Raw genomic sequence first — 136,266 nt, 5'->3', positions numbered from 1 at the left:
CGTTGGGATAGTCCCAGCATCAACTACTGTACCTCATCTGGCAGCTTGTTCCATACACCCACCACCCTTTGTGTGAAAAAGTCACCCCTCAGATTCTTATTTTAATCTTTGCCCCTTCACCTTGAACCTGTGTCCTCTGGTCCTCGATTCCCCTAGTCTGGGCAAGAGACTCTGTGCATCTACCTGAAGATAGATACAAAAGGTTGGAATAACTCAGCGGGACAGGCAGCATCTCTGGAGAGAAGGAATGGGTGATGTTTCGGGTTGAGACCCTTCCTCAAACTTGGCTTTCTGCCAAGTAGCATCTACCCAATCTATTTGGGAAATATTTGGGAAAAATGTGGGTGAGCGTTCAGTTACGATACGATACCATAGAACTTTATTTAACCCAGAAGGGAAAATGATCTTATGAAACTATCCTCAAACGAAATGATGAGGATATTTTCCAGGCAGTGACGGTTTGTGGCAAGGATCGCCATGTCTGCGTGCACTGATCTGCACGTATCCCAGAACCTTGCACAAACCTAATGGGGAGGGACTGGGGTGATGTTTCGGATCGAGACCCTTCTGCGGACCGAGAGTCAGGAGAGAGGGTAGTTCTGACTCTCAGACTGAAGAAGGGTCTCGACCAGAAACATCACCCATTCCTCCTCTCCAGCGATGCTGCCTGTCCCGCTGAGTACAGTGGGACTAGTCTTTAGTCAGAGGGTGGTGAATCTGTGGAATTCAGTGCCGCAAAAGGCTGTGGAGGCCAAATCAGTGGATATTTTTAAGGCAGAGATGGATAGATTCTTGCTTAGCACGGGTGTCAGAGGTTATAGGGAGAGGGCAGGAGAATGGGGTTAGGAGGGAGAGATAGATCAGCCGTGATTGAATGGTGGAGTAGACTTGATGGGCTGAATGGCCTAATTCTACTCCTATCACTTATAACAATGGACAATCGACAATAGACAATAGGTGCAGGAGTAGGCCATTCGGCCCTTCGAGCTGGCACTGCCATTCAATGTGATCATGGCTGATCATCCCCAATCAGGCCTTCTCCTCATATCCCCTGACTCCGCTATTTTTAATAGCCCTATCTAGCTCTCTGTTGAAAGCATCCAGAGAACCCGCCTCCACTGCCCTCTGAGGCAGATAATTCCACAGACTCACTCTGTGAGAAAAAGTGTTTCCTCGTCTCCGTTCTAAATGGCTTACCCCTTATTCTTAAACTGTGTGGCCCCTGGTTCCGGACTCCCCCAACATCGGGAACATGTTTCCTGCCTCTAGCGTGTCCAAGCCCTTATCTTATACGTTTCAATGAGATAATGACCGTATGACGTACGACCTTACTCCAACATTTTGTGTCTAACTTCGGTGTAAGCCAGCACCTGCAGCTCCTTCCTGCACAACTCGAATGAATGCGCAGTGCTGGGTTGTGCTTCTCTGGATAACTCCAAACATGAGTGACTCAGTAGATCGGAATAGACTCCCCAAGGTAGTTTGGAAAATATTTCCTAGAATCCGGGAAATATTTCCAAAACCAGACACCACGCGACATCCAGCAAGAGAAAAAGTTTTGCCTCAGGGCAGATTTTATTGGAGAGGGAATTTCACAAGTGGAGTTCAAGTGATCACTGGAATGTTTCGAGTCAAGAGTCAAGAGTGTTTTATTGTCATATGTCACGGATGGGACAATGACATTCTTACTCGCTGCAGCACAACAGAATATGTCAATATGTAAACATAGTACGTAACGGGGGGGGGGGGGGAAGAGAAACAAAAAAACAGCTATTCAAAGTCTCATTTGTTAAATTACCTTCTGTTGTGTGTGAAAGAAAAACAACAATCACACCTTCTGCAAGTTCACCTACTCTGCCTTTTATTCTGTTTAAGAAGGAACTGCAGATGCTGGAAAATCGAAGGTAGACAAAAGTGCTGGAGAAACTCAGCGGGTGCAGCAGCATCTATGGAGCGAAGGAAATAGGCAACGTTTCGGCCCGAAACTCAGCGGGTGCAGCAGCATCTATGGAGGCTGAGGCGGGGCCGGGCGCGGCGATCCAACCTGACACTCCCCTCGACCCGAGTAGTAGCAGTCAAATACTTCCATAGATGCTGCTGCACCCGCTGAGTTTCTCCAGCACTTTTGTCTACCGTCTATTGTCCAACAGTGAAAAAACAACTGAAAACATATCTATTGCTGCATATAGGAAAAAACAGACAGCCCAGACAAAAGAGGAAGGAGCGACATGGCAGTTTGAAGAGGAAGTTACGAGGTTGAATACAAAGGGGCCTGCAAGATGAAACACTATTACCGTATCATTGAATTCTCCACTCCTAATTATACATTTTTCTAACTTCACTTTTTGACCACCCATCAAGAGGCCGCCAACCCAGAAAGTCAAGTCAAGTTTATCACGTTGCCTATCTCCTTCGCTCCGTAGATGCTGCTTCAACCGCTGAGTTTCTCCAGCACTTTTGTCTACCTGCCTTTTATTCTCCTCAGCAGCACATTTTCTAATTACGTTATTATTTCTATCACCAGTGAGAAATTTGCAGCATCATGTGTGTCAAGTCCCTTCGACTTAACCTGAGCAATAACACCTTTCTTCAGTAAAATGCCGAAAGCCATATGCCAAACATGTACCCGAGTGGGTGGACACAAAATGCTGGAGTTATGCCCCTGTCCCACTTAGGAAACCTGAACGGAAACCTCTGGAGACTTTGCGCCCCACCCAAGGTTTCCGTGCGGTTCCCGGAGGTTGCAGGTGGTTGCCGGAGGTTGCAGGTAGTGGAAGCAGGTTGGGAGACTGACAAAAAACCCCGGGAACCGCACGGAAACCTTGGGTGGGGCGCAAAGTCTCCAGAGGTTTCCGTTCGGGTTTCCTAAGTGGGACAGGGGCATAACTCCAGCACGTCAGGCAGCATCTCTGGAGAGAAGGAATGGGTGACGTTTCGGGTCGGGGTCGAGGTCGAGGCCCTTCTTCAGACCCTTCTTCGGCCCGAAACGTCGCCAATTCCTTCTCTCCAGAGATGCTGCCTGTCCTGTTCAGTTACTCCAGCATTTTGGGTCTACCTTAATTTAAACCAGCATCTGCAGTTCCTTCCTCCACATGTGCGCAAGTGACCTTCTGTTAACCCTCAGAATTCAGATGCTGGTTTATACTAAAAGTAGACACAAAGTGCTGGAGTAACTCAGCAGTTCAGGCAGCATCCTTAGAGAAAAGTAATAGGTGATGTTTTGGGTCAGAACCCTCAGAGTCATAGTCATACCTGTGGATAGGGTGAGCTGTTTTAAATATCTGGGAGTCCACATCTCTGAGGATATGACATGGACATCACGCACCGCAGCACTCGTGAGTAAGGCAAGGCAGCGCCTTTACCACCTCAGGCAATTGAGGAAATTCAAGGTGTCTCCGAGGATCCTCCAGTGCTTCTACTCAGCGGCTGTGGAAAGCATCTTGTCCGGAAATATTACCATCTGGTTTGGGAATTGCTCTGCCCAGGACAAGAAGGCTCTGCAGAGAGTAGTGCGTTCGGCCAAACGCACTATGGGAACTTCACTCGCCCCCCTGCAGGAACTATACATCAGGAGGTGCAACTCCAGAGCCAATAAAATCATGGGAGACCCCTTCCACCCCTGCAACGGACTGTTCCAGCTGCTACGGTCAGGCAAACGCCTCCGTTGCCATGCGGTGAGAACGGAGAGGTTGAGAAGGAGTTTCTTCCCAGAGGCCATTCGGACTGTAAACTCCAATCTCACCGGGGACTAACTTTCCTGAACCTTTTTCCTTCCGCCCATAATATTTAATATGTAAAAGAATATGTGATTCTGTTTGTAGTTTGTTTGGTTGTTTGTTTGTTTGTTTTTTTGCACAAAGTCCGCGAGCATTGCCACTTTTCATTTCACTGCACATCTCGTATGTGTATGTGACGAATAAACTTGACTTGACACAACATGGGAAAAGGTCCTTGCAGCCAACTTGCCCACGCCAACCAAAATGCCCCATCTACGTTAGTCCCACCTGTCAGCATTTGGCCCATATCCCTCTAAACCTTTCCTATCCATGTACCTCTCCAAATGTCTTCTAAATGTTGGCGTAGTTCCTCCCACAACCACCTCTCGGGCAGCTCTTTCCATATACCCACCGCTCTGTGTGTGAAAAAATTGCCCCTCAGGTTCTTATCAAATCTTTCCCCTCTCACGTTAAACTTATGTCCTCCTGATTCCCCTACTCTGGATAAAAACATTCTGTGCATTTACCCTGTAGCTCCCCTTAGTGATTTTAGACACTATTCTAAGAACACCCCTCATCCTCCTGTGCTCCAAGGAATAATGTCCTAGTCCGCTCAACCTCTCCCTGTAGCTTGGGTCCTCAAATGCCGACAACATACATCTGTACAGCATTCTTTCCAGCTTAACCATATCATTCCTATGGTAGGGTGAACAAACCTGAACACAATACTACAAATACGGCCTCACCAATGTCTTGTATAACTGTAACATATTATCCCAGCTTCTTTAATCCTTTCCCTAACTGATGAAGGGCAATCTACTGCACACCTTCTTAATCACCCTCCCTATGATGCCACTTTCAATGATGTACTCCTAGATCCCTCTGCTCTACAACATTCCCCAGGGTCCTGCCATTCACTGTGAAAGTCTTGCCGCAGTTATAATAATAATATAATAATATATCTTTTATTGTCATTGCACGTCAGTGCAACGAGATTTAGTGTGCAGCTCCACTGATGTCCAGGAAAGGTAAATAAATACAATACATAAATAAACAAGCTGAATTGATTGACGTGACCATCTGAGGGAGACTGTCCAAAGGGGGTGGGTGGGGGGGCACTCATTAGGGCCGGTTCAGAGCCGCTATAGCTCTTGGGATGAAACTGTTCCTGAGTCTGGAGGTTCGGGCGTAGAAGGCCTTGTAACGTCTGCCGGAGGGAAGTAGTTGAAACAGACCGTGGCAGGGGTGTGATGAGTCCTTATGGATGCTGAGGGCCTTCCTGAGGCACCGCGTGTGGTAGATGCCCTCCAAGGCTGGTAGCTCTGTCCCGATGATCCTCTGCGCTCTGTTGACGACGCGCTGAAGAGCTCTCCTCTCCGCCTCCGTGCAGCTGAGATACCACACAGAGATGCCATACATTAGTATGCTCTCTGTGGTGCAGCGGTAGAACGTTGTCAGCAGCTGTTGGGGCAGACCAGTCTTTTTTAATGTCCTCAGGAAGAACAGTCGTTGCTGTGCCTTCTTGACCAGCGCGGCGGTGTTTGTGGACCATGTGAGGTCTTCTGAAATGTGAGTGCCCAGAAACCTAAAGCTGGACACTCTCTCCACACTTTCCCCATAAATGGAGATTGGGTCGTATTCTCCAGAATGGGACCTCCTGAAGTCAATGATCAGCTCCTTGGTCTTGGAGGTGTTTAGTGCCAAGTTGTTATTGGCGCACCAGTCCGCCAGGTTCTGCACCTCCGCTCTGTATTTTGTTTCATCACCGTTGGTGATCAGCCCAATCACTGTTGTGTCGTCTGCAAACTTCACGATGGTGTTGGTGTCGAATGCAGGGACACAGTCGTGAGTGAAGAGGGAGTAGAGCATGGGGCTTAGTACACAACCCTGTGGTGTGCCAGTGCTCAGGGTGATGGTGGAGGACAGGTGCGGGCCCAGTCTCACTGCCTGCGGTCGCTCCGTGAGAAAGTTCAGGATCCAAGCGCATATCGGTGAGCTGAGGCCTAGCTGGTGGAGTTTGGTGGTGAGCTTGGTGGGGATGACCGTATTGAATGCAGAGCTATAGTCAATGAAGAGCATCCTCACATACGTGCCCTGTCTGTCCAGGTGAGTCAGGACAGTGTGAAGGGCCAGAGAGATGGCATCCTCTGTCGATCTATTTGCCCTGTATGCAAATTGATGGGAGTCCAGTGAGGCAGGGATGCTGGATTTAATATGGGAGAGGACCAGCCTTTCGAAGCACTTCATGGGGATTGGAGTCAGGGCAACCGGCCGGTAGTCGTTGAGGTTGGTGATTTTGGACTTTTTCGGCACCGGCACTATGGTGGCTGTTTTCAGGCACTTGGGGACCGTTGCCAGAGATAGAGAGAGATTGAAGATTCTCGTGAATACCTCCACCAGCTGTACAGCACAGTCCTTTAGTACCCTTCCCTGACATGTTTGACATGTTCCCGATGTTGGGGGAGTCCAGAACAAGGGGTTCACTGTTTAAGAATAAGAGGTAAGCCATTTAGAACAGAGATGAGGAAACACTTTTTCACACAAGAGAGTTGTGAGTCTGTGGAATTCTCTGCCTCAGAGGGCGGGGGAGGCCGGTTCTCTGGATACTTTCAAGAGAGCTAGATAGGGCTCTTGAAGATAGCGGAGTCAGGGGGTATGGGGAGAAGGCAGGAACGGGATACTGATTGGGGATGATCAGCCATGATCACATTAAATGGCAATGCTGGTTTGAAGGGCCAAATGGCCTACTCCTGCACATATTGTCTGTTGTCTATTGACTTCCCAAAATACAAAATGATCACATTCCTGCTGTAATTTTTGATAACCATCTTCACTATCTATGACACGCTCACATTAGTGTCATCCACAAACTTACTAATCATCCTTTGTACATTCTCATCCAAATCATTGATAAAACCCACACAGTAATGGGCCCAGCACCGACCCCTGAGGCACACCACTTGGTTCAAGTCTCCAATGTGAGAAAACAACCTTCTTCCTTCACCCTCCTCACCTGCCCACAGACAACGAGGGGCTGTGACCCTACCTGGAGCATAAAAAGTGAGCCGTCAGACAAGCCCGAGACCACCAATGCCTCCTCCTTTGAGGCCAATACTGAACTGTGGGGACAGCTCAATATCTTCAGCGCCTTCTCCTTCAAGACTGAGCCGCTGGGACAAGCCTGAGACCGATCATCAGCATCTCCTCTCAAGGCAAGAATGAACTGCAGGGACAGCCCAATATCACCAGCACCTTCTCTGCCTGCAGGAAAAACGTTCCCGATGTTGGGAACAGAGGTCAAACAGTTTAAGAATAAGGGGTCGGCCATTTAGGACTGAGATGAGGAAAAACTTTTTCACCCAGAGAGTTGTGAATCTGTGGAATTCTCTGCCACAGAAGGCAGTGGAGGACAATTCACTGGATGTTTTCAAGAGAGAGTTAGATTTAGCTCTTACGGCTAACGGATTCAAGGGATATGGAGAGAAAGCAGGAATGGGGTATTGATTTAGGATGATCAGCCATGATCATATTGAATGCCGGTACTCGCTCGATGGGCAGAATGGCCTACTCATGCACCTATTTTCTATGTTTCAAGGCCTCCTCTTTGAGACAAAAACTGGGACGACGGGACAGTCCTAGATCATCCAGAGTCTCCTGAGGCCACGACTGAGCTGCCGGGCCACACCTGAGACCACCAGTACCCGCTCATGCGGCAAGAGTGAGCTGCGAGGATAGGCCCAAGGTCGCCAGAGCCTCCTCACTTGCACACTGGCGACAGTTTAATTTAATGTATACTTTTTTTAAAATGAGCTTTACATTTCTCCATAAGCATAATTTCCTTTGAATGGATTTTGCCTGGTGCGCCATGGTTGGAAATATTCCAAGCAGGAAGCCTGTGCTGTACTAGATGTTCCAGGTTATACGCTCGAAGCAAGAATGCAACAGAAGCGCGCAACATTGCTTCAAATAACAGGGTAGAGAAACGGAGAAAATAAGTGGCGGCACGGTGGCGCAGCGTTAGAGTTGGTGCCTCACAGCGCCAGAGACCCGGGTTCGATCCTGACTACGGGTGCTGTCCGTATGGAGTTTGCACGTTCTCCCCGTGACATGCGTAGGTTTCCTCCGGTCGCCCCCACACTCCAAGGACGTGCAAGTTTGCAGGTTAATTGGCTTCGATAAAACTGTAAATTGTCCCTAGTGTGTGTAGGATGGTGCTAGTGTATGGGGTGAGCGCTGGTCGGCATAGACTCAGTGGGCTGAAGGGCCTGTTTACGACCTATGTCTCTAATGTCTAAAGTAAAGTTTGGGAATGGGGGGGGGGGGAAGTGGCCTCGATTCTTCTCTTTTTCTTTGAAGTTATGGAGTTGCTGGAAAGCCTTGGAGAGTTGAATCTTTCAATGATTCTGGAGAAAGGCATCAATTTCCTTGGCCTCCGAATAAAACACAGAACAAAAGCAGGTGGGGCCCCACACAGAAGCGCTTTCATCGCTCTGCATTGAATACCTAAAAGGTAGATAGCCAGTTTTTAATTCAAAAGGACAAAATTAATTATCTCTCTTAACAATGGCTGCCTGTTCCCGCCGATGATACCTAAACTCCTAGGTAGACAAAAATGCTGGAGAAACTCAGCGGGTGAGGCAGCATTTATGGAGCGAAGGAAATAGGCAACTCCTGTTCGGGAAGCTGCAGCACTTTTATTTAAACAAGTCTGATGAGGGGTCTCGACCCGAAACGTTACCTGTTCCTTTTCTCCAGAGATGCTGCCTGTCCCGCTGAGTTACTCCAGCAATTTGTGGCCGGCTTCGGTTTAAACCAGCATCTGCAGTTCCTCCCTACACGGGTTTGTAGGTTAATCGGCTTTGGTAAAATTGCAAATTGTCCCTAGTGTGTAGGATAGCGCTGGTGTACGGGGTGATCGCTGGTCGGCGCGGACTCGGTGGGCTGAAGGGCCTGTTTCCGCGCTGTATCTCTAAAGTCTAAGAGATTGTTGTGTCTCAGTGTGGACACTGCAGGAAGGGGCACCAGTTAAAGCTATGAATAATTTGTCCTGTTGAGTCTCATTGTCAGTAACTCATTTTCATCTAGCAGGCAGCTGGCAATGGTCATTATCATCATCGTTACTTTTTTGCATATCTTTCATTCCTTTGTTCTATATCTCTCCACATCACCGTCTATATTTTCCCCTTTGCCCTGACTCTCAGTCTGAAGAAGGGTCTTGACCCAAAACGTCACCTGTTCCTTTTCCTCAGAGATGCTGTCTGACCCACTGAGTTACTCCAGCTTTTTGTGTTTACCTTCTGCTCCAAACGGCACAAGGCACTAAGAGAGAAACATGGGAACCAATATTAGTACGGGTGTCAGGGGTTATGGGGAGGAAGTAGGAGAATGGGGTTAGGAGGGAGAGATAGATCAGCCATGATTGAATGGCAGAGTAGACAATAGAAAGTAGACAATAGGTGCAGGAGTAGGCCATTCGGCCCTTCGAGCCAGCACCACCAGTAGACTTGATGGGCCGAATGTCCTAATTCTGCTCCTATCACTTATGACTATAAAACGTTGGCAGCTTTTAAATGCAGTTCCTAATCCAGTCCCTAATAAATGGTTATAAAAGAACATTTGGTTGAGGTGTTTAAGGATGGGTTGACCACATGGGTAGACCTCTCACTGTGCTTTAGATAGATAGATAGCCTTTAGCTCTCACCTATGAACACAATGCATTAAAATAGATGCCCATGTACCCCAAATAACCTCCATGTGCTCCAAATATCATCCTTCCACAACGAGGAGTTTGCAAATTAATTGATAGGTTAGTTTAGTTTAGAGATACAGCACGGAAACAGGCCCTTCGGCCCACCGAGTCCATGCCGACCAGCGACCCCAGCAAATGAACACTATCCGACACACACTAGGGGCAATTTACAATTATACCAAGCCAATTAATCTACAAACTGCACGTTTTTTGAGTGTGGGAGGAAACCGGAGCACCCAGAGAAAACCTAGGCGGTCACAGGGAGAACGTGCAAACTCCTCACAGATAGCACCCGTAGTCAGGATCGCACCAGGGTCGCTGGGGATGTGAGGCACTAATCCTGTCGCACTATATTACCCCAGGATTGAGTAAAATTATTAGAACCAGCTGCTTTTCTTCATCGTATATATTTTCTCAAATAAGAAATTAGTCAAAATTGTATTTAATTTCTTCGATGATTCAGAGATTTGTGCTTCGGAACAGACTGGAAACTGGTCAATGTGGAGCCCAGATTTAAATCAGGATTTTAATGATATACAGACAATTCCAAACCAATTCATCTTTATTCTGGTAAATTGGGTAAATGAAATAAATAACTGTACAGCAAGCATGTGCCTGAACAGTCTGCTAATGTATTTAGTGAAAGCCCAGGGCACTATGGAAAATTCTACAACATTATTTGTCATCAATTAATGAAAAACAATTGGCACTCTGCCCTTTATCTACTTGCACTAACTCCGATGAGGGTAAATTGTTTTTCAAAAAGAAGCAAAACTAGTGGCAAATTTGTTAATCTCTGTCATAGAGATTAGAGCGCGGAAACAGGCTCTTCGGCCCAACTTGCCTACACCAGCCAACATGTCCCAGCTACATTAGTCCCACTTGCCTGCACTTGGACCATATCCCTCCAAACCTGTCCTATCCATGTACCTGTCTAACTGTTTCTTAAACGTTGGGATAGTCCTGGCCTCAACTCCCTCCTCTGGCAGCTTGTTCCATACACCCACCACCCTTTGTGTGAAAAGCAACCACATTTCCGGGAGATTGCCTCAAACGTTTAAATGAAAGTGACCCTGGAAAATTAATCAGGTGGATGGAAGCCTAGCATAGCCATTCTTCCGCTGGTTGCCATTTGTGCTAGACAAATTTAGCTTAGTATATGTGCCTGAGGCAGAATGTATATATAGTCAGAGTTGTACAGCGTGGAAACAGTCCCTTTGGCCCAACGTGTCCACACCGACCAACATGTCCCACCAACACTAGTCCCACCAGCCTGCGTTGAGTCCATATCGCTCCAAACCTGTCCTATCCATGTACCCGTCTAACTGCTTCTTAGACGTTGGGATATTCCCGGCCTTAACATCCTCCACTGGCAGCTCGTTCCTAACACCAACCAATCTTTGTGTGAAAATGTTACCCCTCAGATTCCGATTACATCTTTTCCCCTTCACCTTAAACCAATGTCCTCTGGTCCTGGAATGTGGATGGTTAAATGTGAACTGACAGAGTGGATAAGAAACAGGCCAAAGGATAGAAACCATTATGTTGGAGTGCACTGTGGATCACTATAGACATTCCTGTTGTTTCTCATTTACACGATGATTAGGATCCAGAAACACCATCAAAACCACCACCTTTAAGGGCCGCACCCGCCTGGCAATGTTTTCGGCGACTGCCGGCATCATTGACTGACGTATCAGGTCACTGAAAAATTCGCGGAGTGATGCGGCGTGATGATGTAAGACACGCGGTGTTTTTTCGAGTGTCGCAACATTTTTTTGTCGCCGCTGGATTTTGAAATGTTCAAATTCTTTTGGCAACACTGATATGACGCCGGCAGTCGCCGATAAAAATCGGCAAGAGGGACAGGGCCTTTACTAAACACTGCTGATTACACTGAGCCGTGAAGAGCAATGGAACCACTGGAAACAGCTCAGAAAATGTAGAATGAGGTAAAGTAAAATTAGGGGCGGCAGAGTGGCGCAGCGGCAGAGTGGCGCAGCGGTAGAGTTGCTGCCACACAGCGCCAGAGACCCGGGTTCCATCCTAACTACGGGTGCTGTCTGTACGGAGTTTGTACGATCTCCCCGTGACCGCGTGGATTTTCTCCGGGTGCTCCGGTTTCCTCCCACATCCCAAAGACGTGCAAGATTGTAGGTTAATTGGCCTCTGTAAATTCTAAATAGTCTCTAGTGTGTAGGATAGTGTTAGTGTGCAGGGTGATTGTTGGTTGGCACCGATTCGGTGGGCCGAAGGGCCTGTTTCGGCGCTGTTATCACTAAAGTCTAAAGTAAATATGTGATTGATGTTTAAATTGACCAGATCGTCATTGGCATCAACCATAAGGAATATCTACAATCACTGGAATCACTGGAACCAGAGAGGAGCCTCTAAATTCTGAGTTATGAAGAAAATGCTGGTGAAATTTGGTGAGTCTGAAGAAGGGTTCTGACCCGAAACATCGCCTATCTATGTTCTCCAGGGATGCTACCTGACCCGCTGATTTACTCTAGTATTTTGTGTCCTTCTTTGGTGAGATTTGGCTTCCTTTAAGACTTAGCCTAAAGGAACTATCGACCACAGAAACTATCCCCTCAACCCACCAAGATCTTTCTGATCTTTTTAGTTCATGTACACTAATTCCACATTACGACTATAATCCTTGACTAGACTACTGGCATTTAAAAAAAAGTCTTGATAGGACCTGCAGGTGCTGGTTTACACTAAAGATAGACACAAAATGCTGGAGTAACTCAGCGTGACAGGCAGCATCTCTGGATAGAAGGAATGGGTGATGTTTCGGGTCGAGACCCTTCTATTTAAAAAAAGGTGTTGTACAGAAGTGCGATAAGCTATAATTGTTTAAAAAAAACAATTTTTTAATTGCATTGTGAAAGTAGAAAAGTTGGCGTTAGTTCAAACAAGTACAAGATAGTTAACTTTAGTTTAGAAATACAGTGCGGAAACAGGCCCTTCGACCCACCAAGTCCGCGCCGACCAGCGATCTCCGCACATTAACACTGCCCCACACACACTACGGAAAATGTTACATATATACCAAGCCAATTAACCGTCTTTGGAGTGTGGGAGGCAATCAACGATCTCGGAGAAAATCTACACAGGTCACAGGGAGAACGTACAAACTCTGAACAGACAAGCACCTGTTGTCAGTAGTGAACCCGAGTCTCTGGCGATGTAAGGCTCTACCGCTACGCCACCGTGTTGCTCTTTAAGACTAATAATCAGAAACATGGAGCATAATCAACACATGCAACAGATGTGGTAGCGGCAACAAATTGGATGGATTTAATAAATAATTGGGTGCTACAAAGGAAAGTCTGTGGGGCAATTATTAATGGGTGAACAAAATCTGGTTGAATGGTTTTCCTTATTGTTAATGAATTTGTGATCTTGTAAAACTTGCATAATTCACATTGAGGGTAGGATTCTCACTTTGCTCATTTTCAATTAATAACAGCTTATAATTAGAAATTAGAAGCACCCCAACATGGCTAAATCAAAGAGCTTTTCTTTTTTTTTACACACAACTGTGTTTCCAACCTATTGATATGGACAAGGAGTCAATCAGTTCTCGAAGTCAGACGCCAGAGACCCCGGTTCGATCCTGACTACGGCTACTGTCTGCGCGGAGTTTGCACATTCTCCCTGTGACCGCGTGGGTTTTCTCCAGGTGCTCTAGTTTCCTCCCACACTCCAACGACAGACAGATTTACAGGTTAATTGGCTTCGGTAAGATTGTAAATATTTCCCATGTGTAGGGTAGTGCCAGTGTACGGGGTGATCGCTGGTCGGCACGGACTTGTTTGGCCGAAGGTTTTATTTCCCCGCTGTATCTCTAAAGTCCAAAGTAAAGTCAGAAGGGCCTGTCCCACCTGGCGATTTTTTTCGGCAACTGCCGGCGTCATATCAACGTTGCCAAAAGATTTTGAACATTTCAAAATCCAGCGGCGACTAAAAAAATGTTGCGACGTTTCAAAAAACACCGCGCGTCATACGTCATCACACCGCGTCATACATCATCACACCGCGTCATACATCATCACACCGCGTCATACATCATCACACCGCGTCATACATCATCACACCGCGTCATACATCATCACACCGCGTCACGCTGCGTATTTTTCAGTTACCTGATACGGTCAGTCAATGATGCCGGCAGTCGCCATAAAAAATGGGCGTGGGACAGGCCCTTAAAGTGTCTTTCCAACCTACTGATATGGACAAGGAATCAGGATTGTCAGAGACTCATAAAGCACATTCCTTACTTTCTTCAGTTATCAAGGCCGCAGATAAATTATAGAAGTATGTGAAAATGGGTTGCTTAATGCAATTTCTCTCAGTTTTCCAATGGTTTCCCATTATAATTCGAGAAGCAAACTGAGATCATCATATTACATTTTGGCACCTTAATAAGGAATAAGAAGTTTAGTTTAGCTTAGTTTATTGTCACTTACATACCCAGATACAGTGAATAGCTTTTGTTGCGTGCTAACCAGTCAGCGGAAAGACAATACATGATTACAATTGAGCCATTTACAGTGTACAGATACTTGATAAGGGAATCATGTTTAGTGCAAAGTAAAGTCAGCAAAGCTTGATCAAAGGTCGATAATAGTTCAGCACTGCTCTCTAGTAGTGATAGGATGATTCACTTGCCTGATAACAGCCGGGTAGAAACTGTCCCCAATTTCTCTGACAAATTCTTCACTGGACACAGGAGATGTTGCAGACTCATATTGGTGGAGGTGTTTAGAATGATCTCTCTAACTCTGCAGTTCACATTTAGTTCTCACCTATAAACACAATGCATTAAAATAAATGTTAATAGATGCCCATTGTATCCCAAATAACCCCCATATGTGCCAAGTATCATCCTTCCAGAACTGGGATTTTGCTAATTGATTTAGTTTAGTTTACTTTAGAGATACAAAGTAGAAACAGGCCCTTCCATCCACCGAATCTGCACTGACCAGTGATCACCTGAACACTAGTTCTATCCTACACATTAGGGACAATTTACAGAGGCCAATGTGCAGCCCTTTAAATAATCACAGGAGCAGAATCAAGCCATTCAGGCCATCTGGTCTACTCTGTCATTAGATCATGGTTGATCTATCTTTTCCTCTCAACCCCATTCTCCTGCCTTCTCCCCATAACCCATGACACCTGCACTAATCTAGTGTCTGTGAATCTCCATCTTAAAAATTCCCAATGACGGCCTCCGCAGCCACTTGTGGCAATGAATTCCATAGATTCACCATCCCTTTGACTAAAGCAGGTACATGGATAGCACAGGTTTGGAGGGATATGGGCCAAATGCAGGCAATTGGCACTAGCGTAGATGGGGCATGTTGGTCGGTGTGGGCAAGTTGGGCCGAAGAGCCTGTTTCCACGCTGTATCACTCTATGACTGTAATTGCAGTGCCATGCAGAGCACTGAGAATCTTACATTATTTCCCCAAGTTTCCTCTTGGCAGATCTTGGTCCCTGCGTTTAATCATCTTTACCCCTTGCGATCACACGGACACAGAATACTTTAACTGTGCCTGAACCAGAATGCAGGTCAATAGGTAGATATACAACACCATATACAACACTAAAGGTTTTTACTATTACAGCTAGTTCTGTAATAACACATGCTTCCCCAAAGCTAATTGGATATAATGCAATCGATGAATGACGGAAGAGTGTTGAAGGATAGTGACCCGAAACGTTACCTATCCATGTTCTCCGGAGATGTTGCATGGCCCACTGAGTAACTCTATGTGTCCATTTTTGTAAACCAGCAGCTGCATGTACTTGTGTCTTCTTGTAACAAATTGTCTCTTAAGAACACAGCTGCCACTTTGATGGCAAGTGACCATTGAAATAGACACAAAATGCTGGAGTAACTCAGCGGGTCAGGCAGCATCTCTGGAGAGAAGGAATGGGCGACGTTTTGGGTCTAAACCCTTCTTCAGACTGATGATCAGACAGACAGACAGAAATAGACAAGCAGTTGCTTCCATTAACATTGGTGTGTTAATCTTCTATTAAATAAGCAGCCTTTAGTATTTTTAGCTTGAGGTAACAGAATTAATCTTATAGCTATTAATAAGACCTCTATTTTCCGAAAATCCTGAGGGAAAAATCACTCCCTTATTGCTGACCTTCCCGTGTCCCTAACACCCTTTACTTTATTAACACAATGGTTTTTGTAACACGATTTTCTATATGTGAGGTTTCTAGGAAATGCAACTATCGTTTTACATTGAAGAACTACGCGTCCTTCCAATGTTTAAGAAAGAACTGCAGATGCTGGAAACGTCACCTATTCCTTCCCCCCATAGATGCTGCCTCACCCGCTGAGTTTCTCCAGCATTTTTGTCTACTCCCCTCTCAATATTGTTACAAGGAGAGTGATAGGTGTCACAATGAAGACTCTAAGTGACAACATATCAAACTCAAGAGTCATTCATTTGCATGGCTGGACGTTTGGTCACTCTGTTATGTTTTGTTCACCTTGTTATAGGAAAGACGATGTTAAGCTGGAATTAAGCTAATTAAGCTAAAATTCTTAAAGGATTGGACAGGCTAGATGCAGGAACCAGGGGGTCACATTTTAAGAATAAGGGGTAGGCCATTTAGGAGATGAGGAAAAGCTTTTTCACCCAGAGAGCTGTGAATATGTGGAATTCTCTGCCACAGAAGGCAGTGGAGGTCAATTCACTGAATGTTTTCAAGAGAGAGTTAGATTTAGCTCTTGGGGTTAAAAGAATCAAGGGATATGAGGGAAAAGCAAGAACGGGGTGTTCAAGAAGGGATTGCAGATGCTGGACACGAAACGTCACCTAATCCTTTGCTCCATGGATGCTGCCTCACCCGCTGAGTTTCTCCAGCATTTTTGTCTACCTGCAAAATTGTTTTTCATATGCTGAGAGAATGGAGCAGCTGGGCTTGTACACTCTGGAGTTTAGAAGGATGAAAAGGAATCTCATTGAAACATATAAGATTGTTAAGAGCTTGGACACGCTAGAGGCAGGAAACATGTTCCCGCTGAGTTTCCGGAAGGGTCTCGACCCGAAACGTCACCTATTCCTTCGCTCCATAGATGCTGCTTCACCCGCTGAGTTTCTCCAGCATTTTTGTCTACCTCAGAGACGGTGTGGTAACCTAGATAGAATAATTATCAATATTCATTTTGTCCAGATCTATTACATTTAACATAAAATAACACACTTATTGTTTTTTATTAAATAAATATGAAGCAGAAACAATCTTACGTAGCATCTTCCATCAACACTTCAGCAACTGTTAAATTCGAGAGGATTGGTCATATCGCAGATATTAAATTCAAGCTTCCATTAATAGCAACTTGCGAACTTTCCTCTGACACAGCAGCTAATAAAAATACGCTCCTTCTGGATGTGCAATGAAGTATGACAGGCGTGAGCTGTAGTGTGAATCCCAACATCTGTAAAGGAGGAAAATTTAGAAAAAAATTGAAGTTCAGAAGGAGTTTCTCATACCCAAAACTTTTAATCATTTGATAAATTATAGCCAAGGTCAGATAAGATGTTGGCTGGAATTCATGTTAATTTTGGAAGAACACAGGGGCAGTTGAAGAGCCTGCCACTGTGTATCTGGGTAACTTTGCTTTTCAAATTACTGCTTTCTTTCTCATGCCCGTGGTTGGCATTAATGCCTTGTGGAAGGTCAACTGAAGTGTAGCTTATATGTGTAGAAAAGAGGCAATTGTTCCATTGCATTTCCAAGGGGGAAGACCTCAGAACATTGTGGACCCAATCTAACATTCCTGACATCAGCCAGACAAAGTTTACAGCGTTGGGGAATTCTCCCACGCCCATTTGCGTTCTCTTTTTGTGGGTTGAAACAGGTAAACAAGAATTCAATGATAGACACAAAACGCTGGAGTAACTCAGCGTGGGACAGGCAGCATCTCTGGAGAGAAGGAATGGGTGACGTTTCGGGTCGAGACCTTTCTTCAGACTAGTTAGGGAAAAATGAAGCGAGAGATAAAGACCATGATGTAGAGAGATATAATGAATGTGGTTAATCTGAAAGGGGGAGGTCAGGGAGGATGGTGAAGACTTGAATAGGGTGGGGGTTGGGGTTCGGATGTTAATCAGAAAGGGGTAAGTCAGGGGGCATGGTACATTTTATCTCTGTTTGCTTTGTTGTTACCTGTTTGTTAGGTGAGAACAGAAACTTGGCAGGACTTGGGTGGGGGAGGGATGGAGAGAGAGGGAATGCCGGGGTTACTTGAAGTTAGAGAAATCAATATTCATTCCACTGGCTGCAAGCTGCCCAAGTGAAATATGAGATGCTGTCCATCCAATTTGCGTTTAGCCTCACTCTGACAATGGAGGAGACCTAGGACAGAAAGGGCAGTGTGGGAATGGGAAGGAGAATTAAAGTGTTTGGCAACCGGGAGATCTGGTAGGTTCAGGCGGACTGAGCGAGAAGAATCCACCTCACTTTGAATACACAATCTTTGACACTTGCTTAATACAGTGTTGGTCAGCATGGTGTCACAGGTCACTGAGGTCATCTGCACCAGCATGAGAATTTTGATCAGGCAGCCAGCATTGAGGCATGTCCAATGGTTGGAGTACTGAGCCATCTGCCCGAAATGTAAAGGAACAGGCGAGAAATAAGAGCACGACTTTGCACCAGAGGCCTGTAGTCACAGTCTCATAGCAAAGAGAACACCATTTAGCATTGAGATGAGGGGACGTTTCTTCATGCACAGGATGGTGAACCTTTAGAACTCTTTACCATGGATGGCCAACGATACTCTGTCACAGAGTTAATTCCAAATGGAACTAGATACATTTCTGAATGTTAAAGGAATCAAGAGGTAGGGATAAAGAAATAATCAGTTCCTTTTGTTCCAAAAATATATATTTTGTGTAAATCTAGGTAAACACTGTTAGAAGACATTTCAATGGGGCCATCAAGGGTTTAGTTTACTGTAATGTGTACCGAGGTACAGTGAAAAGCTTTTTTATTGAATGTTATCCAGTCAATGGAATGACTATATATGATTACAAGTAAGCCGTCCACAGTGTACAGATACAGGATCAAGGCAATAACGTATATGCCTTGATAATGGAGGTATGGTCATCACCTAATCATCATGTACCTTATGATAATCCTGAAACTTCTCACCATTATCTCTACAGCCCTGGAGAGGATGGACTTGCCGACCATCAAAGAAGTCACAGTCATCACATCTCTTTAACTCCTGGATTCACATTTATCTGATGAACAGAATATCTTCATTGTATCCAATCCCAGCAAGAAGGTACATTTTCCAAGTGTTACAGAACTTTGAAGCTTTGCAGTACGATCGTGCATCAAAGACATCCCTGGGATGCACACCAGTCTAAATAAGTGGCATATGGTTTCTGCCTGGCAATGAAAAAAAAAGAGTGAGAAAAGCACCAATTATTCCTCTACTATCCGTACAGATAACCAAAGCAACACAAACTATCTCTATGGCATCATTGCTTAAGTGGCCAAGTTGTCCTGATCCTGGCTCTCCATTTGGGACACTGCCACCCATCACAAAATCCCCCAGAGTTTGGTACTGCTCTACTCAATTGAGCCTAAATGCCTAATTCTCCATCATTCGACTTCTGCTAATGCTTACACAACATGGACCATCACAGGAAATACCTGGACCTTTGAGAGAGCTATCTGACTAAGGCTCCGCATCTTATCACAACACATACATTTTGTTCAGAGCACTTCTCAAAAATATATACAAGGAAAAAGCAAATTCAGAAACTTAATGTTAATTTATTCCAAGCTGAAATTGAATTGAATCCAGCAGAAAGATCATGTGGTTTTAATTTGAATTCACTCTCAATTCCCTCCATTCATAGAGGGTTACATAATCTGAATGTGCAGTCAATCATTCCAAACACAGATTCTGAGTGGAAATGGCCTCATTGTTTTTCTATTCAGAGTTTTCCCTGCACAGTTTGGTGACTTGCCTTTGATTTGGTCATGCGATGAAAAATGTATCCCTCAAACATGCCAATTCTCAATGAAGACTTTAGTTTTAAATAATTGTGTGTCAACACCAATTAAAGAATCCGCATCTCGGCTAAAGTGTTAAGTGGAAGTGCTGGAGCTATGATCAGGAGAAGCGTATGTGTGATTTGCAGAAACATAGTGCCTGCTATTTAAGCAGCTGTAAAAATGAGTTACCAACTTGAAGCAATTTGAAACGTGCATTGTAATTTAATCACACAAATTGCACATGATCATGTGATAGGAGCAGAATTAGGCCATTCGGCCCATCAGTTTAAGAATAAGGGGTAGTAGACCATTTAGGACTGAGATGAGGAAAAACGTTTGCACCCAGAGAGTTGTGAATCTGTGGAATTCTCTGCCACAGAAGGCAGTGGAGGTCAATTCGCTGCATGTTTTCAAGAGAGATGTAGATTTAGCTCTTAGGGCTAACGGAATCAAGGGATGTGGGGAGAAAGCAGGATCAGGGTACGGATTTTGGATGATCAGCCATGATCATGTTGAATGGCGGTGCTGGCTCGAAGGGCTGAATGGCCTACTCCTGCATCCTATTGTCCATGTTTCTATGTCTATGTTTCTGAGTCCATTCCACCATTCAATCATGGCCGATAATGATTATTACAGGACAATGAAGGGCAGAGATAGAGTGGATGTGGAGAGGATGTTTCCACTGGTGGGGGAGTCTAGGACCAGAGGTCACAGCCTCAAAATTAAAAGGCGCTCTTTTAGAAAGGAGGTGAGGAGGAAATTATTTCGTCAGAGGGTAGTTAATCTGCAGAACACATTGCCACAGAGGCCTGTAGAGGCCAATTCAGTGGATATTTTTAAGGCAGAGATAGACAAATTCTTGATTAAAACGGGTGTTAAGGGTTATGGGGGTAAGGCAGGAAAATGGGATTAGGAGGCAGAAATCAGCAGGTTGAATGGGGGAGTATACTTGATGGGCCAAATGGCTTAATTCTACTACAACTTGTGAACGTAACCTATCTCTCCTTCCTAACCCCAGTCTCCTGCCGTCTCCCCATAACCCTTGACACCCGTACTAATGAAGAATCGATCTATCTCTGGCTTCCTCTGCTCATGTGGAAGTGCATTAAAAACCGATCTGCAAAAAAACACGATTATAATTGGGATTTTAAGGTTGGCCAGAGTGAACAACTGCTTCAGGGAAAGGAACAAGGATGTCTAATTAACCTCCCAGTTTAACACCAAGTCTTTCAAGTTCTCCTGCTCTGTTAAGCGGTGGGTGGTCAGTGCTAATTTGGGGAAGTTATAACTTGGGGAAGAAATAAAGATGGGGAAGGGAATATCGTAGGTGCAGCTGAGTTGGGGAGCACAACATTGAGAAAAAATGAATGGCGTAGCAGTGCTGGGGTTGGGGAGGGAGAGTGAGGTTAAAGCATTGAAGCAAATGCAGAGCATAAGATTGTTGTATCATGGGGAGTTGATGAGAGCCTTTTAGACTTTAAACTTTAGAGATACTGCGTGGAAACAGGATGCATTGGTTCTTGGAGTCTCGTTCTTCATTTATTTTCTTTGGGCAAGAGATCTAATAAATACAATGTTAGTATTACCTCGGGTGTCTGAGACAAATACAAGTCTCAAGATGAAAACAAACAATCATTTCAAAGTCTGAAGAAACAATTTTATTGGGGCAATTCTACAGCAGCAATTCAAAAGCCAAGTGTGAGCTGCTCACGGTTGTAGCATGCATGAAAGATCTTTCCAAGCTAATTCACTGATCCTATGATGTGTATGCAGTACTTCCACCGTGGATTCAGTCAGGTTGATGCAGTGGAAGCAGAGCGAGCGGGTAGGTATGAAGTTTTATTGCCAGCAGCTTTGGTTCATAGTTGGGAATGCATTGTCCCAGCAAAGTGATAAATGCAAAGGCTCTCCCTTCTTCATCCGTTTTGCAGACTTACAGGTGCTAAAGAGTTGGTACCTACTTAGTGACAACGCTGCATACTCCAGATGCTGGTTCACACCAAAGATAGACACAATGTGCTGGAGTAACTCAGCGGGTCAGGCAGCATCTCTGGAGAAAAGGGCTAGGTGACATTTCGGGGTGGGAAGATTCTGAAGAAGGGTCCTGACCCAAAATGTCACCAAACCTTTTTCGCCAGAGATGCTGCGAAACCACTAACAAGTTTACTACTGAAAGAATATCAAGCAAGAGAAAATGCATGGTCTAATATCAGAGTGTCTAATATCACCCCACCAACATTTTCAGGAATCATTGTAGGTTGCTGAAGTTTGCACATAACACCATTGGAAATATGAAATACCTGGAGGCCACTTTTCTTTCTTAGACTAGAATATATGTTGCAGTTGTATAAGACGTTGGTGAGGCCGCATTTAGAGTGTGTGTTCAGTTCTGGGCATAATGTTATAGGAAAGATGTTGTCAAGTTGGAAAGGGTACAGAGAAGATTTACGAGGATGTTGCTAGGACTCGAGCTATAGGGAGAGGTTGAGCAGGCTGGGATTTTATTCCTTGGGGCACAGGAGGATGAGGAATGATCTTCTTGAGGTGTATAGAATCGTGAGAGGAATAAATCAAGTAGATGTACAGAGGCTCTTGCCTAGAGTAAGGGAATCGAGGACCAGAGGACATAGGTTTAAGATGAAGGGGGAAAGATTTAATAGGAATCTGAGGGGTAACTTTTTCACACAGAGGGTGGTGGGTGTATGGAATGAGCTGCCAGAGGGGGTAGTTGAGGCTGGGACTTTTGCAACCTTTAAGAAACAATTAGACAGATACATGGATAAGGCAGGTTTAGAGGGATATGGGCCAAATGCGGGCAGGTGGGACCAGTGTTGGTGGGACATGTTGGTCGGTGTGGACACGTTGGGCCAAAGGGTTTGTTTCCACGATGTAGAACTCTGACTATATACATTCTGCCTCTGGCACATTTACTGTGCTAAATTTGTACTATGCACAAATGGCTACCAGTGGAAGAATGGCTATGCTAGGCTTCCATCCACCTGATTGACATGATGCTGACCCTGATGAATTTTCCAGGGTCAGTTTCATTTAAACGTTTGAAGCAATCTCCCGGAAATGTGGTTGCTTTTGATTGTGAATTTTTCAGAGAAGAGTGTGGGAAACGCCTGTTGCAACTTAAAGCCTCCTTGTGAATTGTTTTAATTCCAGAGAGAAAAAGCAGCCACAGAATATCAGAGAAAGTAGATTCAATACACTAAGTGCTTAAATCTTCAAAGCTTGCAATGCAGGCTTTGATACAGGGACTCAGGATTAGGAAGCAGACGCTGTAGGGGGTCTTCAAATAATAAATGATCTATTTGTGAATGGGGGGAAAAAAGAGACGGCTTTGGCAATAAGATCCAAAAATCATAGCCCTTCCTCATTAGTCATGCTTTGTTGAAACTCTGCCATGAGTTCCCTGGTTGTCCCACACTTGCACACAGTTTCCTAGCTAAAAACAAATAATTCTCTTCCCTTATGCAGCAACGCTAATTACACTTCAAAAGCTCTCCATGCACTTAAAAACATTCTTTCCATTTTGCCAACATAGAATTTATCTTTGGGCATACATCTTGCAGTTGCTCAAAGTGATAATAAACAATGTCTACAAGCTTGCAAACATAGCTTTTTTTTCAAAATTACTATTGCATTTTATTTGAAATAATCCTATTGTTCCCCCACTGCTTTTGAACATTGGAGGAAAAATGCTCTATGCTTTGGCACTCCCTGCTGGAAAATAAAATGTATTGCTCTGCATGTTAAAATTCCTTGATGGTTTTTATAGTGATAATCTGCTCGTACATAGTTTCCAAAGTTCAGACTGATTATTTTAATCATGAAATGATCCAATGGAAGTATCTGAAACAAAGGTTTAAATATCTTATATCTAGAGTTTGAATATCTCATCTGACAGAGAAAGTATGTGACATATGTTAATGAGTCACAGGAGCAGCTGTAGGCATTTCGGCCCACTGAGCCTACTCTGCCATTCAATGATGGCTGATCTATCATTCCCTCTCAATCTCAGTCTCCTGCCTTCTCCCCATAACCCATGAGATCCTAACCAATCAAGAATCAGTCAATCTCCCCCTCAAAAATACCTAATGATTTGGCCTTCACCGCCCTCTGTGGCAATGAATTCACACATTCACCACCATCTGTCCTGTTGGAAAGATTAATAAAGATCTATGTGGTCTACTGAACATCTATCTGTGACACAACAAAAGCGGTTGGGGGGGGGGGGGGAATTAAATAAACAAGTACAGCTATTTTGGTAGAGGAAAGGATAGTTCACTCAACTCTTTTCCTTTTGGAAGAAGATCCAGAAATGGGTTCAAAACTAGACTTCAAAAATAAGATACCTTGCGTGGACAAGGTAAATTTTCAACCTCAGGACCCTCTCATTGTGTTCAATGGTCAATGAATCTCTTTTAAAACAGTGGTCACTGTTATAGCAGCCAACATCTCTGTAGCAAGCTCTCACAGCAGCAAACCAGTAGACCAACTAATCTGCTTTTAGTGATGGTGCCTGAAGGATATTACCCAGGGCACTGGGGAAGAACTCTCCTACACAATAAGGTCACAGCATCATTCACATTAAGTGATAAGGCAAACAGACCATAGTTTATTGACTCACTCAAATGACAGCCATTCCAACAAGGAACTGCAGATGCTGGAAAATCGAAGGCAGACAAAAATGCTGGAGAAACTCAGCGGGTGAGGCAGCATCTATGGAGCAAATCCTTCGCTCCATAGATGCTGTTGCACTAATCCATACCTGCTAGTTTAATAATGTTTTAGAAGACTCACATGTTGTTTAGTATAATTTAACAATTTCACATTTGAATGGTGGATTTATAATTATGCTTTGGCACTAAATTGTCAAGATATATGTAGGGTGAAGTAGAGATTAGAGTAAATTTTCATAGCTGAAAAAATGTCATCTGAACAATGTTACAGGATAGCTTTTTCACACCTTAACAATAACATAACTGGTGCTTTGGGTAAGATAACATAAATGAAATGCACAAGCAAAGTTATATCACCCATTGGGGAAAGACCTTCGGACTAAGATAGCAGAAAGTGACGATGGGCTTGCTTTCCTATTTGTGAAGGAAAGAACTGCAGATGCTGGTTTAAATCGAAGGTAGACACAAAATGCTGGAGTAACTTAGCGGGCCAGGCAGCATCCCTGGAGAGAAGGAATGGGTGACATTTCGGATCTGAAGAAGGGTCTCGACCTGAAATGTCACACATTCCTTCTCTCCAAAGATGCTGCCTGTCCCGCTGAGATACTCCAGCATTTTGTGTCTACCTTGCTTTCATAAGCATGGGTTCTTTCTTAAAATATTTGTTTTCACCAGAGCACTGGTTCGCAAACTGCAGCACGAGCCCCCATGCAAGTGTGATTACGTTAGAAGGAAATACTGGATAAAATGAACAAATACAGGCTGTCCCTGGGTAATGAACAGGCTCCATCTTTACTGATGTCCATAAGTTGATTTTGTCCATGTACAAACATTTACTTGATATGGTTAGCATACCTCCACAGAGTTGTAACGAATGGCATAAAAAATGCAGAATTTAGTTTAGTTTAGAGATTTTGCTTGGAAACAGGCCCCTCAGCCCATCGAGTCCGCGCCGACCATCAATCACCCGTACACTAGTTCCATGTTTCTCCAGTTTCACGTCCTACATACTAGGGGCAATTTACGGAAGCCAATTTAACCTACAACCCTGCACGTCTATGGAATATGGGAGGAAACCGAAGCATTCGGAGAAAACCCACACGTTCACAGGGGAAAAGTACCAACTCTGCACAGACAGCGATCGTAGTCAGGATCCAACCCGGGTCTCTGGCACAATAAAGCAGCAACTTTACAGCTGCGCTACTGTGCCACCACTCTGCGCCCATGTAAGGGCGATATGAAAGAACAATCACTAAAAGTGGAAAGAGAGAGGAAACTAGTTCCATCATTCAAAGAAACAAATGTTTATACTACTTCATACTTTTGAATCAATAATAATATAGCTCACTCACATGTAGGACTGTCTATAAGTTGTAAATTTAATAAGCATGGAGATTAGGATAATGGGAGTGGCAAAAAGATTAACATTTTTGAATTAGGAGGCAGCAAAACATTGTGAAGCACTTGCTTGGAGTAAATGATTAAGAACTGCAGATGCTGGAAAAATCGAAGGTAGACAAAAAATGGTGGAGAAACTCAGCGGGTGAGGCAGCATCTATGGAGAGAAGGAAAAGGAGACTAACCCTTGGAGTAAATGATCTTTTTACAGCTGACTGCTGTGTGGAAACAATATTTGTCCATGATAGTGGATTCCATGTTCATCATTGCTTCTCTTATACCACAACCCCTCAGGCACAGAATCATAGAATGATACAATGTGGAAACAGGCCCTTTGGCCCTACTTGCCCACACCAACCCATCTACACTAGTCCCACCTGACTCAGGTCTCTGCAGGCTCGCACCAGTAGACTAAAAAATAGTTTCTACCCACGTGCAGTAAAAGAGCTTAACTCCAACAGTGAACACTGGGAAGCAAGAAGTAACTTCGAGGAATACCGCTAAATTCTTTTTTTTTAAATGTATCTATTATTTTACTATTAACTGTACATATGTGTATTGGTTGTTGTGTTGTATTTCTTTTAACGGAGGAGAAGCAAATGGAATTTCGTTGCTCAGTTTTGTGCAATGACAATAAACATATTCTATTCTATGTTTGGTCCATATCCCTCCAAACCTGCACTGTCCATGTACCTGTCTAACTGTTTCTTAAACGCTGGGATAGTCGCTGCCTCAACTACCTCCACTGGCAGCTTTGTTCCATACACCCACCACCCTTTGCGTGAAAAAGTTACCCCTCAGATCCCTCTTAAATCTTTTCCCCTTCAACTTAAACCAATGTCCTCTTTGGTCTTCGATTCCCCTACTAGAAACATAGAAATATAATTGCAGGAGTAGGCCATTCGGCCCTTCGAGCCAGCACCGCTATTCAATGTGATCATGGCTGATCTCTGGACAAGAGACTTTGTGCATCTACGCAAAATCAACGGGGTCTTCGTGCAGAGAGAAACAGAGGATCTCCAAAATGTCCATGCTTTGTCATTAAGGGCGCATGACCAGCCGAAGAATTTGCCAGTTTACTTCTGGTGCTTCAAGTGCACGAATCAGATGTATAGTAATTTAAGGTAGACACAAAATGCTGGAGTAACTCAGCGGGACAGGCAACATCTCTGGAGAGAAGGAATGGGTGACGTTTTGAGTCAAGACTCTTCTTCAGACTGTATGTACAGTCATATGTACAGTAATTTAATTTGACCAAACATGTAAATACAATATTCTGCATTATAAACAAATTAATAAGGCGATAACATTAAATACAAAGGATGACAGTGTATAATATTGGTCCTCAACTCATTCAAAAACATATTTACAATAATTAAATGGATCTTTGAACTGCAACATTTATTCCAGATAAAATTCAAGATTTTGTCTCTCTTTGACATTAATTCCAGTGCCACAAGGTAGTGTATAATGAATTACATGATATTGAGTGCTGTAAAGGAAGAAAGTTCAAGTAAATACCGTGATTAGAAAACACATAGGTTTTTGTTCTTCTTAATAGCTGAGGCACAGAATACAAGAAAAGGAAGGTTATATTCTAACTGTACGAGCATTTGTTAGACAATAGATTGAATTCTGTCTGCAGTTAATGTGACCACAGTACATGAAAGATGTGAATGTTCTAGAGCGAAAATTTACAAAGATGTTGTCAGGAGTGGAAGCTTTTCGCTATTTGGAAAGATTGGATAAGCTAGTACTGTTTGCTTTGAAACATTGGAAGCTGAAACCCAATAACCATTCTGACGGGTGACCCAGCGTCCGAGCAGATCACACAATGGGCAATGCTGGGAACATTTGCTCTAATTCAGGGATGCTAAAAGCAGTTACTGTAATCTTTTTCTCGATTCTAATTAATGGTCAATGTCTAGAAATGTTAACTGTTTCACTTTCTGCAGGTCAAGAGAATCAAGAGTGTTTTATTGTCATGTCCCAGATAGAACAATGAAGTTCAAGTTCAAGTTTATTGTCACGTGTCCCTGATAGGACAATGCAATTCTTGATTTGCTTCAGCACACAGAACATAATAGGCATTGACTACAAAACACATGAATAAATAAACTGATAAAGTGCAAATAACAAATAATGGGTTATTAATGGTTTTTGGCCGAGCCAGGTTTAATAGCCTGATGGCTGTGGGGAAGTAGGTATTCCTTAACCTGGTTGTTGCAGTCTTCAGGCTCCTGTACCTTCTACCTGAAGGTAGCAGGGAGATGAATGTGTGGCCAGGATGGTGTGGGTCTTTGATGATACTGCCAGCCTTTTTGAGGCAGCGCCTTCGATAAATTCGTACTTGCAACAGCACAACAGAATATGTAAACATAGTGCACTGTAAACAATATAATAAACGAGAAAAAGGTTCAGTGTGTGTATATAAATATACTCACACACACACATAAAACAAACAATAATAATGCATTAACAATAATGGTCTATGCAGTTCAGAGCTTATTGGAGATTGTAGTGTTTAATAGCCTGATGGCTGTGAGGAACAAGCTGTTCCTGAGGTGTTTGCTGACCTGCTGATTTTTTCTTTTTATTTCAGATTTCCAGAATAGAATAGAATAGAATAGAATATGTTTATTGTCATTGAACAAAATTGAGCAACGAAATTCCATTTGCTTCTCCTCCGTTAAAAGAAATACAACACAACAACCAATACACATATGTACAGTTAATAGTAAAATAATAGATACATTTTGTAAAAAGTTTAAAAGAATTTAGCGGTATTCCTCGAAGTTACTTCTTGCTTCCCAGTGTTCACTATTGGAGTTAAGCTCTTTTACCGCACATGGGTAGAAACTATTTTTTAGTCTACCGGTGCGAGCCTGCAGAGACCTGAGTCGCCTCCCCGAGGGTAGCAGAGTAAAAAGGTGGTTGGCAGGGTGGGATGTGTCCTTCTCGATATTTATGGCCCTGCGCAAGCATCGGGCCTTGTATATGTCATCCAAGGAGGGCAGGTTAGCGTTTGTAATGCGCTGCGCAGTTTTTATAATTCCCTGCAGCGCCCTCCTCTCAGCCACAGTACAGCTGGCAAACCACACCAGGATTCCGTAGGTGAGGATACTTTCCACGGCGCATCGATAGAAGGACAGCAGCAGCGGCTGTGAGACGTTAGCTCTCCGTAGAGACCTCAGGAAATACAGCCGCCGATGAGACTTCGTCAAGAGAGTGACGGTGTTCATTTTCCATTTGAGGTCCTGGGAGATGTTTATTCCCAGGAACCTAAAGTCGTTGACTCTCTCCACCATGTCTCCTTTGATGTATAAGGGAGCAGGTTCCTCTCTCCTCTTCCTCCTGAAGTCAACGACAAGTTCTTTTGTCTTTGATGGGTTTAGTACCAGGTTGTTTTTGGTACACCAGACGGTCAGTTTTTGGACTTCATCCCTGTAGGCAGACTCGTCATCGTTGTTTATCAGTCCCACCACAGTAGTGTCGTCCGCAAACTTGATGATCCTGTTTGTACGGTGTGTTGAATCCCAGTTAAAAAAAAAATTAATACTGAACATGCCAAACAGCAGTGGTAAAGAAGGTATATGGTATACTTGCTTTCATAGGTTAGGCAATGAGAATAAGAGTCAGGAACGCTGGCGCAGCGGTAGAGGCCTTACAGCCTCACAGCCAGTTGACCCGGGTTCGATCCTGACTACGGGTGCTGTTGTATGGAGTTTGCACATTCTCCCCGTGAGCCCCTGGGTTTTCTACGAGATCTTTGGTTTGCTCCCATAGTCCAAAGCCTTGCCACATGCCCGACGCATGTGGCAAGGCATCCAGGCCATCACGGACTACAGACCCTCCAACACCACCCCCACATCCAGCGACGCCTCCTTCCTTGAGGAGCTTAATCACTTCTATGGCCCCTTCGACAGGGACAATCTAGAGACAGCCATCAAGGCTGTGCTACCTGCCGATCACCAACCACTCACACTCACCCCCTACGACGTATACGTGGCACTGAGTAGGACTAATGCACGTAAAGCTGCTGGCCCTGACGGCATCCCCGGGCGCGTGCTCAGGGCCTGTGCTGCGCAGCTGACAGACGTCTGGACTGACATCTTCAACCTGTCACTTGCCCAAGCAGTTGTCCCCACGTGCCTTAAAACCACCTCCATCGTGCCAGTGCCAAAACACTCCACTGCGGCAAGCCTCAACGACTTCCGCCCAGTTGCACTTACCCCCATCATCACCAAGTGCTTCGAGAGGCTGGTCCTGGCACACCTCAAAAGCTGCCTACCCCCCACACTGGATCCCTATCAATTTGCCTACCGCAAGAACAGGAGTACGGAGGATGCCATCTCAACGGCACTTCACTCCGCCCTCTCCCACCTCGACAACAGAGACACTTACGTAAGAATGCTGTTCATCGATTACAGCTCAGCATTCAACACCATTATACCATCAAAACTGATCACCAAACTCGGTAATCTGGGCATCGACCCCTCCCTCTGCAACTGGATACTGGACTTTCTAACCAACAGACCCCAGTCTGTTAGGTTAGACAAGCACACCTCTTCAACCCTCACCCTGAACACCGGCGTTCCACAAGGCTGTGTGCTGAGCCCCCTCCTCTACTCCCTCTTCACCTATGACTGCACACCTGTACATGGTACTAACACCATCAAGTATGCAGATGATACAACGGTGATTGGCCTCATCAGCAACAACGATGAGTCGGCCTACAGGGAGGAGGTCCAGCACTTAGCAGCATGGTGCGCTGACAACAACCTGGCCCATAACTCCCAGAAGACCAAGGAGCTCATTGTAGACTTCAGGAAGTCCAGGGGCGGCACGCACACCCCCATCCACATTAACGGGATGGAGGTGGAACGTGTTTCTAGCTTCAGGTTCCTGGGAGTCAACATCTCCGATGACCTCTCTTGGACCCACAATACCTCAACTCTGATCAAGAAGGCTCACCAGCGTCTCTTCTTCCTGAGGAGACTGAAGAAGGTCCATCTGTCTCCTCAGATCCTGGTGAACTTCTACCGCTGCACTATCGAGAGCATCCTTACCAACTGCATCACAGTATGGTATGGCAACTGCTCTGTCTCCGACCGGAAGGCATTGCAGAGGGTGGTGAAAATTGCCCAACGTATCACCGGTTCTTCGCTCCCCTCCATTGAGTCTGTCCAAAGCAAGCGTTGTCTGCGGAGGGCGCTCAGCATCGCCAAGGACTGCTCTCACCCCAACCATGGACTGTTTACCCTCCTACCATCCGGGAGGCGCTACAGGTCTCTCCGTTGCCGAACCAGCAGGTCCAGGAACAGCTTCTTCCCGGCGGCTGTCACTCTACTGAACAACGTACCTCGGTGACTGCCAATCCCCCCCCCCCCCCCCGGACACTTATTATTATTTATTCAAATCATTTGCTATGTCGCTCTTCCAGGGAGATGCTAAATGCATTTCGTTGTCTCTTTACTGTACACTGACAATGACAATTAAAATTGAATCTGAATCTGAATTACAGACATGTAGGTTAATTGGCTTGGTACAAGTGTAAATTGTCCCTAGTGTGTGTGGGATAGTTAATGTGCGGGGATCGCTGGCCAGTGCGGATTCAGTGGGCCAAAAGGCCTGTTTCCACGCTGAATCTCTGAACTAAAAAGTCATGATGGAACTTCACAGGACTTTGGCTAGGTTGCATTTGGAGTATTGTTTTGAGCATTTAGCTCTTAGGGCTAACGTAAGGCAAGGGATATGGGGAGAAAGCAGGAACGGGGTATTGAGTTTAGATGATCAGCCATGATCATATTGAATGGCGGTGGTGGCTGGAAGGGCCGAATGGCCTACTCCTACACCTATTGTCTATATTACTGGCCATCTCATTCACTTCACTACAGGAAGGATGTGGAGGCTTTGGAAAGGGTGTAGATGAGGTTTGAAGCAGAATTATGCTGGGATTAGGGGGGGGGGGGGGTACGGTGAACACTGGAGAGGTTGGACAGATTTGTGACGCTGGAGAGCCAATAAAGTACATAACATTTATGAGAGGCATAGATAGGGTAGACAGCATAGGGTAGACAGCATATGACAAATCAAATTCTTTGTATGCTTTTACATAATTGGCTAATAAATCAATCAAATTCCTCGTATGTTGCAAAACATACTTGGTTAATAAAGTGTGATTATTATTATAATTAATATATTATTATTACAATACAGTTTCAGGCGGCGGCGGCGGTGACGGCAAGGGGCGCGCACGCGCACTGCAGGGCCGTCCGCCAGTGGCGCCCGGCCAGCGAGGCGCATGCGCAGGACGGCAGGCGGACTCAAATTGGCGCGGCCGGGGCAGCGCGCGTGCGCACTGCGATCTTCTGTCCGTCGGGCGCCCGTCCAGCGAGGCGCATGCGCGGAACCAAGGCGGGCGGTGCGGAGGGGGAGGGAGGTGTTGCACGCACGCGCACGCGCACTGCCGGGCCGTCCGCCGGCGGCCCCGAGAGGCGGGCGCGGCCAGCGAGGGCGCATGCGCGGGGCGAGGGGGGGGAGGGGCGGACGGGTCAGCGCGCGTGCGCGTGCGCACCGCCACCTTCCGTCCGACGGGCATTGTGGGGACGCGGAGAATCCCAAAATGGCGGATCTGGCGAACGAAGGTAAGGGAGCGAAAACGGGCACGGCGCTCCGGGGATGCGGGACGGACCAAGGCGCATGTTCGGCCGCGTAATTCGCCATGCACAAGGCGGAAATATCCATCCATCTGCCAGCCAGAAGGGTTACGGCAGCCCCTTCCCAATGAATGGGAGCATCAGGGGAGAGGAGTAGGACACACACCCACAACAGAACACCGGCTAACGAGGCCTCGTTGAGTTACAGGATGGGGAGGGCACACATTATTAATGACAAAATTAAGTGGAAATAATCTGTTTGATGATTTGGGAAATGAAGGATTATACGGTTGGGGAAATTACTGAAAGGGAAGGTTTAAAAATAGAACAAGCTACACCAAAGTAGGTGACAGAAAGAGACTTCTGATATGTCTGAAAAAGAAAGGGGGAGGTATGCCAGGAGTCTAGGACGAAAAAGTGAAGTAATAGGAAGCAAGAAGGGTGACACCAGGATAAAACTGATCAGGAGAAAGGAGAGGAATCCCTGTCTGTCTTTGAAGATGGGTGAAGGAAAGTAATACGGATCAGAGTAGAGGGAGCGAGTAGAGTGGAGGAAGGGGTTAAGATAAAGAAGTGCTTTAGAAAACAAATGCACATTTCCCCTCCTTTTAAGGACCATGATCCGGTTTGGGGGGGATAAAGCTAGGTAGTTTGGCAAGAGGAGGCCATTTGAGGTGAACTAAGAGAAGATAATTTGGCGGAATGGGAGAAGTATGGTCAGGGCATCGTGCAGAATTGAAAGGCAACACAGACACGAAGGAAGGCAGATGTTGGAATCTTGAGTAAAACATAAGGTGCCACAGTAACACAAAGGGTCAGCAAAGGAATGGATCAATGAGGTTTTGGGTCAGGATCCTTCAGACTAATGGGAATGGGTGGGGGAAGTGCGTTTGTTGGTGGGTGGGAGAGAATATGAGGTTGAAGGACAGACTTGGGAATGGAGTAGAGGGAAGACATGAATGACAATAATAAGAAATTCATTTGACTCTCGAGCTAGGTGTGTCATTAATTTAGATCATGTCTGATTTTTCTACGTGGGTTCATTTTTCAGCACACCCTCCACCCCTGGGTTTTAATATCCAGATATCTATCAATCGTACTATAAGATAAAAACTGTACACAGCGACGACCTAACCACAAATATTTGCTGTACTCAACCTGAGAAAGACAATTAATCCCTCTTAGATTTTTCTCTGTTAACTAAATTTTAATCAATGGCAATATATTACTAGCCATTCCATGTGTATACCCTTGGTGTAGGAAGGAACTGCAGATACTGGTTTAAACCAAAGATAGACACAAAAAGCTGGAGTAACTCAACGGGTCAGACAGCATCTCTGGAGAAAAGGAATAGGTAACATCTTGGGTCGAAACCCTTCAGTCTTTTTCGGTCTGAAGAAGGGTCTCGACCCAAAATGTCACCTATTCCTTTTCTCCAGCGATGCTGTCTGACCTGCTGAATTATTCCATCTTTTTGTGTTTCTCTTTGCTATAACCTTGGTTATAACCTTCCTTTATATGACCTTATTAAAGGCTTTCAGAAAATCTAAATACACCTTGGGGCAACACTTTATAGCAGCAGTTAATGTTGTTATTTCACAGTAATGCAGCTACCTTATATTTCTAGTGAGCCAGGTTCAATCCTGCACTAGGTTTTATCAATGTATGAGCTTATATATTTTGTCTGTGGCAGTGTAGAAATTCCCATGTGCTCTGGTTCCTCCCATATCCATAATTGGTAAAAGGTAACTAAATAAACCAATTAAAAGCATCTTGACTGAAATACAATATAAATACTTTGCCTTTGCCTTAATTGAAGAAGGAGTTAATAGAAATTGAATAGGTCAAAAATATAGGAAGGGCACATTAAATACTTAGATAGACACAAAATGCTGGATGACGTTTCGGGTCGAGACCCATTTTCAGACTGGAGAGGGAGATACAGAGATAACGAAACGTAAGATGTGAAAACGAGACAAAGGGGATGAAGATCAAGGAAAATGTAGAATACATCATTGTTACAATAACACTGACAATAAATTGTATTGTATTGTATTATTGTTAGCTAGGAGAAGGTTACAACAAAGCAAACAGATAAAATGTAAACAAGGACAGTCAGACTAGTCGGATAACTGGGAAGGGGAAGGGATGGAGAGAGAGAGGGAAGGTAAAGGTTACTTGAAGTTAGAGAAGCTAATATTCGTACCACTGGGGTGTAAGCTGCCCAAGCGAAATATGAGGTGTTGTTTCCAATTTGCGCTGGGCCTCTCCTTGACAATGGAGGGGGCCTAGGACAGAAAGGTTGTGTGGGGATGAGAGGGGGTTAGCAACCGGGAGATCAGGTAGGTTTAGGTGGACTGAGCCTCCAAATACTTGGTAATAGGTTGAGGAGAACGTCCATTTGGGTTTCTAGAAGGCTTGTGACAATGCGACATAAAAGGTTGATGCACAAAATGAGAACTTTGGGCAGGTGTGTTAGTATGGATCGAAGATTGGTTGTCGTATCGACGGCAAGATATCAGAATAAATAGCCTTCTTTAGGTTTGAAGAATGGTACTAGTGGCTTCCCCCAAGGACCGTTGCTTAACCCTCAATTATTTATGACGGAGTAGGGGGCAGAGTAACATATATTTGCTGATCAGACTAAAATAGGCGGGGGTGCATGTTGCACTGATAACATTTGCACAAAGTACAAATGATCTCTGCACTTAAATCACGTAAAGTTATCAGGCTGGTACTGCGAGAGGGTTAGAATGGCACATTGATTTTTTTTGTAAGGGTATTGGAGCTCTGAAATAAGGACATATTGTCACTAGTATTAGATGTTGCTGTGGACGCACTTGGAATATATATGATTTTGCACTCATTTGAGAAAAGATATACTGGCATTGGAAGCAGTAAAAGATTCACAAGGTTAATTCCTGGGAAGAGATGGTTGTTCTATAACAAAATGCAAAACAAATTACACCTGTGTTCTTTGGAATTGAGAAGAATAAAGGGTGATCTTACGGAAAGATTTATAAGAAGGCCGTCAAAGGATACAGTGGGATATGGATTGGTTACAGTATGGTTGAAGAAATGGTAGAGTGAGTTTAATTTGAGCAAGTGTGGAGTGTCACCATTTGGGAGGACAAATATAATGGGAAAGTATACAGTTGATGGCAAGACCCTTAACAGCATTGATTTACAGAAGAATCTTGTGGTCCAAGTCCATAGTTCCCCAAGAGTGGTAAAGCAAGCATATGATATACTTGCTTTCATTAGTTGTGCTATAAGGAAAAGTTGGACAAATTTAGATTGTTTTCTCTGGAGCGTTCGAGGTTGAGGGGTGACCTAGACTGATGGACTCAAGCAGTATGGAAACAGTGGAGAAATCTGATGAAGGTGTATGACATGATAATAGACATAGAAAGGTAGGCAGACATTTTGTGGGGTGGAAATGTCAAAGATGAGAAGGCATAGCTTTAAGGTGGGAGGGGCAAAGTTTAAAGGAGATGTGTGGGGCAAACATTTTGCATAGAGAATGGTGGGTATGCGTGGTATACCAGGGGTGGTGGTGGTGGAAACAAACACCATGGTAATATTTAAGAGGCTTTTAAATTGACTGTTTATGTCCCATTGGCAGGATAGACCTTCCAGAGGTGGTGGCACTGTAGTATACAGCTGTTAGAGAGAGTATCCCCTGTTCAACATCAGCTCCAGATCCAAGGAAGACTCACGGCATTAGGTCATACGTTGGAAAGGAGACATGCTGTTCCTCCTCCCTCAGCTGATGAATCAGTGCTACTCCATGTTGAACGACACTTGGAAGAAGCACAGAATGTATTCTGAGTGGGGCACTTATATCGATTTACAGAAATAGCTTGACATCACCATCCTAGATCAAGCTGATCAAATTCTGAAGGATAAAGCTGCAAATTGAGTTTGCGGCGGGTATTGAGTAAAGCAATTTAAAGGACAAATATGCTTGACCCAGTGCGAAAAAGACTGCTGGAGGAACTCAGCGGGTCAGACTGCATCTGTTGAGGGAAATGGTTAGTCGGCGATTTGGATCCAACTCCTTCATCCAGACAGGTCAAAATGACTTGATCTAGTCCTTGCCAATATATCTGTAGATGCATCCATGATATCATTGAACAAGGCCACTGCACTGTCCCTGTAGAGATAGAGGCTCATCTGTATATAGAGTTGCTCTCCATCTTATTATGTAGTGCTACACATATGCTAAATGGAACAGTTCAAAACTGGGCACAACGATCAACAGCAGCATAAATGTAAATCTGTAACCTTGTGTCTTGACATATTCCATAGTCTACCATTACCTAATGGTATAAGAGTCTAGCATGTGAGTGCTAAAGAGGAGGTTGAAGCATGGGCAACCATGTTGAGACGGACATGCCAAATAGATGATCCACTTCAGCATCTTTCTGAGTTTCTTATCAGTGAACAGCTGATTTGATTCACTCTATATGACATTGAGAAATGGCTGAGAACACTGAATGTGGCTTAGTCAATGGAGTCAGGCAACATCATGGTTGTAATACTGAAGATCTGTGCTCCAGAACTAGACGTACCTCTGCTAAACTGTTCCAGTTCAGTAGCAAAATTCAGTTGCCTTCCAACTAGCATTGCAAAAAAACTACCCAAACCAATTTGGCTCTTCTTCCCGAATATTCTACTGTCATCGATAGTGCTATTAAACAGCACTTGCTCATTGATGCCAATTTTGGGTTTTACCACAATCACTTGGTTCCGGAGTGACTTCCCTGTACAATAAGACATCATTTGACTTGCTGTGGCATCAAGACATGCGGGTAAAACTCAATCAATGTGTGTCACAGGAAAAATACTCCAATGGCCAGAGGCATCCTTTGCACAAAGAAAGATGGTTGCATTTGTCAAAGGCCAACCATCTCCGTCCAAAGCCTCATTGCTAGAGATTCATCAGGGCATTATCTTCGGCCCAATCTTCAACTGCTACATCATTTTCTTCTGTCAATAGATCAAAAGTGTGATGTTTGCTGATAAAGGTGCTATTGAAATTGAACATTGCGATCCTCGTCAAATGAAAGAGTCTGTGCCTGCATGCAGCAAGATATAGACAACATGCTGGCGTGGGTGAAGTGGCACATTTCATTCATGCCACACAAGTGCCAGACAATAATAATTTCCAAAAATTGAGAATCCAAATTGCAATGCTTCCCATTGACATTCAAGATTGAGTCGCCCATAATCAATATCCTGTGACTATCATTAACATTAACCAAGGACTCAACTGAACCAGCCATAATACTGCGGTTGTACGTGCAGATCAGAGGCTTCTTGTCTGTGGTGAGTGATTCGCCTCCTGACACCAAAGGCCTTTCCATCATCTGCATTGCACAGATCAGAAGTGTGATGAAGTATCCCATTTGCCTGGATGAGTTCCATGAATGCCAACAACTCAATGCTCTGTACCATGCAGGACGAAGCTCGAGTGATTGTCACCATGTCAATCACCCTGAGCATACGTTTCCCCCACTACATTCACTGCATCATGTACCAAGTCACGAGCGTTTAACTGTCATACCTATTGACAACAGAACAATGACATTTTTACTTGCTGTACTTTAACAGACCTATAAATTCAATAACACACATAATATAAAAATCAAAAATATTATAAATTAATAGCCATAATAACCATAACAGTGCAACATTTAAATGCACCAATCTGAGATGAAATTAACTGGCACTTGGAAATATCTGAGTTAACAAAGAAAAATGTTGTATCAGTAACTTAATTGAAATATTTGGTATAATAGATAATGAAAGGAGTATTTTGGAATATAACATGGAAACACAATTTTAGCACTAGAAATAGGCCATTTAGCACCTGTGGGGAACAAAGACTTCAGGACACAAGTACTCAAAGGCTTTGAATGTAGAGGGAATGTTGAGAAGGGTTGTTTTTGAAGGCATGCAGAATAGCTGGATTCATAAATAAGGTTGTCAACTACATGAGAAATTATTCATACCTAACCGTTATAAAACATTGCCGTGCCCCCAACTGGAGTACTTTGAATACTGTACTTTGGGAAAAGTTTCAGAGGGTGAAGGAAAGATTTATAGAATAGCGCCTCAGATGAATGATATAGGGAGAAACTGGATTACATTTTTTTTTAAAGAACTTAATAGAACTGATAAAAGTTATAATTTAGGTGGCACTGTGATGGATTTGCTGCCTCGCAGCATCAGAGTGTTTGTCCTGACCTTTGGAGTATTCTGTGTGGAGTTGCATGTTCATGTGATTGTGTGGGATTACGCCGGGTTTGTAGGGTAATTAGCCTCTGCAAATTGCTCTTAGTGTGTAGGGAGTGGATGTGAAAGTGGGATACATTGCTAAAGATTGGTTGAAACATTCCAAACAATCTATCAAAGTGGAGTTCGTTAAATAATTGAATATTTAAAAAAAAACCTCTAAACACTTTTTTAAAAGTGGTCTTCAAAACCAGCTTCATTGAATTGTACAGTAAAGTTATTATGTGAATTTGTTACAAATTAGAGATGTATTAATTTACAGCGCTCTAAGAAAAATAAACAATTGCTCATTCAAAAAAAAAAACCAGGACAAATAATGGACTGGCAGACATCAGTGCTGCACTGATTTGCAGTTACTCTGTTAAACCAGCAATGCCGATGTATATTTTGCTCGTTTCCAAATGAGAAAACTCCTGACCATTTTCTCATGGTATATTTCATTACTGTTGAACTAAAAGCAAATTTGACAGTAGTATTTTCGAGTGAAAGTGTGTTCTTGTGTCCAGGGGATACATTAGAGGAACCGCGTGTGTAAGAGGTATGTGTTCAGTATTGCATATGTGTTATTGGATATGGAAAGCATGAATCTTCATACCATAATGGCATGGCTTGTCTATGTTTGGTAGCAAGGTTGAATACGAGTGGTATGTTAGCGACTGTGTGAGGGCAGTGTGAGACAGACAACTGTATGGTGTGGGGCACCTGTGTGTGAAGTGAGGACAGGAGTGAGAGAATAAGAATATGAGAGAGGTTCAGGAGCAGCCCACATAGTCAATGAGCTTACACAAAAATGCTGGAGAAACTCAGCGGGTGCAGCAGCATCTATGGAGCGAAGGAGATAGGTAACGTTTCGGGCCGAAACCCTTCTTCAGACTGATCAATGAGCTTGTTCTTCCATTCAGTGATAATATATCGCTAAAATTTTACATTAACTGCATCTTTCCGCTATCTCCATTTCCTGCATTTTTTTGTTTTCTTAACACCAAATCCATTGATGTTAATTGTGAATATACTCTTATACTGTGTATCCACGAGCACTGGGGCAATCCTGTGAGAACATTCTGCTCGGTATTTTGTGTGGGACTGTCCTTGTTACAGGAATCAATGCTAAACGCCTGTACAGAATTAGTATATTATTATTTTATGCTCTTTACTAACTCCCTTGTAATCATTTTTTCCTTGTGTGAGGAGTAGAGAGTGCACATTAACTTTGAAAGTTTATGACAATATGTTTGGTATGATAGTATTTGTAAAGAGAAACGTTTGGAAAGATTTAAGTGAGAAACATGAAAAGAATGAGAGCACAAGGAATTGTATGTGTGATGTAAAGCAGAAGGGAGATGTAAGGCAATTGTGAGTGAGTGTCTGCATGTTAGAGTGGTGATTATGAGCATGCTGTCACAATAATGTACAGTATACAAATGTGTCTGAAAGTAGCGAGGTATAGCATGGAGAAAGGTAGACAAAGGTGCTGGAGAAACTCAGCGGGTGCAGCAGCATCTATGGAACGAAGGAAATAGGCAACGTTTCGGGCCGAAACCCTTCGGTGGTAAGAATGAGGGTAAGCATATGGGTGAGAAAGCAAAATAGATTATTATGTGCTTGTAAATACTAAATTAAATCGTGTGAGATTCATATGTTTTGTATAATCATTTAGTCTTAAAGGGTGGGAAAAGGCCCTTCGGCCCAACTTGCCCACACCGACCATGTACACTAGTCCCACTTGTCTGCCTCTGGCCCATATCCCTCTAAACCTGTCCTATCCATGTATCTGTCTAACTGTTTCTTAAATGTTGTGATAGTCCCTGCCTTAACTACCTCCTCTGGCGGAGGTGGGCAGGGTGGATGGGAAAGGAATGGAGGGTTATGGTCTGAGCGCAGGTATATGGGACTAGGGGAGAATACGTGTTCGGCACGGACTAGAAGGGTCGAGATGGCCTGTTTCCGTGCTGTAATTGTTATATGGTTATATTATATGGTTATATGGATATGTGTGTCAGAGATAATGTAAGGAGTACAGAGTACTTAAGTGTGATGAGTGTGCTTGATAGTGTATGTGATGGTATTGGAGATCATATGAAGATAGGATGTGCAACTAGGTTATGCGTGGCATATTGTCCATGACGTGCATTCTGTGGAGAGGACTGAATGGGGTTAGTGTTGTTGCATGAGTTAAGGAAGCATGTGGAGGTTTGGAGGGTCCTGTGGTTCAGATGGAAGCGGAAATGTGAGGGAGAAAGGATATACTGTTTGGACTTGTGCACATGTGTGACAATGCACCTGTAAAATGGAAGTATGAGATATATGTTGGAGAAAGTGAAGAAGTGCGATTCATGAATGAATGAATGAATGAAGGGAATGTGGAGTAAGAGGGATTGGTTACAGATGGGTTTTAATGGACTGAATGTTTTCAGCAGTTTTCATTTGGTTGAAAGGTAGTTGTGATTTAAAATGTACATGCTAATTTCTTGTCTGTTCTTTGTTCACAGAGAAGCCTGCCATTGCACCGCCTGTTTTTGTATTCCAAAAAAACGAGAAAGGACAGAAGGTAAGCATTCTACCACGGCACTGATTGAATTATATTTCATTTTATTAAACAACAGATCGGCAGTGAATTATAATTTGGTTATCTTTTTATGAATTATGAAATGCCTTAAAGTTTTCACTTCTCAACCAGCATCTTGATTCTTTTTAGAGGAGTCTCTTGAGTCCAAATTAAGTGACTGCTCTGGAAATGTGTTTCAACCATCCATTACTTGGAGCAGGGTAATTTTAGTTTCTTATTTATAATCCTTGTTTTATTATCAGAAAATGTAATATTTTTCCTTGATTATCTTCTTGACTGAATCTGCACGTAAGGTTATATTTGAAAAAATATTGTCATCGCCCACTTAACATGGTAATGAACGCTGCTTTTTTGTCACACAAATACTATTGTAAGATCATCTTCATTAATTTTCTGTTTATCAGCATTTACAGAAGTAATCTAGCTTTGGTTGTTTTTCCTGTTGAGTGTTAATGGGAGAACAATTTTGCATATTGATGACTTTCAATCCAGCATATTTTATGAGTTTTGTGAATACTTTGTTAAGTTTAGTCACCGTGTATCAATGTGGCAGATACAACATTTCAGTGTGTTGGATGTAAGTTGCGTATTTCAGGATAGAAATGCAGAAGTTCTGATGGCAGGAGGGCCATTATTAAATTATTACAATTTAAGTTTCAGAAATAAATTTCATCCTGGACATGATGTTCTGGTAGTGTGTGATTGACAGTAGATTCTGATAGGTTTGAACTTGAATAACATTGTAAGATTATCTTTATTACGTTTTTATTGCTTTCAGTCCTGCCCCATGGGCTTTCTGCTCCTCTCCCTTACTCCTTTGTCCTGTCATTGTCTGCAGAAGTTTCTTCCAGCTGAGCACTACTTTTTGGGGAAATTCAACTGAAATGTTCTGACCTAATGTGCAGGAAGGAACTGCAGATCCAGCTTACACTCTGCTTACACCCCAGCGGTATGAATATTGACTTCTCTAACTTCAAGTTAGGAACCGCACCTCATATTTCACTTGGGCAGCTTACACCCCAGTGGTATGAATATTGACCTCTAACTCCGAGTAACCCTTGCTTTCTGTCGAATAAATTAATTTGGAGGGAAATTAAAGGAAAAAATAAAAAGTTACAGGTTTGCTTCAAGAGACTTTATTGCATGATATCATGGGGAGATAGCAGCAGTAAACGACCTACCAGTTCTCTGACTTCACAGCAGAATTAGCTGTCGGTTATACTGTGCAGAAAACAACTTTTGTTAAATACTATTCTACGAAAATGTTCTATCAACGACATAGTACTAATTGTTTCATTAGTCATAACATACTGTTCGCTTATGTTAATCTTATTCAACAACAGATGATTAATACAATTCAAACACAATGCACGCGAATCTTGACATAATTCTATCTCATCTATCAAGCGGCCCACGTCACCATCCCCATCCCAAGCTAATCATAAGCCTCCCATTTACTGCAACGTATCTACGCTACTAGTGGCAGGGGGTGCGGGTGATCTATTGTAACTTTTCAGAAATGTAAATAAACTTCGTTATCTCCTCCCATTTCATGTTTAAATTCACCATCCACAATTCGTCACTTTCCCAGACTGGAGGTAATACGTCTAATCTTACTTTGCCGATTCCCACGAACTTTTTCTTCCACACTTTCTCTCTCTCCATCCCTCCCCCTCCCCCTCCCCAGTTTCCGACCAGTCTGACTGTCCCTGATTACATTTTTTTTCTGTTTGCTTTATTGTTACCTTCTCCTAGCTAACAATGATCTATTCTACATTTTCTTTGATCTCCACACCCATTGATGTCTCGTTCTCACACCTTACACTTCTTTATCTCAATATCTCCCTCTTCCCGACTCTCAGTCTGAAGAAGGGTCTCGAGCTGAAACGTCACCCATTCCTTCTCTCCAGAGATGCTGTCTGTCCCGCTGAGTTACTCTGGCATTTTGTGTCTATCTTGTTCTGTCCCAATGGTGGACCTCTGTTTTTGAATAAGCTTTTGATGAGGTCTCTTAACCTTCCTCTTCCAGTTGTAGTGTTAAATGTTCTCGCTTTATTTGAAGTTGGCTGGCTATTTTGTTTCACAATAAAGCATTATATATATGCAAGTTGTTATGGAGTGGATGAATTAGGAGAGAAGGAGAAAAGGAATTGGCATGTGTTGGGAAATGTGAGAGCAGAGGTGCGAGGGTAGGATAGAATGAACTGAATGGTGCATGAATGGTATTGTCTTTCTGCTGCCTGTATAGCGCGTAACAAAAGATCTTCACTGTACCTCGGTACACGTATCAATAAACTAAACTGAAACTGATGAGTTGAATTGGATAGTGGGCGGACAAGTGCTTGAAAGTGCTTGAGCAAAGGCAGTAATGGAAACGTGCCCGTAGTATGCTTAGTGTGGGTTGCTGCACAAGGCTGAAGGCAAAGTATTTGAAGCAAGAACAAATCAGTACAATTCATTGCATTGGAGGCTGAAAGAATGTACTTGAAAATGAGTGGGAGATGGGTCCAAGTTGTGGAAGAAAGGAGAGAACGGAACATAAGTTAAGATGAGCAAAAATGCTTTTGGGTGGATACAATGTGCCATTAATGTTTAGTTTAAAAAGGTTAGCATTTTGATAAAGAATATCACTACATTGCCAATCGCTCCCAAGTTGATCTTTTTAAGTATAAATGGGATATTCGTTACTTGCACCATGAAATGGAGGTGCTGATATGGACTTTGTAAAGGGCCTGTCCCGCTTGGCGATATTTTCGGCGACTGCCGGCATCATTGACTGACGTATCAGGTCACCGAAAAGTCGTGGCGTGATGACGTATTGACGCGCGGTGCTTCCTCAAGTGTCGCAACATTTTTTTTGTCGCCGCTGGATTTTGAAATGTTCAACATCTTTCGGCGACCCTGATACGTCAGTCAATGACGCCGGCAGTCGCCGGAAAAATCGCCAAGTGGGACAGGCCCTTAACTGATTTTAGCAGTCTACTACATTCCCCGTGACGTGGTCAACAGTTGTGCAAGCCGTGCCACCGTGCAAGCAGCACGACGGCTGCAACGGGCCTTTATGGCCAGCTCCTGCATAAGGTCTCAATCGGCTATTTCTATACACTTTGTACTTAATCTAGGATTGTACTTATGTCTGGTAATAATTTGCTGAACTGCATGCAAAAAAAGAATTTCACTGTCCCTCGGTATCAGAGATAATAAAGAACCATTGAACCTCCCTGTTTACATGTGTAAATGGGGAAAAAGAGATTGCCTCTTTTTTGAAGAAAGGTTGGATTGCAGAAATGCAGGTATTGCAGTGACTGAATCATCCAACTGAAACAATTCCATCACAGAAGAGAAAACAAGGGCATAAGAAGTTTTGTCTGGTTCAAACTGCTGGTTTGGTATCAGTATAATAATAATAATAATAATATCTTTTATTGTCATTGCACATAAGTGCAACGAGATTTGGATATGCAGCTTCCATCCGACATCATAACTTAAGTAAGTACTAAAATTTAGGTTTAGATACCCCGAGAACATGGTTTGTACAAAGAACATTACAACAGTAAAATAGTCAAAAACAGACCAAAGTGCAGATGTGTCTGTGCGACGTGAACATCCGAGGGAGACAGTCCATGGGGGTGGGGGACACGCAGCAGGGCCGGTTCAGAGCAGCTATAGCTCTGGGAAAGAAGCTGTTCCTGAGTCTGGAGGTTCGGGCGTAGAAGGCCTTGTAACGTCTGCCGGAAGGAAGTAGTTCGAACAGACCATTACAAGGGTGTGAGGAGTCTTTGTGAATGCTGACGGCCTTCCTGAGGCACCGTGTGTGGTAGATGCCCTCCAAGGCTGGTAGCGGTGTCTCAGTGATCTTCTGCGCTCTGTGGATGACGCGCTGAAGAGCTCTCCTCTCCGCTTCCGTGCAGCTGAGATACCACACAGAGATGCCATACGTTAATATGCTCTCTGTGATGCAGCGGTAGAACGTTGTCAGCAGCTGTTGGGGCAGACCAGTCCTTTTCAATGTTCTCAGAAAGAACAGTCGTTGCTGTGCCTTTTTGACCAGCGCAGCGGTTGGTGGACCATGTGAGGTCCTCTGAGATGTGAGTGCCCAGAAACTTAAAGCTGGACACTCTCTCCACACTGTCCCCGTAGGTGGAGATTGGGGCGTATTCCCCCTTCTGTGACCTCCTGAAGTCGATAATCAGCTCCTTAGTCTTGGAGGTGTTTCGTGACAAGTTGTTACGTGATTGTCTTCGGGCTCATTTTTGAGAAGGCTCCGTTCCTTCAACTGTAGTAAGATGCTGCAGATGTTCTACCAGTTGGTAGTAGCCAGTGCCATCTTCTTTGCTGCCATGTGCTGGGGCAGCAGGCCGAAGGCTGCAGACGCCAATAGGATTAACAAACTCTTCAAGAAGGCTGGCTCCGTCCTGGGGGCAGAGTTGGATTCATGGGAGGTGGTCTTGGAGGAGATGACGCTCCTCAAACTGCAGAGCATCTTGGACAATACAGCTCACCCCCTCCATGACACACTGGTCAACCTGAGGAGTACCTTCAACAACACTGGTTCCACCAAGATGCAGCACAGAACGCCACAGGAGATCTTTCCCCCCTGTGGCCATCAAACTGTACAACTCCTCCACCGACTGTCGTGGGGTAGACTGTCTTCCCCCCCCCCCCCCCCCCCCCCCCCCCCCAATCTTTGCACATCCCCAATCCTTTCCACTCGTCACTTTAATTTCATGTATTTTCTGTTTTATGACTGCTGCCGGATCAATTTCCCTCCTGGGATAAATAAAGTTATATGGTATCATATTTGGTTCTTGTACCCACATTCCCTTTCACACATTTGTGCCCGGGTTCTTGAATTCCCTTTCAGTCGCTTGCTTCTTTGAAACATACCATGTTCACTGGAAAATTGATTATTCTCTCATATGGCATCTAAAAGCAATTCAATCGAAAGAGTCAAAAAATTCTGGAGTAACTCAACAGGTCAGGCAGTATCTCTGGAAAACTTCGATAGGTGACATTTCGGCTTGGGACCCTTCTTCAGTCTGAAGAAGAGTCCTGACCTGAAATGTTACCTACCCATGTTCTCCAGAGATGCTGCTGGACTCGCTAAGTCACTCCAGGACTCTTTGTGTCCATTTTTGTAAACCAGCATCTGCCATTCCTTGTTTCTTTAATTGAAAGAATGTCACGTGCAGTCTGGAAATTCTGCTTGTCCGGCTCTAGTATCGTCCCTATTGTGCCTATTAATATAATTTTGAGTTCTGAAAAAGCTTGATCTGGTATCCAGAACCTGTAACCACACACGGTTCCAAGACAGTTTTCAAAAGATTTTCATAAGGTTTAATGATCTTTATAAATTGCCCCCTGTCAAATTTGGGTGTGATGTACAGAATTGCATCTTTTCCTCCCTCAGGACATCAGATAAGCCTGCTCTTTCAATACTAAAAAAAAGCTTTTAAATTGCAAGATTTAGCAAAAGGATTTGAGTATAGGAGCGGGGAGGTTCTACTGCAGTTGTACAGGGTCTTGGTGAGACCACACCTGGAGTATTGCGTACAGTTTTGGTCACCTAATCTGAGGAAAGACATTTTTGCCATAGAGGGAGTACAGAGAAGGTTCACCAGACTGATTCCTGGGATGTCAGGACTTTCATATGAAGAAAGACTGGATAGACTCGGCTTATACTCGCTAGAATTTAGAAGATTGAGGGGGGATCTTATAGAAACATACAAAATTCTTAAGGGGTTGGACAGGCTAGATGCAGGAAGATTGTTCCCGATGTTGGGGAAGTCCAGAACAGGGGGTCACAGTTTAAGGATAAGGGGGAAATCTTTTAGGACCGAGATGAGGAAAACATTTTTCACACAGAGAGTGGTGAATCTCTGGAATTCTCTGCCACAGAAGGTAGTTGAGGCCAGTTCATTGGCTATATTTAAGAGGGAGTTAGATGTGGCCCTTGTGGCTAAAGGGATCAGGGGGTATGGACAGAAGGCAGGTACAGGATACTGAGTTGGATGATCAGCCATGATCATATTGAATGGCGGTGCAGGCTCGAAGGCCCGAATGGCCTACTCCTGCACCTATTTTCTATGTTTCTATGAAATCTCGTAAGGCTTTTCATATGACTTTGCAGAGGATTTTGTATATCTAAATCTTTTTAATAGCAAGGCTTACCCTGGCTTGGATTTGAATGAAATGTTCCTGTTCCCAGTTCCTTCCCAACATCTTTCATCTTCCATTTCCAATCTGTCCTCTTTGCTCCTTCACACCTTGAATACAATTTTTCTTCCAACTGTTACTTTTTGCCTTTCTGTGCAGCTGCTTCCTGGGTGCCACTTCATATTTATCAGTGGAAATGCAGCCTGTGGTCTGGAATTTTTCCTTTATCCTTGATGCGGAACAGGAAAGGTGTCCACAATCTTCTTGGTAGATCATTTTTTTGTATTCTCCACCAGAGAGTGCTTCCTTTCATGAGGTGCCATCTCCACATACAAAAGCATAGGAAACAACAATATGAACAATGAAAAGTAGAACCGTGGAGATAAATAAATGAGACACAATCAGAAGGGAAGACAGAGGAAGGTCAAAAAGGGGGAACAGAAACCCAGGAGATGATTATTCTTCTGACATACTGACAACTGTATAGAAGTTATTCTCGTGCTGCACGGTGGCGCAGCAGTAGAGTTGCTGCCTTTCAGCACCGGAGACCCGGGTTTGATCCCGACTGCGGTTGCTGCCTGTACGGAGTTTGTACGTTCTTCCCGGGACTGCGTGGGTTTTCTTTGAGATCTTCGGTTTCCTCCCACACTCCAAAGACGTACAGGTTTGTAGATTAATTGGCTTGGTATAAGTGTAAATTGTCCCTAGTGTGTATAGGATAGTATTAGTGTGCGGGGATTGCTGGCCGATGTGGACTTTGTAGGACGGAGGATCTGTTTCCGCGCTGTATTTCTATAATAAACTAAAACTAAAAGAAGATTGCAAACGTCTCAACTAGCCGGCAATTTGTCGACTTCACTTTTGTTAAGAGTTCTTTGTTGCAAAGGGCAATTGCACTATAATTTAAAATATGAATTCTGTGGGCCGTCTCTATAAAAACAGTTTTCACTTCACACCATTAAACCTTTATAGCTTTATTATATTATAGATACTGGATGAACTTTTGGTTTTCATAGAATCATAGAATCATAGAAAGCAGGTGCGAGAGTAGACCACCAGGTCCGTCGAGCCCGCACCGCCATTCGCTCATGGCTGAACACTAAACAGACACCCTTACCCACAAACAGTAGACACAAGACACAGAACACAAGACACTACCCTCCCCTTTATACCTCTATCTCCCCTCTCCACCCCAAGAACCGCGTGATCTCCTGGGGGAGGCAAAAAAACGGATAAAAACCCAGGTCCAATTCGGGAAAAAAATCCGGGAAATTCCTCTCCGACCCCAATCCAGGCGATCGGCACTTGTCCAGGAGATCACTCAGGTCTTACTATACTAACCATACCTAGGTCCATATCCCTGCCCTCTCCCCGTAGCCCCTTATCCCCTTGGCAGCTAAAAAACCATCTATTTTAGATTTAAATATATTTAATGTTTCTGCTTCCACTGCTCCCTGGGGCAGTGAATTCCATAAATTAACCACCCTCTGGGTGAAGAAGTTCTTCCTCATCTCAGTTTTAAAAGAGCCCCCCCTTATTCTGCAACTATGTCCCCTAGTTCTAGTTTCCCCGATCATTGGGAACATCCTCGGTGCATCCACCCGATCAAGGCCCCTCACGATCTTATACGTTTCAATGAGATCGCCTCTCATTCTTCTAAACTCCAAAGAGTAGAGTTCCAGCCTACTTAACCTTTCCTCATATGTCAATCCCCTCATTGCAGGAATTAATCTTGTAAACCTTCGCTGCACTGCCTCCAGGGCTAGTACATCCTTTCTTAAGTATGGACCCCAAAACTGTACACAGTATTCCAAATGTGGTCTCACTAATACTGTGTACAGCTGCAGCAAGACCTCCGTGTTTTTATACTCAATCCCCCTAGCAATAAAGGCCAAAACTCCATTGGCCTTCCTGATTGCTTGCTGCACCTGCATACTGACTTTTAGTGATTCATGTACTAATACCCCTAGATCCCTTTGCGTTGCATTACAACGCAGCTCCTCCTCATTTAGAAAATAACTTGCCCTATCATTTTTTTTCCCAAAGTGAATGACTTCACATTTATTAGTATTAAATTTCATCTGCCAAGTTGTTGCCCACTCACCTAACTTATCTATATCCTTTTGCAGACTCTTCCTATCCTCCTCATCCCCTACTTTTCCTCCCATTTTTGTATCGTCCGCAAATTTTGATATATTACACTTGGTTCCCTCCTCCAAATCATTTATATAAATTGTGAACAACTGGGGTCCCAACACCGACCCTTGCGGAACCCCGCTAGTTACCGGTTGCCATCCCGAGTATGAACCATTTATCCCCACTCTCTGCTTCCTATTTGTTAGCCAATCCTCTACCCATGCTAATATATTACCCCCAATCCCATAATTTTTTATTTTTAGCAAAAGTCTCTTATGTGGCACCTTGTCAAAAGCCTTTTGGAAGTCCAAGTATACCACATCCACCGGTTCCCCTTTATCCACCCGGGTTGTTACTTCCTCAAAGAATTCGAGCAGATTCGTTAAACAGGACTTCCCCTTCACAAAACCATGCTGGTTCTGTCCGATGAAGTCATGTTTATCCAAGTGCCCCGTTAGTGTTTCTTTAATAATTGTCTCTAACATTTTACCCACCACCGATGTTAGACTAACCGGTCTATAGTTACCCGCCTTCTGTTTACTTCCTTTTTTAAATATAGGTGTTACATTGGCCATTTTCCAATCCACTGGGACCGTTCCTGTCTCCAGGGAGTTTTGGAAAATTATCACCAATGCATCCACAATCCCCACCGCTATCTCCCTCAAGACCCTTGGATGTAATCCATCAGGCCCAGGGGATTTATCCTCCTTCAGTCTCATTAATTTCCCTAATACCACCTCCTTGGTGATCTTAATAGTATTTAGCTCCTCCATTCCTACCGCCCCCTGTTTATCCAACGTTGGAATATTTTTTGTGTCTTCTATGGTGAAGACTGATACAAAATACTCATTTAATGCCTTTGCCATTTCCATGTTCCCCACCAACAACTCTCCAGTCTCACCCTCCAATGGACCAACGTTCACCTTAGCCACCCTTTTTCTTTTTATATAGCTATAAAAACTCTTACTATTAGTTTTTATGTTATTCGCTAAATTCCTTTCATAGTCTATTTTCCCCGTCTTAATTAGTCTCTTAGTTATTTTTTGCTGACCTTTATATGCTTCCCAATCCTCTACCCTCCCACTATCTCTGGCTACCTTATATGCCCTTGCCTTCAGCCGAATACTATCCTTTATAGTTTTACTGAGCCATGGCTGACTGTTCTTACCCTTACCCCTTTTTTTCTTCATAGGAATAAATTTTTCTTGAAGGTTATACAGTAGATCCTTAAACGTACACCACTGCTCATGTACCGTCTTATTCTTGAGTCTGCTATCCCAGTCAACTTTGATCAGCTCAGTCCTCATACCTTCATAATCCCCCTTATTTAGACTAAGTACCCTAGCCTGAGTTTCAACCTGCTCCCCTTCTATTTGAATATGGAATTCGACCATATTGTGGTCACTTGTTCCCAACGAGTCCCTAACTATGACATTTTTAATTAATCCTACTTCATTACACAGGACCAGATCCAAGATTGCCTCCCCCCTTGTCGGTTCTGTGACATACTGTTCTAGGAACCCGTCTCTAATACATTCTATAAACTCTTCCTCTAGTCTACCCTGCCCAGTTTGGTTTGCCCAATTAATATGAAAATTGAAGTCCCCCATGATTACAGCAGTTCCCTTTTTACATGCCAATATAAACAGCAATGTTATACAATGGTGTGGAAAATTGGTTTCTGATTTATTTGTGTATGTTAAAATGTGCATGTAAAATACATCTGTGATGGGTTTGTCTCGTGGAGGATTTGGGATCAAGTAATAGGAAGATGTAGCTTGGCACAGATGGCACAATGGGCTAAGTGTTCGGCTGGCGAGCGGAAGGTGGCCGGTTCGAATCCCGCTTGGAGTGCATACTGTCGTTGTGTCCTTGGGCAAGACACTTCACCCACCTTTGCCTGTGTGTGAATGTGTGTGAGTGATTGGTGGTGGTCGGAGGGGCCGTAGGCGCAGAATGGCAGCCACGCTTCCGTCAGTCTGCCCCAGGGCAGCTGTGGCTACAGAAGTAGCTCACCACCACCGAGTGTGACTGAGGAGTGAATGAATAATGTGATGTAAAGCGCCTTGAGTATTAGAAAGGCGCTATATAAATATATAGCGCCATCCATTATTATTATTATTATTAAAACAATTGCAAATCTTTAACACGGCTGTTTTAAATGGTTGTTGCTAATTAGCTTAAGTTGGGTGCTGTTTGGTCAAAGACCTGCGAGACTCACAAACTGGTGACAAGTTAAATAAACCCCAACTAATTTGTTTTGTCCTTTTTTGTAATATCGTTAAATCTTTCAAACATAAAGAGTTTAGCTTATTTATTAGTTCATGAATTTTTAAACCCAGTCTAATGACCCACTTCTTCCAGATGGGCCTAACAAAGTCCATAGTTCATTTTTATTTGCATGATAGTTTATTTTTCATTCAGATGCTAATCAAGTACAGCAGCTGTCTTCTATTAAAAAAAAAAGGCATGGGAACTAAATTTAACTTGAAGAGGTTCATAACTGAGTACAAGATAGCAATTCTTAATATTAAATGCTGTTTTATTTTGGAGAATTCACTGCATGTAATTCCTTTGTCTAAAAGAAGGAGTGTTATTTTGGGGGGAAATAACCAATTAATTTGAGAGTTGTAGTAACATAATGATTGGATTACTGCTGCTGATCTCAGGTTGCATGTTTGAATTCTACCACAGGGAATTTAAATTTGTTCGACTCAACAACATTGGAATGAACAGCAAGCACAAGTAAAAGAAGCAATGAAACTGCTGTGTCATTAGTTTCAATTCAAATGTGGTCAAATAAAAACATAAATAATGCTAAAAGGCGAGATTTTTAATATTGTCCCAATATATTAGAAAAGGAAGTCCGTTGTCATTACCCGGTTTGGCTTACTTGTTAAAGGTCTGTTCCACTTACGCAAATTTTTTCGGCGACTTGCCGGCACCCGTCATAGACGCAGCAGGTCATCGAAAATTTTCAACATGTTGAAAATCCAGCGGCGACCAGAACAAGGTACGACTCTTTGGGCGACTACTCACGACCATACAGGCGTCACCCCGCGACATGTCGACACGTGACGCCTGTATGGTCGTAAGTAGTCGCCCAAAGAGCCGTACCTTTTTCTGGTCGACACTGGATTTTCAACATGTTGAAAATTTTCGGCCCTTTACTCCAGATTGCATCTGCTTGAAATCTTCTCTCTTCATCGGGCAATTAGGCATGGGCAGTACATATTAGCTTTGCTAGTGATAACCTGAGAATAAATAAAGATGAATAGTCGTTCACCGCCATTTATAAAAGTGTCTAACCTCTATTTCTAACGTTTGAAACGTGGGCGCCACATTTTCATTCCTCTTGCAGCAGAGGGACCACTGATAATCCATGCAGTTATTTTGCTTTAAGATCTTTGGCCTGTTCTTTGCAACTAGTGTCAAGTTAAGTTGAGTCTATTGCCATATACACAAGTGCAGTGAGATGCTGGTACCGTGAACATCTTGCTTCCAACAGTATCACAGGCACATGGAATGACACAGCACACAGAAACATCAATTATACGGGACAGTGAAAATTAAAACCGTGCAAAAAAAACCTTAGTGCAAAAAAATTAGTAATCAAGTCCATGGTAGTGCAAAAGGTGATATGGAGCATTCCTTTACTGAGGTACGTTGTGCAAGCCAGTTCAAGGAACCTTTTGGTTGTAGGAAAGTAAATGTCCCTGAACCTGATGGTGTGGGATTATAAGCTTTTGTACCTCTTGTCTGACGGTAGCAACAAGAAGAGGGCATGGCCTGGATTATGGGGGACCCTTGATGGGAGCTGCTGCCTTCTTGAGGTAGCGCGTCTTGTAGGTGCTTTTGATGGAGGGGAGAGCTGTGCCTGTGATGGACTGGGCTAAATCCACCACTCTACAGCTTCTTGAGTTCCTGTGCTTTGAAATTGCTATGACAGTAATTCGGGATAATTTCTACATCTGTATGGACATCTGTATGGACGTATTATGTGGTATGCCAAATCGCTGAACAATTTCTGAAGGCAAGCCTTCTTCATGATTACAATTATGCTGTGCCCAAGACAAGTTATCTGAGATGTTTACGCCCAGGAATTTGAGGCTGCTAACTCTGATCCACCAACACACTAATGAAAACTGGCACATGGTATTCCAACTTACCTTTTCTGAAGTCAACAATCAGTTCCTTGGATTTGTGAGTGAGGACGTGTTATTGTGGCACCTCTCAACCAGATATCCTATATGTCTCCTCGCCCTTGATTTGCCCAACAACAGTGATGTAGTAGGTGAATTTGTGGATGGCATTGGAGCTCTGCTTAGCCACATAGTTATGTATATAAAGAGAGTAGAGCAGGGGGCTAAGCACACCACCCCCTTGAGGTGCATATGAAGGAACTGCAGATGCTGACAAACCAAAGATAGATAAAAAAAGTAACTCAGCAAGACAGGCAGCATCTCTGGAGAGAAGGAATGGGTGACTTCAGGTCGAGACCCTTCTTCAGACCCGAGGTGCACTTGGATTGATGGCCAGTAAGGAGATATTGTTACCTCACTGATCCCCAACTGATTGAGGAAGTGGAAGATCCAGTTGCAAATGTCCAGGCCTTGGATCTTGGTGATGAGTTTGGAGAGAGGGATGATTTGTTGATTGCTGAGCTTGACGTATGTGTTCCCGTTATCCAGATGGTCCAGAATGGAGAGCCAGTGAGATAGCATTTTTGGTTGACCTGTTGTGGCGATATGCAATTTGAAGCAGATCCTAGTAATTTCTGAGGCAGGAGTTGATCTGTGCCATAACCAATCTCTGGAAGCATTTCAATATGATGGATGTAAGTGCTGCTGGACAGTGGAATACAGAGAGTTGTGAGTCTGTGGAATTCTGTGCCTCAGAGGGCGGTGGAGGCCAGTTCCCTGGATACTTTCAAGAGAGAGCTTCTTAGGGCTCTTAAAGATAGCAGTCAGGGGGATATGGGGAGAAGGCAGGAATGGGGTACTGATTGTGGATGATCAGCCATGATCACATTGAATGGCGGTGCTGGCTCGAATGGCGGACTCCTGCACCTGTTGTCTATTGTCCATAAGGCAAGTCACCATGGTCTTCTTGGGTATCAGTACTACAGATGACCTTTTGAAGCAGGTGGGAACCATGGACTGCAGAAGAGAGATGTTGAAGATGTCCTTGAATGGTCTAACGAGTTGGTACGCATGGGTGTTTAGCACCGGGCCAGCTAAGTTGTCTAGCCTGGACACTTTGCGTGGATTTACCTTCTTGAACAATGGGCTCAGCAACTGAGATTATCAGTGACTGTGAGGGTCATGTAGGTGTGGCAATGTTCTCTCTTTCAACGTTTCCATAAACGGCATTGATCCTAATTACTATGGATAGTGTTAAAATTCACACTTTGGCAAATATTTAATTATGCTTTTACTTAACCATATTTGAATTGGAACAGTCTACATTTGTCACAATTATGTGATCACTTTCTTGTGATAGCTGTGTGTTTTCTATTGTAAAACACCAAGCAGTGGAGGAATTCAGTGGGAAGGGAACGTCTGGGGAGGGAATTGTTTTGGGTTGGGAAGAAACCTTTCTAAAGTTGAATTGTCAAAGATTTTCTACAACTGTTACCTCTATTCAGCAACCTGGTAGCTTTGGGTTAGATGCAGATCAATCACTTCTCAAGTTCACGTTAGAAATTATATCTCTTTCTGTAGCCCATCTGTCTGCGTGCTTTCTGCAAATATTTAGATTCCTCATTTAGTTTAGTTTATTGTCACCTGTGAAAATATTTTGTTGTGTGCTAACCAGTCAATGGAAAGACAATTACAATTGAGCCATCTACCATGATTTTTATTCATTTAAATATTCCTTTCTTCCCTATTGTTTACAATTATGAACCGAATGACTTCCATTTTTTTAACCTTCCTGCTAAAATATTACATAATCACAGCATTTAGAAAATTATTATTACTCTTTCTACATAAGATTTGCAGATTGCCAATGAAGAAAAATGGCAAACTCCTTGTGCCACTTTAGTAAATCAGTGGCTACGATGTTCCTTGTCACACACGTATTCTAAAATATTTCGTCTTCAGTAATATTTTGGGACTTGAGTCAATTGAGTGACTTAAATAAATGTATTACATATTAAAATGCTGAGTTGATTGTTGCTTTGAGGCACAAAATATATACCAGTTGTGTAGGAAGGAACTGCAGATGCTGGTTTACACCGAAGATAGATACAAAATCCTGGAGTAACTCATCGGGACAGGAAGCATCTCTGGATAGAAGGAATAGGTGATATTTCAGGTCGAGACCTCTCGGTCTGGAGAAGATTATACCAGTTGTATCTGACAATAGTTACATCTGACTGATTTGCATTTGAAGGGAGACAAGTAATGCTAACTAGAATTGGAATGAGCTCTTTACAGTTTGTAGACAGCAATATTCTATAAACAGTAATGTTATAATGACCAGATATCTATTCAGATAGTTATAATTTACTCATTTGTGGTATGCAAGGAAAGCAGTCTCATCTAGAGACACAGGTTAAGTAAAAACATTACAGTGATGTTGGCTGAAGAATCAATATTAACCAGGATTGGAAACCTTTTGCTCCCCCATTATATTGTCAAGGGAATGGATAAAACTTGGGAAGAGATTATCGGGATTCAAGGATTAGCTCACAGGCATGTTAAAGAATGCACCATTCCCACGACACTCAGGAATCTCTGTCACGTGACTGCTCAAAGTGGAGAAGAAATGTTGTTGAGAACATTGCGTTCATCCGCTGAGAATTCAAACCTTGCATTAGCAGCTGGAGGAGAATGATACCATCAGTCTAAAGAAGGGTCCCAACTTGAAACGTTGCCTGACCTGCTGAGTTTGTGTTTTGGTCAAGATTTCAGCATCAGTAGCTCATTGTGCCTCAATTTTATTGCGTAATAAACAGATATGCATGCAGATCAGCAAAGTCTGCACGTTTAACTATTTACTAGTTTCGTTTCATTGGCACCTTTGAAATGAAGGGAGAATCGGAAGGCGGTAGAGGCCAAGTCAGTGGTTATTTTTACGGCAAAGATAGATTCTTGATGAGTACAGGTGTCAGAGGTTATGGGGAGAAGGCAGGAGAATGGGGTTAGGAGGGAGAGATAGATCAGCCATGATTGAATGATAGAGTAGACTTGACAGCCTGAATGGCCAAATTCTACCCCTATTCCTTATGACCTTATGACCTAATCACCCATGATTTTGTCCATTGACCCTCTTGGAACACTGTAAATATCAGATGAAGTCTGGGTATGGCTCAGGAGTATTGTTTAGTTTAGTTTAGAGATAGTTTAGTTTAGATATGTAGTGTGGAAACAGGCCCTTCGGCCCACCGAGTCCGCTTCGACCATCGATCCCCGCACATCCTGGACACAGTAAGGACAATTTTTACGTTTACCAAGCCAATTCATCTACAAACCTGTACGACTTTGGAGTGTGAGAGGAAACCGAAGATCTCGGAGAAAACCCATGCGGCCACGGGGAGAATGTGCAAACTCCGTACAGACATCACCCGTGGTCGGGATCGAACCCGGTTCTCCGACGCTGTAAGGCAGCAACTCTACCGCTGCGCCACTGTGCCGCCCGGTTGTTCTCCCTGCTGTTTCCACTCTGCCTCAAATCCATTACTCCACCTTCCAACAGTTGGACAATTCACCCACATTGACATCCGAGATCTAATAAAAGACAAATAGTGTGGCCACTCAAGAATGCAAAGTGTTGAATAAATTTTGATTATTACCTGGTGTCATACATGTTAACGTGATTTAATTTCACATTGTACAATATTGACATGTTTTTTTGAAAAATAAGATGTTCTGATTTCATATTTAGAACATCTAAAACATTTATCATAACTGTGTTTATAGGAAAAACTTGAACCAATGAACTCGCCTACACCGCCATCAAACAAGGTAACAATAAATTAAGTTGCAAGATAGCAAGATTAATTGTTGGGCTAATTTGAAACCAGAAGCAAAAGAGAACAATATACTGTGGTGCAACATAGAGTTTAGGATTGGTTTTTGAGGAAACTTAAATTAACAGTGACATTAGTGACATTTTTAAAATGCTGAGATACTTTTGGATTCTGACAGTAAACGTATCTAGATTAGGAGAAGGACTGAGAATAAGAATTAGACTTGTTTTTAAGTGAATGTGGGAGCATGCGGTGCTTTATGAATGTGGTGCATATCATGGGAATCCCTTCTAAACCTTTATAAAACTTTTTAAGACCCACATGTATATTTTATAAGATTTTTAGTTCACAAGTGCTGCACGTGCAAGTTGATATGGCATAGAAACAGCAAAAAAGGTGTCGCCAGAACAATGATTACATAATGAAATCACAGTGTTGAGAAATAGAAGTGTCTCAGAAAAGGGACGAATTCAATGTTAACTTAGCACGTGAAAGATAATAAAGAGGAAGGAAAGTGTCTGTAAATGGCTCGATTGTAATCATGTACTGTCTTTCTGCTGACTGGATAGCACACAACAAAAGCTTTTCACTGTACCTTGGTACACGTGACAATAAAGTTTAGTTTCAGCAAGAGAATAAAAGGAAAACAAAAGTTTTTAAAAAACGCTTACGTTGATGTTTTTATAAATGCCTTCAGCAACAATTCGCAGTTTGAAGGATTTTCTTAACTGATCACTCACTGTCTGGGCAAGTTAAATGGAATAGCTATATTGTTAAAACAATATTTTCGCTCTTAATTACAGTGGTAGTTTAATGCAATATCTTTAAGAAATTAAATATAAGATGCTATTTGGATGAAGCTTGACACAAAATAATTGGACTTCAGGCAAATTGCAATTGAACATTTCCTCTTGTTCTTTAATTGTTGGCACATTAGTAACACCAAACAGATGTTCTAATGAACCATGCAAGCTCACTATCAATATTGTTTTGGAATTTCAATTGATAAAAAAGAGGATATCATAAGCAAGAGATGTCAATGCCTGCCTTTGAAGCTTCTGATTACCTGCAGTGAACTCCTTGTTTTTAAAGACATTTAAAAGTATTAGCAATTGATAATATTAAGATTATTTTTAAAATACATAATGTTTAGAAACAATTGAATAAGTTATTATAGGGGTGGCACAGTGGTAGAGTCGCTGCCTTGCAGCACTTACAGCGTCAGAGACCCAGGTTCAATCCTGGCTAGGGGTACTTGTCTGTACGGAGTTTGTACATTCTCCCCGTGACCGCGTGTGGTTTTCTTCGAGATCTTCGGTTTCCCCCCACACTCCAAAGATGTCCAGGTTTGTAGGTTAATTGGCTTGGTATAAATGTAAAACTTGTCCCTGGTGTGGGCCGAATTCAATGTTAACTTGGCATGTGAAAGATAATAAAGAGGAAGGAAAGTGTCTGTAAATGGCTCGATTGTACGGAGTTTGTACATTCTCCCTGACTGCGTGGGTTTTCTCCGGGTGTTCCAATTTTCTCCCACATTCCAAAGACATGCACGTTTGTAGGTTAATTGGCTTTTGAAAATTGTCCCTAATGTGTAGGATAGTTCATTGTGATCATGGCTGATCATCCACAATCAGTACCCCGTTCTTGCCTTCTCCCCATATCCTCTGTATGGGTGATCATTGACCGACACAGACTTGGTGGGCCGAAGGGCCTGTTACCTTGCTGTATCACTAAACTAATATCACTTAAATGTTGTGAGCGCGTCTGCTTCCTCCACCAGCTCAGGCGGAGAGTTCAGACTCCAGCCAGTCTTTGTAGACAAACAGAAGCTCTCACTTCTAACTCAATAGCCATTGCAATGGAGAAAAATGTCTTTAACATCTAATCTATCTATACTCCTCGTTATTATTTGTATCTCAGTCAAGTTCTTCTTCAGCCTCGCAAGGAAAACAAACCCTTCCTTTCCAATCTCTCCTCATAATAGAAATTACATTCTAGGGAGAATTTAGTTCAGAATTAAGGACGTTCTTTTAGGAAGGAGATGAGGAGAAATTTCTTTAGTCAAAGTGTGGTGAATCTGTTGAATTCTTTGCTACAGAAGGCTGTGGAGGTCAAGTCAGTGTATTTTTTAAGGCAGAGATAGATAGATTAGCCAAAGATAGACACAAAATGCTGGAGTATCTCAACGGGTCAGACAGCGTCTCTGGAGAAAAGGAATAGGTGAGTCTTCGGGTCAAGTCCGTTGTTCAGAATGTGAATCTTATTTTCATTGTTATTTTGTATGTTGTAATTTTTGGCGTAATATGAAAATCATTACACAGCCAGGAGTATTTGAAATTAATTTTTCAATATATATTTTAGAGGCCTGTGGATACTTCCAACCCCGAAGACGGAGAAGGTGAGTGCACAGCCCATTCTGATATTCTTTTGAGTTCTTATTTAAGCATTGTATCTCTTTATTCAGGAATATAGATATTTAGTTGATAAACTGGGAAATCTGACCCCTGTCAGGCAGCATCTGTGGCAGTAGCAAATAACAATTCAGATCACCAAATCCTTATTTGATCTGAATTTTGCTTTTCTTTCCACAGATGTCACCTGATCTGTTGAGTATTTATTGTTTTTCGATTTTACTTTGGATCTAGTATTTGGAGTATTTTGGATTTAGTATTGCGCTCGTGCTAATCTTTTCAAAATCAATATTAGAATACTTTCTGTGGGATGCTGCCAATAAAGATAATCCATGTGAATTGTAGTCGAGTGGAGATTGACCAGGTTATTAAAATTGTTGGCTGATTATAGTTAAACCTATCTTAAAATGCAAAAGCTTTTCTTTAACAAACCGCTAAGTACATTTAATATAATACAAGTATTTATATCATTGAAGAATACTAAGAATGCTTTCAACCAGTTCTTTATTGCAACTCCTGCCTATGATACAAATTGTTTAGTGCAAAAGCAGCTGAACACTTTTTGACCAGCGTAATTGCACTTATTTATTCAAAATGGTTTAATATATGATGGATGTTTAATAAAATGCACAGTATTCTTATCAGTGCAATTAATTCATTGCTTCAGATTCTGACCGAGATGATGGAAATTACCCACCACCTGTTAAAAGAGAGAGATCATCATCTTTCACGCAGGTGTTCCCACCTTCCCAGCCAGGTACATCGTTTCCGTTTGATTGATAAACGTTTTAATGTTTTCTATTGTTTGTACTCACTACTTCAATCATGGGGTTTATGCATTTGATTCTCTTGCTGGTGATACCAAACAGTTTATTTTTGTTATATGCGGGCGGTCACGGTGGCGCAGTGGTAGAGTTGCTGCCTTACAGCGCTTGCAGCGCCGGAGACCCGGGTTTGATCCCGACTACGAGTGCTGTCTGCACGTTCTCCCCGTGACTGCATGGGTTTTCTCCGAGATCTTCGGTTTCCTCCCACACCCCAAAGACGTAGGCTAATTGTCTTGGTATAAGTGTAAATTGTTCCTAATGTGTGTACAGTATTGTTAAGGGGCTGTCCCACTGCGGCGACCTAATTGGCGAGTTTAGAAGAGTTTCGGAGAGTTTGAAAAAATGTCATGTTGAAGACCTCCTTTGACTATGTAGAAGACCTTCTTCGACTTCCTTCGACTATGTTGAAGACTAGCTTTGACTAGCTTCGGGAAAATTGGACACCGAATAGTGGAGAGTGAAGACGACCTCCTTCGATCTCCTTCGACCTCCCTTCGACTATGTTGAAGACTATCTACGACTACCTTCGATTACCTTCGACTAACCTTGATTCCTTACGAATAACATGCCGACCTACTACGACCTACTTGGACTAAACCTACGAGTAAAAAAAAGTATCGATTTTTTCCAGGGCGACCTTTTTTTACTCGCGGGCATTTTTCAACATGTTGAAAAATACGCCACGACCTAGTTGAGGCCTCGAGTACACGGGGACTACTCTCGAGCATGAAGGAGAGTTACAAAGACCTCCTAGGACCTTGTGTCAACCATGCTGCGAGTATGAGTCGAGGGCAAACGCGCCAGAACTCGCGGATTAGGTCGCTGTAATGTATTCATGCATATTCATTATATGCTAATGAGTTGGTCTTGTATATAAGTAGGGAATGTTGGGTAATAAAACTCTCTTGTGATCCAGCCAGCCTGCGTGTAAGTTATTGTTCATTCTACTGTCTGGAATATAACAAAATTGGCGACGAGGATGGGATAGAGTTTGTGAACTCATCCTTTAAATACAGTGCAGGACTGTTTTACAACACGCAGGATTGTTTAACAGTTTAAACAGTCAACACGGAGTTGTGTTGCAGTTGTTTGCGAGCTGGACACGAGAGGCCTGTAGATCCTTCTAGGCAGGGGGCTGTAGTAAAACAGCAGCTGGAGAAATTGGCAAGAGTTTCTCAGGCTATCTCTATGTTGTGTCTACGTGGCAAGATGTCGTCCTTGGGAGTGTACAGCTAAGTTTTAGGTGAATTGTTACACCAGAACAGACAGGAATTTGGGGTTTTGAACGGACCTTTTATTTAATTAAAAAGAAAAAGGAGAACGACACGATGGCAGCGTCCACAGGCTACATTGGGAACCTTGGAACCTTTGACAAATGTAGAGAGCCATTTAGCTCCTACATAGAGAGAACAAACATGTTTTTCACGGCAAACAATATATTAGAGATTAGTGGTGAAGGAGAGATAGTGGCTGAAACAAATAAGGCTGTTTGCGAACGCATGAAAGCAATTCTGCTCACGGAGATCGGTCCTGAAGTGTACGGCACACTCGTGAATCTCCTTGCACACTTAAAGGCAAAAGACGTGCCATTCAATGACATTATAAATAGGTTGGAGGAGCACTTCAACCCAAAGCCTCTGGAAATTGCAGAAAGCTATAAATTTGGCACTAGAAACCAGAAGCAGAATGAAACAATCAATGAGTACATTGTTGCCTTGAAAAACTTAAGTTTACACTGTAACTTTGGAACATTTCTTGGACGAGCACTACGAGACAGATTTGTTTGTGGTCTAGTGGATGAACGAATTCAGTCCAAACTGATGAACATTCCAGATCTCACATTCGAGAAAGCATGCAAGATTGCTACCACAATAGAGATGGCATCAAAGAATGCTCGGGAGTGTCGTCCACCACGGACTGCAGTGATCGTTTACAGTCACAAGGCAGTGCCTATGGCCAAACCAAGAGGCGCTAAACCAAAACCAAAGTATGGCGGGGAGCCAAGTTTAGCCAGTTGTTATCGTTGCAACGGTAATCACTCATCCCAATTTTGTCAGTTCAAAATGGCCAAGTGCTATAACTGCCAGAAGAAAGGCCATATCGCCTCAGCATGTCGGGCCAAGCATAAAACAGGAAACCAACAATCTGCGGGAATCAAGCAACAACACCGAAGAGGAGTTCACAACTTGGAGGGGAACCCAGATGGAAATGAACTTGGGTTGTACACCATTTATGCAACCAACATCGTTAAGCCTACAACCATCCAAGGCAAGGACTTTCGAACTAAACTATTGATTACTAAACAGTTAATCGATATGTGTATTGACACAGCAGCAGATTGTTCGGTCATGAGCAGAGACCTGTACGAAACAAAGTTCTCACAGATACCATTGTTTGAGAGTAAGGTCAAGCTGAGAACCTACTCGGGCGAAGTTTTGGAGACTTGTGGACAAATGAACTGTAAAGTTCAGCATAATGGTCAGTCAGTAACACTGCCCATCATAGAGGCCAGCTACAGAAATAAACCAATCCACCTTGGAAAGGATTGGCTGAGTAGAATAGAATTAGACTGGAAGAACATTTTCAGCGTCAATTTGTCCAAATCACGTCTTGAAAAAGTCATAAGCAAACATGCAAACATTTTTGCTGACAGTGACACGGGAATAACAGGGTACTCTGCACACATTCGACTTAAGGAAGATGTGAGGCCTGTGTATTGTCGACCAAGACCTGTACCATATGCACTAAAGCAACAAGTGGAGGTAGAACTTGACAGATTAGAGCGTAATGGAGTACTTGTGAAGACAGACCAGAGTAACTGGGCAACGCCAATTGTGGCCGTACCCAAGGCTGATAAAACTGTTCGACTATGTGGTGATTACAAAGTCACAATCAACCAAGCCGTTGATGATGAACAATATCCGTTACCAACCTCACAAGATCTATACGCAGAACTTAGCGGAGCAAGAGTCTTCACTAAACTGGATTTGTCTCACGCTTACGCCCAACTCAATGTTGACAAGGAAAGTCAGCAGTACTTGACTATCAACACACATAAGGGCTTGTATTCATATACAAAGCTGCCCTATGGTGTGAAATCATCCCCAAAAAATTTTCAGTCTGTCATGGACCAAATATTACAAGGCATTCCGCACTGTGTGCAACCAGGATGACCTATTGATATTCACGGAAGGCATGGTAGAACATCTGGAAATCCTAGAGCAAGTTCTCATAAGACTGAACTGCCACAATGTCAGACTGCGTCAAAGTAAATGTGCATTTGCACAGTCAGAGGTGGTCTACCTTGGACTCAAGGTAGACGCCAACGAACTTCGCCCAGTGAAAGTGAAAGTTGAAGCAATTGTGAATGCTCCAAAACCCAACAATGTGTCAGAGCTACGATCATTCCTTGGGATGGTGCAGTTCTATGCACGATTCCTTCCAGATTTAGCAACTGTGCTAAAGCCACTACATCATCTGCTACAAAAAGACGTGAAATGGACGTGGGGAAAGGAACAGCAACGTGCATTTGACATCTGCAAGGAAAACTTGACAAGTGACAAACTTCTTGTTCACTGTGATACGACACGTGAGATGAAACTTGCTTGTGATGCTTCAAGTTATGGTGTAGGTGCAGTGATCTCCCACGTAATGAATGACGGACAGGAAAAGCCTATTGCTTTTGCATCCCACACCCTGTCATCGAGTGAACGCAACTGCGCAGATTGAAAAGGAAGCACTCAGCATCGTGTTCGGAATCAAGAAATTCCATCAGTTTCTTCTCGGCAGACCATTCACCCTGGTAACTGATCACAAGCCACTACTAGTGATACTGGGTCCCAAGTCAGCTATACCTTCCATGGCGGCATCAAAGATGCAGCGCTGGGCAATTTTGCTGTCCCAGTATGACTACAAGGTGGAGTACAGAAGCTCCAAGTACAACGCAGTTGCAGATGCGTTGTCCCGGTTGCCCCATGAGAACTCTGACGTGGGAAGCGAGAACTCAATCTACACAATGCAAGTGGTAGATGAAGACTTTCCAGTGACTGCAACAGAAATTGCAGCAGAAAGAAAGAAAGACAATGTGCTGAAGTGGGTTTATGAACAGACATTGAATGGTTGGACTGAAATCGATAGTGGATTGAACTCAGTTCTGAACTCAGAGCTGAAGCCTTTCCATAATCGAAGCCATGAATTATCATGTGAGCAGGGATGCGTTAAATGGGGTTGCAGAGTGGTTGTACCAGAGTCTTTGAGAAACAAAATTATGAATGAACTTCATGCCGAACATCCTGGCATAGTAAGCATGAAGCCAATTGCCAGATGTTTTGTGTATTGGCCTGGTATTGACAGTGACATTGAGTCACTGGTGAGCAAATGTAGCGTCTGCCAAAATTGCCGGAGTAAACCACCACAAACACCACTGCAACCCTGGTCATGGCCAAGTAGATCTTTTCAGAGAGTTCATGTAGATTTTTGCGAAAAGGGTAATGATCACTTTCTGGTGCTGGTAGATAGTCATTCCAAATGGATTGAGGTTAAACATATGGGGTCAAGCACTACTACTGAGCGTACCATAGATGAGTTGAGATCAATTTTTGCATGCCATGGTTTACCAGAAGAACGTGTTTCTGACAACGGGCCTCAGTTTAGTTCAGAACAGTTCAAAGAGTTCATGCAGCGGAAGGGTGTAAAACACACACACTTGTTCCCCCATACCATCCAGCCTCTAACGGGGCAGCGGAAAGGTCTGTTAGAGTTGTCAAAGACGCTCTCAAGAAACAGGTTTTGCAGGGTAGTTCAAAGCTCAGCATGAAACATCGTTTGGTTAGTTTCTTGCTGAAGTACAGAACCACACCACGCACAACAACAGGCTACTCACCTGCAGAACTGTTGATGAAGAGAAGGCTAAGAATATGCCTAAGTCTAGTTCAACCCAATTTGGCTTTGAGAGTTGAACAAAAACAATTAAGTCAAAAACGTCACTTCGACTCCCACAAAAAGGAGAGGTACTTCAAGCCAGATGAGCAGGTTTGTGTTCTCAGTCCTCCCAACAAGTCCAGTAGAGACAAATGGGACGTTGGGAAAATAGTGGAAGTGTGTGGAACAAAAAGATACTTAGTTGAAGTTGGAGATAGGATCAAAAGTGTTCATGTTGATCAAATGATTCCAGCCAAAGATGAACCAAAAACTGAACATGAAGTCCTAATCCCTGAGTCTTTATCAGAAAGTGAGTTGGAAGAGCCAACTGTGATTGAAACACAAAGTTCAGTTAGTACAGACAAAGAAACAGATTCCTCTGGTCAAAGTCAGGGTACTAAAACAGAGCCAAACAAGTCTACAGAGTGTTCAAAAAGGAACTGCAGATGCTGGAAGATCGAAGGTACACTAAATTGCTGGAGAAACTCAGTGGGTGCAGCAGCATCTATGGAGCGAAGGAAATAGGCGACGTTTCGCCCCGTTAGAGGCTGGATGGTATGGGGGAACAAGTCTACAGTTGAGTCAACACCTAAACCTGTTACACCTGTTACTGTTAGACGATCAGGCAGGATCCGTAAACCAGTAGTCAGATTAGGTTTTTAAATTAAGTAACTCACTGCCTAGGTAGAATGAAAATGTGTAAATATGTAAAATAAATATATTGTGTTATCATTTAAAATTGAATGAAAACTGGTTTAAATCAAGTATCATAACAAGAAAATTGTAACTGTGTACTTAGATGTAATACTTAAAGAAGGAGAGCAGTGTATTCATGCATATTCATTATATGCTAATGAGTTGGTCTTGTATATAAGTAGGGAATGTTGGGTAATAAAACTCTCTTGTGATCCAGCCAGCCCGCGTGTAAGTTATTGTTCATTCTACTGTCCGGAATATAACAGTCGCCACAATGAGACATCCCCTTTAATGTGCGGGGATCACTGGTTGGTGCGGACTCGGCGGGCCAGTTTCCGCGCTGTATCTCTAAACTAAACTAAACTAAACTAAATGTAAGAGGGAATGAAAGTTAAGCAGGTCTCTACTGATAAACGAGGAATTGATAATTATAGAAAAAAAGCAACAAAGAATATCTATTTACAGGTCTATGCTTTTGGCTTACTAGCCTTAAAGTAAGGCTCCTCTATATTAGACTCATTCATAATTTAGTAAAACATTTCAAGAAAATAAAAAGTAACCATCTATTTAATGTTATTTGCTGTATTTGTCAATCCACGATTCTCAGTTCCATTTTTTTTAATTGTCATTGGCCGACTTGTCAGTTGGTCACATTACATTTATGTGCATGTTCTTCGGCCCATCGAGTCTGCACAGACCAGCGATCCCCGCACACTAACACTATCCTACATATGGGAATGGCAATTCACAATTTTAACGGAAATCAATTAGCCTACAAACCTTTGGAGTGTGTGTGTGGGGGGGGGGGGGGGGGAGACCGGAGTACCCAGAGAAAACCCACGCAGGTCACAGGGAGAACGTACAAACTCTATACAGACAGCACCCGTAGTCAGGATCGAATCCAGGTCTCTGGCACTGTAAAGCAGCAACTCTACCTCTACGCCACCGCGCTATCTAGTTTTCTTAGAATCAGTGATAATTTATTGTATATTTATTTATTGTTGTGTTGTATTTAATGTGCCCGTAAATTTGCAGCGTAAGAATGCTGTTCCCGTCCTGATGCATATGATAGTTAAACGCTCCTGGTGCTTGCTATCAGCTGGGCTGTGGGACAGACTGAGGAAGCCAGGCTGTACTAATGGAGGGGCATGAACTGAGCCAAAATAACAGATGGATGGATGACTGGAGCATAAATGGCTAGTTCTGATTCTATTGAAAGTGATCCCATATGTGATATTGGCTCAGCTCTTCGTTCCCATTAGGACAATCTGACCTGCTGGGCATGTGCCACAGCTATGCTATCAGCAACATGTAACAAAGAAGCATAATTAGCTTCTACCTGTTTCCATTAGTCCATTTGACCTATATTTGACATAGCTTTGATGTTTCAGTTTGAAGCAGGGTCTCGACCCGAAACGTCACCCATCCCTTCTCTCCGGAGATGCTGCCTGTCCCGCCGAGTTACTCCAGCATTCTGTGTCTATCTTTGATCGTTGTGTATTCCCTTTGTGTTATCCATCCCTTCTGCTGCTATCTGTAACTGAAAGCCAACTTTTAAAAATCTGTTTTACCTCGTCTTCAATCTAATATTCATTTTTCCATAAATGTTGCCTGCCCTCCTGAGTGTTTCCAAAATTTTCTTTAAAAAAAAATAATTTCTAGGTTTCAGGAGTCTCAAGTATACATTTGTTTGTAGTAGGACTGACCAGTATTTAAGAAGGAACTGCAGATGCTGAAAAATCGAAGGTAGACAAAAATGCTGGAGAAACTCAGCGGGTGCAGCAGCATCTATGGAGCGAAGGAAATAGGCAACGTTTCGGGCCGAAACCCTTTGGGTTTCGGCCCGAAACGTCGCCTATTTCCTTCTGACCAGTGTTTAGTTAGCTTCTATCAAGCGGAATATTGTAAAATCCTTTTTTTCTGGTAACACGCCCATCTTGAAAGGTCCAAAGTAAAGTGAATTTATCTTTTCAATTGCTCAAGGACAAGTGAAACAGTTAGAGCTGCTGCCTCACAACTCCAATGACCCATGTTCATTTCTGACCACTGTCAGTGGTGTTTGTACATTCTCTCAGTGACCGCCTGGGTTTCCTCCCTCAGTCCAAAGATGGTGATTAGTTGGTTATTAGCTGGCTATTGAAAATTATCCCTTCAGTGTAGGTGATCAGTCAGACGCGGGGCCTTGTAGCATGGGTTGGCAGCGAATGTGGTTGTTTTGATCACCGCGTTATAAGAAAGATATTGTCAGGCTGAAAAGTGGGTCAGTGGTCGGAGGGGGCGCTACGAGACGGCTGCCCTGCCGGCAGCGTGTTCGTCATTTCTTTTTAATGTCTCCTGGTGTATCTTGTGTGGGGGGTGGTGAGGGGGGGTAAAGGGGGGAACCGCTTTCGGTTGCCTCCTCCACGGTGAGACGACTTTTTCCATGTCGCCTCCCTCGCGGCCTAATACCAAGGATTGGTGCGGCCTTTCCCGGAGTCGGGCCTGGAGTTTCAGCAGCAGGCGCAGCGTGGACTTTTCATCGCGGAGCGGGCGAGCCCTTGCCGGAGTCGCCAGAAGGGAGTGCTCCGATAGCTGGCCCGCGGCCGATAACATCCTGAAGCCGCGGTCTCCGGTATGGAAGCGCCGCTTCGGGACTTACCGTCCCAACGAGTGGGCTTGTACATCCGGCCGCCTGCAGTGCGACTGCGGAAGTGGACCACGGGGGAACAATGGAGGAGGACTGACTGTACTTTGTGCCTTCCACCAGAGTGGAGAATGCTGTGGTGGATGTTTGTGCTAAATTTTTATTGTGAATTGTGTGTTCTTTTTTGATTGTACCGATGCTAAAAAAATTAATTTCATTGCACTTTATTGTGTATGTGATGACTAAATTGATTGATTGATTGAAAGGGTGCAGAGAAGATTCAGACCCAGGTTCGATCCTGACTACGGAACTGTCTGTGCAGAATTTGTACGTTCTCAATGTGACCGCGTGGGAGGTGCGACTAGTGTAAATGGGGCATGTTGGTCAACGTGGGCAAGTTGGGCCGAAGGACCTGTTTCCAAGATGTAGGCTGTGCCTGCCTAATGACTTGTTTATGCTGTTGCCTTTGTTTGTAGATTTTTAATATGTATATACTAAAATGATGTGATAATGTTTGGCAGCCTGCAGAACTGTTGTTGTTAAAACTAATTTGATCTGTTGACGCTAACGGCAGCTGTCTTTACCTTGCAGTTCCAAAGAATAATGTCTTTATGCCATTGAGTTTCTGCCAGGCAGCGGCCAGCAACTCTGACTCGGAGCCAGGTAATGTCCTATAATCCATCACTCGGAAATAGTTGCCCTTTCTTTGTTCTCTTTGTGCTTTATTTGAACATTTTTGTATGTAACATCTTGAAGTGGGAAAGGTGTGCTCCTGTTGTAGACTTTGATTAAGCTTTATATGTACTCTTTGTGGGATGCAGAGTGTAATAATCCTGAAAGGAAGTGGGTAGGTGTGCATGAGTCTAAATACACATTCATTTCACTTGCACTTTATGTGCAATTTGACGAATAAAACCGTATTGTATTGGACTTGCACAAGGACTTTACAAGGTATGGGAAGCGAATGGTTTGTGCTGCTAGATTTACTTTTTATCGTAACTTAATTAGTGCAACGTATTAATTTACTGGTTTCCTTTTCTATGTAGATGAAAAGAACATTGGCTTTCGACTGAAACCCCCGACTTTAATCCATGGCCAAGCTCCCAGTACTGGTGAGTAATATATAAGGATGTAGAGAGACCGATTGTCGAAGTGAGGGCCACCAAATTCTGTGCCTGAGACGGTGGATAACTGGAACGCGTTCTGACATTGTTGCATGGAAAAATCGAAGGTAGACAAAAATGCTGGAGAAACTCAGCGGGTGAGGCAGCATCTATGGAGCGAAGGAATAGGTGACGTTTCGGGTCGAGACCCGGAAACGTCACCTATTCCTTCGCTCCGTAGATGCTGCCTCACCCGCTGAGTTTCTCCAGCATTTTTTATCTACCTTTATTGCATATGTAGGGCATTAACCAGACGAATCAATACGAACATGTTTGCTGGGTTATATCCTTGCTGCAACTGGAATTGAAAATACAATTGCCAATCTCGCTCTGTATTTGACTGAGAGTGAATAAATCATTTGGGTGTTGCACTTTAGCCGAAGCAGATGGACTCCTCATATTGAATGGTGTCCTTTCAATATGCTGAGACCACACATTTGCCAGGCTTCTCAGTGCCGTAATATTTCCTTGAGCAAAAGAGACAAAAGTTCTCTGGTGTTGTCGTATCCTCAACACTTGAAGCAAGAGGAAATTAAAGTTTCATTGTTGCATGGCCCCTATTAGAACCACATGCAAGATAATAGAGCAAAATCTGTCCAGTGTGCCGTATGTTCACAGTTGCAGCTTCTTCTTCTTTCGTGTGGCGTGCACAGCCTAAAGTTGTTGGACAACTTGTTCTATTTGATCTTCCGTTTGTGCATGTCGAGTTGATTGCATTAGTCGAAACAGGGTGAAGGTTGCAATCTTCCACCCCACAGTTGCAGCAAAGATGTGTCATTGTTCAGCACAGCAAAGTTCTGTATTTGCTACATTGGAAACATGGTCCTTATAAATTACTGATTAGCTATGTATTTCATCTTGACTTTGCTGCTTTTTACAGGTGGCTAAGGCTCAAATAATTTCCTGCTTATGGTCTTTTTATTAATATCGTTGGTTTGTAATTTTCAAATAGGTACAAATAATATCCCATTGACCAGGGACAGCAATTTAATTTGAAAATGTGTAAGAACATTGGAACGTATGATCCAATAGTTTCTACAACAGCAATGTTGCCTCTGCCTCGGCACGGTGGTGCAGCGGTAGAGTTGCTGCCTTACAGTGCTTGCAACGCCTGGTTCGATCCTGACTACGGGTTTGTACGTTTTCCCCATGACTGCGTGGGTTTTCTCCGAGTTTCCTCCCACGCTCCAAAGACGTGTAGGTTAATTGGCTTGGGTTTGTATACTTGGTGTAAGTATAAATTGTCCTTAGTGTGTGTAGGCTTGTGTTAATGCATGGGGATCGCTGGTCGGTGTAATCTCGGTGGGTCGAAGGGCCTGTTTCCCCGCTGTATCTCTAAACTAAACTATAAAATCCAAAGGTATTTTGAGGATATGTAGACATTTTAAACTAGGCATGTTTGGAAAGGACAGAGTACTGAAAGCTTGGCATGTTACTTTTTCCTGAAGTAATTTGAATTGAGAAAGTTGCTTAAGAACATTTATGGGCAATGTAAAACGCACTGTTAGTGGAAGTAGCTCAAACAACGGTACTGTATTTGTGTTAAAACCCTGTTGAAGTTCTAACTTGTAGCAAATACCAAATCATACAATATTGAGCAGATGCATCTTCTAATGTCTTTTAAAGAAGTACATTTCTGTGCAAATCAATTATTTATTTGGTGTTCTTTTATTCAATTTGATTTTACATAAAGCAAATGATGGCATTAAACTGCAAATATCAATACTTACAGGCCTGCCTAATTATTGCAAGAGACTGATGTATACGTGTGAACATGTTTCAGTGGTATATATGGGACTGACCAACTATCAGTGTTGGCTTCGTATCTAAGTAGCCCTTTCCCAGAGATTAGATATGCTCGTGTGCATGTATCCCTAATTGTAGTAACAAACTGCGTGCGTGTATGTGTGTGTCTTTATATAGTTGTATTTACAGGAATTTTTGTTGCACAAATAAATGAGAACATATATGCTGTTGGGCATTATATTTAATACTGTTTAAACATGATTGAAGTTATTAGCTGAAACATTTCCTTGTGGAAAAAAGTTGGACTCTTCAGGTTTCTTAACAACATAAATATTGGATAGCAACCTCCTTATCTGACACATTCTTGAATTTTCAGCACCATTGTGTGTATCAACACATAGTGGAAAATAATTACAAAAACAATACCCAGATAAGAGATTATTTTTGTTGTTTTACACTTTCACTCGAGGAATAAATTGATTTGCTACTGAGTGTGCTAAGCTCTGAGAATTTTGCACAGTTAGCATTACTATCAATGGGGCAGAAACTACAGCACAAATACAGTAACTTGCATTAATAGGTTAATATTGGGTATGCCTTTGTAGTTGATTTCCAGGCATGATATTTAAGGCCGCCGGTCTCCAAAGGTTGATCTATGAGGCGTGGCAGGCGTTTCTAATAGGATATCAAGGCAATTTTGAATCTTTAGTGTTGTGATTTAATTTTCTGCACTTTGAAATCTTCTGAATTAGGAATGTTCTGGTTAATGTGGCGCAAATGTAAAATTTACTACAGCGAAGCATTGTACAATCTAAGCAGCAGCATATTTGACCCATCAACCTCCGTTAGTTTTCTTCTGAGCATCTTATTTAATTCCATTTATCTTGTTGCACGCAGCCCATAATAATTTTGTAATGAAAGATCGAAGACATAAAATAGTTTTGCAATATTTTGTGACAGAATATGCATTCTAATAGCCCTCTGTGTTCAGAAATTGATTTCAATTCCAATTTAGTTATTTTTGTGATTTATTTAAAATTTGGGCTTTTTGCTTCATGCAGTGGAAATAACTTTGATAACTTACCTCACCATATCCTAAATGTTTTTTTTGTGGAAAAATACGTAGACTCTGGGTCTGTTGCCTCTAGCTAATCATAGAATATCATACTTTAAAAGTATTTTAAAAATTGCAACAACCTTTGGTGTTTGGAGTTTTCTTTAAAGGAATGCTTGAATTAAATAACCTTGTTCTCTGCAGTGTGTGATTTGTGATTGAATTCCTACATCAATAGCAAGTTTAGTTAAGGATATGCTGTAATTTAATTGCAGGCAGTAGATGCCCCTCATTCTTGGAAATGGAAATATGTGATGTGGAAGCTTCCTAAATTAGTGAGCCTTTCCACTGTATTTGCTTATATGGTGCCTCGGTTCCTTTTTGGTAAATACTTTTATTAAAATGTAATTTACCAGTGTAGTGTTTGTCCAATTCTCTGAAAACATCAATACGAAGATGCTGGATCAGTTATTAAAGCCGTATTCTTCATAGTCAGGTGTAAATGTTTCATTCCATAGAATATCAAGCAAGGAATATTTGTTTGGACCAAATATTCCATATTGGCTTGCATTCCCCACTTGATCATCAATTCTAAATGCATATATTCACTTTGTAATCATATATTTCTCCTTTACCTCAGTCATATATCTATTCTTAAATGTTGTCATCGTTTCTGCTTCATTGACCATCTCTGCTCTACCAGTCAGTCAGTATCGGCACCTGTTAACCTGATGAAAGCCATCTTAAAGTCGATCAATCACCCACTCTTATCAGGAAGCAATAATGTTTAAGTTGATCCATCCATCTTGTTCCTTATTACTAGTCACAATTGTCAAATTGCTTGCCAATTGTCAAATTGCTTGCTAGATATATGTTAGTTTGTACTTGGTATCTAGATATATGTTAGTTTGTACTTGGTATCATATAAGTTGGCCCAGGTTTAAATGGTTACTTGATAAAGACCTTCAACAACCGGAAAATGTCATAATAATTTTAAACTCATTCATCAAATACTTTCTTAAGTTAAGGTGAACAAATAATTTCTTAACATCTCATATTTGAACAAAAAATGTCTAAACCCTCCAGGCACGTGTTTTTCCTGTTATCTGTGTTCAGCTCTCTTAGTTGTCTGTTTATTCTAGTTGTATTATGTAACATTCCATGTATGATTGGCATATCCTCAATTTATTGCAGAACAATCATTTATTTAGCTTTTCAAAAATAAAATGTATCTGTTGATAGAACATCCACAATGATTTTCTGGGTTTGCAATATATCTTGTAACTGGATAAATATAGTGGCATATATCGATGTTGTGTTCACATGCCAATTTTTATTTAATGTGTGTATCTGCATCTTACACGTTCTTTCCGAATGCAAGGGAAATAAGTAGACTACAGGGAAAGCATATTGTAACAGGCATTTATATTATGTGCATTAATTTTTAACAATTCTGACTTTCAACGGCAAATTTAAAAAAAAAGTTTATTTCTAGTATTCTTCTGAGGACTAAATCTCGGGCATTCAAGCCTGGCGATGCAGAGTCATACAGGAAGTCCAGATACCACCTTGATAAGGACATCAATAAGGCTAAAAGGGATATTTGTTCCAAACTGGAGGATGTTCGGCAGCTGTGGCAGGGCTTTCACGCCATCACTGCCTACAAGGGGAAACCAGGGGGAAGCTCAAGCGACAATGAGGCATTGCTCCCAGATGAGCTCTTAGTGTTCTCCGCACGCTTTGATAGAGAGAACCCCACCTGGACCCCAATTGCCCCCAATAGTATTACAATCACAGTCACAGGGGCGACTACAGAAAATCCTTCAGGAGGGTGAACCCTCGGAGAGGGCCTGGACCAGATGGTATACCTAGTCATATTCGTAAAAGTTGTGCAGACCAACTTGCGGAAGCTTTTGCGGACATCTTCAACCTCTCACTACTGAAGTTTGAGGTTCCTCCTGCTTTTTCCTGCAATAATTCTGGTGCCCAAGAGGAATAAGGTGATGTGCCTCAATGACTACCAACCGGTGGCATTAATGTCGATGTGATGAATTGCTTTAATAGGCTCGTTATGGTGCCTATCAACTCCTACCTTAACAAGAGACTGGAACCAATACAATTTGCGTACCACCACAACAGGTCAATGGAGGATGCGATCTCGCTGGCTCTCCACTCTGCGCTGGATCACTAGGACAATAAAAACACACACATCAGGATGTCATTCATAAACTACGGCTTGGCGTTTATCACAATCATCCCCTCCAAACTGGTTAGCAAGCTCAGGGAACTGGTTCTTTCCACATCCCTCTGCAACTGGATTATCGACTTCTTCATCAACAGACCACAATCTGTACAAATTGGGACCATCACTCCTTGTTAACCATCAGCACAGGAGCACCTCAAAGCTGCGTGCTCAGCCCCCTGCTATACTCATTCTATATTCATGACTGTGTAGCCGGACACAGTTGCAACTTGCAATCTTCAAATTTGTTGACGACACTACCGTTGTTGGACGAATTACAGGTGACGATGCGCCACAGTAGAGGTGGGCGATCGATCGATCGACTGACCAAATGGTGCCAGCACAACAACCTTGCTCTCAACGACTCAACCAAGGAACTGATAGTTGACTTTGGAAGAGAAAGGTCGTGGATCCACAGACATCACTTCATCAACGGGATGGAGGTGGAGAGAGTCATAAACCTCAAATTCCTGGGTGTGTTTATCTCTGAAGATCTCTCCTGGACCCAGCACATTGATGCAATCATAAGGAAAGCCCATCAATGCCTCGACTTCTTTAGAAGATTTAGGAGCTTTGGTATGTCAGCGAATAGTCTTTTGAACTTCCACAGGCGTACAATAGAGAACACGTTGACTGGTTGCATCACGACCTGGTTCGGTAACTCAAACTCCCAGGAGCAAAGAAGATTGCAAAAAAATGGTTAAAAACTGCCCTGTCCATCACGGCTACTGACCTCCCCACCATTGAAGGGATCTACCAGGTGTTGCTGCCTCAAAAAGGCAGCCAGCATCATCAGAGGCCCATACCACCCTAACCATGCTCTCATTTCACTCCTGCCATCGGAAAAAAGGCATAGGAGCCTCAAAACTGCAACATCCAGGTTCAAGAGCAGCTTCTTCCCCAGAGCCATCAGGCTATTTGACACTATTGCCTTCAAATAGGCTGCAAACTACATAGACTATATACATATCTGTGTGCTGCTGCAGGTTAGATTTTATAGTTGCATGTCGGGACATAAGACAATAATAATATCTATCCTGATGATTTTAATTTGTTTTGGGGTTGAATGATTTGGTCAGGTATTATGTTTGCAGTAAATATTAATAGTTGAACAGGTTGTTGCCATTTCACCCCTTTTTCATTCCTATTGATTTTTTCCACTGTAAACCTATTGGGTTTAATTTGATTGGTGACAAAGGTCAGACTTGTTTGTCACTCTGCAGATGGATTTTAAGAATAATAATTTGCCTTGGGTTAATTTTATAATGTTTCTAAAGATTTTCTTAGAGTACCTTGGTATTAAAATACAACTATCTTTGTTTTAATAAGTTGGAATATCTTCTAATAGAATCAAACTAGTTAACTTTTGAGGGTGAAGTACAGGCCTATATGATGCAATCCAAATTATTCAAACAAACTATTTCCTGGAAACACTGTGAACAAAATTCAGAAGTTCTGTTGATTTGTATGTTGTATAAGGTGTGTGGAATTGCCCTCTAACCAGCCTGAGTATTGAGTAATATCTAAAATAAATCTCTGCTTGGACACACAACTGCTTGAATATTGTGTGGAAAGGAACTGCAGATGCTGGTTTAAACTGGAGGTAGACACAAAGTGCTGGAGTAACTCAGCGGGTCAGACAGCATGTCTGGAGACAAGGAATAGGTGATGTTTCGGGTCGAGACCCTTCTTCAGAACATTGATGGTTAAAAAACAGGCCAGGAAACCTCCCGTCTTATTCTGCTGGATTTGCATGGTGATCCCTTCTGAGTTTAAGGAAAAGGAAATTATTTGTTGGGAGAACTGCACAAAATAAATGTTACTAGGAGAAATGAAACAATAATTATCAAACTTAATTGCAAAGGAGAATGGTGACTTTGCATCCATGTCTAATGGCAATTGAATGTAATATGGCAGCAATCTGGCTAGCTTGCAAGAGGAGGATCTTGACATAAGACAAAGGAACAGTTAAATTAATTGGGCTCATCGAGATTCCTCGATTGAAAGAAAGGAAGGCATGCTAATGATTAATTCCATTAACCAGTAATGTACACAAAATAAAGTAAACAAGTATACTTTTTCATTGGTTTTATGTTATTCTTTAAAAGATCTAAAAATATATATGTTGTAATGGATAGTTTTTAGCTGGAGGATGGTGAAGCAGGTGGAGAATGTTGAAGCTGGTGGAGGGTGGTGAAGCTATAACAATTCAGTATTCTGAAAGATACTCTGCAAATGTAGGGAAATGAAATCCACAAGAAGACTTGGTTTTCTTCACGGATGTGAATGTTGTTGGCAACTACAGGGTTTATTATTTGGAAGTGGTGGTAGTGAGTCACTCGTTGAATTACTTCTGCTCTTTTGGAGATTGAGGAACCACGCATTTTGAGGGTGTCGGAGGTTATGGGGAAAAGGCATGACAATGGGGTTGAGAAGGAAAGATAGATCGGCCATGACTGAATGACAGAGTAGACTTGATGGGCAGAATGACCTCATTCTGCTCCTATGACTTTCGAACTTATGAACTGTTGTTATGAACTGTTGTTCCATAATTTAGCTCAGAGAGTAGATGCGATGTGGTGGCGTTCCCTTGTCCTTGTTCTTCCTAGCAGTAGAGGCTCTGTGTTTAGGTGGCACTTTCGTGGCAGCTTTAGTGAGTGATTACAATGCACTATGTAAATGGTATACACTGCAGGCATGATGTGCCATTGTTGGAGAGAGTGCATTTTAAAGATGGTGATAGGATGGCAGTAAAGCAAGTTGTTTTGTACAGGGTGATGCTCATCTACTTGGTTCTCAGCTATTTGGTGTTAAGCAGACCATCAAATCTGCTTCCTCCAAAGTATGAAACAAAGTGTATAGAAAGGAACTGCAGATGCTGATTTATACTGAAGATAGAGACAAAGTGCTGGAGTAACTCAACGGGTCAGGCAGCATCTCTAGAGAACAAGGATCAGTGCCATTTCAGGTCAGGACCCTTCTTTGGACTGAAGGTATAGGGGTCCAGTTCCCTCCAGTCTGAAGAAGGGATCCAACCCAAAACATCACCCATCCTTTTCCTCCAGAGACGCTGCCTGACCCGCTGAGTTACTCCAGCACTTTGTGTCGATCTTCGTGAGGAACAAGGTACCAAGGCAATTTCATTGAGCAAAATAATCAATTATTTATTTTGGAAGGTAATATATTTCCTTCCTTCCTTTGAGAGGATTCAAACATTGCTATTAATAACCAACCTCAACATATATGGATCAGTTTCTAAATACCAAATTAGGGATTTTTTTCAGGATGCACGATATATTTTTGAACTTGCCTGGGCCATCTGTATTTTGTTCTCGCTTTACTATCCTAGTTACGGTTCTTGTATCAATATGATCTATAGCATTTTAATACATGTCATGTGTCTTCCAAGACATTTTAATAGCAAATAAGATTGAATATTTTCTTTCTTTGTTATGTCGTCTCCCTAGTCTTGGAACTTTTCATTATCAAGTGACCCTTTCTTTTTTTGTGCTTTTATGTGGCTTTGAGAGAATGATTCAAAGAGCTTCCTCATCCAAAATTGCAACTGCTATTAATTTGGAACAAGATAACATTTTGATTTGTAGCAACTGGGTCTCTTTATTGATGAGCACCTCATATTAGAACTTGTCTTCAGTAAGTGATTAATAGTAACCCAAATTCTCTTGGTTTTCAGCTTCTGTCATGCAAGACAAATGATTGTTTCATCTGTGGTCACACGATGAACAGTAGGTTGACCTGCTACACAAGATCATAAGCTTGGCAAAGAAACTTTGCCTGCTACAAGTCCAGAATATTTGGATCATTTTCGACCTACGTTTTGCATTTTGACTCGTGCTGAAGTAACTCTTAAATGGCATCTGATGGTGGATTTGTTTTGACCATTTCAGCATAACTTGTAGGAAACAAAATTTCAAGGAGGCTATCTTCCATGAATCATCTTTGGTGCCATGCATGGAGTCATAGAGTTATACAGCAGACAAAATGGGCCCTTCGGCCCAAATCGCCCTTGCTGACTAAGATGTCTATCTTAGCTAGTTGTATTCGCTTGCATTTGCCCCATAACTCTGAAACTTTTCTGTTCCTCGAGATGCATATTGCTTTTAGAATGCCCAATGATGTTGTTTCCTTGCATTGTGTTGGTTTCTCTGATGATCAATACATCTGCAGGAATCGGCAGAGGAAGCAGTAAATGGAAGTTGTTAAAGCAGTTCAAGTGTTGCTTCTCTAACTTATTGGATTTCAAAGACTAGGTAAATAATGTATTTGAGGCCTTTGTATCAGTAATTCCCTCTGCATAAATTCTTGTAAGCTTACTGCATTTTAATTATTTGATGTAGCACAACAAAATTCTGTCATTGGGTAATACACCACTGAAACAGGCCCCTCGGCCCAGCTCATCCATGCCAAAACAAGATGACATTAAAGCTAGCCCATTTGCTTGCATTTGACCCATATCCCTCCAAACTATTTCTATCCATGTACCTGTCCAAATATCTTTTAAATTGTATTTTTGTGCCTGCCTCAACTACTGTTTCTGGCAGCTGGTTCCATATGCATGCCATCCTCAGTTCCCTCACTTGTCCCATGCTGGCCTTCATAAATACTGGTGCCGCATTAGCCACACTCTGTTCTGGAACCTGAACTGTGGCTAAAAACAATGCAAATATCTCTGCAATGGCCTCTGCAATTTCTTCCCTAGCTTCCCACGAGGTTTGAGGATACGAAGGTGGCCAGGCCCTGAGCTTTATCCACCTGAATGCACATTAAGACCGTCCATGCCTCCTCTTTGATCATTTGTCCTTGGTCCAAGACATCACAATCCCTATGCCGCAGTTCCATCGCTTCAATGATCGACTCCACAGTAAAATCACATGAGAAATATTTATTAAACTCTCACCTACTTCCTGTGGACATGTTGATCTTTAAGGGGGCTTTTCTCTCACATTAGCACCCTTAAATTAACGTGTACCACATATATTCACCTCTAAAAATCCTGAAAGGAAATGAGAATTAGGCGCTATTGTTCCTGTAATCAGCTAATAGAACTGAAATGTGACCCAATTCCATTCAATGGTTTAAAGAGGATACAGGGCTACAGCCTTTGATGAGTACCCTTTTCATTTTAAGTGACAACGTTGACATTTCTTTGAGAGGTTGGCTGAAATAAATAACGCTAATGGATTCGCAAAATGAAATACGCCCTCTGCCTCCAACAAGGATGCCATCCTTTTTCCAAATATTTTTGCCTCGTCTGCTGTCAAGATAAGGCCTTCTACTCTTCGAAATGTCCTCCTCGTGGGAACATGGCTTCCACTTTGCTGTAGTTTGTACAGCCTCACGCACATTACCTCCATTTCCCACAGACAAAAACAGTAATAGAGTTTTCTTGGTCCTCATCTTTCATCCCACCAGTATCCATATCCAACATATCCACTGCAATTTCCCACAGCTCTAACGTGATCCCATAACTAGTCTTCCCCTCTACCCCCTCCCCCCGCCATATTCCCTTTCTGCTTTTGCAGCGACCAGCTTCTTTGTTAATTTCTGTTATTTGTTATTTGGTACTCATGATGTGGCCTCTTACATTCACATAACCAAGCATCGACAGTCATCCCTTTGTCTTGTTTGCTCTTGTCTGCAATGGCCACCCTGAGATTCTGATTGCATATCATTATAACTCTCCTTTCTATTCCCACACTAACCTGTCAATTCACTGCATTCTCCAATGTTACAAACGCACGGTAGCGCAGACAGTACAGTACAGCGCCAGAGACCTGGGTACGATCCCAACTACAGGTGCTGTACGTTCTCCCAGTGACCGCATGGGTTTTCTCTGAGATCTTCAGATTCATCCCACACACCAAAGACGTCCAAGTTTGTAGGTTAATTGGCTTGGTATAGATATAAATTGTCCCCACTGTGTGTAGGATAATGTTAATATGCGGGCATTGCTGGTTGGTGCGGACTCGGTGGGCTGAAGGGCCTGTTTCTGCACTGTATCTCTAAAACTTAAAACTAAATGGAAAACAATATCTCGTGTTCAACTTGGGTGGCTTACAGCCCAAATCTGCAAACACTATATTTTCCGATTTTAACCCATACCCTCTTTGTGTTCTACTCCCATAGCACACATCCATTCACCTAGTTTTCTTTTCCTCTCTGCACGTTCCCCATCTTGTCCTCCACCCGATTCCATCATTACTTCCTATCTAACACCTGCCAGTCTCTATTCCACACCCTTCCCCACCTCTTGCTGGTGTTTCTGGCAATCATTTTTTCTTCCATCTCGATCATGATGCAAGATTCTGCCCAAAATATCAAATTACATCCTTATGACTTAATACAGTGCCCTCCGTAATGTTTGGGACAAAGACCTATCATTTATTTATTTGCATCCGTACTCCACAATTTGATATTTGTAATTAAAAAAATCACGTGGTTAAAGTGCACATTGTCAGATTTCATTAAAGGGTATTTTTATACATTTTGGTTTCACCATGTAGAAATTACAGCAGTGTTTATACATAGTCCTCCCATTTCAGGGCAGCATAATGTTTGGGGCACAGCAATGTCATGTAAATGAAAGTAGTCATGTTTAGTATTTTGTTGCATATCCTTTGCATGCAATGACTGCTTGAAGTCTGCAATTCATGGACATCACCATTTGCTGGGTGCCTTCTCTGGTGATGCTCTGTCAGGCCTGTATTACAACCATCTTTAGCTTATGCTTGTTTTGGGAGCTAGTCCCTTTCAGTTTTCTCTTCAGCATATAAAAGGCATGCTCAAATGGGTTCAGATCGGGTGATTGACCATTGGTTAGTTTTGAAAGACTCCTTTGTTGCTTTAGCAGTATGTTTGGGATCATTGTCTTGCTGTAGAATGTACCGCAGGCCAATGAGTTTTGAGGCATTTGTTTGAACTTGAGCAGATAGGATGTGTCTATACACTTCATAATTCATTATGCTACTACCATCAGCAGTTGTATCATCAATGAAGATGTGAGCCAGTACCTTCAGCAGCCATACATGCCCAGGCCATAACACCCCTACCACCGTGTTTCACAGATGAGGTGGTATGCTTTGGATCTTGGGCAGTTCCTTCTCTCCTCCATACTTTGCCATCACTCTGATATAAGTTCATCTTCGTCTCATCTGTCCACAAGACCTTTTTCCAGAACTATGGTTACTCTTTAAGTATTTCTTGGCAAACTGAAACCTGGCCATCCTATTTTTGCGGCTAACCAGTGGTTTGCATCTTGCAGTGTAGCCTCTGTATTTCTGTTCATGAAGTCTTCTGCGGACAGTGGTCAATGACAAATCCACACCTGACCCCTGAAGAGTGTTTCTGATCTGTCGGACAGGTATTTGGGGATTTTTCTTTATTATAGAGAGAATTCTTCTATCATCAGCTATGGAGGTCTTCCTTGGCCTGCCAGCCACTTTGCGATTAATAAGCTCACCAGTGCTCTCTTTCTTCTTAATGATGTTCCAATCAGTTGATTTTGGTAAACCTAAGGTTTGGCTGATTGATGTCACTAACAGTTTTATTCTTGTTTATCAGTCTCATTATGACTTCTTTGATTTTAATTGACACAACTTTGGTCCTCATGTTGATAAACAGCAATAAAAGTTTACAAAGGTGATGGAAAGACTGGAGGAAAGACTGTGTGCTGAGAGCTCTCTTATACCTGCATTAAGGAGGCAATTTAACACACCTGAGTAATTACAAACACCTGTGAAGCCATGTGTCCCAAACATTATGATGCCCTGCATATATATAAACACTGCTGTAATTTCTACATGGTGAAACGAAAATGTATAAAAATGGCCTTTAATAAAATCTGACAATGTGTACCTTATCCACATGTGATTTTTTCTATTACAATTCTCAAACTGTGGAGTACAGATGCAAATAAATAAATGATGGGTCTTTGTCCCAAACACAATGGAGGACACTGTAGATGCTGCTTGACCACCTGACCTCTTCCAGCATTCTAATTTTAGCAAGTATCTGTTTTCACAGGTATTTCTAGACTAGTGGTCATTTGCACAATCTGATGTCATTTTTCTTCATGGTCTAATGACCATTTTCTCTCTCGAATATGTTGGTGAATTGTATGCCACTTGTACTTTATTCATCTGACTGCAGCATTGCATTAGCCATTGAACTTCAGCTGCAAATATTTGAAGAGTAAACTAGTTTTGAGCTGCAAAATAACAGCAATAATTGCATCCTCCTTTCTGTTAGGCATCTTTTTGGCATCAAACTACTGTGTTCATTTTAAACATCTTACTAACCAAAGCAGTACAGCTTCATTTCACACTCCAGTCATGCCACTGCTTGGAGCTTTAATCTCCTTGTGGACATTTTCCCAGATAGTGATGCTTTAGTGCAGTAAAATTCATAATTCACTTATTTTGTTTTCGAACTACCAGTTTACATCCCCATTTTACTTTATAGCTCCATGACCTGCAGCGGACACTGTTCAACAGGAGGAATGACTGTCTTCATACAGTGCTCCTTAACACGACAACATTATGTTGCACTAGACTAGAATTGCAGCTTTATTCAACGCAGTATGCTTGAATGAGAACAAAGCTGAGGTGATGTAAATCAGTTGTTTGGTCTTGCAGGTCTTCCTAGTCAGAAGTCCAAGGAGCAGCAACGGAGAGTGCTACGTCCAGCTGTCCTGCAGCCACCACAGCCGAAGTCCTTTTCACAAAACGGTAACTGGTTGGAACTGCAATTCCTCTTTGTACTGTCTAGCCTCTCAGAAAATTTGTTGCCAATCTGCATATGCTACTAAAGCTGCATTTCCCCTTACAATATCCATCTAATTTATTAAAAGTAAATCTCAAAATGGCCTCGCCTGAAGTATGAGTTATTAATTCAAATTCCGTATGTTTGCTCACGTAAGCACAATTGTTTCATTGGTGTTTACGTTGAGTGTCAATTGTCAGAATTGGCTGTCTTTGTGTAATATTTTAGCTGCAGCTGTGATCAGCTGTGAACCTTCCTGGAAAAAATTTCAGTTTTCTGTATGTTTTTGTTTTTCTTTCCTTTCTCCCCTCCCCCCCCCCCCCCCCCCCCCCCCCCACCACCTCCCCCAGTGTGTGAGACCAAATAACTATTCTGCAAGTGACTATTTTTGTTCAAAGAACCAGCAAAAGTATAATGATGGGATTTATTTGAGAATCTTTCAGCTTACATTTTAACTTGCAAAGGAACGTCAGTTTAATTTTCATCTGCAAAATGACAGGTCGTCAAATTGACTTGAACGTCTGACACAATTTAAAGGTTATCCAGACATATCATGTCCTTCATAAAACCAGGATTCAGACTCAGAGCATTGAAGAAAGTATGGGAGCCAGCATGAAGATAAGTTAATTTGCACTTGTGTTTAGAGTCCAGGGCCTAACCAGTGAGCCAATTATTATTGAATGCACGAGAAAGTTTGAACAGTACAAAGTTCAAACTCTGAATTATTGTTTTGTAACTGTTACATAAAACCGTCTGGATTACGCTGCAGTTAATTGAATTATTGATAGACAAAATTGTTCTTTCTAAGGGCCATTCTTCATCTTTAACATCCACAGGTTCCATAAGTTCATAAGCAGAATTCCATATAAAATGATTGCTTGGTGCACATACATTCTTCATTTGCATGTCCCTTTATGCTGCTCATACATCATTATGAATTTAAACAATTACCATTCGTGATTTGACAGCATTAGCTGATGGAAAAGGCTCTATTCCTACAGGAGTTATAAAAGGGAAGAATGTACAGTACAATAATAAGGAGATGGGATGAAAGAATGGATGGAGGTGATTTTTTGAAACAAAGCAAAGAAATAGAATTCAACATTGATGGTAAACAGTGAAACAAGGTCAATAAGAAAAAGTAGTTGTACATAAACCACTGGAAGTAGTAACGAAATTTGAAAAGTGAGGAGAAACTAAGATAAGTGGAATCTTGATTTGTGATTCTTAGGATCATTCAATTTAATCTCTTGTCTGTTGATGGAAAATCATTGGCAAAATTCTCGATTAATGGTTTTGAACATGGCACAGTATATGATGTGCCCCACTGTAAAAATGCAGAATCATGTTAAAAAATGTACACAAAGGAAAAGAAAAGTAGCAATGTTTCTTTTGGCAGAAGGATAACTTGTTTTGTGCATTTCTCCTCGTAATTTCTCTAATTCCCCATTTTGAGCATTGTGTGTTTATTTATATTTTGATTATTGAATTAGTATATTGTATAAATAACTAATTTCCATGAAGCATTAGAAAATACATTAATCATTGAAGAGGATTGGGACCTCCAAACTAGTTGCTTCAGAAATTTGTATCGTGCTGCACATTGAGTGCGTTTTAAAAGATTGGTGCCCTTGAATTAAATACCACGAATCCCGGAGGTGTGTGTGTGTGTTAAAAAAAAAAGATTATATTGTTTCGTATGCAAGAGAACAATTGATCGATGAGCTGACCTTGTGGAAGAAAGTTAAAGTAGTGAATGATAAAAGGAGACTTTTCTCTTCAATAATGTAGACACTGAACCTTTGGTGAATTGCAAGCATTTAAAAGTTTCAATTCTTTAAGAAGGAACTGCAGATGAAGGAATTGCAGAACTGCAATTTGCAAAAAGGGTCTCGGCCCGAAACATCGCCTATTTTCTTCGCTCCATAGATGATGCCTCACCCGCTGAATTTCTCCAGTATTTTTGTCTTACCTCCAAAAGTTTCAACTGTTGTTTTTAGAAAGCTGTTCACATAGTTCTAACCATCGATGGACAAATGTTTATTCTGACGCACTGGCCCCATAATGTGACCAGTTGTCTGTGATCCCATTTTCTATATTCTAGGTCCAGTCAAGAGTGGGTTCTGGATCTCTGGTACATGATACATCTCACACACTAGTTTAATTGTTTCCGCATCTCTCCAACATGTTAGCATGAACCTTAAAAGGCTCTTTGGCATTAACCATACAAATATTTCTATGTGAATTTCCAGATGTGAAATGCAAGTAAGATGAGCCTACTTGATGGTACATGGATAGAACAGGTTTGAAGGGATATGGACCAGACGCAGGCAGGTGGGACTAGCGTAGCTCGGACATGTTGGCCGGTGTGGGCAAGTTGGGCCGAAGGGCCTGTTTCCACGCTGTAACACTCTATGACTACACTTGGTGTAAAATCAGTTTTGAAAGTTGATTACTCATTGTCTTTTAGAAAAATGCAAGACATGTTGTACTATAATATATTTTGTCATATTTGAAATTCTCATAAACTCGGCAATTTAAATCAAGTCAGTAAGTGCAAATAATGTTGTGTTGTGCTGGCGCAATTTACCTGCACCCAATTTTTTTAAGTGGGTGAAGTCTTTCAAACGTCAAACGTTTCCGAGCTATAAGTGCGTATAACGATTGCAGTATTTGTAGCACGCACTGCTACAAGCAAAACTAATTGTACTTTGTATCTATATGATCGAGGTATTGTTTGTGAGCCGTTGTATAGAATGCTACTCAAGTCAGCAGTACACAAATAAATAGTAATTCTGCTGATAGTTAATAAGGGATTATTCAGAAACCCTTGAAATTCATGTGTTTGGAAAATTATTTTTTCAAAGGTTAATTATTGTGATGTTTTTAAGTTGAGAATCCAGGCAGTGATTATTTTTGGACCATTATGAAGTTTACGAACAGTTTTCATAAGCTCAGAATGTCAGTAAATACCTTGCAGCCAGAGTATAGTTATTGTTGCACTGTACAGTGCAGAAGAACATCATTCAGGGCATTTTGCCTGTGCTGCCTCTTGTGTAGAAACAAAATATGAAGACATTATTATTGACCTTATCTTCCTTTGCCTTATTATCTAGTTTTCCCAAACATTTGCCGAGCTATCCCTTTTGACCTGCATCAAGAATAATTTTTAAAAAAACAAATTTTCCAAGAAATTTCAAAACAGTCATTAAAATGTAATGAATACCATTAGGACTGTTTCATCAAAAGGTCTGTGTGATTATTCATCCATAACCACCCAAAGAAATCATCTCCTGAACAGAAGATAGACACAAAATGCTGGAGTAATTCAGTGGGACAGGCAGCATCTCTGGATAGAAGGAATGGGTGATGTTTCAGGCTGCGACCCTTCGACAGACTGTATCTGGTCTTAAGAAGGGTCTCAACCTGAAACGCCACCCATTCTATCCAGAGATGCTGCCTGTCCTGCTGAGTTCAGGATTTTGTGTCTTTGGTTTAAACCAGCATTTGCAGTTCCTTCCTTCAACATCTCCTGAATAGAATTCTTTCCAACTCTTGAGTAATAAATCCCTTTCTATAGTGTGATGTCAGAGTTAGCTTTCTGTTTTTAATAGCCTCGTTTCTGGTGATATTATGGATTAATCATATATTCCTACCATCAACATTAAAGTAATTATGAAATTAGAAGAATGCACTGCCATTTTGTTGATGTACTCTTTTGAACCCTTGGACTTTAAGCGGAGCCATGGTCCGTTGATATTTAAACGTTACATGGATAACTGGGAGTTTACTTTGCCTGGGGGATAGCTCTTGGATTGCAATTTGGCTTGCTTGAAGAGACGGGAAATATCATCTACCCAAACTGGAATTGTCTTTACTTTCCCTGTATTTCCTCCTCCCTGACAGTTCTGCTCTCCAACTATACCCATGCAGCTGGGAGTAACGGAAAGCTGCAGAACGGCACGCCCCCGAATTGCTCACTAAATTTCCTTTGTACTGTGTATCCAGGCCACTCTCAAAAGTGGGAGTCACCAAAGAAATACTGGGTAAATTCAACAAAGCTGTTATTGCTAGCATGACTCTTGGAATAGGAGTACGTAATATCAGAAAATCGCCTTCTGATGTCCTCCTGTCAGTTGTCCATGCCAGGTTTTCAGCAAAACTCAGTATTAATGTTAAATCATTTCATAAACTACAGGGGCATCTAAGTCAGCAGAAGAGGTGGATGGTGTTAAAGGAGGTTGCGGGTGTTTTATTTTGGTGAGGAGGCAGATCTCACTGTAGCCTCCCAGTTCTACTGTTGGTGTTTATGGCTGATGGCAGGTTGTCCGCTTGTTTAGGTCTATGATTGTTTTATAAACACAGCAATAAACGAGGAAGTTGAAAAATAAGAAATGGAGGTTATGATCAAGCCATGCTAAATTCCAACTGGTGTTTTCTACCATGACATAGTTGAATCTGTGCAAGGAAATATCTCCATTGACGTTCCTGCAAGTGTGTGCCGTGCAAACCAGTCTCTCGTATGGCAGAACATTTATTTTGCTTATGAATACCATCTGGAGAATTTGCTCCTGATTTTTCACTTGGATGAATTCCATTGTGTGGTGCCAGTATTCTGCTTTTGTAAATGGAAGGGGCATTTGTAAATGCAGTACCGAATAAGCTGCATTCTACGGCCTTAACTTTTGTCTATATCCACACCTAATAACTATCTTAATTAATCCAAAGCCAAAAGTTCTATAAAACTGTAATTGGATCTGATTGTAGTCCAATTTGTTTTTATTTTCAGTTAACAGCAGTGGAACCAATGGTGTGAGCAAGCAATCGGAGGAAGGTACCATGGCCTCATCCATAAACCTGAATAGTACATCAGACAAAGAGAGTTCTACGACCACAATTAGTCACACGGTATGTAACATTGGTCTCGGTAGCTCAATTTATTGAGGTCGAGACATATAAACAAGAGTAATCCTCCTACAACACCAGAGGTTGTGTAGTGCATTATGATATCAGTAGCATATTGTTTATGTCATAGATGTTGATGCACCTGGTTACTCGAATGTAATTTAGTTATCTCACTGATCTTTCTACATGTTATTGCTGGTGCACATGGGGCAAAGTTGGTCTGTGGCTGCCTGGTCATGAATATGTAACAAAAGTGAATAGTTGAGCAGAGTCACTCAAAGTACCATCATCGCCATCATTGGGAGTGTACAATAATAACCCAGCAAGGACTCTTGTAATCCTCACATCCATTTTGGCATCAATGCAGTAGGAAAGAAGGGTGAGAGTTAACCATGCGCCATTATTGCTACGATCATTCAAAATTGTACCATACTGCCCCTTGTGGTTTGAAGTAGGTATGTAGAACCCAATCTAAGCCAATTTTGAGATGTCAGTTCTTTGAATGTTAGATTTTAAGAGTTTGTTATGAATGCAATGGTGCAAATTGTTTGGACCTCTGAAGAGATAGATGGCTGTGCCGGGGAACACAGCTTTCTGACTAAGTGCACTGGTGAATCATCTAATCCCCACTATAAAAAGACACAAAGTGCGTGAGTAACTCGGCAGATCAAGCAGCATTTCTAGAGGACATAGATGGGCGATGTTTCAGGTCGTGTCACTTCTTCAGACTGGTTGTAGTCGGGATGATAGCTAGAAATAGGGATGAGAAAGTCAGGCAGTTAGGTAGATACAGGAGAGGGGAGTTTGATGGGCAGATGGGTGGACAAAGGCATAGATAAATAGGCTGAGGTGGGAGATGTTGCCTGTCCTGCTACGCTACTCCAGCACTTTGTGTCTTTTTTTGTAAACCATCATCTGCGGTTTCTTGTGTCCCCAATCTTTTTCATTCCAGCCAAAATTGTTGAATACTAATTAGATAGGAATCGTAAGGTCATAAGGAATAGGAGTAGAATTAGGCCATTCGGCCCATCAAGTTTACTCCGCCATTCAATCATGACTGATCGATGATCTCTCCCTCCTAACCCCATTCTCCTGCCTTCTCCCCATAGTCTCTGACATCTGAATCCTTACTAATTTCCTCAGTAAATGTAAAGTTGATGTCCAGCCACACCACATTCTTCACTCGGTTTGCCAAATTCAGAACCGGTGATTAGTAATTCTTAATTTGCTCAGGTGTACCTTGTCTTCCCACAGATTTAACAGTTGTCCAAATTGGAATGAGACATGCCATAGAATAGGTAGAATGTCAATGTGGATCAGATTTTTATGGATGAAAGGACTAAAAATGTTATACAGAGGCTAAGGTGAAAAAAAGACAGATTTTGCAGGTGTAATACTAAAGTAAGCTGATGAACAAACCATAAATTTATACTTTAGATTGATTTCTGAAGATCACTGTTTGGAAAAGTAAACCTCTAACTACAATCTCAGTATTGCACTAAAGAAGTAATCGCCTTTCTTTTCTTTCAAATTTGCCTGTGGTTAATTGGAATCGAGAAGTTATCTATATAACTCAAACTACTTATTCAAAAGTCGACTTGTGTTTAACCAAAACCGGGAATTTAGAATTTCTAAGTTTTAGTTTTAACTTTCTTTTAAAACGATGTATTTAAAATTCTGCGTGAATGCGAAATTCAATAATGAGACACGGATTTGACCCTGACCACGGGTCTACAGAGTTTGTGCGTTCTCCCCGTGACCGCATGGGTTTTTCCCCGGGTGCACCGGTTTCCTCTTGCACTTCAAAGACATAGGAGTTTGTAGGTTAATTGGCTTTGGTAAAGATTGCAAATTGTCCCTCGTGTGTACGATAGTGATAGTGTATGGGGATTGCTGATCAGCGCAGACTCGGTGGGCCATAGGGCCTGTTTCTGCACTGTATAACTAAACCAAACACAAAGCATTCGTAGTAGGAGGAGGAACAGCCAATCCAAAGATGTCTGATGACCACAAGTCTACTTTATAGCAGGTCGCTGGATAATGATCAGGAGTGGGTATTGTGGCCAATTTATTTCCTTTCCCCTTGTTCATGGGCACTAATGGTCAATAGGAGAACCTGATGCAGTAAACTTGGGATAGACCAGGGATCGAACCTGGGATGATCTTTGTTTTATGGTTCAGCCCTACACTGGGCACTGGATTGCCAGTGGAGCCACATCTTAACCATTGGTATGCAGCTATCTATATATTGAGATTGACCAAATGAGGAAGATTATTTAACATTTGCCTGCAAAGATTCTGTGTGTATGCATATTAAATGTCTCCAGTCATAATAATGTTAAACCTTCGAGATGATCGTTGTTTTTTCTTGGCATGGCACCCTGAACTGTTATTTGAAAAAAGTTGACTTTGTTTATCAATCATTATTGCCTGTAGATTTGGGTTGAGATGGTATAGAAACATAGACATAGAAACATAGAAAATAGGTGCAGGAGTAGCCCATTCGGCCCTTCGAGCCTGCACCGCCATTCGATATGATCATGGCTGATCATCCAACTCAGTATCCCATCCCTGCCTTCTCTCCATACCCCCCGATCCCTTTAGCCACAAGGGCCACATCTAACTCCCTCTTAAATATAGCCAATGAACTGGCCTCAACTACCTTCTGTGGCAGAGAATTCCACAGATTCGCCACTCTCTGTGTAAAAAATGATTTTCTCATCTCGGTCCTAAAATACTTCCCTCTTATCCTTAAACTGTGACCCCTAGTTCTGGACTTCCCCAACATCGGGAACAATCTTCCTGCATCGAGCCTGTCCAACCCCTTAAGAATTTTGTAAGTTTCTATAAGATCCCCCCTCAATCTTCTAAATTCTAGCGTGTATAAGCCGAGTCTATCCAGGGTACACAAAAATGCTGGAGAAACTCAGCGGGTGCAGCAGCATCTATGGAGCAAAGGAAATAGGCGACGTTTCGGGCCGAAACCCTTCTTCAGACTGATCGAGTCTATCCAGTCTTTCTTCATATGAAAGTCCTGCCATCCCAGGAATCAGTCTGGTGAACCTTCTCTGTACTCCCTCTATGGCAAGAATGTCTTTCCTCAGATTAGGAGACCAAAACTGTACGCAAACTGTATGCAGAGTTTACTTTGAAATGGTGTCTCCACTCTTCCAGGACAACACAAAATCAGCATTCCCATCAGAGACCAAGAGCAACTGTGAAGTAGATGAGAAGAAAAAGGAGGAGGATAGCCAGGAATCGCCTGAGAAGCCCGAGGAGCAATCGAACTTCGTATTTGGCGAAAACCTTCGAAACAGAGTGAAGGTTTGTGTTATTACAATATTAACAATTCTCCATGCTTTTAGTTGTAGTTTTAGAGATACAGCGTGGAAATAGTGTTAATGTGCGGAGATGTTAATGTGCGGGGATCGCTGGTCGGCGCAGCCTCGGTGGGCTCTTCGGCCTCTACGCCGACCAGTGTTCCCCGCACATTAACACTATCCTACACACAATTTACATTTATTCCAAGCCAGTTAACCTACAAATCTGAGGTATACAAAAATGCTGGAGAAACTCAGCGGGTGCAGCAGCATCTACGGAGCGAAGGAAATAGGCAACGTTTCGGGCCGAAACCCTTCTCTGTATGTCTTTGGAGTGTGGAAGGAAACCGAAGATCTCGAAGAAAACCCAGTCAGGTCACGGGGAAAATGTACAGACAGCGCCTGTAGAGAGGATCGAACCCGGGTCTCTGGCGCTGTTAGGCAGCGACTCTACCGCTGCACCACCGTGCCACCCCCTGTGCTGATTCACTGACCAGTAAGGTCTTGCATGAGCACTTATTCTCTGGGTAAATTGAAGTTAAAGCAGTACATGATCTGCTGTGAAATTACCTGCTTGAAAATGTTACTGTTGCCGGATAGACAAGAATGTTGATGCATTGAGGTGGGGAATGTATGAGCATTATGCATCTGATGCTTCAGTGAGAATATTGGGGATGCTTCCAGTAATGAAGTCAAGCATCCGTTGTGTCCAAAGGATGAACTAATTAAGAGTGGGAAGAAATTGAAAAGATTACACTGAATAATAAGAAAGAACTTTGCAATGTGAAGATAATTTTGAACATTGATCGTAGCCATTAAGCATTTAGAGAATGCGAAAATTCGAATAACCTGGAGAAGGAAGTAAGTGACAGTAAATTGTGAAAATGAAAAATTATCATATGCGAGAAGTGGGGTTTGTGAAAATATTCTTGCTGCATTGACATGAATGAACATAGAAATATAGAAAAATAGGTGCAGGAGAAGGCCATTCAGCCCTTCGAACTAGCACCGACATTCAATATGATCATGGCTGATCATCTAAAATCAGTACCCCGTACCTGCTCTCTCCCCATATCCCTTGATTCCTTTAGCCCTAAGAGCTAAATCTAACTCTCTCTTGAAAACATCCAGTGAATTGGCCTCCACTGCCTTCTGTGGCAGAGAATTCCACAGATTCACAACTGTCTGGGTAGAGAAGTTTTTCCTCATCTCAGTCCTAAATGGCCGACCCCTTATTCTTAAACTGTGACCCCTGCTTCTGGACTATCCCAACATCGGGAACATTTCTCCTGCATCTAGCCTGTCCAATCCTTTAAGAATTTTATGTTTCTATAAGATATCCTCTCATCCTTCTAAATTCCAGTGAATTTAAGCCCAGTCAACCCATTCTTTTCGGAGGAGGAGCCATCTTGGGGAACGGCTGCTAACCAGCAGCCGTCCGTTTAATCCATTTTTGTTTCAGTTTTTAGTAAGTCTTGTCTTTCGTTTGTAGGAGAAATGGACTTCTTAATGTGGGGGGGAAGGAGGTAATCTTACTTCTAGGTCCCTACCTGGTCGGTGAGGCAGCTTTTTCTCCGGGCTGCCCGTCGACCCATCCTCGTGGCCTACCAGCAGGCTTGGAGCGCCGTTTCCTGGCGGGGACCGCCCAGCACCCCGGCTTCGGTGGCGGCACAGCGCTGGAGCGCTATCGTGGTGCGGAGCGGGCGATGCCTTGCCTGGGTCGCCACGCTGGATTGACGCGCTGGAGCTCCGGTGAGATGTGACCGCCGAGATCAACACCTCCGGGCTGCGGGTGTACGGAGCGGGCAGCGCCGTCTTTAACATCGGGAGCCTGGGAGCTCCAACCCGGTGCGTCCCTGTCGGCTTCGGAAGCCGACAATCCCCTGCTAGGAAGCGGCCGTTCCAGGTGGCCCAGCCACTGTGAGGACTCTCCCGACGCCGGGGCAACTCCACCCGGCCAGAACGGCCAGGAACATCGGGCCTCCATAGAGGCAATAGCGGTGGCCTCAAATAGGCTTGACTTCTGGGAGAACTGGGGTTGGGGACTGGACTTTGTGCCTTCCCCCACAGTGGTAACCATTGTGGGGGGATGATTTTTCTGTGTGTAATTACTATGTTAGTCTGTGTCCAAGATGGCTGTCGGAAGAGAGAGTGGACGCTGGCGCGCTTTAGCTGCCGCTGCTCTCTCTTCACTTTGTGATTTTTGATTTTTTTTGATTTTGTGTCTTTGGAGCGATTTCTATCTTTAATTTGTATATTGATGATGTCCTTATTATTTATTTTTCTCCGACTATATGTTTTTTTCTGTTCTGTTAATCTTTGTAAGGTGTCCTTGAAATTTGAAAGACGCCCGAAAATAAAATTTATTATTATTATTATTATTCTTTCATCATATGTCAGTCCTGCCATCCTGGGAATTAATCTGGTGAACCTATGCTGCACTCCCTCAATAGCAATAATGTCCTTCCTCAAATTAGGAGATCAAGATTGCACACAATACTCCAGTTGCAGTCTCATCAAGGCCCTGTACAACTGCAGTAGGACCTCCTTGCTCCTAAACTCAAATCCTCTCACAATGAAGGCTAACCTTCATAGCAAAAGGATTTGAGTATAGGAGCAGGGAGGTTCTACTGCAGTTGTACAGGGTCTTGGTGAGACCACACCTGGAGTATTGCGTACAGTTTTGGTCTCCAAATCTGAGGAAGGACATTATTGCCATAGAGGGAGTGCAGAGAAGGTTCACCAGACTGATTCCTGGGATGTCAGGACTGTCTTATGAAGAAAGACTGGATAGACTTGGTTTATACTCTCTAGAATTTAGAAGATTGAGGGGGGATCTTATAGAAACTTACAAAATTCTTAAGGGGTTGGACAGGCTAGATGCAGGAAGATTGCTCCCGATGTTGGGGAAGTCCAGGACAAGGGGTCACAGCTTAAGGATAAGGGGGAAATCCTTTAAAACCGAGAAGAACTTTTTTCACACAGAGAGTGGTGAATCTCTGGAACTCCCTGCCACAGAGGGTAGTCGAGGCCAGTTCATTGGCTATATTTAAGAGGGAGTTAGATGTGGCCCTTGTGGCTAAGGGGATCAGAGGGTATGGAGAGAAGGCAGGTACGGGATACTGAGTTGTATGATCAGCCATGATCATATTGAATGGCGGTGCAGGCTCGAAGGGCCGAATGGCCTACTCCTGCACCTAATTTCTATGTTTCTAACACGCCAAATGCTTTCTTCACTGCCTGCTGTACCTGCATGTTTACTTTCATTGACTGATGTACAAGCACACCCAGGTCTCATTGCACCTCCCCTTTTCCTAATCTGACAGCATTCAGATAATAATCTGCCTTCCTGTTCTTGCCACCAAAGTGGATAACCTCACATTTGTCCACATTGTACTGCATCTGCCCACTCACCCAACCTATCCAAGTCACCCTGCAGCATCATAGCATCCTCATCGCAGCTCACACTGCCACCCATTTAATTTGCTCGTCTAAATCGTTAATATATATTGTAAATAACGGGTTCTAGCATTGAGCCTTGCAGCACCCCACTAATCGATGCACCCCACTGGTCACTGCACACCACTAGTCACTGCACCAGATGGCAGAAAGATGAGTCAGTTGCCACAGCATATCTATGCTCTAAACTGTTCTTATCGTAGCCATGGAATTTGTTTGACTGGCCCTGCTGAGTGTCTGTAAACTTATTTGACCAGATCCTGAGGCGTTTCGACAGTCATGATAAAGAGATGATGTTTCCTCTTGTGGGCAAATCTAGAGGCTGACTGTTTAAGGCAGAGATGAATGAGTATTTAATCTCAAAGAGTCTTCAGGGGACTCTCTTCTTCAAAGAGCAGAGAAGAAACAGTCTTTTTACGATGTGGTAGAGTTTAGATATGCAAGGATTTGGAAGTGTACTAGGCTACGCAAGAATGCTTGTTTGAGGCTGCTTTAAGATCGCCTAAGATGTTATTGAATGGGAGAACTGGCTCAGGAGATGATGGCCTCCTGTTTCTTATTCATGTGTTTGTGTGTTCTTGGAAGAAACGTGGAGATCATTCATTCAGTTTTTTGAAATAATGAAGGAAACTGATAGATTTGTGGCAACCTTTACTCTAATAAGAAGCTTTTATACAAGATGGCCTTGGGTATGGAATGAAGGGAAATGTATTTGTTCAAGGTACATTAAAAGTACATAAATTGTACAAGCCTACATTAATGTTTTTGCTCATCCTTCCATCTGTTTATTATGAAGAAGGTTTCACTGAAAGAAGCAGGAATGAAAATTATTATATTGAAAAGGATGGGGCTGATTTATGAAGGTTGGGTTTCTTTAGAATTCCTGCTCCTAAACATGTATTCTTGATTTAAAAAAACAATCAATGGATTGTAATAGTCTGTCACAAATTTTACATACAAGGCTGTGAAATACTTGTGTAATCTTCAAATTATAAAAAATGCAAAATAAGCACCATTTTAGTTTAGGTGTAGCGCGGAAACAGGCCCTTCGGCCCTCCGAGTCTGCACCAATCAGCGATTCCCGTACATTAACACTCATTAGGGACAGTTTTACATTTACACCAAACCAATTAACCTACCAACCTGTGCACGTCTTTGGAGTGTGGGAGGATACCGAAGATTTATGGGACGACTGATCATGGGACGACAGATGGCACAATGGGCTAAGTGTTCGGCTGGCAACCGGAAGGTAGCCGGTTCGAATCCCGCTTGGAGTGCATACTGTCGTTGTGTCCTTGGGCAAGACACTTCACCCACCTTTGCCTGTGTGTGAATGTGTGTGAGTGATTGGTGGTGGTCGGAGGGGCCGTGGGCGCAGATTGGCAGCCACGCTTCCGTCAGTCTGCCCCAGGGCAGCTGTGGCTACAGAAGTAGCTTACCACCACCGAGTGTGACTGAGGAGTGAATGAATAATGCGATGTAAAGCGCCTTGAGTATTAGAAAGGCGCTATATAAATCCCATCCATCATTATTATTATTATCTCGGAGAAAACCCACGCAGTCACAGGGAGAATGTACAAACTCTTGACCGACAGCACTTGTAGTCGGGATGGAACCCGGATCTCTAAGCACTGTAAGGCTGCAACTCCTCCGCTGCGCCACCGTGCTGCCCACAATACATCTACAATATGTCAGAGCAAGAGCTGTGTATATATGATTAATGGGGGATTGTATTATAAACTTTTGCGTGTATGGGTGCTCTGCATTAGCTTGTCCCTGTACTTTCATATTTATGGTCTGTTGCAGATAGTGGAAGGCAGCGACAGTTCAGGTGACATGAAGGAAGGTTCTGTGGATGGAGAAGCATTGCCAGCTACCAACTATTTTCTCCAGTACATCAAGCAAAATACCGCAAAGTAAGTGTTTCAACCCGTTCTTCAGGGTGACTGATGTGGCCAATGTGAATTAGTGGATTCTATCGCAGACGGGGCAGAAAGTTCCTGGTTTAGTTTTTAGTTTAGTTTAGAGATACAGCACAGAAATACTCTCTTCGGCCCACCGAGTCCACGCCGACCAACAATCCTACACACACTAGGGACAATTTACAAATATACCAACCAGCCAATCAACCTACAAACCTGAAGGTACACAAAAATGCTGGAGAAACTCAGCGAGTGCAGCAGCATCTATGGAGCGAAGGAAATAGGTAACGTTTCGGGCCGAAACCCGGAAGGAAATAGGCAACGTTTCGGGCCGAAACCCGGAAGGAAATAGGTAACGTTTCGGGCCGAAACCCGGAAGGAAATAGGCAACGTTTCGGGCCGAAACCCGGAAGGGTTTCGGCCCGAAACGTTACCTATTTCCCTCGCTCCATAGATGCTGCTGCACCCGCTGAGTTTCTCCAGCATTTTTGTGTACCTTCGATTTTCCAGCACCTGCAGTTCCTTCTTGAACACAACCTACAAACCTGTACGGCTTTGGAGTGTGGGAGGAAACCGGAGAAAACCCACGCAGGTCGCAGGTCGTGCATTTGAGGGCAAGTTGGTAGAGGACCTTTGCTTTGCAGATGTACTTAAGTGAACAAATGGCTGATGACGGAGCTTGGCTTCTGATTATATGTATGTGCAGTCATCACCCATGTATCGATATGGACTAGAGAATTTTGTTTGAAAAGTCGTAAAATACTGCAGCACATTCACGTACTGGCGCTGCCTCACAGCACCAGTGACCCGAGTTTGATCCTGACTATGGGTGATATCTGTACTGGCTTTGTGCATTTACTCAAGCTATTCCTCTCATGATTTTGTACACCTCTATAAGAGTTCCAGCCTGCCAAGCCTCTCCCTGTAGCTCAGGCCCACGAATCCCGGCAACATCCTCTTAATCCTTCTCTGTACCCTTTCCGGCTTGACAAAATCTTTTCTATGACATGGTGACCACTCTAAATGTGACCTAACGGAAACATGAGCAGCTCTTTAGAGAAAATGCAGTTGCTGTGGCTGAACTGTTGCGGGAAGCTACATCTAACTCCAGTTCTTACCCTATTTAGTATGTTAAAAAGCAACCTTGCAAACTGTTGACAAACGAATAACCACCAATGTTAAACAGCAACTTGTCAACTGTGTACAAATGTGGCTCTATCAGCTTTGCTTTTAACATGGAGATCCATGGGTATCCTAACAATTACTGTTACTCTGTTATGTTCTACTTGGCTGGTGCCCGGGGAATTATTGGTGATAAATAAAACAGCATTTAAAATGGGCAATCGACTAAAATGCATCACTCTCGGCAAAAAAAACCTGACAGAATTAGTGTCTTGATCTTATGGATATATACAGAATACATTGTAGATCTATTACTACCAGATGCTGATAAATGCACAAAAGGACACAGTGCTGGAGTAACTCAGCAGGTCAGTTCCACTAAAATATGTACAATTGAAAACAGTGCATCCTTTAGAAATCTGTGCAGATAGAAGATTCTGAAGTTTTGCAGTCTTGTCACATGATCCAGGGATCTATCCCTCGAGTAGGAAGGAACTGCAGATACTGGTTTACACGCTGAAGATAGACACAAAATGATGGTAGCTAGGAGAATGATCTATTCTAACAATGATCTATAAATTACCCTTGAACCTCATCTCCTTTGATGTCTCATTTTCACACCTTACCTTCCATATCTCTGTGTCTCCCTCTCCCCAGACTCTGAGTCTGAAGAAGGTGTCTCGACCCGAAACATCACCCATTCCTTCTCTCCAGAGATGCTGCCTGTTCCGCTGAGTTACTCCAGCATTTTGTGTCCAACCTTTGAGTCTTTCTCTGCACCCATCCTGAGGTTGAGAAATATGCTTCATGATATGACCAGTGCTTTTAGTACAGCATTATGTATGGTAGTCTTAGGCATGACTTGGTGTTAAGCTCAGCCTTCTCTTTGCTTTGCTTTGAATGTGCTAAGTCCTAGGATTCACCATCGCTTCTAGATCATTTTCAGGTTCCCTAAAAACAATTGAACAATTTTTCAATTTTTTCAACATGCAGTGTTTTTGCCTTCTCATAATGTCTTACATTCTTTGTCGAGCAGCATAAACATTTTTTAATTTTAATCAAATTTTTTTTTCCTCACCCTATTGCAGTCTTCTGGACTCTGGAGAAAATGCTGAGAGCAATGCAAAAAGCCCCAAGTTTGTTTTTGGAGAGAACATGAGTGAAAGGGTATTGGTATGTAGTGTGAACTCGATAATCTTGCTCCGCATCTTACCTATATTCTCTTCACTTTGATTGAAAATTGATCACAATTATTACACATTTTCTTAAGAGTAGGAGCGATACTAATGTATGCTTGTATTCACTGGAGTTTAGAAGGATGAGGGGGGGATCTTATAGAAACATATAAAATTATAAAAGGACTGGACAAACTAGATGCAGGAAAAATGTTCCCAATGTTGGGCGAGTCCAGAACCCGGGGCCAAAAGGGAAGGTCATTTAAGACTGAGGTGAGAAAAAGCTTTTATGGAATTCCCTGTCACTGGATGGATTTAAGAGAGAGTTAGATAGAGCTCTAGGGGCTAGTGGAGTCAAGGGATATGGGGAGAAGGCAGGCACGGGTTATTGATAGGGGACGATCAGCTATGAACACAATGAATGGTGGTGCTGGCTCGAAGGGCCGAATGGCCTCCTCCTGCACCTATTTTCTACATTTTCTAATGCACGTGAATGGTTTATTCTGCATATTGCAGTTGAATACGTTGACATTTTTATAGCATGATGTGATGTTCAAGAAGTCAAGTCAAGAGAGTTTATTATCAGAACCTGTACTAAAATGGCAATAAATGTAATATGGATAAAGGGGATATGGGGAGAAGGCAGGAACGGGGTACTGATTGTGGATGAGTTTATTGTCATGTGTCCCAGATAGGACAATGAAATTCTTGCTTGCTGCAGCACAACAGAGTATTGTAAGCAAAAATACAGGACAGTTCAGTTCAATATACACATAAATAAGCAGATGAAGTCCAATAGGCTGTTACAGTTCAGAATCTGTTTGTTGGCAAGTTTAATAACCCGATGGCTGTGGGGACGAAGCTGTTCCTGAACCTGGATGTAACAGATTTCAGGCTCCTCCTGTACCTTCTGCCCGATGTTGGCTGCCTTTTTGAGGCAGCGACTGGGATAGATTCCTCGTCGATTTCTCGACGCACCCCCCCCCCCCCCCCCATGCCAGGTCCTTCCCTGTGTTCCTACTTCATTGCATTCTATTCTACGAAGTAGGTGTCCATTGGGAAGGATTGTTACGTTAGAATAGAATGCAATGGAGTAGGAAGATAGGGAAGGACCTGGCATGGGGGGGGGGGCGTAGTGAAATAAGAAGGACCTGGCGTGTGGGGGGGGGGGGGGGGGGGGGTGGCACCGAGAAGAGGGACCCGGCTTGGGGGAGGGGCCGAGAGCTAAAAGGGACTGCTGTGAACGAAGAGGGCCCAAACATGACTCTAATACAGAGTACTCTTTGTATCTTTGTCGGTGCCAGAAATGTGGCGACTCTTTTGTGGACTTTGTCTAGTGGATGCAAAAACACATAGACCATAAACCATGGACATGTGACCATAAAGTCTCGCCTTCAAGTAAATAGTCTTGCACGTGGGATTTCTAAGGACAAGTGAATTCTATTTTGCAGAGTTTTCCACGGCTAGGCGATGCGTGCACTGAAAGCAACAGTGACCAGCTCTTTGCAGAAAACCCACCCGCTGCATCAGGATCTGCATCTGAAACATCACAGGAAACCACACCAGAGAAAGGTAATAACTGATGTATTATAGACATGGAACTGATTTTGCGCATGTTGATGCTTCTAATGGTCTCATATGTAATGGATTCAACTTCTACGTACGAGTTATCGTTTTACTGAAAATGTATTGTTCTATCATAGAACAGGAACAGGCCCACCAAGTCTGCACCAACAATGATGCCAGTCTAACTAATCCCATCTGGCTGCATATGGTCCGTATCCCTGTATTGCCCACCTATTCAAATGTCTTGTCTAAATGCCTCTTAAATTATGTTACTGTCTCTGCTTCTATTACTTCCCTAGTAGCGCATTCCAGGCACTTAGTGCACTGAGTGTGTTAAAGAAAAAAGTTAGCCGTACACTTTTCCTGTAAACCTGTGTCCCTCTCACCTTAAACCTAGGTCCTCCAGTATTTGATATTTCTCTATCCGAGGATAGATTCCGTCAGGTCCTGGCAACTTATCCACCTTAATGTTTTTCAAGACACCCAACGACATGTCCTTATTAATATCAACAAGCCAATCATGATCTTCCTGATGCAAAGTACTCATTGAGGACCTTGTCCAATTCCTCCGGCTCCACATACAAATAACCTCCATTGTTCTTGAGTGAACCATCTCCTTCCCTAGCTACTCAATGGCCCCTTTTAGCCCTGCTAATTCCTTGTTTATTTTTCCTGCTTGCTATAAGTCCCTTCAGGGACTTAAACCTTACAGGTAGACAAAAGTGCTGGAGAAACTCAGCGGGTGCAGCAGCATCTATGGAGCGAAGGAAATAGGCAACGTTTATGGCCGAAACGCTCCTTCAGACTGCCGAAACGTTGCCTATTTTCCTTCGCTCCATAGATGCTGCTGCACCCGCTGAGTTTCTCCAGCACTTTTGTCTACCTTCAATTTTCCAGCATCTGCAGTTCCTTCTTAAACACTTAAACATTACAAGTGCTTTTCCTCCAGAACATTGTGATCTTTATCTTTCATCCTTGGGATTGGGAACCCTGACCTATTGGCCTTTTAAAAGACTCATGTAAGATGTAGAATAACTCCCAAACAGCCACATCCAATCTACTTTGCCAAGCTCCTGCCTATTACTGTAGTGATTAACCATCCCCTCCAAATTAACTTGTTCGCTCAAAGGCCACTCTTATCCATATCCTGTCATAAAACATACTTTTGAAAGGACACAAAGTGCTGGAGGAACTCAGCAGGTCAGGCAGCAACATCTCAGGAGAACAGGTATAAGTGCCGTTTTGGATCGAGACCCTTCTTCAATCTGAACCAAAATGTCGCCTGGCCATGTTCTCCAGAGATGCTGCTGCCTGACCTGCTGAGTTACTGTTTAAGAAGGAACTGCAGATGCTGGAAAAATCAAAGGTGGACAAAAATGCTGCCGAAATGTCACCTATTCCTTCGCTCCATAGATGGTGCCTCACCCGCTGAGTTTCTCCGGCATTTTTGTCTACCTGCTGAGTCACTGTGGCATTTTGTGTCCTTTTCTGTATTAACCAGCATTTGCAGTTCTTTGTCTCTACATTAAAATGTACTTCATCAAATTATTCCTATAACTCTCATTTTGGAAATAGCGCAGGTCTACAGTTTGCCTCTGTGCAGTAGATTAGCACTTGCTCCTCTGTAAGCAACTTGCTCTTTTATAAGATAGGTAAGTGCTCAGTGCTTCAGTTTGAAAACACAGACATTTCTTACAATTTAAAGTCATGTCATTTTTTTTTCTTTCATTCTCCTGGTAAATGTTAATTTATTATTATTATAATTTGTAAATTCTAAGAAATATTTCTGTTAAGGTGCATCCCTCTTTAGCATTCTTTGGAGAAATCTTGATTGCAGTATTTACTTCCTGTCAGTCTGCCTGGGTTTATCACTTGCCACTTTATATAAATCTGGCCCAAAGTGCACTCTGTGGTAAATCTCTACTATCTTCAGGGCAAATGAAACTGGTAAAGGCTGTATTCGGGTGCTTGTGTGAAAACTCTTGAGTTTGGCTAATCTCTGAGTTTGCAAGAATTCCTTCTTTCAGAGATTTTGAAATGTGTACCGACTTGACATTGAAGATAAAAGTGATCATTGATTATTTTTGGCCAGAAACTAATCAATGTATTCAAACGCCAAAACAGGACCCTGATTCAAGCTGGATTGTTATAAATCCTTTCCACAGATAAGATATTAAGTCCAGCAGACCTCCTTTAGTCAATGTTAAATACGTTGTATGGAGGTAAAGATTCATTTGACATTTTGATTTACTGTTATGGGATGATTGTCTCGGTAACACCAGTTACTGTATTTGAAGGGGAAAGAATATCGTGTCATGTTCATTGAGGACCTAACAGTCCCAAATTCATGTAAATATTAATTAACTTCCAGTAAACAATGTGACAGAATCACTGGAGGAGTCTGCAGCTGCTTACACCAAAGCAACAGCCAAGAAATGTTTGTTGAAAAGAGTTGAGGTTATCACAGGAGAGGAAGCAGAAAGTAACGTCTTACAGGTATGTGATTGAAACTCCAGAAATACCTGTTCTTTCAGTTTGAGTTGACTATTTGGAGAATGCTACACATAGCATTTAAATTTAAGTTGGTACATTTTAAAATCTTTATCATTGTCTCCTTTGTAGCAGTTCCAGTTAGAAACCCACTTTCAAGGCCACCATATACTGGGGTAAAGCAGCCAATATAGATTGGTCGACCAGTCCCTCAGAAGCAGTTTGACACACAATGCTGGAGTCACTCAGCAGGAAAGGCAGCATCTCTGAATAGAATGAATGGGTGACGTTTCGGGTCGAGACAGGTCTGAAGAAGGGTCTCGATCTGAAACGTCACCCAGAGATGCTGCCTGTCCCGCTGAGTTACTCCAGTATATTGTGTCTACGGTGTAAACCAGCACCTGCGGTTCCTTCCTACACTCCTCAGGAGCAGTTTGTTGTTCAGTTAAGCTGCTCTGTTGCCTTTACTCTGCTATTTAGTTGGCTTTTACAGATTCCTCATCTCAATTTGCCCCATCCTTTCCTTTTCCCTCAACACTTTGTTTCTACCTCTGTTTTTAAACTTAAATCAAGCCTGTGGTTCACTAACTGTTTCAGGGTTTCAATAATTTTAAAACTATTCTTAATTCGATCTAAGGATTCAAATCATCATCTGGTAATGTACATGAATTCTTTTCAGAGCTATTTTGTTATTGGTATTATAGATTGTTTTGTTCAAGAATTGACAATGATCATAAGTAAAGATTTTTTTATTATTCGATCGAAGTTTTGTATTTTCACTGAGTTTCAGGTGTCTTTTCGGACCTTTGTGTTGTGTACCTTTTGATGTTAGATGTAGTTACATTGTTGAATTAATCTCCTTGGTTAATATGTGTGATATTATTGATAAGGTGCCCACCACTCCTCATGAACATTGATCCAGCCACCATAATATAAAAAAATAAACCTCGTGTTAATTGTGAGAGTTGTGAATCTGTGGAATTCTCTGCCTCAGAGGGCAGTGGAGGCCGATTCACTGCATGCATTCAAAAGAGAGTTAGATAGAGCTCTTGGGGCTAGCGGAATCAAGGGATATGGGGAGAAGGCAGGAACGGGTTACTGATTGTGGATGATCACATTGAATGGCGGCGTTGGCTCGAAGGGCCGAATGGCCTACTCCTGCACCTATTATTGTCTATGTTTCTATGTCAGCACTTGTACTCTTTTTCCAGGCTGGCATTCTTAATTTTTTTACTTTCTTCTTAAAAAAGCAGGATTTTGATTTTGATGAGTGCTTTGTCCATTCATGGAAGATCGAGACCCTTAAGGGTGAGGCAGCATCTATGGAGGGAAGGAATAGGTGACATTTCGGGTCGAGACCCGAAACGTCACCTATTCCTTCGCTCCATAGATGCTGCCTCACCCGCTGAGTTTCTCCAGCATTTTTGTCTACCTTTGACCTTTCCAGTATCTGCAGTTCCTTCTTAAAAACGTCTCGCTGAAAGGGAGCATTTAGCTGAAAGATGTTCAACATGGATGCTCTTCAACCACTATGTGAGGGTTTTGTTCTTTCATTCCAAAAAATCCTTTTTAGTTTGTCAAATTGCACCTCAATGAAATGTTTCTAGCAGGATAATAAATTCACTCGTTGCGTTGAGAAGATAACTCTTTAAAAAAACGTAACTAGGGCTGCACACCAGGGTTGGCTGCAACATTAACATCCATTTATTGGAAATGCTAGAATCAACTAGTGTTTGGCTGAGAAAAGTGGAGTGTGCTGTTCAATATTAAATGTGGAACACGGCAATTACATTTTACATGTTAAAATTAAACAGTTTTACAGTAAGTCGTGGTTTGCAGCTTTATGCCAGAGCATCATGATACCTAGTGGTTACATGAGAAAGATTTGTGAGAGCATTATCGGTTGATGTCACAGCAACAATAACTGATAGACATAACATCCCAAGATTATCATTTTAATATTGGAGGTGCTTACATTGTATTTCCTAGGCAAGAAGTCTCTCTAAGATTTAGTAATAGGCTGTGGAGAGCAAAGATCCTATAGCGGAGCAAGATAGACCACTGCTGCTAAATGCAAAGGGCTGACGTGGAGTACACAACGGAGCGGAGCGTGGGCCTTTTTTTCATCCATTTCAGTAACCGGACCGGACCCGACTCGCAGTGTAATCAACGTTGCGGGGGAACAGTTTGTGTTAATAAATTTAAATTCTGAAAATATGGGGAAGATTTTTACCAAATAACATTTATTTTTACGAGGATGTTTCCGTAACCGGCTTCCGTCTCCGCGCTATTATCCTATGGGATCTTTGGTGCGGAGACGGAAGCCGGTTACGGAAATGGGGCCGAAAATTACCCATGAATCTGCCCATGACCGTACTACGTCTTTTTCGCCGAGTGGACTATCTTGCTCGCTGTAGGATCTTTGGTGGAGAGTGGGAGTGTCTGGTTACCAGCTCTTTACTATCACCTCATAGAGTCAGGTTATGCAGCACTGAAACAAGCCTTCGACACAAATTTATTCACCCAAAGGTGTCTTCCTGAGCTCATCCCATTTGCTTGCATTTGGCCCATACCTCTCTCAATCTTTCCTATGCACATTCCTGTCCAAATGTTCTTTTAAACATTGTAATTTGTACCTGCCTTTCCCACCTCCTTTGACAGCTCATTCCACATATCACCACTCTGTGTGGAAGAATGTGCCTCTCAGGTTCTTTCAGTTGGGTATGCAAAGATGCTCACCGGCTTCTGAAAGGTTTGTTCTAGTATATTCCCTGTCCTGTGGATTCCATTTGCCTCTTGCCTCTTTCACATGTGATGTCCAATGAACCTGGTTGCTTGTAATATGTACAACTTCAAAGGATGCTGCAAGTTCATGCCCATACCTCCTGATAATGTGTCATTAAAGATGGAACAGATATTCAACATTTGTTAATAGACACAAAAAGCTGGAGTAACTCAGCAGGTCAGACAGCATCTCTGGAGAGAAGGAATAGGTGACGTTTCGGTTCGAGACCCTTCTCACAATTAACTTCTTCAACATGTGTAGGGAGGAACTGCAGATGATAGTTTACATTGAAGATAGACACAAAATGCTGGAATAAATCAGTGGGACAGGCAGCATCTCTGGATAGAAGGAATGGGTGACGTTTCGGGTCAAGACACTTCTCACAATTGACTTCTTCAATAATTGTTAGTTTATTTTTCTTGCCTGCATTACCTGGCCCTGCTTTACTCTGGCGTCAGAGCTAAAAAAAAAAGAGCTTGCAGTGACATTCTCTTAATTCTTTGTGGCACTCTTTTTGGTCCAAGATATTGGTCCCCATCAGAACTCTCTCGGTTATGATTCTGATAACAAATTAACAATCTGTTAAAAACTAAACACACTTTAAGCTCCATCATAAAAATTAAGAAGGAATCTTCAGTTAAAGACCTACTAGGAGAGGATATAGAGGAATGCACCAACTAATGCAACCTTTCAAATGAGAACAAAATATTGGAAATGGATTTTAGTGATATTTACAGTTTGGAATCATGTGCTTTCTTATTTAATGATAATCATCTTTCATTTTTTTTTTCATAGTTGCATATCAATCTGTGTGTGGTTTGGACATTTAACCTGCTGGTTGGGAGGCTAATATTTCATGGCTTCAGAATCTTCTTGATTAATTTCAGATGCAATGTAAGCTGTTTGTATTTGACAAGACATCACAGTCGTGGGTCGAGAGGGGAAGAGGTCTCTTGAGGCTCAATGACATGGCGTCTGGTGATGACGGAGCTTTGCAATCAAGGCTAGGTATGCTTTCATCTTCTGTACTTTTTGATAATTTAATCAGTGACAATTTGTAGTGCTTCCTAAAATAACGTAGTCTATAAACGTGCACATTTTGGTTCTCATTACCTGGCAATACCTGGTGAAAAGTTCAATTCAGTTTGCTTCAGTTTATTGTCACGTGTACCGAGGTAGGTACAGTGAAAAGCTTTTGCTGCGTGCTAACCAGTTAGCAGAACGACATATGATATATTATTACAATTGATCCATTTATAGTGTATCATAGTTAAAGTAAGAAATGTTGCTGTAAGAGTAGAGATTTAACAGTGTTGAGCGATTGTGATATGAGTTTGTAGATCTGCTTCTGTGGCCAGCATGCATATAGTCACCTGGGTCTTTGCTGGTTAAAGCTTTCATGATTATTAACTACATTGCGTGATGCAAAAATTGTGATTTTGTACATACCAGCAAAAAAAAAACGTGATTGATGCCCTCTGATCCAGTATTCACTGATCTCTTTATGAATATTTATCAGTTTTACGTTTTGAGTGTGAAGTAAAGAATTTGCAATGATAGGAATTGTCACTGATTTGTTTCTGTATTTGGATTTGTGAAATAACTTCCTTGTAGAAGCATTGAACTTTGTTTCATGAGAGACTGCCATAAGACAGAGAAGGCTGCCTGTGAAACTGTAGCAAGATTTCAGGTACTTCATGGACCAAGATCTCAATTACTTTAAGGAATGTGAATGTGTGTCTAGTTGTCAGAACTGATGGAAATTGTGAAAGTTGATCCATTGAATGCAGAGGGTGGAAGGTGAGGACCAGATAACTCTGTTTTTATGCTGTCCAAAAGGGGAGAGGATGAGAGCAAAGATGCAAGAAATAGATGGGATATGGTCAAAGGCTCGATCCACTTGGTGGAGGGAAGCCAAGGTTCACAAAGAAGAAAGCCATTTCATAACCTCTGCGTGAAAATTGTCCCTTTACTAGTGCAGCGAAAACAGAGAATCTGGGAGAATGGAATGGAGTCTGTACGTGATGCAAGGTGGAAGAATTATAATACAGTTAATTGTGACATTTTTGGGTTTGTAATGGATGTTTGTGGCTAGCCTGTAACGCGAGATGATGAGATCAGGAAACAGGAAGGGAAGAATGGTCTTTGTGGTTTTTCAGTTTGCAAGGGAGCCTGTCTTCTAACCAGCTAATACACTTTTGTTTAAGTTTTTGGTTTAAGGAACCAGAGCAAGAGAGAATTGGCACTAGCTACCAAAGCAAACATAGGTCTGGCATTGTTCATGAGGAAACATAATAATTGTAAAAGACATTCCCTAAACCAAGACTCCCAAAATATCAGATCAGTTTCAGCTGCGCACTGATTGATTGCAATCTTCAAACAGATTTATCACGGGCACTCGGATACCAGTTTAAAATATAGTGGTATGGTTCTTATTCTAAAGGTACTGAACAGGATGCAACATTGACTATGCTTCCATTGCTCTCCTTGCTCTGTTGCAGTGATGCGGACTCAAGGCAGCCTCAGATTGATTCTAAATACCAAACTCTGGGCTCAAATGCAAATTGATAAAGCCAGTGAAAAGAGTATTCGGATCACAGCCATGGATGCAGAGGACCAAGGTGTCAAAGTCTTTCTAATTTCGGTATGTCTGCTTCATTTATTTTAAGAACTCAAACGTCAGCCTTTATTGCCTTGTTTTGGGATGTTCAAACTATATAATCACAGGCGGAAAGGAATTAGGGATTAAAGACAAACGCACTGAACTAGGTGGGGAATGAAAAGGACCTTTAATTGGGGATAAGGGGATAGTTGATCATTGAGCTAAGTTTATTCATCCATATAAATGTTGTAGATTAAGCTATCATAAATTGATCAGAACCTGTGCTAAAATGGCAATAAATGTAATATGGATTATGGGGAGAAGGCAGGAACGGGGTACTGATTGTGGATGATCAGCCATCTTCTTCTTGCGTATAGTGTGCGCAACCTAAAGTTGTAGGACAACTTGTTCTATTTGATCTTATTTGATTGTGCACGCCGGGTTGATTGCATTAGTCGAAACAGGGCGGACCACGTGAAGGTTGCAATCTCCCACCCCAATGATCAACCATGATCACATTGAATGGCGATGCTGGCTCGAAGGGCCAAATGGCCTACTCCTGCACCTATTGTCTGGGAGAAGGGTGGGAGTGGAAATAGACAAGGAACATGCAGAAAAGGATAAGAGGGAATTTATTGCAAGTTTGATAGGTGAGCGGCCAGTTAACATTTCAGCTTTGGAATCCTCAAAATATTATGATCCAAGTAGAACAAAACAATGTGAAGGCCAAGGATTAAATTATAAATGCAGGACTACAGATATGAGGCAGACAGACAGACAGACAGACACATTGGCACACAACACATGTATATTGACATGATGTGTGTAGGACAGAACGGCTGATGCTGGTTTACACCGAAGATAGACGCAAAATACTGGAGCAACTAAGGCAGCATCTCTGGAGAAAAGGAATAGGTGGCGTTTCGGGTCGGAACCCTTCTTCAGACTATTGGCAAAATGGAAGATAGTAGATGATTAAGTAGCAACTGTGTGATTAAAATGGGAGGAGGAACCGAAAGATATGAAAGCATATAACTGAGAAATGGGACACTGAAGCAAATGGAAAGCAGAGGAAACCGTCAACACAAGATATTCTTGGAGAAGAAGGGTCTCGACCCGAAACGTCACCTATTCCTTTTCTCCAGAGATGCTGCCTGCCTCGCTTAGATACTCCAGTACTTTGCGTCTATCTTCGGTGTAAACCAGCATCTGCCGTTCTGTCCTATACACTTCATGTCAATATATATGTGTTGTGTGTCTTGAAGAAGGGGACAAAAGTGCTAGGTTTATACTCCTGCCCTAGTCCAACATCTGCCAGAGGTCAGACCCCATGTACATCCACTTTCAGAGATTGAGGTATAAACTGTGGAATTGGTGTGATTGCTTCAACTCAACTGGTGAGAGCGAGTTACATGTGAACGATTGTACGGACACATAATTAAATTAATGGTCTATTTCAGAGGCCAAGTCTTGGTTTGTCTTGGTTTGGCCGATGGTGGATTCCTTTGATACGGTACATTTTTGGACAATCCAGAGGGAAATTTACCATGAACCTGATCCATTGCAAAAAACATGCTCAGAAGAACAGCGCACCGAGTCTACCTATTTGCATGCCGAGCCAGAGAATGCTCCGGGATTCAAGTCTGGAAATAATTCCATCCCTCAGTCTATTCATCACAAAAGCAAGGTTGGGGAATCTGGAATTCCATTGCCACGGGCGGCCAGGTCATTGGGTATTTTAAGGTGGAGATTGACGGATTCTTGATTAATAAGGGTGTCCAGGGTTGTGGGGAGAAGGCAGGAGAACGGGGTTGAGAAGGAAAAATAGATCAGCCATGGTTGAATGGCGGAGTTGACTCGATGGTCTAATTCTGCTCCTATGACTTAGTACCTATAAACTTACATTACACCATAGGATGCACGTGTGTGTGTGTGTGTATGTCTGTCTCTTTAGTGATTAATGGGGCTGTCCCACTGTACGAGCTAATTCAAGAGTTCTCCCGAGTTTCCCCTGATTCGAACTCGGAGAATTACGGTAATGGCTGTTCGTAGGTGCTCAGGGGTCTCGTGGACATTTTTCAACATGAGTCTTCCCGAGCTTACCACGTTTACCGAGTACCTGCCGTTAGCGTTACGAGCCGTTAAGAGACGTCCTGAGCTCCGACGTACCCGCTACGTACATTCTACGTGCTTACCACGAGTTTGATTTTTTTTTTAAACTCGGGAGAGCTCTTGATTTAGCTCGTACAGTGGGACAGCCTCTTAAATTCCTTCTATAAGAAGAGATGATCCATTTTATTCCATAGCATAAACTTGAGACTGCATGAAAAATGATGTTGCAGACAGACACATACAATACTGGAGTAATTCAGGCAGTATCTCTGGACGGAAGGAACTGGTGACGTTTTGGGTCGAGACCCTTATTCAGACATTAGAAATTGTGTTAGTAATTGAAAATAGATGATTCTACTCTTCTCATTGGCAGCTGCCCTAATTGTGTTATGGATTTTGTTGTTTAAGTCAGGAAAAGTAGATATTTAATTTTGTTTGGGACTGATTGCAGGCCAGTTCAAAAGATGCTGGACAACTGTATGCAGCACTACATCACCGTATTTTGGCGTTGAGAAGTCGCTCTGAGCAGGAGCCGGAACCTCCGTGTATAACTTCAGAGTCGGGAGTGACACAGTCAAATGAGGAAGATAGTGACGATGACGATGATGAAGTTATTGTTCCTGCTTCAACAACGAGTGGTAAGTGTGATATTGGGTGATCTGGTCAGTAATGAGTGGCATAAGGTAGATAAAAGTGCTGGAGAAACTCAGCGGGTGCAGCAGCATCTATGGAACAAAGGAAATAGGCAACGTTTCGGGCCGAAACCCAAGGGTTTTGGCCCGAAACGTTGCCTATTTCCTTTGCTCCATAGATGCTGCTGCACCCGCTGAGTTTCTCCAGCACTTTTGTAAGGATGTCGGGTTACACCATACCTTGGGTTTTGGGCCGAAACGGTGCCTATTTCCTTCGCTCCATAGATGCTGCTGCACCCGCTGAGTTTCTCCAGCACTTTTGTCTACCTTCGATTTTCCAGCATCTGCAGTTCTTTCTTAAGCAATGAGTGGCAAAGTTCGAGAACACATTAATGTCTGCTAACCAATTAAAGAAAGCTACTCCAATATAGGTCATGAGGAATAGGAGTAGAATTAGGCCATTCGGCACATCAAGTCCACTCCGCCATTCAATCATGGCTCATCTATCTCTTCCTCCTAACCCCATTCTCCTGACTTCGCCCCATAACCTCTGACACCCGTACTAATCAAGAATCTATCTATCTCTGCCTTAAAAATATCCACTGACGGCCTCCACAGCCTTCTGTGGCAAAGAATTCCACAGATTCACTACCCTCTGACTAAAGAAATTTCTCCTCATCTCCTTCCTAAAAGAACGTCCTTTAATTTTGAGCCTGTGGCTTCTGGTCCTAGACTCTCCCTCTAGTGGAAACATCCTCTCCACCTCCCCTCTATCCAGGCCTTTCACTATTCTGTATGTTTCAATGAGATTCCCCCTCATTTTTCTAAACCCCAGCGAGAACAGGCCCAGTGCCGACAAACGCTCATCATAGGTTAACCTAGTCATTCCTGGGATCGTTCTTGTAAACTATAGTTAAACTGATTTTAAACAGACACATACTTAACTCCAGTAGACCAACGTCCCTAAAATATATGTAAATACCGCCAATATAAAATTAATTTTATTTCATTTGTTTATCCACTTTTGAGTTTAGAGACAAGGGGGGGGGGCAGAGGACTTTTAATGGGGCATTATTATGGGCTGTGCTGATTTAATGCGCTCTGCTTACAAACTAGTGATCGAATAAAATGTTATGGATACCTCTTGGCTACCAAATTCAATCTAGTTGACTTTGAAATATAAAACAAGTACTAAAAGCCAAAAGGCTTTAAGATTTAGATTTAATCATTTCTTATAAAGGGGCTTTGAGTTCCTGATGAGCAATTTTACGTCACCTAGGAAATAGTATTTTGATTGGAGGGGGGATATTGCCACAGGCACCTGTGGAAGCCAAGCCATTGGGTATTTTTAAGGCAGAGATTGGCAGATTCTTGATTAGCAAGGGTGTCAAGAGTTATGGGGAGAAGGCAGGGGAATGGGGTTGAGAGGAAAAAATAGATCAGCCCTGATAGAATGACGGAGTAGACTCGATGGGCCAATGACCTCATTCTGCTCCTATGACTCATGAACTGATATTCCTAAAACTAAATTGGAAATAAACATCAGAAACCTAACCTGCTGAACATTTACAAAACCTGTCCTGTATTTATTTCAGATTTTCAGCATCTGCAGACTTTATTATCCTTTGTTATAATACAGAAAGTTATATTACACTAATGATTATAATGCTCTATGAGGTTATTTAAAAGTCTTGCTATCAAAGCAGTTTCTACCTCGTTGTAATACTAGGACAGATTTTGTCCTGGGAAACTAACAATGAAGTTTGGCTGCCCAGCCCATGTAATGTTATGGAGCTGTGTGACGGTGCTGTCCAGCTGACATCAATAATGTAAAGGACATTAGATAGATGTGGAGTTGCTGACTGAATGCAGGTTTGAAGTGGCCATGTAAAAATAGACAGTCCACACCTACAGAGCTAACATCAGTCACACTCTGTTCCTTTGCACAATGAAGCCAATGCTGACTTTGTAGAGGTACGTTTGGTTGGATGAAGTGACAACCAAATCCAACAAGGAGCCATTTCTTGGATAATGCTGGGAGAATATTTTAAAGAAGTGTTTAATTGTGCATTTAAGGTGTAACTGATTAATGATTAATGTCAGGGAAAATTTCCAAGTGCTTTTTTTTAAATGTCATTGTTTATCGACTGTATTTTCTTGTCCCATGATGATTTATGTGGACAGCAAACATAAATCCTAAAGTTGGGCGGCACGGTGGCGCAGCGGTAGAGTTGCTGCCTCATAGCGCCAGAGGCCTGGGTTCGATCCTGGCTACTGGTGCTGTTTGTACTGAGTTTGTACGTTCTCCCCATGGCCTGCATGGGTTTTCTCTGAGATCTCCAGAGTCCTCCCACACTCCAAGGACGTACAAGTTTGGAGGTTAATTGGCGTGGCATAAATGTAAAAATTGTCCCTAGTGTGTGTAGGATAGTGTTAATGTGTGGTGATCGCTGGTCGGTGCGGATTCAATGGGCCGAAGGGCCTGTTTCCACGCCGTATCTCTAAACTAAACTAAACTAACATGTAAGGTACACAAGAATGCTGGAGAAACTCAGCGGGTGCAGCAGCATCTATGGAGCGAAGGAAATAGGCAACGTTTCGGGCTGAAAACCCTTGAAGGAAATAGGCAACGTTTCGGGCCGAAACCCTTGAAGGAAATAGGCAACGTTTCGGGCCGAAACCCGGAAGGGTTTCGGCCCGAAACGTTGCCTATTTCCTTCGCTCCATAGATGCTGCTGCACCTGCTGAGTTTCTCCAGCTTTTTTGTGTACCTTCGATTTTCCAGCATATGCAGTTCCTTCTTAAACTAACATGTAACTTGTTTGGGAAATTGGAATCAAATCAGAAAAGGATCTAAATGCTCAGGTAGGGCATTTCTGTGGCGTGTGGAAGAGATTTAACACTTCAAGATATTTGACCTTCATTCGGAGTTGTGAAATGATAAATAAGTTGTGGATTGATGGCATGTATATGGAGCAAAGATAATAAAAAAGGAAACCTGCATTAGAGAGGAGAGGGAGAGCTGAAAGAAGGTGCTAAAGACTAGTAAAGAACAAAAAGTAGGCAACATAAGAGAGGACAAATGAAATGTGCAATTAATAGAAGAGGAGTGAGAAGTCAACTAAATGCTAGAAATATGCTGTCATGTAGTTCCAACAAATGAAGTTCAATGCTGACCTCAGGTGGCAACGCTGGAGTTTGCATGTTCAACGTGATGGTTTCCCCCACATGCTGTCCACATCTCACAGACATGCAGATAGGTTACTTGGTGACTATAAGTTGTTCCTGGTGTAGTTGGGTGGCAGAGCAATTCGAGGGAAGTTGAGGGGCATGTGAGAGAGAATAGCTTACTAGAGGACATGTGGTACTACGCTACAATCAATTTAGCTGTAATTGCTACATGGTGAAACCAAAATTTATAAAAATACCCTTTAATAAAATCTGACAATGTGCACTAACTACATGTGATTTTTTTTCTATCACAAATCTCAAATTGTGGAGTACAGATGCAAATAAATAAATGATGGGTCTTTGTCCCAAACATTATGGAGGGAACTGGTATTGAGACTACAATCATGCCTGGTAATAAATTCATACGTTCTGGGAGCAGAGTTAGGCTGTTCGGCCCATCGAGTCTATTCCGCCATTCAATCGTGGCTGATCTATCTTTCCCTCTCAACCCCATTCTCCTGCCTACGTCCTATAAACCCTGACACCCATACTAATCAAGAATCTGTCCATCTCTGCCTTAAAAATATCCGTTGACTCGGCCTCCACAGCCCAGTCAGGGGGGGAAAGTGTAAACTAAGGGTGGGAGGGAAGAAACACAGCGTTTTGGGGGGTGGGGGGGGGGTTAAACAAATGGAAATTCACAGGCCAGGGAGCCGCAGAGACCCCCGGCCTCACAAGCGGTGCGCCGGAGACGTGCCCCGTACCCACGCTCCTTTCAAACTGCTCGCTCTCACCCCTCCCGCAACCGGAAGCTGCACATACAAGGAATTTGCCTTGGTGCTCCGCTTGCAAGTGATAACATGACATGCAGTGACAATTAAGAATGACATATAAAACATTAAACATTAATAATAAAATATTATTGATTAAACATGCAAATTAAATAAAATACCAGAGCAAAAGTTCCTACGCTTTTCTGTGCAAACTTTCTTAGAGGCACACAGTGAGCCACGCTCTGGTCTCTGACACCTCACCCATGGCTATCAATTATAAACATGTGTCTGCAAGAGCGTGGAGATGCCTAGCTTTCCACCATGTGTAATATGAATTGAAATTACTTTAGATATTCAGGGATTTTTAAATATCTCGCGTCGGAAGCATTTCCTGGTCGAACAAACTTGTTAAGATTATATCCAAAATGCCAGAGCAGGGATTTCTTGCACCAGTATGTTAATTGTGTCACCAGATCTCTGTTCAAAGCTCGATTAAGAGACATGCTAAGACAGGAACAACAGATGCTGGTTTATACCGAAGATAGGCATTAAGTGCTGGAGTAATTCAGTGGGTCAGGCAGCATCTATGGAGAAAAAGGATGGGGGTGGCGTTTTAGGTTGGGACCCTTTGGTGAAGAGTCACGTTCTTAATCCTGTTGCCACATTCAAGATAGAAATGATGGCTGGTTTGCATTCCAGTCTGATTGAAATTGCATGAAGAAGGGTCTCGACACGAAACATCACCCATTCCTTCTCTCCAGAGATGCTGCCTGTCCCGCTGAGCTACTCCAGCTGTTTGTGTCTATCTTCGACTTAATTTGATTTTTTGGCTACAAGAATTGGTGTAATTTTTTAAATATTTGACAAGACAAGATTATATTACGCCAGGGCCTGTTTTATTTTGCTGTCTTAGTAGATTTACCTTTTCTTTGAATTTTTGGGGAAATATTTCTCACGCATTGGAATTTCAAGTTATGATTTTGAAAAAAAAAAACATCAGAGTGTATCCGGAATAACTAATACTTCTTTCCTTATTTATTTTTAGGCTCTTGTGACACAGATGACAAACAGACTACAGGAAGCACATAGCAACATCGGAACTCATCCGCTTGCAAGGTTTCCGCTCCAGGGACTTGCAGGCAACTCTGTGGACACCCCAGACCAGTGTTTTATTTTTCAGGCATTGTTGAAGATGAACTCTAGACTGGGCCCAGCACATCTCACTGGCGGCCGGTGCCTTCCTATCCTTGTGTTTTGTCCAAATTAATGGCTTTCACATGGTAAACTGAGAAACGGCTGGTTTTCTGTTTGGGATACGGAGGCTCATCATATTGATGAGTGAAACTCGCTCTCTGTCTCTTGAATGGCTCAGCAAAGGCACTTCACTTTTCCAATGGGACTTTATTCAGTACAGCCAGTGTGCACAAAGTTATGAGTTGTTATCAGTGTCTGTCTCTTTCACACACCTATCCACATATACATTTTATGTTCTGGCAAATGAGTGCACAGTGGTCAGATTTTTTGCAACTTAGAAGAGGAGAATTCTCAAGGATTGCATCTCAAAGCAGCAGTAAATATTAACAAACTGTGACTTACAACGGACTGTAGGCAAAGAGCCCTGATGTCTCATTTTTCCGATGTTATTACTGGGACTTGTGTTGTGCTGGGTTTTTTTTTAATTTCTTTGAAGAGTTACGCTTGTGTGTTCACAGAATCCTGCAATTTGGGCTTTTTTGTACACAGTAATATTTTTGTTCTTGATGTAACCAAGAACTTTGGTAAATCTGGGGGGGGGGGGGGGGGGTAAACAGGGAGAAGCTGAGAGGAGGTTACTGAGCTGTAAATTAAAGTGTGCTTTTCCCTTTACTGTCTACTTGCTTTTGCAGCAAGCCTTGGAAGCGGGAATGTGATAGTTAAATTTTAGCACAGAAATGATTAGTATGTAATGTTTCCTGTTCAAAAAAGAAAAAGACAAAAAACCTCCAAATTATTATTTTTTGTTTATTTCTTCAGAGCCGCTTCGAGTAATTTGGGGTCGGATCTGCGTAGGTCAGTTTTGTGTTTTTCACTGTCGCTGTAACTTTCTTTACACTGAATAGCCGAGAGTTCTGATACAAAAGAATGGAATAAAATCCACCCTATCCTCTCCCGACCCCCTCCCGACCTGACCGAGCTGGAAAGTGGTTTCTTTTTTTGCTAAAAAAAAAAAGCCTTAGCTCCTAGAGGAAGTCATTACTGATGTGGTTGAAAAGTTTGTGTAAGATTACTATATCAAAATGTATTTCTGGATTACATTAAACATTTAACAAAACACATTGTTTATGTTATATAGGTTATGTGGGGGTACAATGCTCTTTATATTTCATGTCCAGCTTTTTTTCCAGAGTGCCCATCTGTTAATTTACAATTAATAATAAATGTGGGCCTTTTTTCTAATTCTGATATGACAGTATGCACATTCTGTGAAGACGAGGATTGGCAAATAGTCCCCGACAGTAACTTAACCTTCCAACGGCTGCATTTATTACTTCTAAATGGAATCCACCTTTCTGAGAACATGTAACGAGAGAGAGCTTTTTACATTTTTGATGTGCTCTGACTTCTTTGAAACTGTGAAAGGCACCAATGGTTCTTTCAAACTCACGTTCCATCTCACTCATGATCGAAGAACGGCACTAATGAAATAAAGGCTGTGTTTATGTAAAAATATTGACCCAAACCTCAGCTGTGAGAAAATAGATCGAGTAGATTGCTAGTGATTCCCAATATACAGCGCCCTCCATAATGTTTGGGACAAAGACCCATCGTTTTGTTTATTTGCCTCTGTACTCCACAATTTGAGATTTGTAATTAAAAAAAATCACATGGTTAAAGTGCACATTGTCAGATTTTAATAAAGGCCATTTTTATACATTTTGGTTTCACCATGTAGAAATTACAGCAGTGTTTATACATAGTCCCCCCCCCCCCCCATTTCAGGGCAGTATAATGTTTGGGACACAGCAATGTAATGCAAATGAAAGTAGTAATGTTTAGTATTTTGTTGCATATCCTTTGCATGCAATGGCTGCTTGGTCTGCGATTCATGGACATCATCAGTTGCTGGGTGTCTTCTCTGATGATGCTCTGCCAGGCCTGGATTGCAGCCATCTTTAGCTTATGCTTGTTTTAGGGGCTTGTCCCCTTCAGTTTTCTCTTCATCATATAAAAGGCACGCTCAATTGGGTTCAGATCGGGTGATTGACTTGGCCACTCAAGAATTTACCATTTTGTAGTTTTGAAAAACTCCTTTGTTACTCTAGCAGTATGTTTGGGATCAATGTCTTGCTGTAGAATGAACCACCGGCCATTGAGTTTTGAGGCATCTGTTTGAACTTGAGCAGATAGGATGTGTCTATACACTTCAGAATTCATTATGCTACTACCATCAGCAGTTGTATCATCAATGAAGATAAGTGAGCCAGTACCTTCAGCAGCCAGACATGCCCAGGCCATAACAACCCCACCACCGTGTTTCACAGATGAAGTGGTATGCTTTGGATCTTGGGCAGTTCCTTCTCTCCTGTATACTTTGTTCTTGCCATCACTCTGATATAAGTTAATCTTCGTCTCATCTGTCCACAAGACCTTTTTCCAGAACTATGGTTGCTCTTTGAAGTACTTCTTGGCAAACTGTAACCTGGCCATCCTATTTTCGCGGCTAGCCAATGGTTTGCATCTTGCAGCGTAGCCTCTGTAGTCTTCTGCGGACAGTGGTCATTGACAAATCCACACCTGACTCCTAAAGAGTGTTTCTGATCTGTCGGACAGGTGTTTGGGGATTTTTCTTTACTATAGAGAGAATTCTTCTGTCATCAGCTGTGGAGGTCTTCCTTGGCCTTCCAGTCCCTTTGCGTTTAGTAAGCTCACCAGTGCTCTCTTTCTTCTTAATGGTGTTTCAAACGGTTGATTTTGGTAAGCCTAAGGTTTGGCTGATGTCTCTAACAGTTTTATTTGTGTTTCTCAGTCTCATAATGGCTTATTTGACTATCATTGGCACAACTTTGGTCCTCATGTTGATAAACAGCAGTAAAAGTTTCCAAAGGTGATGGAAAGACTATAGGAAAGACTAGGTGCTGAGAGCTCTCTCATTCCTGCATTAAGGAGGCAATTTAACACACTTGAGCAATTACTAACACCTGTGAAGCCATGTGTCCCAAACATTATGGTGCCCTGAAATGGGAGGACTATGTATGAACACAGGTGTCATTTCTACATGGTGAAACGAAAATCTGACAATGTGCACTTTAACCACGTGATATTTTCTATTACAAATCTCAAATTGTGTACAGAGGCAAATAAATAAATTATGGGTGTTCAAGAAGGAACTGCAGATGCTGGAAAATCGAAGGTAGACAAAAATACTGGAGAAACTCAGCGGGTGCAGCAGCATCTATGGAGCGAAGGAAATGGGCAACGTTTCGGGCCGAAACCCTTCAAACTATGGGTCGTTGTCCCAAAGATTATGGAGAGACCTGCAATGACATCCCAATTTTTATTCACGTTGGGGATTGGGTGAGGGTTTATTGCAAGCAGGGATAGAGGTAATAATCACGATAGGATATTTATACAGTAAACACTCGTTTTAACGGACCACTCTATAACGGATTTCGGTCATAGCGTACTGACCTACCAACGACCACCCCTGGCCCGCACCACCTCCCTGGTCACTCACAGCTCCGGCCACCTTCGCCCCCACGTGGCTTCCCCGGCCACGCCTGCCGCCGACCCTTACCAGCGCTCCCGCCGCCCGCGACCAGTGACTCCGCCGATCCTCGCCTCACACCCGGCCGCTAGCTGGACGGGGACGAGGACGGCAAAGCGCCTAGATTCCAAGCCCAGTTCCAGACCGAGAGCCTGAAGAAGCGTCTCGTCCTGAAATGTCACCCATCCAACATTCCGCAGCCCGATGTTGCCCGACCTGCTGAGTTACTCCAGCGCTTTGTGTCCTTTTGTGTATGAAACCAGCAACTGCAGTTGTTTGTTTCGACTACTTTTACGACAATTGCTTACTCGGTTATAGCGGACTGTTTAAGAAAGAACTGCAGATGCTGGAAAAATCGAAGGTAGGCAAAAATGCTGGAGAAGCTCAGCGGGTGAGGCAGCATCCATGGAGCGAAGGAATAGGTGACGTTTCGGGTCTCGGGTCTGCAGCGGCTGCGCCTGTCAGCAGCGCGTTAGCCTTTTCAATTTTTAGTATGTTTTAAAGTTTGTTTTAATGTTCTTTTGTGTGTCTTGTGTGGGGGGGTAAGGGGGAAACCGCTTCGGTCGCCTCCTCCACGGAGAGGCGACTTTTTCCAGGTCGCCTCCCCCGTGGCCTAACAACGAGGATCGGCGCGGCCTTTTCCGGAGACGCGCCCGGGGGCTTCAGCGGCGGGCGCAGCGTGGACTCTCGGCGTGGAGCGGGCGAGCCCTCGCTGGAGGGGAGCGCTCTGTTTCGCTGGCCCGCGGCAGCCAGCAGCCTGAAGCCGCGGTCTGCAGAGCTCCAGATGGCGCGGCGTCGTGGGGAACCCGGGGGAAGAAGAAGCCATCACGGCTGGCCCGCGGCCAATTTCTACCGCGGGTGCAGAATGGACTTACCATCACCCCTGGAGGGGAGCTTCGACCATCGGCCCTGCGGTCTGCGGTGCTTCTGGCTGCGGCGTGGCGGGAACCTTAAATCTTCGACCGCCGGCCTGCGGCCTACACCAGCCTGAAGCCGCGGTCTCCGGTGGGGAAGAGCCGATCCTGGACTTACCTTGACTTTGACTTTGTCCCTTACCATCTGGACGCCCGCAGCAACGGCTGCGGAGGGTGGAGGTCCCGACCCCGGGGGGAAATGGAGGAGGACTGGCCAAGTTCTGTGCCTTCCACCACAGTGATGAATGCTGTGGTGGATGTTTGTGTTACATTTTTATTGTGGTTGTGTGTTCTTTATTATTGTACCGCTGCTGACAACCCAAATTCCACCGACCCTGGTTGTGTGGCAAATAAATTCTATTCAATTCAATTCAATTCAATTCCTTCGCTCCACAGATGCTGCCTCACCCGCTGAGTTTCTCTAGCATTTTTGTCTACCTTTGGTTATATCAGACAATGTGCAATAACAAACACTATTCCCCCATCCCCCAATGATCCGTTATAATGAGGGTTTACTGTATTATAAAGGTTTTCATTAAGAATTGGACTTCTATTCGTCCTTTTAGTTTTCTCCTCCATCCATTTTCCAACCACAGCCACTTCGTTGCATCCGATTGGTGCTGGCTCGACGGGCCGAATGGCCTACTGCACCTAATCTCTATATTGATCTATTGGAATGCATTTTCATTGATCTATTGGAATGCATTTTCAGAAACAAGTGTCTCTCTCATTGACAGCTAAATTTGACTCCCAGCTCTTTCTTGCATGCTTTAATATCCATCCTACCTCAATTGTGGCTTGTGTGAACTGTTTCACATTTCAGCCCTTCATAAGGATTTTTTTTTTCCTTTTCTCCCTCATTAATTAACTTTGTGATATCTTAAATTTATTACTTGTTTATTGCAAAATAGAAAAAACACATAATCAATTAAAAATGTGAAAACCTTTTAAACCCACCCTAAATTGAGTGGTAAAAATTCTGAACTTGGTATTCATAACCAATCCCTGCATTCCTAATGAATACTGTCATAGTGGTACAGTGTGGAAACAAGCCCTTCGGCCCAACTTGCCCATACTAGCTCCACTAGTCCCACCTGCCTGTGTTTGGTCCATATCCCTGCAAACCTATCCTATGCATGAACCTGTCTAACTTTCTTAAATGTTGGGATAGTCCCAGCCTCAACTACCTCCTATGGCAGCTTGTTCCATACACCCACTACCCTTTGTGTGAAAATGTTATACCTCAGATTCCTATTTTCCCCTTCACCTTAAACCTATGTACCCTGGTCCTCGATTCACCTACTCTGGGCAAGAGACTCGATTACTTGTGCATCTACTCGATCTATTCCTCTCAAGATTTTGCACACATCCATAAGATCACCCCTCATCCTCCTGAGCTCCAAGGAATAGAGTCCTGGCCTACTCAACCTCTCCCTGCAGCTCAGACCCTCTAGCCCTGCCAACATCCTTGTAAATCTTATCTGTACCCTTTCCAGCTTGACAACATCTTTCCTATAACATGGTGCCCAGAACTGAACTCAATACGGGTACTCCTAAGTGCAGCCTCGCCAACGTCTTATACAACTGCAACTTGACCTCCCAACCTCTATACTCAATACTTTGACTGATGAAGGCCAATGTGCCAAACGCCTTTTTAACCGCCCTATCCACCTGCAGCTCCACCTTCAAGGAACCATGCACATGCACTCCTAGATCTGTCTGCTCTACAACACTCCCTAGAGCCCTACCATTCACTGTGTAGGTCCTGCCCATGTTAGACTTCCTAAATTGCAACACCTTACATTTCTCTGTCCCTTCATTTAAAATCTGGCTTTCATAGCGCTGATAATTACTTCAACATTGTGCAATTAATAATATCCTAATATATAGGGATGGAGTTTGTTATCGGAAAATGCTACTCTTCGTGGTAAGTAGTGATAAGATTGAAATTTTAAGCCCAGTTAGTGAAAGATGTCAGATTCCTGATGACAAATATTCCAGTAAGGATAGACACAAAATGCTGGATGGAGTAACTCAGCCGGTCAAGCAGCATCCCTGGAGAAAAAAGATAGGTGTCGTGTCGGGTGGGACCCCTTCTTCATCACCCATCCTTTTTCTCCAGAGATGCTGCCCGACCCACTGAGTTACTCCAGCACTTTGTGTCTATCATTGGTATCAACCAACATCTGCAGTTCCTTGCTTCTACATTTTGTCTATTTCAGTAAGGACCCTGATGAACTATAGTTGTTGGATAAGCTGAATTCTGCAGGAATGGTTTATGAAATGAGAGAGAATGATAAAGGTTTCTAGAAACACAGGCACAAGAGTATTTTAATAAATTTGGAACTGTTGACAGAGGGTATGTTTAGCAAAGGAGGTTTGCTGCCTTTTGACATCACACGATATTTTCGGAGAAAACTGATACGGTAAAAATCTCTCGTGCTCAGGAGCTTGAAGCAGTTGGTGAAAAGGTTTGCTTTCACAAAGTGTAAAAGGTAAGGCTAACTGGAATTGTTCATATTTTTGGGGAAATGACAAGTCCACCTAGTCTCAAAATTAGCGTGATACGTGTCACATTTTTTTTGAAAAATGTTGATTTATTAAGATGGTTATTTATAGGACACAGGTCCTTTTTTCCCTTTGAATTGACAATATTCCTTCTTATAGACCGCAAGTCGCTTGTTTAAAGATGCCAAATGTGGTTTGAACAGTGGTGCAAATAATAATGCATGAAATAATATTACCATCTTTAAAGAGGTAGATCTGAATATTTTGATGAAACAAAGTTTTTTTAGAGATACAGCATGAAAACAGGTCCTTTGGCCCACCGAGTCCATGCCGACCAGCATCACTGGGAACAATTTACTGAAGCCAATTAACCTACAAACCTGCGCGTCTTTGGAATGTGGGAGGAAACAAGTGTCTCTCTCATTGACAGCTAAATTTGACTCCCAGCTCTTTCTTGCATGCTTTAATATCCATCCTTGCTCTTTTTGATTAAATTGACCGAATCTGCCCCAATTGTGGCTTGTGTGAACTTTCACATTTCAGCCCTTCATAAGGATTTTTTTTTCCTTTTCTCCCTCATTAATTAACTTTGTGATATCTTAAATTTATTACTTGTTTATTGCAAAATGGAAAAAACACATAATCAATTAAAAATGTGAAAACCTTTTAAACCCACCCTAAATTGAGTGGTAAAAATTCTGAACTTGGTATTCATAACCAATCCCTGCATTCCAAATGAATACTGTCATAGTGGTACAGTGTGGAAACAAGGACTTCGGCCCAACTTGCCCATACTAGCTCCACTAGTCCCACCTGCCTGTGTTTGGTCCATATCCCTGCAAACCTATCCTATGCATGTACCTGTCTAACTTTCTTAAATGTTGGGATAGTCCCAGCCTCAACTACCTCCTATGGCAGCTTGTTCCATACACCCACTACCCTTTGTGTGAAAATGTTATACCTCAGATTCCTATTTTCCCCTTCACCTTAAACCTATGTACTCTGGTCCTCGATTCACCTACTCTGGGCAAGAGACTCGATTACTTGTGCATCTACTCGATCTATTCCTCTCAAGATTTTACACACATCCATAAGATCACCCCTCATCCTCCTGAGCTCCAAGGAATAGAGTCCTGGCCTACTCAACCTCTCCCTGCAGCTCAGACCCTCTAGCCCTGCCAACATCCTTGTAAATCTTATCTGTACCTTTTCCAGTTTGACAACATCTTTCCTATAACATGGTGCCCAGAACTGAACTCAATACAGGTACTCCTAAGTGCAGCCTCGCCAACGTCTTATACAACTGCAACTTGACCTCCCAACTTCTATACTCAATACTTTGACAATTGAAGGCCAATGTGCCAAACGCCTTTTTAACCGCCCTATCCACCTGCAGCTCCACCTTCAAGGAACCATGCACATGCACTCCTAGATCTGTCTGCTCTACAACACTCCCTAGAGCCCTACCATTCACTGTGTAAGTCCTGCCCATGTTAGACTAAATTGCAACACCTTACATTTCTCTGTCCCTTCATTTAAAATCTGGCTTTCATAGCGCTGATAATTTCTTCAACATTGTGCAATTAATAATATCCTAATATATAGGGATGGAGTTTGTTATCGGAAAATGCTACTTACGTGGTAAGTAGTGATAAGATTGAAATTTTAAGCCCAGTTAGTGAAAGATGTCAGATTCCTGATGACAAATATTCCAGTAAGGATAGACACAAAATGCTGGATGGAGTAAGCAGGTCAAGCAGCATCCCTGGAGAAAAAAGATAGGTGTCGTGTCGGGTGGGACCCCTTCTTCATCACCCATCCTTTTTCTCCAGAGATGCTGCCCGACCCACTGAGTTACTCCAGCACTTTGTGTCTATCATTGGTATCAACCAACATCTGCAGTTCCTTGCTTCTACATTTTGTCTATTTCAGTAAGGACCCTGATGAACTATAGCTGTTGGATAAGCTGAATTCTGCAGGAATGGTTTATGAAATGAGAGAGACAGAATGATAAAGGTTTCTAGAAACACAGGCACAAGAGTATTTTAATAACTTTGGAACTGTTGACAGAGGGTATGTTTAGCAAAGGAGGTTTGCTGCCTTTTGACATCACACGATATTTTCGGAGAAAACACGGTAAAAATCTCTCGTGCTCAGGAGCTTGAAGCAGTTGGTGAAAAGGTTTGCTTTCACAAAGTGTAAAAGGTAAGGCTAACTGGAATTGTTCATATTTTTGGGGAAATGACTAGGCCACCTAGTCTGTCAAAATTAGCATGATACGTGTCACATTTCTTTTGAAAAATGTTGATTTATTAAGATGGTTATTTATAGGACACAGGTCCTTTTTTTCCTTTGAATTGACAATATTCCTTCTTATAGACCGCAAGTCGCTTGTTTAAAGATGCCAATGTGGTTTGAACAGTGGTGCAAATAATAATGCATGAAATAATATTACCATCTTTAAAGAGATAGATCTGAATATTTTGATGAAACAAAGTTTTTTTAGAGATACAGCATGAAAACAGGCCCTTTGGCCCACCGAGTCCACGCCGACCAGCATCACTGGGAACAATTTACTGAAGCCAATTAACCTACAAACCTGCGCGTCTTTGGAATGTGGGAGGAAACCGGAGCACCAGGAGAAAACCCACGCGGTCGCAGTGAGAACGTGCAAACTCTGTACAGACAGAGGTGGGGTTAGGGGGGGGGGGTGGGGGGAGGGGACCATTCTACCAGGACCATTACAAATAGTTGCCAAAAAAACAAGCAGCAACTGGTTTAGTTCAGTGATACAGGATGGAAACAGGCACTTCGGCCCAAGGAGTTCACACCAACCGTCCATCACCCATTTTCACACTAGTTCTATGTTATTCTGCTCCCGTCACACTGGGGGTTATTTAAGTAAAGCATTAATTCATTCATTTACAGAGGCCAATGAACCTACAAACCCGTGTGCCTTTGGGGCTGTGGGAGCACCTGGTAGAAGCCAAGGCAGGGAGAAACTGCACACAGACTGCACCTGAGGGTCAGGATCGAACCTGGGTCTCTGGGGCTGTGAGGCTGCAGTTCTGCCAGCCGTGCCAGTATACCACCTTAAATTGTGATCTGAAGTTGAGAAAATATAATAAAATGCCTGATTAAACTTCAATGGGTTATTTATTGAGCTTGCTTAGAGATTTGTGAGAACATTTTGAGAAACAGAAAAAATTGAAGTAGAGGTTCCAAATTAATTGAAACTCAGGGCCACATGTTGATCGAAAAGAGGTGACCCACACTGCTGCTACCTAATCTGCATTTGGTCTCCCTATTTGTGGAAAAGGCCAACTTATTGAGCAGTAAATATAAAATACAGGTGTCAGAGGTTACGGGGAGAAGACAGGAGAATGGGTTTAGGAGGGAGAGATAGATCAGCCATGATTGAATGGCGGAGTAGACTTGATGGGCCGAATGGCCTAATTCTGCTCCTATCTCTTATGGGATGCATTTACCACTGTGGAGAGAATCCTTGATCAAGCAGGCGGTGGGAGTGAAGATAATGCAATCCAATAGGTATTGTAATAAGATATTTCGGACCATGGAGAGCTGGGAGAGTGCCCTTGCAAGAAATGGGTTGTGCAGTCAAGGTCACGAGAGGAATTGCTGCTGTTTAGGTTGCGGTTGACATAGAATAGTGAAGGGAGAAAGGAAATGGGAAGGGGACAGAGAGAAACTGGAGGGAGGTGGTGTAGAGACTCTATGATGTATGTGCAGGGAGAATGTGGCTGGAGAGGTCAGAGCCAGGGGGACAAAGCCTCAGGATGCAGGGTAGGCCATTTAGAACCTAGATCTTCATCTCCGGTTCACCCCCTGTGGGATTTCTCTACCACCCAAGGCAGTGATTTTTCTTAATAATAATATCCTAATAATAAAAAAATAAATAATAATTTATGATTATTAATAGTTAATTTTAATTAATAGTTACTTTTAAAATTATTATTAGGAAAAATCTCACAATAATATATAATGCAATTTTCCCTAACAATAATAATAATAATAAACTGAATAATAATTTATGATTATTAATAGTTAAACTTATATTATTAATAGCTACTTTTTAAATTACTAGGAAAAATCTCACATTAATATATAACCTTCAATTATAGATAAATCATTTACACAATGGGAAAGAATGGGAATCAAAACGCTCGGAGACTTGTATGAATTTGGAAAATTATTATCATATCAGCAATTACAACTGAAATATAATTTGAGAAATAATCAATATTTTAAATATCTTCAAATCCATGACTATCTGAAAAAATACACAAAAGACTATCATAACATGCCTCCAGACTTATTGGATGAAGCAATGAAGACAAAGGCTTAATCAGCAAACCTAATATCATACTTATACAACACTATTTTAAATATAGAAATACCTACAACTGATGGTATTAGAAGAGGCTGGGAACAAGAACTAGCTATAAAAATTTCAAAAGAGAGCTGGGATAGACACTTACTATATGTGCATAAATGCTCGATCAACGACATAATTCAATTCAAAACATTACATAGACTATACTATTCAAGAACCAAAATAAATAAACTTTTCCCCAATGTCTCACCCATTTGTGATAAATGTCAGTCTCAAGAAGCTACCATAGCGCACTCTTTTGTTTTTTGTATAAAAACCCAAAAATTCTGGAACGAAATATTTGAAATCTTCACAAAATTATTTAAAATAAAACTTGTACCAAAAGCAGAATGGATCATTTTTGGAATATCGGAAGGTAAACCCGAATTAAACGTGTTTCAAAAGAATTTTCTTAATTACGGGCTAATAATGGGGAAAAAAGCTTATACTCAAATTTTGGAAAAATGCTCCTATACCAACAATAAAAATGTGGATTTCAAACATGTTCGAAACATTACACCTGGAAGAGATGAGACTCCTCCTAGCAGGCAAAGCAGACCACTTCCAAAAGACGTGGTCTGCATTTATGGGACTATTACAAGCATAAGGTGCAATAGTAATTTAAAAAATAAATGGTGCCAGGATCTGGTAATGGGGGGTAAAAAATACGGTTGGTATATCCTTTTTTGCGGAGTTTTGTGTTATAATAGAGCGATTGTTTCTCTTTTCTTTTCTTCTTTCTTTTCTAGGATCTATTTCCTTTCTTTACTTCCTTCTCTAACTTCTTTTCTAAGGGGCTTTCTTTTCCCAACACTTTCCTGCACCTTCACGACTCTTTTTCACTTTCCTTACTTCTTTTATTTCTTAAAGCTCAAAAAATGAAGTAAAAAAAAATATATATATATATATATATAATGTGATTTTTCCTAACAATGATATCCTAATAATAATAAATAACTATGAATAATAATTTATGATTATTAATAGTTAAACTTATTATTAATAGTTTTTTTTTAATTATCATAATTCCTCATCATAATAATGATTTGTGATTATTATTATTAATAGTTAAACTATAAGTATTAATAGTTTAAAACAATTACAAGGAGAAATCTCACAATAATATATAATGGGATTTTTCCAGATAATAAAAAAAACGGATTAATAATATGATTATTATTAATAGTTTATATTATTATTTATAGTTTATATTTATTATTAATAATTTATGATTATTATTAATAGTTAGCTATTATTTAGTAGATGTTTAGTAGAGAGTAGTGTCACCTATTTCTTCGCTCCATAGGTGCTGCCTCACCCTTAAGGGTCTCGATCTTCCATGAATGGACAAAGCACTCATCAAAATCAAACTCCTGCTTTTTTAAGGATTTGAGTATAGGAGCAGAGAGGTTCTACTGCAGTTGTACAGGGTCTTGGTGAGACCACACCTGGAGTATTGCGTACAGTTTTGGTCTCCTAATCTGAGGAAAGACATTCTTGCCATAGAGGGAGTACAGAGAAGGTTCATCAGACTGATTCCTGAGATGTCAGGACTTTCATATGAAGAAAGACTGGATAGACTCGGTTTGTACTCGCTAGAATTTAGAAGATTGAGGGGGGATCTTATAGAAACTTACAAAATTCTTAAGGGGTTGGACAGGCTAGATGCAGGAAGATTGTTTCCGATGTTGGGGAAGTCCAGAACAAGGGGTCACAGTTTAAGGATAAGGGGGAAATCTTTTAGGACCGAGATGAGGAAAACATTTTTCACACAGAGAGTGGTGAATCTCTGGAACTCTCTGCCGCAGAAGGTAGTTGAGGCCACAGTTCATTGGCTATATTTAAGAGGGAGTTAGATGTGGCCCTTGTGGCTAAAGGGAACAGGGGGTATGGAGAGAAGGCAGGTACAGGATACTGAGTTGGATGATCAGCCATGATCATATTGAATGGTGGTGCAGGCTCGAAGGGCCGAATGGCCTACTCCTGCACCTATTTTCTATGTTTCTATGTATTTTTATTTCTATTTATTTTTACTGCACACTGAATGGACACTGGTTGAGCAACGTTTTTTTGTTTCCTCTGGGTATGTGAGTACTCAGGAAAATGACATTAACGATATACTATACTATGCTATACTATAACTATTTATAGTTTAAATTTTTTTATTATAAGGAAAAATCTCACTCAATAATATATAATGTGATAATTGCATCTTTATGTACTGTACTGCCAGGGTTTATTTATTGAGCATATGTGGGTGTGAATGGCCCGTTAGCTTGGGAGGCGGTGTCTGAGCTGAGCGTCTATGGGGCAAGCTATTCACACAGGGGGGATGATGCAGTAAGGGGAGATCTTGATGCAGCAATGTGCTGCCTTGCGGTCGGGTTAAATATATGTTTGAAAACTCCTCTTGTCCCTGTGCATGTCCCTGTAAGATGCAGCCCCAGTTTGAAGCGCGCACCAGGGGGGCTGAGTTTGCAACGCCGAGTGCGTGAGACCCTGCAAGTTGCAATGGTCTCGGGGACGTCGGAGCCAAAGGTTGGAGCTGGGTTTTGGGTTTCGCTTTCGGTTCCATCTGGCCTCTTCCGCCTCTGCTTCTGGCCGCTGGTCTCTTGGTCTGAGCAATGGCCGATGGCCCGCCGCCGGTGTGGCTGGAAGAGGAGCTGACCTGCCCCATCTGCCTGCACATCTACACCGACCCGGTCATCCTCAACTGCAAGCACAGCTTCTGCCAAGCCTGCATCGAGCAGTCGTGGAGGGAGCCTGCGTCTGGACTCTACTCCTGCCCCGAGTGCCGGGCCAATTACAGGGAGAAACCTGCGCTGAAGAGGAACTTCAAGCTGGCCAACATCGCCCAGAAATACCAAGCGGTGAACGGCGGGCCGGTGGCTCTGCCTTGCAACTATTGCACCAGGAAGAAGCTGTCTGCCGTCAAGACATGCCTCAAGTGTGAAGCGTCTATGTGTGCCAAGCACCTCAAGCACCACCGGGAGAACGCCGTGTTCAAGAACCACCCTCTCATCGACCCCACGGCGGACATGTCCACCTGGAAGTGCGTGGAGCACAAGAAGCTGCTGGAGATCTACTGCAAAGACGACAAAGTCTGTATCTGCTGTCTCTGCCCGGTGGTGGGTAGGCACAAGAATCACAACTGTTGCAGCGTTAGTGAAGGCGAGCAGGAGCTGAGGGTGTGTATGCCTCGTATACAACAGAGGGGGACATTAATTACTTAATTACTTCATCGATATTATGCTGCAGCAAGCAAGAATATCATCGTCCTATCTGGGACACATGACAATAAAACTCTCTTGACTCTTAAATATTAAAGTGGGCTGACTTCTAAGGCCCACCTTAATATTTAAGTCAAGTCAAGAGAGTTTTATTGTCATGTCACCCATTCCTTCTACCTGTCTGTCCCACTGAGCTACTCCAGCATTTTGTGTCTATCTTTTGTCTTTCTGCTGACTGGTTAGCACGCAACAAAAGCTTTTCACTGTACCTCGGTACTCCTGACAATAAACCAAACTAAACTAGTTAAAGACAGCGTGGAAACAGACCCTTCAGCCCATCACGCCCCATCTACACTAGCCCCACCTGTCTGCAGTTGGTGCCCCTCAGGATCCTATGAAATCTGACCCCCCCCCCCCCGCCACCTTAAATCTCAGTCCCGTGGTTTTTCATTCCCCTACTTTGGGTAAAAGATTTTGTGCATTTACCGTACCTACTGTGGGCCCAATATCCCTCTAAACCTTTCCGACCCCTGCACTTGTCCACTCAAGTACGTCCTCCAGCAGCTTATTCCATACGCCCATCACCTTTTGCCCCTCAGGTTCCTATTAAATCTTTCTCCCTCACCTTAAACCTATGTCTTCTGGTTCTTGATTCCCCTACTCTGAGACAGAGAGTCACAGTGTGGAAATGAACCCTTCGCCCTAACTTACCTCCTCATCTCCTTCCTAAACAAGCGTCCTTTAATTCTGAGGCTGTGCCCTCACGTTCTGGACTCTCCCACTGGTGGAAACATCCTCTCCATATCCATTCAGTCCAGGCCTTTTACTGTTCGGTAAGTTTCAATGAGGCCCCCTCATCCTTCTAAACTCCAGCGAGTGCCGTCAAACACTCATCACATGTTAACCCCCTCATGCCTGGGGTAATTCTCGTAAACCTCCACTGGACCTCTCCTTTTTTCTCCACCTTCGCCTCAGTAACCAGATTTAAGAACTTGTTTTTGATTTATTTTAAGGATCACCTACAGCAGCAGATAGACAAGGTCAGGGCAAATACCACAGCCATCCAAGCCGGCATCCTGCACCTGCAGACACAGAAGGAAAAGACACAGGTGAGTGACTTTAGACTTGACTTTAGAGATACAGCGTGGACCTGCGGCTCATCGAGTCCGCGCCGACCAGCGATCACCCCGCACACTAGACTAGCTCTATCCTACACACACTAGGGGCAATTTACAATCTTACCAGAGCCAATTAACCTACAAACCCGTACGTCTTTGGAGTGTGGGAGGAAACCGGAGCTCCCGGAGGAAACCCACATGATCACAGGGAGAACGTACAAACTCCGTACAGACAGCACCCGTAGTCAGGATCGAACCCGGGTCTCTGGCGCAGTAACACAGCAACTCTACCGCTGCGCCACCGCGCCGAGCATGCATTATAAAAGAACTGATGACATCTATTGTAACTACTGAGCATGTTTTTATTTCTTAGATGGGCGCATTTAGTGTGTGTTTATTTTGTGAGATTCTGTAATTTAAAAAAAATGCTGGAAACAGTTTTTATAAGTCTATAAATTAGGCCATTCTGCACATCGAGTCTATTCTGCCATTCAAACTGTCTTTTAATTACTTTTTGATTTATTAATCTTTGGGAGTTATTGTAATTATTTCGGCCAGGATGGATAGATTAGGATTTCTTAAAGATAGCGAAGTCAGGGGATATGGGGAGAAGGCTGTAACGGGGTACTGATTAGGGATGATCAACCATGATCACATTGAATGGCGGTGCTGGCTCGAAGGGCCAAATGGCCTACTCCTGCACCTATTGTCTATTGTCTATAATGCCGGAGTAACTCAGCGGGACAGGCAGCATCTCTGGAGAGATAGAATGGGTGACGTTTCGGGTCGAACCCTTCTTCAGACTGATTAGGGATGATCACATTGGCGGTGCTGGCTCGAAGGGCCGAATGGCCTACTCCTGCACCTATTGTCTATTGACCATATTTGTACTGCAGTAATAGGTTATCACTCTTTCCTTTGTGTGATCCAACACAAATCTAGAGGTTGGCTCGGTGTTTAGTTTAGTTTGGAGATACAGCGTGGAAACAGGCCCTTCTGCCCGCCAAGTTCGCACCGACCAGTGATCCCCGCACACAAACACTATCCTGCACACACTAGGGACAATTTTTACACGTATACCACGTCAATTAACCTACAAATCTGCGTGTGTATGGAGTGTTGGAAGAAACCGAAGATCACAAGAGAAAACCCACGCAGGTCACGGGGAGAACGTACAAACTCCGTACGGACAAGCACCCGTAGCCAGGATCGAACCCGGATATCTGGCGTTGTTAGCGCTGTAAAGGGCCTGTCCCACTTTCACGACCTAATTCACCACCTTTTTTACTCGTGGACATTTTTCATCAGGCTAGAAAAAACGCCCCGACCTACTTGATGCCACGAGTACCTACGACTAGCATCACGACCTACCTACGACCTCGTGACGACCATGCTGCGAGTATGAGTCAAGGGCGAACTCGGCAGAGGTCGTGAAAGTGGGACGGGCCCTTTAGGCAGCGACTCTATCCGTGTGTGTCTTCTCCGGGCGCTCCAGTTTACTCCCACATCTACTAATGTAGATTCATCAAGAAAACAGCTTGAACTCATTTGACTAACAGTGTAATGATCGAATGCATTTCTACTTACCAGAACCTGATCAGGGAAAGCAAAGCCCATGTCCAGGAGCGGTGTACGGCTCTGCGGAATTACTTTGAGAATGAAGAGAAAGAAGCATTGAAGTATCTCGACACAGTCCAGACCCAGGTCACAGGAGACATTGATGCACAGATTTTTGCTTTGGAAGACAAGATGGAAGTCTTTGAGAGAAATATGGCTGACTTCAGTAATCTTTTAATGAATATGGAAAAACTAGTCTTCATACAGGTAATGGGAACTTTGTATTTTTCTTTGTGGATCTGAAACTGTGCAGTTTAATGCCTTTGGTTTGATTTCATAAGTTCATAAGAGATGGGAGCAGAATTAGGCCATTCAGACTGTCAGGTCTGTTCTGCCATTCAATCGTGGCTGATCTATCTTTCCCTCTGAACCCCATTCTCCTGCCTTCTCCCCGAAACCCCTGAAAGCCTTTCCCAAAGTCAGGGGAGTATGGGATTGCTGCGGCTTCCAGCAAAGTGGGCTACCCTGCCCCCCTAACATGGTTTACAGTACACAGGGGTTGTGACAGAGGGCTTGTGTTCCTCGGGAACCTCCATAGAGTCATACAGCATGGGGTGGCACAGTGACGGCAGAGGGGAAGAGTTGCTGCCTTACAAGTCACAACAAGGCCCTTCGACCCAACTCGTCCATGCAGAGGAAGTTTCCTACCTCAGCTTGTCCCATTTGCCTGCATCTGCCCCAGATCCCTCTAAACCCATTCTTGCCAGATCTATTTTTGCAGATAGATAGATCGATACAAGTTCCTGATCATAAATTAATCCAAGTTTATTCGCAATAATATAATTAATTGCCAAAAATTATATGACAAAGGTATATGAATATCCAAATTAATTATTTATCTCATTTCTTTCAGGGATTTAATTCAATGAGAACAAGGTAAGAGAAATTAAGTGTTACAATCCAATTAAATTGATTAGATCTCCCAACAGTATTGTGCAGACATCAATATGGCCTCTTGCCATCATTCTGTTTGAACCAATTTGCACTCTATGTCATGAACTGGTTTTTGAAGGTCAGTTTTACATAGAAACATAGAAATTAGGTGCAGGAGTAGGCCATTCGGCCCTTCGAGCCTGCACCGCCATTCAACATGATCATGGCTGATCATCCAACTCAGTATCCCATCCCTGCCTTCTCTCGATACCCCCCCTGATCCCTTTAGCCACAAGGGCCACATCTAACTCCCTCTTAAATATAGCCAATGAACTGGCCTCAACTACCTTCTGTGGCAGAGAATTCCACAGATTCACCACTCTGTGTAAAAAATGATTTCGTTAACTAATCATATTCTCTCTTCAGGATTGGGCATTTCCATATGAATAAATTGGTAAATTTATTCAGGATGTAATTGTTGTTGAATCAGGACAATTTGGGTTAAAAGGTCACGCTAGCAATCGACTGACATTTAAGATTAATTTTGGGATAGTGCTGGATTGTTGAAGGAGCTGTCTTTCGGGGATTAAATTAAAACATGGAAGTATCTGGGAGGCACGGAGGCGCAGCGGTAGATTTGCTGCCTCACAGCGCCAAAGACCCGGGTTCAATCCTGACTATGGGTGCTTGTCTGTACGGAGTTTGTACGTTCTCCCCGTGACCTGCGTGGGTTTTCACTGAGATATTCGTTTTCCTCCCACACTCCAAAGACGTACAGGTCTGTAGGTTAATAGGCTTGGTATAAATTTTTTTTAAATGGTGAATGTAAAATAGTCCCTAGTGTGTGTAGGGTAGTGTTAGTATGCGGGGATCGCTGGTTGGCGCAGACCCGGTGGGCCGAAGGGCCTGTTTCTGTAAAGCTAAAAACGAAAACGATTTAAAGTGAGTTCATAACCAATTTTTTTGGCTCATTCTC

At 42.6% G+C, this 136,266-nt stretch overlaps 2 protein-coding genes across 4 annotated transcripts in view; both read left to right on the top strand.

Moving 5' to 3' along the window:
* The first annotated feature begins 32,160 nt into the window (after positions 1 to 32,160).
* ranbp3 (RAN binding protein 3) lies at positions 32,161 to 118,206 on the top strand. 3 transcript variants are annotated; one of them, XM_033047170.1, is made up of 18 exons: positions 32,161 to 32,251; positions 41,053 to 41,111; positions 57,347 to 57,391; positions 59,758 to 59,794; positions 60,475 to 60,564; positions 69,465 to 69,536; positions 69,920 to 69,985; positions 83,733 to 83,825; positions 88,649 to 88,767; positions 91,939 to 92,088; positions 97,350 to 97,459; positions 99,676 to 99,760; positions 101,214 to 101,334; positions 103,700 to 103,824; positions 107,491 to 107,611; positions 109,105 to 109,247; positions 111,769 to 111,955; positions 116,939 to 118,206. In XM_033047170.1, exons 1-18 carry the CDS (start codon positions 32,230 to 32,232, stop codon positions 116,980 to 116,982), a joined length of 1,689 nt encoding a protein of 562 aa, XP_032903061.1. In that variant the 5' UTR covers positions 32,161 to 32,229; the 3' UTR covers positions 116,983 to 118,206. The 3 variants fall into 3 exon arrangements, with proteins under 3 accessions (XP_032903061.1, XP_032903062.1, XP_032903063.1); XM_033047171.1 differs by lacking the exon at positions 57,347 to 57,391; XM_033047172.1 differs by lacking the exon at positions 83,733 to 83,825.
* Positions 118,207 to 130,780: 12,574 nt separating this feature from the next.
* LOC116989612 (probable E3 ubiquitin-protein ligase TRIM8) overlaps positions 130,781 to 136,266 on the top strand; it is a 9,171-nt gene continuing 3,685 nt past the window's right edge. Inside the window, exons 1-4 of the mRNA XM_033047169.1 lie at positions 130,781 to 131,640; positions 132,696 to 132,791; positions 134,391 to 134,624; positions 135,271 to 135,293. Coding sequence (XP_032903060.1) covers positions 131,077 to 131,640; positions 132,696 to 132,791; positions 134,391 to 134,624; positions 135,271 to 135,293 — 917 coding nt within the window. The 5' untranslated portion in view covers positions 130,781 to 131,076. The remainder of the gene's footprint in view (positions 131,641 to 132,695; positions 132,792 to 134,390; positions 134,625 to 135,270; positions 135,294 to 136,266) is intronic.

Source organism: Amblyraja radiata, chromosome 29 (genome assembly GCF_010909765.2).
Source record: "Amblyraja radiata isolate CabotCenter1 chromosome 29, sAmbRad1.1.pri, whole genome shotgun sequence".
Classification (NCBI taxonomy): Eukaryota; Metazoa; Chordata; class Chondrichthyes; order Rajiformes; family Rajidae; genus Amblyraja; species Amblyraja radiata.
This window is presented reverse-complemented; position numbering and strand designations above follow the sequence as displayed.

Excerpts from the sequence above, each read along its gene's own strand:
- ranbp3 (XM_033047170.1), top strand. The coding sequence starts at position 32,230 with ATGGCGGATCTGGCGAACGAAG. Across the intron at positions 41,112-57,346 it reads AAAACGAGAAAGGACAGAAG|GAAAAACTTGAACCAATGAA; the intron begins GTAAGCATTCTA and ends CTGTGTTTATAG. Across the intron at positions 88,768-91,938 it reads CGACCACAATTAGTCACACG|GACAACACAAAATCAGCATT; the intron begins GTATGTAACATT and ends CCACTCTTCCAG.